This window comes from Myotis myotis, unplaced genomic scaffold, assembly GCF_014108235.1.
Source record: "Myotis myotis isolate mMyoMyo1 unplaced genomic scaffold, mMyoMyo1.p scaffold_m19_p_18, whole genome shotgun sequence".
Taxonomy (NCBI): Eukaryota; Metazoa; Chordata; class Mammalia; order Chiroptera; family Vespertilionidae; genus Myotis; species Myotis myotis.
The window spans coordinates 21,088,532-21,232,710 of record NW_023416322.1 but is presented as its reverse complement, the minus strand read 5'-3'; the positions used below and the strand labels follow the sequence as shown (position 1 = coordinate 21,232,710).

The following is a 144,179-nucleotide window of genomic DNA, read 5'->3' as shown; positions in this document are numbered from 1 at the left end:
ACACTGCAATTTACTTTTTCGTTTTGAGTTCTGTGTCTGAAGCATGGGATTCCTGGGGATTGCGCCCTCAGAACCATAAACTCGCTCCAAAAGCTAATTAAAGGGGGGAAGCTAATCAAAGAGAGACAAGAAGTGATGAATCTTCGTAAGAGACACGAAGTGACAAATCTTCCATGAAGTGACAAGTCTTTTTAAGATTTCTATGACACTATAATTGTAATGTCAGAATAATCTGTTCTCTACCCAGTGTGATCTCTGGGGTTCCACAAAGCTTGTCTTCTAAAACAATGCTCTCTTGCTCTCTCCCATCGCCAGCAATGGGGAAGACTAACGACTGAAGACCTTGACCTTTTGGCACCCCTACTTAGTGTAGCACTGAGGGAGGCATAAGATTCAAAGTGTTTTAGAAAATGGCAATGAGTTGAGTGAACATTTGCCTTGGAGTCTGTTATCATAATGCTTTCTTTAATAAGTGGGAAGATGGAGCCTAGGAAGGTAACAAATAGTCTGTGCCACTTCTGGTGATATGATAGATGTTACTGCTTTACAGCCTGTATGGTAAAAGAGTATTACCTTTCATTTGTTCAATATTTACCTTCCAGACGCTGGAAGGTGTGTCAGGCCAAGTAGGCGAGGCTGGTAGGTGGAGTAAAGTCGGTCAGGTTTATCTCATTTGGCTGTAACTTTTTTTCACATCTGCCTCTGGCTATCCAAATCCAGACATGAAGTATGTGTACAGTAGTGGAGGAATTTCAGAAGAAAACCCAACTAACTTTCAGGCTTGGAGAGTAAGTTGTATCGTTTTATCAGAAGGAGGGCTCTTGGTGATACCTGGAATATGTTCAGAAAATAAATGGATTTATATAAGGTTGGGCCTTATAGATAATAAATTGCATGGGTCTCCTTGAAATGAAAATGGACCCCATTATAAAAAAAAATGGAGCCCTTGATACAAGGATTTGTAAACAAGAAAGGAAGAAATAAAAGAAGGGAGAGAGGGAGGGAGGACGTGAGGGAGGAAGACAGAAAGAAAATAAAGGACAAATAAAAAGTAAAAACAAACAAATATATGGAAATTAGCCAAAATGAGTTGACCAATTAAGTACAAGATTATGAAGCACAAAAATGCTTAATACAATTAAAACATGAAGCCTGTCAGACCCTTTTAACCTGGGTTTTTCAAACTAGAATATCTTATTATAGAAAGCACTTAAGAGTCAAGAGTCTTGGTATTCAAGTCCAGGCTATTTCATTAATTACCTGTATAAACTTGAGCAATCCAATTGAACCTGCTTGTTTTTAATTTCTTCATCCACAGAATAAAAAGGTTGGGTGATATCTGACTCATTTCAGTGCTGTCATTCTGTGCTGTCAGTCACCTGTCATACCTTTAGCTCTAAATCCTATCTTGGAGCTTTTAATATTTATTAAACGACCTCTCCTACAGCTTCAACTATCATGTATATTTAGCAGAGTGACTTCTTGAATTTCACAACTGCCTATGCAAATAAAGAAAAAACAGTGACTCTTTACTGACATGTCCAGGTCAGGTGTCATATTATCTTTCTGTAAGAAGTAAGGAATAGACATGGATTTCATGAGGATCAGGTTTCCTCAGACTGGCCCAAGGCAAGACTTTTAAAAGGATGAAGTTTGTTATAGGGTCCTCTGACTCCTCTTTCTTCATCTCCTCCTACTTCCTAAATTGCTGTTGGCTGAACCCCAGGTGTCCCTGCTTTCCTAATACCATGCAGCTGCGCGACGCCCACTTCTCTTCCTAACCTCCTCCTGCTCCACCTTTATGCTCACCCTTTAATACAGTGTCTCACTATTAAAATCCCTTCTTACCCACAAAAACCTGTGTCCTTTCCTAAAGTTCCTAATCCAGCAGGTATGATGAGGTTAACTTTCTGACTGAACATTATTATTAAGTTGTGACTCAATCTGCAACTCTTCCCAGAAAAGTATAGCTGGTGGAATTTTAGATTCAGCAGCAGAGTCGAAGAATTTTAGGGAGTAGAGGGAAACCTGGGACAGTGCAAGTGGCAGAAAGAAAGCGTCTTTCTGTTCTCCACCCTTCAACTCAAAGTTGGGTCCTAGGACCACCGGCAGTAGAATCATCTGGGAGCTTGTAAGACTTGCAGAAGCTCAGGCCTTCCTAGCCCTTCTAGGCAGACTCTGCATTTTCAACAAGACAGGAGAGGTGGTGGTAGCTTGTAGGCACATCAAAGTTTGAGAAGCACTGTGTTCCCCATAGATGAACACCTTCTCCCCTCTCTCTTCCTTATGGCCACTTATTCCTTATGAGACTGAATTCAAATGAAGACCCATTTTAGATTTCTAAGCAGACTTCCTTCTAGTAGTTGACCCAAAGACATCATGGTCACAAAGAAAGACTCTATAACTTAATACATTTTGAGAGGAGGAGGCTTTGCAGAAGACCTTCATTTAACACAGCACTGCAGGGAAGTATCCGCACAAGAACGGAATCACTTAAGACTGTTCTTTCTAACTTTTCTATCTAACCTTTCTTCTTCCACTGTGTTTCTTAAACTATGATTCACGCAACATTGTCCAAGGGTAAAAGAAGCCACAGAATGAACATAGTGCATTTTCCCAGAGACTAGTGTTTACTTAAAGATTTTTTAAAAATTGATTTCAGAGAGGAAGGGAGAGGGAGAGAGAGATAGAAACATCAATGATGATAGAGAATCATTGATCGGCTGCCCTCCTTCATGCCCCCTACTGGGGATTGAACCCACAACCTGGGCATGTGCCCTTGACCGGAATCAAACCCGGGATCCTTCAGTCCGTAGGCTGACGCTCTATTCCAGGGTCCTCAAACTACGGCCCGCGGGCCACATGCAAATAGAAATATTGTATTTGTTCCCGTTTTGTTTTTTTACTTCAAAATAAGATACGTACAGTGTGTATAGGAATTTGTTCATAGTTTTTTTTTAAACTATAGTCCGGCCCTCCAACGGTCTGAGGGACAGTGAACTGGCCCCCTGTTTAAAAAGTTTGAGGACCCCTGCTCTATTCACTGAGCCAAACCGGCTAGGGCAAGATTTATTTTTTGAAAAGGATTCGGAGTGTGAACTGTACAAATATGCTTTGTCAGATTTTTCATTTCAGGCATTATGGCAGATTAGATGTTTACAGAAATCCTCCTGGTATAGGACACCTAAAAATGCTCTAACACACACACACACACACACACACACACACACACACACACACACACACACTGGTAGGAAAACTAGAAATCAGCAATGCAGTTTGATGTTGGGTTTTGTTCTGGGGATATCTACCTACATGGGTGGTCTAAAGCTTGAATTTTAATGGGCTCAGTAAGCAGGGGAGAAAACCAAGACTTACTTTGGAAGATTGAATAGAAACTACTATATGGATCTGGGAACCCACCCCCCTCCCAAAAGATATTTGATTTCAGCATATAAACCAGGAAAAGAAAAATACCACAAAGAAGTCAGTGACTCTTGTCTGTCTCAATCTAAACTTTATTGGAGGGAAAATATGACTCTTGAAATTTCCAAACTATGCAAAAACAAAAACTCTAGCTAAAAATATACCTTAAAGTGATCTTGGATTGGTACTGCTCCACCTGGCAGAACAAATACTCTCTGGAAGAAAGCACTGCCTCTGGGCCTCAGAGACTTTCAAGAATGTGAGCATCCCTATGGAAAGTCTAGGTTTAACTTTTTGAGTTTCCGCCAAAGTACAATTTATCTATTTTTTCCTCTTGTTGCTCATGCTTTTGGTGACATATCTAAGAAACCATTGCTAATATAAGGTCACAAAGATTTAGGCCTATGTTGTCTTCTGAGTTTTATATAGTTTTGGCTTTACATTTTGGTTTTGATTTATTTTTTGTGTTGGTTTTTGTAATGGTGGAAGGTTCAACTTCATTCTTTTGCAAGTCTCAGCATCATTTGTTGAAAAAGACTATTCTGTCCTCATTTAAGTGACTTGGCACACTTCTCAAAACCAATTGACCATAATGTAGCGTTTATTTCTGGACTCTCAATTCTATTCCATTGATCTATATGTCTAAACTTACGTCATAATATCTTTTATGACCTAACAAATGACATATCATCACTTCTGCCATGTTCTATTGATTACACAGATCATCTCTGGTATAATGTGGGAGGAACTATATAAGGGTATGACTATACCAGGAGATGAGAGTCATTTGGGGCCATCTGGGAAGCTAGGGATCACATAACACTTACCATGTAATTACCCAGGTATACAGAAAAAAATATGCCCTTAGTGATTTAGTAATACAAGAGGACTTCTAAATTTGATAAAAACTAGTTTCAAAATATTTACTCTAAACATTGTGTTTAGAGGTGAGACATTTAAAGTATTTTCTTTAAAACCAGATACAAGCCCTGGACAGTATTGGTAAGTGGTTAGAGAGTCGGCTCAAGCACTGAAGGGTCGAGGTTCACTCCTGGTCAAAGGCATCTACCTGGGTTGCCGGTTCAATCCCTGGTGGCCCGGGTCAGGGTGCAGGCAGGAGGCAACCAGTCAATGTCTCTCTCACATCTATTTTTTTCTCTCCCTCCCTCCTCCTCCTCTTCACCCTTCCACTCTAAAAAAAAATCAATGGGAAAAATATCCTTGGGTGAGGATTAACAACACACACACACACACACACACGCACACATGCACACATGCACATACACACACATACATGCACACATACACACACACACAAAGGATACAAGACAGAAATGCCCACTTTCCCCGGTTTTACTCACCATTGTGTTAAAGACTTCAGCCAGTGTAATAAGGCAAGACAAAGAATAAAATCTGTAAGAATTTGGAAGAAAAATATGACGGTTACTCTTTGGAGATAATATGATTTTCTACATTAAAAGTGAAAAAGAATCTATGAACTAATAAGAGCAATTAGTAAGATTTCTGGATATAAGAGTATACCATAAGAAAAATTTATTTTAAAATGATAGCCTTGCCCAGCAGGTGTGGCTCAGTGGCTGAGCGTCAACCCGTGAACAAGGAGATCATGATTCCATTCCCAGTAGGGCACATATCGGGTTGTGCCCAGTAGGGGGTGTGCAGGAGGCAGCCGATGGATGTTTCTCTCTCATCAATGTTTCTATCTATCTCCCTTTTACTCTCTCTAAAATCAATAAAAACATTTAAAAAATAATAATGATAGCCTTACTGTAGCAACAAAAAGTATAAGTTATTTGGAATAAATCAGGCAAAAATGTGTAAGATCTTGGTGGAGAAATTTATAAAACTTTATTGAAAACTAAATAATAAATAAATAAATAACATATAAATACTAAATAAATTGTGAATAAGAAAAATCAGGCAAGAGAGTCATGCCCTACTAGATAAAAAATCTTATTTAATTATAATAATTGAATCAATGTGGTATTGACAAAAGGATTGGCAAGTAAACCAACGCAACTGGCAATAAAGCATAGAAACAGACACTGCTGTTGGTACTCAATATGCAACAGAGTTTTCAGTTGAGAAAAGATGCTCATTTAGACCTGGTAAAAACATTTCTTTATCAAATAAATTCCAAATGGATGATTAAAGATTTAAATGTGGAAAAACAAAGCTTGTAGAACTCCTCAAATAAATTATAGAAGAACTTCTCCTCTGTGATCTCATGATGTAAGAATTTAAGGCAGAAAAAGCTCAAACCATAAAGGAAAATATTACTAACTTCTATTCATCAAAATACACAATAAAATAATAAAAAGGGCCGAAACCGGTTTGGCTCAGTGGATAGAGCGTCGGCCTGCAGACTGAAAGGTCCCAGGTTCGATTCCGGTCAAGGGCATGTACCTGGGTTGCGGGCACATCCCCAGTGGGGGGTGTGCAGGAGGCGGCTGATGGATGTTTCTCTCTCATCGATGTTTCTAACTATCTCTCTCCCTTCCTCTCTGTAAAAAATCAATAAAAAATATTTAAAAAAAAATAATGAAAAGGGCTGCAAAATATCAACATATGTCATAGCAATACCTGGATATAAGAGTATACCAGCAACACATAAGACCCGTAAAGACCGATACAGCTCCTAGGGCAATAGAGATTAAGGAGAAAATAAACAAATGGGACTATATCAAAATAAAAAGCTTCTGCATAACAAAAGAAACCATCAACAAAACAAGAAAGCCCATTGCATGGGAGAATGTATTTGCCAATGCTATTTCAGATAAGGGTTTAATCTCCAAAATTTACAGAGAACTCATACAACTTAACAAAAGGAAGCTAAACAATCCAATCAAAAAATGGACAAAGGACCTAAATAGACACTTTTCGAAAGAGAACATACAGAAAGCCTAGAGATAAATGAAAACGTGCTCAAAGTCACTAACCATCCAAGAGATGCAAATCAAAACAACAATGAGGTACCATCTCACACCTGTCAGAATGACTATCATCAACAAATCAACAAACAACAAGCGCTGCAGAGGACTTATATGGAAGCTTAAATATTTTAAGAGCAAGAATTTAAGTTAACAAAAGAGTAGATGCATGGCTCTTTATGAGTTAGCTTTGAAAGTCACATACTTCTTTATTGGTTGATTAGGGGGGATCGGGGAGGCCAGGGGATTGTCAAGGGTGGGGGAAAAAAGGAGATATATGTAATACCCTTTGTAATACTTTAAGCAATAAAACTAAAATAAATAAATAAATAAAACAAAACAAACAAAAAAACCCAAAAGGAAGCTAAACAGTTACAAAAAGCCCACCTGCTAACCAAGGATGGGGACACAGACCCCCACCTTCAGAGGGAGGTGTGTCAAACCCCCATTATAAGAAAAGCATGTGGATGGAAGATATTTTTGTAGGCATCCTTAGAAAATTTACTAACACTGAAGATATATATATATATATATATATATATATATATATATATATATATACCTTATGACCTGCAATTTCACTCCCTGATATTCACCCTAGGGGAAATTCTTTCCCGTGTGCATCTGGAGACACAAAACTTTGTGATTACAAAAACTGAAAACAACCAAAATGTCCAGCAACACGGGAATGAATATAAAAAGATATGCTGTGTAAGCCACAATGAATGACCTTTAGTCACACACACATGGACATGGATGAATCACAAAAACAATGTGGAACTAAAAAAGCAAAGTGTACACTATACATATGTTGTTTATATCAAGGTCACAAACCAAGTTTTCTATGCTACTTTCTGTTATATTTTTTAGAAAAGTCTACATTTGTGGTAAATTAGTAAATTACAGAGAAAAACAAAAGAATGATAATCTAAAGTTTAAGATAGTGATTTCAGGAAGGGAGAATAGCAGAAGAAAAATCTGGGAGGGGCAGACACACTGGGAGCTTTAAGGTTCTGGAATGTTCTGTTTCTTAAGTTGAATGGTAGTTATTTATCGTTCAGTTTATTATTAATCTTTAAAACATATGCATATTTTGAAAATACTCATATTTATGATAATTCTCACAAAATTTGAAAAATATGCATTTATCTAAACTGTTTTGTCAGATGTATGATAGAGTAAAACCAGTAGCAGTAGGAACCTATTTTTACAAGAAAGTCTATTAGCCAAGGATAGTATAGCAAACTTGTTTCCTCCTTTGGCAATAGATCTTTAAAACCTTATTTTTTAAAAATTTATTCTAGAGAGAAGAAGGGAGAGAGAGGAAGAGAGAGAGAGAGAAATATCGATGTGAGAGAGAAACATTGATGGGTTGCCTCCCATACATGCCCCACCAGGGAATTGAACCCGCCACCTTTTGGAGTAAAGGAAGATACTCCAACCAACTAAGCCACACTGGCCAGGGATAAAACATTATTTTTATATGATACCCTTCATATGATAGATTCATACGCAAAATTTGCATTCATTTTAAAGATAAAACAAGAGGCTTCAAAGACATTGGGAGTGGATACGGGACAAATGCCTAAATTTCTTGGCAAGTGGGGCATTCAAGTTTATTCTTTCTCTGTGAGGAAATACCTTGGCAGAAAAGTTTGAAAAGCATTAGGTCTCCTGGCCAACTTGATTACTCATTATTTCCTGAATACAACCTGTGTCTCCTGACTTCTATGTTTTTTGCTCCTGTCATTATCTCCAATACTAACCTTTCAAGTCACAAAATTTACTCTGAATATGGAGGAGGTGACAAACTAACTTGTTCTTGCCCAGAACCACTGTGACAAGACAACTTGTTCTTGCCCAGAAGCAGCACATTTTGACCTACATTCTGTGTTCCCACAGATGGGAGACAATCCTCTAACGTTTGTGCAAGTCTGCCTTCTGACCTGAAATGTGAAGTCCTGGGTCCATTGTTTCATACCGACGCTGCAACAGCATGAACTCGGCCAGTGAAGGTGATTGCTTCTAGTTGGTAGCTGTTCGGTAAAATTAATTGTTGCTCAATATTATTTTTGCTATTTAAAATGTATTCAGCGCCAACAACCTATTAGGGAGTCTTAGTCAAATTCCTAATGAATGGCTATTCATTATATTTCCAAGTCTGCCACAATTATTACTTGAATTTTTAACTGTTCATTTCTAGAGAGTTAGAGTCCAGTTGAAATTTTTTTAAAAAGTGGACTGTTAGAATATTGAGTAGAGGATCTTATATAATTCTAGAGAGTGGCTTTTTATCCCCGAGTATGAAGTACAATGTCTTGCTACTTCTCCTTCTAAAACAATATACCAAGAAAAGATGTCTCATTACCATGCATTGGCCAGCCCTACTCCGAGTCAGGGAACCTCTCACCTACCTAGGTGAGTTGTTCATTGTGCCAAAGGATGCACATTAGTGAAGCAAGTTGGGTAAGCTTGTTCCCTATTGCTTATGCTTTATATGTCCCCAGGGCAAATTACTTGACTCTCCATACCTATCATTGCTGCCTCTTTTTGGATTTCTTCAATCTACCATATCCAAGAGAAATCTCTTCAAGTATCCCTACAATTTCCTATATATGTAATTCAGTTAAAGTCAAAACCTATTTATAGGTGCCTACACTCACTGTGATAGGCACTACAGGGGAATCAAGAGTGGGTAAAACTATCTCTTTTCTACTGAAGCAATACAAAATTGTGTGTGTGCGTGTGTGTGTGTGTGTGTGTGTGTGTGTGTGTGTAGGAGGTTGAAGTAGTCGGTTAAGAAGTATATAGATTAACTGCAAACAAGACAGCACACACATGCTGTATGTAGGCCCACCAATAACATTTATGTGTCTGAGGACAAAAAACAGATTGAGGTCCACATGCCTTATCTTTAAGTCTTTAAAAGTTATAAATCAAGTTAACAGGCTATTAAATATAGTATACCCTCCTACCTCAACAAATAGAGTATAAGTAAACATTTATAACAACCAAATGGGAAAATATATGGAAAGCTATACTTTTTATATGACTTAAAGAAAAGTGAAATGTCAAAAAATTACAATTTAAATATTATTGCATACGTCTAAATTTTTGGCTGATGATGTATTGGATGAGGAATGAAATTAAAACACATGTAATTCATATATCATCCTATATTTATGCCATAACTTTATCTTGCTAACATTTCAACAAAATCATTAATTATGCTATCATTAATAGTTTCATTTATTTGTGTTCTATTTATAGTAATGATCTAAAGTATCAGTACACAAAATGTAGTAGAATTTAAAGTGCATGAAAATTGCACTGGCTGGTGTGGCTCAGTTGGCTGGGCATTGTCCCAGGCACCAAGAGGTTGCTGGTTCATTCCTGATCAAGGGCACATGCCCTGGTTGGAGGTTTGATCCTCAGTGGAGGGCATACAGGAGACAGCCAATCAATGTTGGGCTGTCATATCGATGTTTGTCTCCTCTTTCTCTCAAAATATCAATAAACTATTCTTTATAAGTAAATAAATAAATGCCCGGTCAATGTGGCTTGGTGATTGAGCGTCGATCTATGAACCAGGAGGTCATGGTTCGATTCCCGGTCAGGGCACATGCTGGGGTTGCTGGCTAGATCCCTGAGGGTAGGCATGCAGGAGGCAGCCAATCAATGATTGTCTCTCATCATTGATGTTTCTCTCTCTCTCCCTTCCTCTCTAAAATTAATAAAAATATCTTTAAAAAATAATAAAGTACATGAAAATTGAGTGTGTTGAATATATTTGTTACACTGAATATATTATATTAAAAATTAAATGTAAAAACTAAAAATTATTTAAATATGTGCTTTATTTTACTTATAAAATACTATTTTTAACTTATTTTAGAGAGACAGGAAGGGAAAGAAAGAGAGACACATTGATTTGTTGTTACACTTATTTATGCATTCATTGGTTGATTCTTTTTTTTTTTTAATATATTTTATTGATTTTTTACAGAGAGGAAGGGAGAGAGATAGAGAGTTAGAAACATCGATGAGAGAGAAACATCGATCAGCTGCCTCCTGCACATCTCCTACTGGGGATGTGCCCGCAACCCAGGTACATGCCCCTGACCGGAATCGAACCTGGGACCTTTCAGTCCGCAGGCCGACGCTCTATCCACTGAGCCAAACCGGTTTCGGCGTTTTGGTTGATTCTTGTATGTGCCCTGTGCATCCTTGGCATATTGGGACTATGCTCTACCAACTGAGCTACCCAGTCAGGGTCTAAAATACCCTTATATATTAAAATTAAGTAAAAAATTAAAATATAATTAATGAATATCAATATTTTAATGAATATCAAAATTATTTCAATAGAGCTAACATATAAAGTTTTTTTGTCTGAGATATTGCATATAGTAAAGTACACAAATCTTAAATATGTAGTTTGAAGAACTTTTACATTTGTGCACACCTGTGTAATCAGATTAAGGCACTGGACATCTCTAATACACCAGCGGGATCCCTCATACCTTCTCTCAATTGATAACTTGGCAAAAGGTAACCACCATTCAGACCTCTATATTAGTTTTGCCCATTTAAAGTAACTTTACTGGGCCCTAACCGATTTGGCTCAGTGGATAGAGCGTCGGCCTGCAGACTCAAGGGTCCCAGGTTTCGATTCCGGTCAAGGGCATGTACCTTGGTTGCAGGCACATACCCAATAGGGAGTGTGCAGGAGGCAGCTGATCAATGTTTTTCTCTCACCGATGTTTCTAACTCTCTATCCCTCTCCCTTCCTCTCTGTAAAAAAATCAATAAAATATATATTTTTTTAAAAATAAAGTAACTTTACTGGGATGCAGTTAACATACCATACAATTCACCCTTTTAAGTGCACAGTTTAATGGTTTTTAGTATATTCACTGAGTTGTGCATGCAGCCATCACCATAATTAGTTTTAGGATACTTTTACCACCCCCAAAAAGAAAACTCTGTATCTATTAGCAGTCACTCCCAATTTCCCTCCAACTATGCCAGTTCTAGGCAACCACCAATCCATTCTCTGTTTATGGATTTACCTATTCTGGACATGTCGCATGAATGGAATTACATAATATGTGGTCTTTTGTGACAACAATTTTACACTTTAGCAGAACGTTTTCAAGTTTTATCGATGTTGTAGCATATATCACTGCTTCATTTCTTTTTATGGCTGAATAATATTCCATTATATGGATATTCACTTTCTTTATCCATTCATTAGTTGATGGTCATTTAGGTTGTTTCCACTTCTTGACTATTATGAATAATACTGCCTTCCTCCATTTCAACATTTCCTCTCATAGAGTGATAGTCATTCCTTCTGCTTCCACTGTATCCAGAAGATAATAACATCAACAACAATGATGAACTTCAATGTATTTATGCAGCACTTTTATATGCCAGTGCCTGTACTTGGAGCTTTGTAGGCATTAACTCATTTAATCCTTACAATGACCCTGTTAGGCAATTTTATCATCCCTTTCCCTTCCTTCCCTTCCCTTTCCTTTTCAATTGGTTTTAGAAAGAGAGGAAGGAAGAGGGAGAGAGACAAAGAAACATCAATATGAGAAACATCAATCAACTGCCTCCTGCACATTTCCTACTAGGTACCCAGCTGCAATCTGGGTATGTGCCCTTACCAGGAATTGAACCAGGGACCCTTTGGTGCACAACCTACCTCTTTTTATCATAACACATCTTATTGTCTTGAAATGGTTTAGTTATTACCTATCTCCCCAATAGACAGTTGTTCTTATTCATGTTTATATCCCTAGCAACTATTACATGTGTTTTTGGTTTTTTTTAAAATATATTTTTTATTGATTTCAGAGAGGAAGGGAGAGGGAGAGGGAGAGATAGAAACAATGTTGAGAGAGAATCATTGATCGGCTGTCTCCTCCCCGCTCCCTACTGGGGATCAAGCCTGCAACCTAGGCATGTGCCCTCGACCAGAATCAGGCACGAGACCTTTCAGTCCACAGGCCCTTCTATCCACTGAGCCAAACTGGCTAGGGCTACATGTGTTTTGTTTTGTTTTTTTGGAATATGATGAAGCAACATTCAAATTTAATCTAGCCTTGATCCCAAGGATTTTCAGGCCAGTGGCAGGAGAGGCTTAGTAAGGGCAGAGGCTTTCAAGGTCCCTCCAATCATATTAAGTGGTCTTTCTCCTTGAAGTAAATGGCATTGCCATTCTCCCATTCACTTATTACCCTGGGAGTTACCTTGTTTACTACCATTCTTCACACCTGCACCTCAAGAAATATCCTGAAATTCTTCTACTTCCATTTCCATAGCAATTACACTAATCCAGGTCACCATCATCTATCTCATAACTTGTCCAATAGCATCCTATCATTCTCTGGCTTCTCCCTGTTCCATTTCTGTTCTCCTCCAAGTCATTCTCTACAAAATAAGTTGATTAAAAAAAACAAAACAAGACAAAACTTAACTGAAATAAAAAATCCAAAACGATTAAGCTCTTGCTTAACCTTAAACTCCTACCCTCCACATGGTGCTTCAAGCCTCTTGGCCTTCTGTTCCTCAAACAAGCCAAACTTGTTTAGCATCAGCACCTTAAATTCACATCCATTGTCCTCTGTCCCGAATGTTCGTCTTCCCATAGTTGGCATAGTTGGCGCCTTCTCCTCATTTAAGTCTTAGCTCCGATCACCTCCTCAAAAAGTCCTTCCATGACCATACTGTTTTGCTTTCTTCCCAATACTTATTACCACCTGCAATCATCTCATTTACTTGTTTCAATGCTTTCTGCACTAGAAACATAAGCTTTTAAGTGCCAGAGCTTCTGTTTTATTCACTGCTGTGCCCCTAGCACCAATAACAAAACAGTACTTTTTGAATGAGTAAATGAGAGGAACACACAAGTCTTCTTGGTGTTGACAGGAATGAGTCCCTGTGCTCCTACTGCTCTTTAGCTAATGGGAGGGGAGAGGTAAAGTACACAAACCATTGGGATCTATCGTCATCCTGTTGGCAGAAGCAGCAATCACAGTTGTACAAGAGGCAAACTGGGTAGGTTCCCAGTGACTGCCAGTACTGAATTGGACTGGATGCTGATGCAGCTTCTGTCTTGGGGTGAAGTGCTGCCTGCTTATAAAAGGGCCACAGAGGGTAGTCCGTTCAGATAAACCTAACCCATCTATCTGTTCAGGGCAGCCTGGCCCTATCTGTTTGGAATCGTGTCCAGGTGATTTAGGGAGGTTAGGCTAGGCTAGCTTGTGCTGGTTTGCAGGCTGGGACTGTGGCTCTTCAGTCCCTGCTGCTCTAATAATCCCCCCCCCCTTTTTTTTTAATACTTTATTGATTTTTTACAGAGAGGAAGAGAGAGGGACAGAGAGTCAGAAATATCGATGAGAGAGAAACATCGACCAGCCGCCTCCTGCAGACCCCCAACCGGGGACATGCCCACAACCAAGGTACATGCCCTTGACCGGATTCGAACCTGGGACCCTTCTGTCCGCAGGCCGACGCTCCATCCACTGAGCCAAACCGGTCAGGGCTCATCATTCCCTTTTCACCTACTTTACTCTAAATTCGCCTAACACCCTTACTTTCGTAAAACCTAAGCAATGAACTGTCCTAGCTAATCTATGTCCTACACCTCTCTCTGCACCGTTTTTTCTTTGGTTATGAAAGTCCCCCTTTTAATTACATAATTGCCCATCATTTCACGTATCTCACTGTCTCATCTAGTGCGCACGTGCTGAAGGACACCCACAGTCCCGTATAGTTGACAAGGAAGGGTCCTATGACAAACGCTTCTGACTAGCGTTTCTGTGTTGTTCCTAGAGGGTCAGGACGAACTGCACCGATCCTCAGTTTTAGAGGCGGCTTCCGCGAGTCTCCAGAAGAGGCACCGGTCTCGCCAGTCCCGTGCTACCGGGCGGGGTGCCTCTTCGCACTCGCAGGACGTTGTCTCGGTCCCATACCTGCCGCCCATGGGATCTCCAGGGCAGAAACGAAAAGCCAGCTGCCGCCGCCGGCGTCACCACCTGCCGGAGCCCAACTCGCCGCGCCCCGCGGTAGGGCCAGCTGGGGGCTCTCGCACCGGAGACACGCGCGCGGAAAGGGGCGGGGCTGCCGGGAGCGGTGGGCGGAGCCTGGTGGCTGCCGGGCCACCAATGAAATCCTGAGCCGGCGCGGACTGTGCGCGTGACGCTGCGTAGCGGGCCGCGAGGCTGGGGGCGGAGGGGCCGGGAGTCCGGCGCTTTATCTTCGTCTGCGGCCGGGCTGGCGGCGTTGCTGGCCTTGGACACCCGGAGAGCTGCCCGGAGCTGACCTCTCTGCCGGCCGCGCTCTGACGGCCCCCGGTTCTGCCTTCCTTGCCGAGGTCCCCGCTGCCGGGCTTCGGCCCCAGGTAATGCCCTTGCTCCCGATCGGATCCTCACTACCCGCCCGGGTCCACCCACCCGGGCCGAGAGGAAGGGGATAGAGGCGGCGGCTGCAACTCCGGCCCCGCGGGCCGGGCCTGGTCCTGGGATGGGGGGCGGAGGAGGCGGCGGCTCCGCGGGTCCTGGGGAGTTGGGGTGATGGAGAGGGCGGGAAAGTTACCAGCGGACCCCCGCTGGCTGGCAGCGTTGGAGATGGCTTTGGTGTCCCACACATGCTGTGGCATCTCGCAAGTCGGTAGTGAAGAAAGTTATGACTTAGAAGACATTTTATTCCTTAAACCAAAAATGCACTCAGGAAGTCGGCTTCTAATTGATTAAAGGGCGGGAAGGGGGGGGGGGAGCCCAAAACAAAAAACATGTGCGAAGGGATGATTGACACTTCAGTACATCTAAATTTGCTTGCCTTGGCACCAACGCCTTTAATTAAGCTCGTAATTTAGTCTTAAATATTATGATGTAATTAAGTTTCCGTGGCTCTCTTAAATGCTAATAGCCACGCAGCTTAGGTGACATGTATATTTAGAAGTTATTTGTAAGGAAGAAACAACTATAAACTCTATAGTCTCTGTGTTTGTGTAGATTAAGCTGATTGGCCACTTCTTAATAATTAAGGGGCTGCCATCTGTTTAAACTACTTTTTTATTTTTCAGAATACTAGCCTTTCTCTTGACATAGAAGTAAACTTCAACTTCTCCCCCCCACTCCCCCCTTGCTATAATTTAGACAGATGGATGAATGACTTATTAGGGAAATTTGTGTGTTGTTTAGACATGAGGATGGATTTTGGAAGGAGCTTTGAGACATTCAAGAGTAATCACCTAATAAAGAAAGTAATCTTTAAAAATACATGTGTCTCAGTGCATCACACACGTAGAACTCTCAAAGACTTCCTACTTCTCATCAGCATAAAGACCAAATTACTGCCGCCACTCTTCCTGTCTCCAGTTGATTTGGGCCCACTTTTCTTTTGGATCTCTGGTCCCCAGCCACACGGGTTTTATTTTTGTTCTAAGAAAGCCTCTTTCTCGTGAAGATCTCCACTCTTAGGCACTGTTCTCTCCCTTCCTCCAACTCCTGTGTATCCTTCATTATCAGCCCAAATATCACTACAGGGAACCCGTCCTGTCCTGGTGAAGTTCTCCCAGCATTCTGTTTTCCTTAGCTGCAGTTAATCATTGTAGCAAGCTGCATTAGTGACTTAGATCAGTGGTTCTCCACCTTCCTAATGCCTCGACCCTTTAATACAGTTCCTCATGTTGTGGTGACCCCCAACCATAAAATGATTTTCGTTGCTACTTCATAACTGTAATTTTGCTACTGTTATGAATCGTCATGTAAATATCTGATATGCAGGATGTATTTTCATTGTTACAAATTGAACATAATTAAAGCATAGTGATTAATCACAAAAACAATATGGAATTATATATGTGTTTTCCAATGGTCTTAGGCGACCCCTGTGAAAGGATCGTTCGACCCCCAAAGGGGTCGCGACCCACAGGTTGAGAACCTCTGGTCTGACCTGGCACAAAGAAAGGGTCAATGAGTTGGAAGACAGGGGAATGAACTTTTGAATAGGAAATAGGGGAAGAGTGCCTGTTTCCTTTGGGAAGGAAGTGGGAAATGCTTTTAATACATTAATTTTGGAATTTATCAGGTAAGATTAGTAAATATGGTGACCATACAGATGTTCGAAAACCTGTCTGTGTTCTTTAGTTTTGCTAATTGACTTAATGACCTAATTCTTTGATATGTAACTATTGTGGGATTGTGTTTAGAAGGAAGAGGAAGAAATTTCATGTTTTGGATTGTAAATTTATCTGCAGTTGTTTCTCCTCTCCACCCCACCTCCCATCCCCCACTGAACCTAGGTGTGCTACAGCAAAGTTCTTCACTGAGAGTAGGTGCTCAATATTTATTTGTTTTATAGATTTATGGGTTCTTTTGCAAGCTTTATTAATAGGAACACTCTAGGCAGGTTAAAGTTGATACTGCTTTTAACCGGGTTCATTTGTTTCTCAAATCAGTTCTTTTTGTTTTGCTTTTGTTAAAAAGGAAACCATGGGCCCAATAGAGCATCGTTTTTGCTGAAAGCTCATGCTCCCAAATCTAGATTTAATACCTGGTCTGATTGCAGTTTTGATCTCTCCCAGAAACATAATCTACCTGATAAGACCCCTGCCTTTCCCTACGGGAAGGTGTCCTTGCCTGAAATAGTCCACCCTTAACTTCTTAGTACTACCCTCTTCCTGCCTATAAAAACCTTTCATTTTGTACAACTTATCAGAGCACCCTTCTAGTTGCTAATGGGATGCTGTCCAATTGAACCGCTTAATAAAAACAATTAGATCTTCAGATTTACTCAGCTGAATTTTAATACATAAAAAAAATTTTTTTTTTTAAAAAGACAATCAGAAATGAATACAATAACTGAAATGAAAAATACATTAAGTGGAATCAACAGCAGATTATTAACACTTTATTAGGCCAAATTAGATGCTATCAAACTGAATATTACAAAACCAACGCATAGATTAGATTCTTAAGAAATAATTGTTTAATCAGTGTGTTGTATTTTAAAATAGTTATCTAGTCAGCTTTATGTCATCTTGGTTATAAATGTTTCCACTGCTACTTACTGGCTATGTGACTTTGAACAAGTTTAATAGCATTTCCAAATCTTTTGTGTCTTTTAAAATGGAAATGTGAAATGAGATATGTGATGCACTTAACCTGGCATCAAGCACAGTAAGTGTTACTGACTTAGTAAAAATTAATGCCTGGTGTCTTCAGTGCTGGACCTCTTGCAAGACTAGTCTTATGATCATTGTTTTCACTTCCTCAGCTCATTTTGCAACCCAGTCCAATACATTTCTTTGTCCTTCCTGAAACTAACTAGAAGTAAAGCATAGCTATTAATGTCCCCAAATTGTGAAATATCACTATCCTTTTTTTTCTCCATTTAAAATATTTATTGATTTTAGAGAGAGGAAAGAAGGAAAGGAGGGAGGGAGGGAGAGAGAGAAACTTTGATTTGTTGTTCCATTTATTTATGTATTTATTGGTTGCTTCTTGTATGTGCTCTGACCAGAGATTGAACCTGCAACCTGAGAGTATTGGGATGATACTGTAACCAACTGAGTTACCTGGTTGAGGCCTCCATTTTTTGGTTCTACTTAAATTCTCCTTGATATTGGCCATAGATTACCTCTTGAATCGTCTGACTTGATTTTGAACATTACTTGCTCCTGGTTCTCCTCTAATTTCTCCTAGTCTTGCTTTTTTAGCGTTCCTTAATTCCCTTTTGATATTAGGGAAATGACTTAACCACCTGTAAAATGGGATATTAGTACCTGCCTACCTGCATAGAAATGAATCATAGTGTAAAGTTAATATTAGCTTTATTATTTCCTAGGTAACCTCTAGACTTATGGTCTCCCTGGGCAATCTCCTTCATGTGTCTTGGCCTTAGCTGCTGCCTGTGCATACTGATGAATCCCAGATTTCCATCTTCAGTCTGAACTTGTGTGTTCGTCTACCTGTTGGTCATCAGCATTTGGCTGACCCACACTCACATCATATTAAACTTGTCTACTCCTTTCTCTTCTAAAGTTGCTGCGTTAGAAAACTCACTTGGGATCTAGGTTTACAACTGCCTTCTGGATATAGCCATCTGAATATCCCATAGATGCCTCAGATTAATGTTTGTAAATTTATCTCCCTTATCTCTTCTTTCTTCGTTTGTTCACTTCGTAAACTCATGTCATTTGATCCTTACTTCAGACCTTTATCATTTTTTGTGTGAGCTCTGTTCTCCCTGTCAATAATCCTCTTTCATAGTACATCTGTCATATTGTCACACGAGTTATCTTACTAAAAGACAAATGTCAAGTCACCCTGTTATTTAAAAAACTATCAGCTCCTTGCTTGTGCTCTAAGTTCCAGACTCCTTGGAATGGCCTCGTAAAGGCCTTTGACTTTTACTTTTGCCCTTCTACTTGCTCTGTGCTCAACTTTATTCCTTCTCTTCCTTTAAGATTTAAACAAAATTTTACTTTCTTCAGGAAACCTTTTCTAATTGCCCCGAAGATCAGTTGGCCACCAGGCTGAACTCCCTTCATACTATATGATATCTCAACTACTGTTCTGTAACACCGTAAGGTGTTGTGATTACATTTTAATGACTTTTGCCCGCTGGATTTTCACTTCTGGAGGGTACAGACCTGTGGTCGGCAAACTGCGGCTCGTGAGCCACATGTGGCTCTTTGGCCCCTTGAGTGTGGCTCTTCCTACGCCTTAGGAGTACCCTAATTAAGTTAATAACAATGTACCTACCTATATAGTTTAAGTTTAAAAAATTTGGCTCTCAAGAAATTTCAGTTGTTGTACTGTTGATATTTGGCTCTGTTGACTAATGAGTTTGCCGACCACTGGTACAGACTTTCGTGGTAATCTGAGTATCCTAGGGCTCGGCACACACCTCAATAAAATGTTTGAAATAATGTTTGAAAAACATTTTTAAGCAAATTGCCTTGCCTTCTATGTTTAAACTATCACAGCCTTTTAAAGAATGTCAAGGTCATTAAAAACATGAACAAGGTCTGAACTTGCTCATGTTTTTCATAGTGTGCTCTCTTCCCATCCTGTTTAATGCCTAGCAAACTTCTAGTTCTTCTTTTGAACTCTGGTTCGAATGAATGCTACTTCCTCTATGAGGACTTGTTTGCTAACATCATTGTAGAAAGAGGTGCTGAATATACATGAATTTTATTTTCAGATAATTGATTGGCACATATCTTTAAAGTGTCAGAACTTAAGAAAGATTTTTAGTCTAAATTGCCTTGCCTTCTATTTTTAAACATAGCCTTTTAAAGATGTGCCAAGGTTACTGAAGCATGAACTTCAGCTAAGGTCTGCTTTGATACAGTGATGTATGAGGGGATGCATAAGAAACATAACTCCTTTGATCACACTGAAAACAAAACATAAAACTTCTACTTGTTCTCTTTTTTTTAATGTTGAGTCATACTTTTAAAGTTTTCTTCCTTTACTGTCATTTATAATTATGCTCTGGCAGTCACTACCTATTTTTCTGTTTGAAAATGGGGACAGGATTTACCCCAACATATGGTTATTGTTAGCAGTAAAGGAGATAATGTACACAAAGTTCTTTTTTTTTTTAAGTATATATTTTATTGATTTTTTAGAGAGGAGGGGAGAGGGATAGAGAGTCAGAAACATCCATGAGAGAGAAACATCGATCAGCTGCCTCTCGCACGCCCCCTACTGGGGATGTGCCCGCAACCAAGGTACATGCCCTTGACCAGAATCGAACCTGGGACCCTTGAGTCTGCAGGCTGACGCTTTATCCGCTGAGCCAAACCGACTCGGGCCACAAAGTTCTCATCAAAGAGTGAAGAAAATAGTAAGTACCCATTAAGAGAACTTACTAACAATTCTGATCATGTTTATTCTAATTTGAATTGTTTCAGGAGAACAGTCGCTCAAGTTTGAGTGGTTTCCAATGGAGTAAAGAGTATGGCATTTGCCAGCAAATGGTTTTTCAGAGTCTCTTAGGTAACCTAAGCTTAGAATTGGGTCCTGAATGGCAAATGTTGATGAATAGTCTTAAGTTCTAGAACAGATGGTTTTTATGTATATACTTACAACTTAAATCCCAAACTAGGTAAATATCCTCATTGACCTAGTTATATAACGTCATTATATTTACCATTTAATATTAATGGGTAAAGTTAGAAATAAAAGTGAACATCAATTCCAACTGTTATACTAGCCTATTACTGATTGTTTCATGGACATATGAAGCACAATTGTTTTATTTTCTTAATGTATATGAAAATGCTTGGTATCCATTTATTAATTCACTCAACAAATGAGTAGGTATATTCCAGGTGTAGTTCTAGATACTTGGGTAAAATGGTGAACTAGACAGAATTCTACTTTTCATGGGGATTATAATTATAGCCTTGTGGGGTAGATAGATAATAAGTGCTATAATGTATTGGGTAGTAAGTGCTTTGAAGAAAAAGCAAGGTAATGAATAAGAGTAACAGGGTGTGAGAGTGTTTATTTTAGTTGAGGGGCCTTTGAGCAGAGAACTTGAATGAAGCGAAGGAGAAAGCCTCGAGGACAGCTGTGGGAATGAGCTTGGCTTGCTCAAGAAATAGCAAAAGGCCAAAGTAACTAGAGTAGAGCAAGTGAGAGAATTGTAGTAGGAGGTTGAGGGCGCTGGAGGGAGAGGGTAGGTGGTGAGTGGCAGATCACGGAGGAGTTACTAGAAAATGATGAGGACTTAAAACAACATCCAATGTTGGAAGGATTTGGAGCAGGGGAGTGACTTGCTCTGACATCTTTAAAAAGGATTACTCGGGTGTTATGTTAAAAAATAGTACAGAGGGGAGAAATTGAAGAGAGTCCAGTAGGAGGTTACTATAGTGAGAGGTGACAGTGGTTTAGACTGTGGTGAAGGTGGTGGATATGGTGAGGAAAGATTAGAATTGGGTATATATTTTGAAGGCAGAGTAAATTGGACTTGCTGTTGGATTGGATAAGGGAGATTAAAGAATCAAGGATCACTTCCTAGTGTTGTTTTTATTTTTTAAATCCGGGCAAAGATTCACTGTTAGTCCCATTAACTGAGATGGGGAAAGCAGTAAGAAGAATGGAATTGGAGGGAATATCAGTAATTCAGTTTTGATCATGTTATGCGATGCCTATGAGAGACATCTACTTGAAATAGGCCTTTGGATATGAGCCTGGAGCTCAGAGAAATGTGGGCTGGTATGTGGAGAAAGGAATTAAAGAATTGGTGTGGAGGTATCAGATTAAGTGAACTGGTGGTGTTCAGAGGGTTAGATGCTGGAAATCAGAATTATGGACATGGAGCAGTTATTGGTGACAGGAAGTTCTAGGGCAGCCGTGGGCAAACTACGGCCCGTGGGCCGGATCCGGCTTGTTTGAAATGAATAAAACTAAAAAAAAAAAAAAAAAAAAAGACCGTACCCTTTTATGTAATGATGTTTACTTTGAATTTATATTAGTTCACACAAACACTCCATCCATGCTTTTGTTCTGGCCCTCTGGTCCAGTTCAAGAACCCATTGTGGCCCTCGAGTCAAAAAGTTTGCCCACCCCTGTTCTAGGGGAAGGTGTAACTGGGACATAGGAACAGCTTGTTGGAGAAAAGAAGTTGAGATTGAAAGACAGGGTATTGGAAGGATCTGTGTACATGGGTGATGAAATGTGGAAGAATTAGTGAGAGGATGGGGAGTGAGTGAGGTGTTCACCTCCTCAGTGAATGAGGGAAGTGATCAGGAAGACAGCGCATGCTTGCAACAGGAGAGGTATCAGTTGTGATAATCTAGTTGACCTGGGGAGGAGAAAGGGGACCTGGAGATGATAGGACACAAGGAGGATAACTCCCCTTCCAGGTGCTGTGTTAATGGGAGGGCAAGAAAACACTATGGTACACCTCACATAAGATCAGTGGTCCATTTTAGCACTTAGAAACCATGTAGCATTAACTACAGTTTGAATTTTTAACTTTGCAACAGCTCTAGTTGTTTGCCTAGCTACTGTCTAGATTGGTAAGGGATCATTCAGTTCTATTTTAGATGAGTGGTTCTCTCATCCCTCACCTGGGTGAATGCAGTGTCTGCTCACTGGCCCTTTGCTTGCACTCCTGACCTCATTGTGGTCTGCTCTCCATACAAAGGCCAAAATGATCCATCTGTCTGGAGAAGGAACAATTGAGCTGAGCATTATTATAATTTGCCTCCATTTTTTGCTGTAACGCTATATACTGTTAGCTGACATGCATGGCAGGAGGAACTCGATTTAGACATCATCTCATACTTTTACCATCTACGTGATCGAAGGATTTGGTCAGAATTGAGGTTAGCCATTTTAAATAATAGTTATCCTTCCTAACATCTGTATGTATGACAATAATAAAATGTTAATATTACCTTGAAAACCACATGATCTTTGAGCTGCACTTGAGGAAGTATGTGATGATGGCACTTTATTTACCCTCATCTAGTACATCATAAAGCAAACAAGTAGAATTTGAGAATGACATGGCTTAATGTTTGACTGTGTCATTTAGCATACAGGAGGTACATGTGTAGATATCAGATTACTTAATTCTTTTCACTTGGTTGTTAATAAAATGTTGGCACTTTAGTGCATATTATCATACTTTTTTATGATGATAAACTGTAGTAGCATTTATATTAATTTTCTAGATGAAGAAACAGATTGAGAGAGGTTGGAAGATTTACCCAAGTACATAATGATAAGATGAAGCAAAGACGTAAACTACCGTATTCTGATACCAAATACTGTGTTTTTCCACTGTTATAGTTCTCACTTCCTACTAATAGAGGAATTTGAGGCCAACGGCATTAGTATAGACTGATAAAAAGGTTTTGTTATGAAGTTAGCATTTTTCTTCTTTGACTCACTTCTAAAATAAGTAGATGAAATTATGGCAGAGTGATGGTGTTTTAGCTTTTGATGTAAGACTTTGTTCTTTGGATGAGGCTGATGGTTCCTAATTTCACGACAACGGTCTTTTTCTACAGGGTAACCAGGCTTAACTTTTTTTTTGGTCTATTAGACATCATTTATTTGTCAAACTTGGTTTATTAAGTATTTCTTTCACTTCTTAATAAGTGCTTTTAATCAACATGAGAACTGATTTCTCACTGAGTTGATAGTGTCAGCTAAAAGCAAAGTGACATTGTTTTTGTTAGCCTGTATTGTTTATGTGACAAATGTATAATTTTTTTTCATTATTGAAATATTTGAAGTAGTTTTTGCATACCTTTAAGAGTCCCAGGGGCCCTCCACCCCCCAATTAAGAGCAGTTGGAGATCTTATTTTGGAGTAGGATGTGTAAAGGTGTTAACAGTAAAGATGATGCTTACTGGCTTCCTCCTAGCATATATTTTCCTCTTGATTCTCTTAGAGCATTGTATCCTTTTACTTAGGATAACGGGTTGTGGTATAACTGATGCATCCACTTTTATAATGCATGCCTGCCATGCTCCAGGGACTCCCCACTAGATTTGGGGGGTTCAAAGAGTAAATACCATGTAATCCCTGTCTTTGAAGAGCTTATGCTAGTGTAAGAGGGAGACAGCATTGCTCTCTGAGTATAGTAGTAAGGTCTTAGTCACAGTGAGATGACTGGTGGTGGTCAAAGGAACCTTAGCAGAGGACACAGGTCTGGCGATTACAGGATAGGCTGTGGAATCCGGTAGTTCTGGTTTTGAATCCCAGTTCTGCTGTCAGAGAATCATATGATTAAGGGCAAATTAAATCACTTCCTTAACAATATTTTTCTCATCTGTAAAATGAAGATAATACCTACTTTCTAACTTTGTAAAGATTTGATAAGAAAATGGAAAGGACTCAGCAGCACATGGTAGGTACTTATAGCTGCTCACTAAGTCAAAGCTGCAGTTGTTGTTACTACTGCTGTTCCTGCTGCTGCGGCTGGGACTCTTACCTTTAAGGGTGTGTAGGGTTAGCTAGATAGAGAAAGGCAGAGGAAAATGGGCTTTCTAGAGACAGGAAAGAGGGTAACAGAAGACATGGTGACCAAAGACATTTGAGGAATAAAGTAATAGTAACTACTTTTAAAGATTATATTGAAATGAAAATACATCATACATGAATAGTAAAGCACATAAGCACTCACAAGTGGAATCTGTTTTTAATCCACTTTATCCTCTGTGTAATCCCTTTTTTACACATTTGGGTTCTTTTTGCATTTCTCGCTCTCTATGGTTTCCTTCCCTGATTTCTTTTCTACTTGATGTGTTACTTCAAGATGTGTCGGACATCTTTCAGAGTTTAGTGGTCTGTTCTCACTTCTCTGATCTTTTCTGTTGGAGAACTAGAAACTCTTCAGGCTGCCTCTGTCCCTGTGACACAGATGACTTTCAGATGTGTCAGTTGCCCCGACGACCTCTTTCCTAGGTTCCTCTCAATGAGATCTCATTGGCCTCCTAAAATTTCTACGTGACACATCCACCTACCTTTCCATAATGGTTTCATTTGTTCAGTTTCAGAAAATACTGGAAGGGGACTGATCTACATTTGTCAGATCTTTACTTTGGCAAGCAGTGATATTTAAGAAAATAATCAAACTCCCATGTACTACATTTCATACAGAAAAGAACATTTTAACCTAAAAGTTTAGAAAGATGGTAATCTTAGAATTTAAAAATATGTAGCTTTAAAACTAATGTAGTGAGTACTTCATTAATTTTCTTTTTGCTTCAGATTAATGAGAATGTAATAGATAATAAACACTGCTTTGGAGTAAGCCTTATTATGTCTTGACATTGATCTGTCAAAATTTGACTTTGATTGTATTTTCCAGTGCTTAAAATGGCTCACCACTGCCTAACAGAAAGAAAAAAAAATCCTAATTTCTTAGGCCTTTACAATTTGATTCCAGCTCTCTTTTCTAGTCTGTCCTCTCGTCATATTTCTCTTTTATCAACTTTAAAAAAATTGAAATAGTGTTGTTTGGATTGGACCCGGATTCAAATCTGACCCTGTCATTAGCTGTTTGGTCTCCACAGGTTACTGTAAAGAGAAGGAGGAAAGCAGCCTTGGCACCCGAGAGCTGCACGGGGCTGTCAGCTAGGCCTCGGTGATGCTGCTAGCTAGCCCGGCGCTTAGAGCTGGTTCTTGGTGTTCCGTTGAAAACAATTTCATTGCCCGTCAGCATCAGAAAAGGCCATTCTGTGACCACGATGGGTCAAGACAAAAAATGTCCATGTCATCATCATGTCTGAACACAAACAAAACATGGTCATTGTCCAAGTCACAACATTTCCAGCGTCCTCCTCCCCAGGCAAACATCAGTTAGGGTTTCTGCTTTATCAATTCCAGCTTTATCTTCCTTCTAGGGAGCCTTCCTATAGAGATGTGTTGAGAAACCCAGTCATAGCATTGTCTCGGCTTTCTGACATCCCCAAGGAACAGTGACCCTCTGCTTCTTTGTACTCTCACCCAAAATCACCTAGCCAAGTTCCAAATCCTAAGTAAGTCAGTTCTAATACCCCCTTACTGAGTCACCCCACAGTTTCCCACGGTGTGCGTTCCTAATAAATCCAACTTATGCAACTGGTGTGGGGGTGGAAGGTATAGACAGTAACTACTTTGAGCCTTATTTTTTTCTCATATGGAAACCAGGAGTAACACCATCTGTTTTGCAGAGTTATGATGAAGATTAGATGGGAAAATGGAAAGCACATATAGTCCTTGCACTTTGTAGATACTCAACAAAAGCTTGTTTCTTGTCCTCTTGTAAAGTGGTCTGCTGTGATCTCTTGAACAGGGCTCCTTGTTTTAATCCTTTCTTACCCATGAGTGCCCTGTTCTCCTCCTTCAAGACTACGTCCAGATACCTTCTATTCTGTGAAACCTTTACATCTTTTAATGCTCTCTTCTGTCTCTGACCTTCAGATATTATTGTTTTCTCCATTGACTTGACTGTTCATCGTACTCTGCCTTGCGGCATCTTTGTACTTACCTTTCATTATTGAATTCTTGATTTTTCATATGCTTATGCCTTGTTTGTTCAATTAAAATGTTCTTTAAGAATGAGGGCTTGGTTAAATAAGAGCCTTTGAAACCAGTCAGTTACTTTATAGGGACTAATTTCTTCACATTTGTTATAGTATCTTGTACTCAGAAAATGCTTAAACATGATCAAAGTAAAACAGAAGGGAGAGTATATATCATTCTTTTACCTCTGAATATCGTGATATTGTGAAATTTGCCTAAACCAGATACTTGGTTCAAAACTTTTTGCATCTTTTTTCCTAGCTAACACAATGGTGGGCGAAGAGATGTCTCTAAGAAAACGGCTGTCAAAGTCCAGTGACGATCCTGAAGAAAAGGAAGACCAGGGAAGCCCTGCAAAGCAGGCCCCAGAGACACCTAGTAATGGTGAGGCTTTTAATTTTTTTTTTTAGGTGAATTAATGAAAGAGAGCAAATTCATGTTCTAGAACACTGAGCCATTTCTTTAGCTCTCTTTATTATACATGGATATGCTGACAGGCACTGCAAAGATGCAGAAGGGAAAACTATACTGAGAATGTAAAGGAACACCAATTTAATTGTCAGTCACAGCCACCGTAGATACTAATGGTGACACAGCACATCTCATAGAGGTGAGTTTTATTGATGTAAATGGAGTTTGCAATGTATACTTTAATGTAGGATTTATATTACATAGTGTTTCATGTAATGATAAATTAGAAAAACAAGCTCTTAATTAATTCAGTGAATATTTTTTGGGTATCTACTATGTTTTAGACACCATTCATCCATTTATTCATTTCTCTTTTTTTTTAATTGTTTTATTGCTTAAAGTATTATAAAGGGTATTACATATGTATCCTTTTTCCCCCGCCCTTGACAATCCCCTGGCTTCCCCTACCCCCCAGTGTCTTATGTCCATTGGTTATGCTTATATGCATGCATATAAGTCCTTCGGTTGATCTCTTACCCCCCTCTTCTGCCCCCCTACTCTCCCCGGCCTTCCTGCTGCAGTTTGACAATCTGTTTGAGGCAGCTCTGCCTCTGTATCTATTTTTGTTCATAAGTTTATAATGGTCTTTATTGTCCATGAATGAATGAGATCATGTGATATTTTTCCTTCATTGACTGGCTTATTTCACTTAGCATAATGCTCTCCAGTTCCATCCATGCTCTTGCAAATGGTATGAGTTCCTTCTTTTTTACAGCAGCATAGTATTCCATTGTGTAGATGTACCACAGTTTTCTAATCCATTCATCTACTGATGGGCACTTAGGCTGTTTCCAGATTTTAGCTATGGTGAATTGTGCTGCTATGAACATAGGGGTACATATATCCTTTCTGATTGGTGTTTCTGGTTTCTTGGGATATATTCCTAGAAGTGGGATCACTGGGTCAAATGGGAGTTCCATTTTTAACTTTTTGAGGAAACTCCATACTGTCTTCCATAGTGGCTGCACCAGTCTGCATTCCCACCAGCAGTGCACGAGTGTTCCCTTTTCTCCGAATCCTCTCCAGCACTTGTCATTTGTTGATTTGTTGATGATAGCCATTCCGACAGGTGTGAGATGGTACCTCATTGTTGTTTTGATTTGCATCTCTCTCGGATGATTAGTGACTTTGAGCATGTTTTCATATGTCTCTTGGCTTTCTGAATGTCCTCTTTTGAAAGGTGTCTATTTAGATCCTTTGCCTATTTTTTGATTGGATTGTTTATCTTCCTTTTGTTAAGTTGTATGAGTTCCCTATAAATTTTGGAGATTAGGCCCTTATCAGATATGACATTGGCAAATATGTTTTCCCACGCAGTGGGCTTTCTTGTTGTTTTGTTGATGGTTTCTTTTGCTGTGCAGAAGCTTTTTATTTTGATGTAGTCCCATTTGTTCATTTTCTCTTTAGTTTCAAGTGCCCTAGGAGCTGTATCAGTGAAGAAATTGCTTCGTCATATGTCTGAGATTTTGTTGCCTTTGGATTCTTCTACTATTTGTATGGTTTCCCGTCATATATTTAAGTCCTTTATCCATTTTGAGTTTATTTTTGTGTATGGTGTAAGTTGGTGGTCTAGTTTCATTTTCTTGCATGTATCTGTCCAATTTCCCCAACACCATTTATTGAAGAGACTATCTTGACTCCATTGTATGTTCTTGCCTCCTTTGTCAAATATTAATTGAGCATATTGGTTTGGGCCGATCATTTATTCATTTCTTCAGCCACCTAACCTACCAATGATTGGTGCCCTGCTAGGAGCTGAGGCTTACAGCAGTGATCAGTCCTCATGGAGCTTTGAGTTAAATGAATAAGAAACCCTCCCTCTGCAATTAACATAATTGGATTTTTATGAATAACTGCTACTAATTACTCTCTTAATATAGTTGTAATGAGCCTGAAAGTAATAACCAGGATAACTAACCTAGTTCACTACCGGGCTATAAATCTTGGGAGAGGTAGAGAGATTAGGAAGTTTTATTCTTATATCCAAGTCTGTTTAGCACACGAATACAAAGATAAGTATGGCATAGTGCTTGCTAAGGTCAAGTTTATACTTAAGATTGATAGTTCCAACTTATATGTCATTTATTGCCTCAGGCTATTTATTTTTGCAATGACATTTGTATAGGTTTCATTTCAACATGGATTTGAAAGTTTGAGGCTTGTTTGGTTAACAAATAGAAGTGAAACTTTGAGACAAGTTGTCTGGCACCATGAACTTCTTAAATAAAGAAACATTCTTTTGCTTTTCCTACTTAAATTTAATTGTAAATAATAGCAGCTGGATCCCCAAAATGTTTCAGCTTACATTTGCATAATGAAGTGTATTGATTGCTGAACTCTTAGTTAGCTACTTACAAAATATTCATATTGCATATGGGCTAGTTTTAGTGTGATATAAAACGGGAAATTTGAGCCAACATTGGGTAGAAACATTCTCCTTTCATGATTTAGGGACTGGGTAATAATCCATTTTGTTTGTCTTAGAGACAGAAAAATTACTTTTTATTGAAACTGTCTATCACCAGATACAATTTTCTCTTTATGTCCCAATTTAAAAATGTGTTTAAATTACTCTAATTCTACATATTTTCAGTACTCCTCGTTGTTTAGTTTATTAAGTTTCAACTATTCCAAGTTTTAGATATTAAAAATTGAATTTTTAAGCTTACTAGTAAATTAAGTATGACCTCCTTCTTGGATTAATGTTAAGTAATGCTCATCTGAAAATAGATTGTGTTTCTCTAGTTATTTAAATATTTGGTCACTTTGGGGAATAAGCAGGTGGGTAAAATGTAGCCTTTAAGTTTTAAGGACTTAAAAGACACCATGCTACGCCAGACCGTGTGGCCCACCAGCCAGGACCCAGAACATCTGCACCACCCGGTAGCTTATTAGAAACATCCCACCGCACCTTTACTGAATAAAATTTCATTTTAATATTCTCAGGCGATTCATATGCAGGTTAAAGTTAGAGACATGCATCTTACTGGCAGAATACCTAGGTAGATAGATAGATAGATGATAGATAGATAGATAATATCTGAACATAAAGAACATATTTTGTAACATATTTTATATGTCTTTCAGGCTTTTGTAACATATTTTGAAAATCCCTTGGCAAAAAAATGAAAAAAAAACCACCCAGTTATTTTGTAATCTTGCACCTTCATCCAGTATATGCATCTAATCATAAAACTGACCAGTCCACATAGAGCCTTTATCTACTGAATAGGTTGAGGGTACATTCCCTTCCTCCCCCCCTTAGTATAAAGGCAAAAGCATGTTTGTTTTAGAAAAAGCAGATAAGCAAAAGTCCAAATGGTTGTGATTTTTTCCTTGCATACATTCCTAGAAATTGTTTTTAGGTCAAAGGGAATGCATATTATAAGATTATTTTGGTAGAGATTGCCAGATTGTCCTCTGGAAATATTGCACTCCCAGTGGCAATATGGGAGTACCTGTTACTTCAAATTTTTTTCAATCATTGATGATGTAACCTTTTGAGTAGATTATATGATATTCTGAGAGATGAAAAATTTCACTAACTTGAAAAATGCTTTGTGCAATGAGAGGTAACATAGTTACCAGCAGAAATAAAGTTACTGAGCATTAATTAATACTTTTTATAGCTTTTAAGGTCAAAAGAAGGATATTGAATGTTTTAGCTCATTACAGGAAGATTAGTCAAAAGAAATGGAAGATATTAGCTGATACTTTCTTTGACAGCTTTTTAAACTTTTAAAAAAAAGAATTATGCTAAAAAATCAGCCCATAAAGGTTTCACATTTTAAGAGGGCCTACAAAATATTGTCAGTGATTATTGTTTTCTGTGGTGAAATGTATTTGAGGCAAATTTGTCTTCTAGAGAGTTGCTAAAAAAATCATTTGGGGCCCTGGCCAGTTTGGCTCAGTGGATAGAGAGTCAGCCTGCCGACTCAAGGGTCCCAGGTTCGATTCCGGTCAGGGGCATGTACCTTGGTTGTAGGCACATCCCCAGTAGGGGGTGTGCAGGAGGCAGCTGATCGATGTTTCTCTCTCATCAATGTTTCGAACTCTCTATCCCTTTCCCTTCCTCTCTGTAAAAAATCAATAAAATATATATAAAAACAAACAAAAAAACCCACAAAAGCTTCTTTAAAAAAAAAAATCATTTGGGTACAATTTTGCCCAGGCATAACGGGTACATTCAGTTTTAAATAATGGGGTATGAGGTACTATTTTGAAAGAAAGTCTATGATATGTTTTGCTTCTAATGAGATATTCTTCCCGATTTTATCTCCACGTGTTGCCAAGACCCGGGGCAGGAATATAATCATAAATTGTAACAATTTTCTAATGGGGAAAATATTAATACAGTTCACTTTATGACAGTTTTTAAAGGTGTAGTTGCAAGAAATATGTATGGATAAAATGTTTGAGGAAAGAGCTTGTATTTTTTAATCTTTTCATTGTTCTATCAAGAACATTGTTGGCCCTGGCTGGGTAGGTAACTCATTTGGTTAGAGTGTTGTCCTGATATGCCAAGGTTTGATCTCTGGTCAGGACACATAAAAGAAGCAACCATTGAATGCATTAATAAGTGGAACAACAAATCAGTATTCTCTCTCTCTCCTTAAAATCAATAATAAAACAAAGAACATTCTGGAATCTAATTTTAATAACTTTATCAAAAGTTAAATCTTGGAATTCTAGGCACTTAGAATAAGAATTGGTCTTAGCTGTCATTTGATTATGCCCTTACATGCAACACATGCATCTGAGATTAAAGCCTGGTACTGCCTTCAGGTTAATCTAGTGTCCTTAAGCACCTTTGATATATGTGTGTATAAGGCAGTGTACCAAGTTTGCTAATAGTTCAGATAAATACGATACGAAAACAGAAAGCAGTCCTATGTTATAAATAGGAGTTAAGTAAATTATAGTAACTAAATGGAATAGGAGACTAATAGGGTGAGGGTAGGTACCTTCCTTTAGAACGGAAGGAAGTCTCACAGAAGTAGAATTTGGCCTTTGAACAAGAGACTGGGAGAAAGCTTTCAGGCCAGAAGATAGGAGTTCACAAAGGCATGGAGTTTAAGACAATATAGATTATGTGTATGGTGTTTTGTTTACTTTTAGAGAGGATTGCTGGGGGCAGGGGGAGTAGTACAGATGGATTTGTGTTTTGTTTTCATAGATAAAAAGACAAAATTGGAAAGGCCAGGAGGAAGTGAGAAGGTAGGGCTTGAAGTCTTAACTGAGTGTGTAGTCATGACTGACTGCCTACATAGTGGATGACTTATAGCCTGTCAGTGCTTAGATTTCCTCTTGCAGAACAAAGGAGGGCAAGTGTGAAAGCACTGTTTGCAATATGATATTAAGCAAAACATATCATAGGTTCATTAAGGTATTATTTTATCTTCTCCTTGATGGTGCTGTAGCTCTCTGTCCCAGATCCTTAGGTAGCTTTACAGTTCTCTGCTATATATATAATAAATCAACTAAGAATTAAAATCTACATGAGATCTTTTTGTTTGTTTGTTTTTTTACATTAAATATTTTAATATTTCTACCAGACATTCTCTCTTTGGATTTAAAAATAGAATCATATGATGTTATAAAAGTTTAGTGATACTAAGGCTAATTCTCTTACTGTATATACAGGGGTGGGCAAAAGTAGGTGTACAGTTATTTGTATGGAAAGAGACACAGGTTATGATTATTGCAATAGTTTTATTAACTCTGTTTTGCATACTCACAACTATAAACCTACTTTTGCTCACCCCTGTGTGGATAACCCACACAGTTGATACAGGTGTGTGATAAAAGAAAAATAAACCAAAGTTAACTCTGATTGAGTAACATAGTTCCTGGATTTATTTTGATTACAGAATAGAAATCTGTTTTTAGCTTTGAAAAAGTTATAGGCCAATTGTGATTGGTATTTCCATTTATTGCTTTTGTAGATTATTCACATTATCCCTTTAAAATCTCAATTTGTTGTCCTCATGCTATATACTGGGGCTATTTTGTCTTCATAGTCCTTATTCAAGAAATGCAAGATATTTTGGTTTCATTAAAAAAAATGCTGAAATATGCTTATAAATCTTTGAATTTAAAGTAATATATACTCATTTAAAAATGCAGGCATCATAGAAAGTCATTAAGTAATAATTCTCCTTAAGTAGTCATGTTTTGTTTCTTTCCCTACGTGTGGCATTGTGTTTGGAATATTTTCTGCAGTTTGCTTTTTCTAAACTTAGTAAGTCTTAGACATCTTTTTATTCAGGATATGTATATAAGTGTTATTCTTTTAAAAGTATCTGTGTAGTATTTCTGTTGCACAAATGCTTGGTAATTTATTTAACTTATTTTTATGGATGGGCATTTAAGTTATTTCCAGGGTTTCAGAATTATAATAGTGCTCTACAGAATATCCTTGAAACAGTATCATTGCTTACTTGTGCTAGTGTACTTGTAGGATACATTCTTAAAAGTGAAATTGCTGAGTCAAAGAGTTTTTGCATTTAAAATTAAGATATTACTAAATTTACTTCTCAAAATGTTATACCACTTTACATTCCCATCTATATTATTGCCCCATACTCTTGCCAATGTGTCTTCACCAATTTTTTTTTTAAACTTGCAATTTATGGGAGTAAAACACATAGCATAAATTTGTCCTCATAAATTATAAGTGTGGTAGAGAACTTTTAAAATATACTTACTGACTATATATTTCTTTCTTTAAAAGCTCTGTTCATGTCCTTTGCCCATTTTTGTTCCCTCTCTGGCGGCTGTTATTTTTCTTTTCTTTTTTTTTAAAGAGCTCTTCTCTACTAAGGAAATTAATCCTCTGATTATTATGTACTGTGAATATTTTTTAGCTTGTTACATGTTTTTTGACTTTGCTTATGGTGTGCCTTGCCACATTTAGTTTTTATCAATCACATATTTTATTGCTTTTAGATTCCTTGTCATGTTATACATCATCTAAGATTATGAAAAAGGAAGACAAATTTTTTACTTAGGTTTTTCGGATTCAAATATTTGATCCATTTGAAATTTATTTTTAATAATAAGTGTTAGAGGTCTCTAGTATAGTTTTTCAAAATGGCTAGCTAAGTTGTTTCAATGTTATCTATTAACTCTTCTGTATGACTATTTGTATACTGACCCTGTTTCTAGTTTAGAATCCATTTTTTTTTTAATATATTTTATTTATTTTTTTACAGAGAAGAAGGGAGAGGGAATAGAGAGTTAGAAACATCGATCAGCTGCCTTCACACCCCCTACTGGGGATGTGCCTGCAACCAAGGTACATGTCCTTGACCGGAATTGAACCTGGGACCCTTGAGTCCGCAGGCCTACGCTCCATCCACTGAGCCAAACCGGTCAGGGCAGAATCCATTTCTTTATGGTCACACAGACATGTGATTAGTTGAGATTTTTAGAAGGTTTTTGAGGTCAGTGGAGCAATAAAAGGTGATAGACTAGAACCATTTTATCTCCCTTTTTTGTTGTAAAGATAGATAAATATCTTTCAAGGAATAGTTCTAAATCCAATAGCTCTTTATCTGGACATAAAAGTACCTTTCCATGTGACTCTTAGATTACTGATATCTCTGGAGGGCAAGGCGAGACGGGGATGACCTTCTAAGGCAGCAATTTTCAACATTTTTTCATACCACAGCACAAATTAAGTAATTACTAAAATTCTTGCAGCACACCAAAAATACATTTTTTGCTGATCTGACAAAAAATAGATATAATTTTTATTCTTTCACACTGGATGGTTACTGTTGTGTTGGCTTTTTTTTTTTTTTAATTTGACAATTTAAGGGAAAAGAGGTCAGTACCTCTGACTAAATAGTCAGATATTGAATGTTTTAGAAATTCTTGCAGCATACTGGTTAAAAATCTCTGTTCTAAGGCATACTTATTGAGAGTTTTTAAGAAAATGATTAGGATTTTAAAATGAGTTTGAACTTCTAGGCAATAAAAACCTGTTAGTGCCTACGCACTAGCTAATTCTGTACTTGCTACAAGGAGACAAAGAATATGTTTGTTAAAATAACTGAAACGAAGAAGTGGTTATTAGTCACTGCTGAGTACTCTTTAGTCATCTTTAGGAATTTAGTCACTACAGGCCTTGATTGTTTTTATTTTTAACTTTTTTATGATGCACAATGCATGACTAGGGCACAGAGACCCCTAGTTTTACTTCTTTGCTCAGTTACTTACTGGCTATGTGACTTGTGGTCAAGTTTTTTAATTTCTTTGATTCTTAGTTTCTTCATTTTTTAAAATAGATATGAAACCAACTCTTTTGCTTATCTACTGGGTTGTTATAAAGAATAAATGAGATGATGCGTGATAAATAGTTCATAAATGTTGGCATTTGTAGCAGGTTTAATGAGGATGAAGATTTAGAAATTTGGGCTCCATAGTAACCCCTGAAGGAGAAGAGCTGCAGAAATAGGTTGGGAATGAATAGCTAGTGAGAAAGGGAAGATGGGAAGTGTAAACCACTTTGCTAGTGTGATCAGAGAATTGCACGGGTGGAATTTCTTTGTTGCTAGTGGGAGTAGGGTTCTTGGGATGCTGCTGGAATAAGAATTTCCAGAGGCCCCCCACGGGAGGATGAGATGTGGTAGAAAGCTTTATTTGTGTGGAGTTATAGCCCTCGGTTTCTAGAGTCCCGATTTCCTTGAACCAGTCCTGGAAACAGTGCAGTGCAGCTGGGGACCCAGCAGAGCTGAAAGCAAAGCCATTCTATGATTTCTTCAAGAATTATTCAAAAAAATTTTAATGAGAGCTTATTTTATATATATATATTTGATTTCAGAGAGGAAGGGAGAGAGAGATAGAAACATCAATGTTGAGAAAGAGAATCATTGATCAGCTGCCTCCTGCATCCCCCACACTGGGGATCAAGCCTGCAACCCCGGCATGTGTCCTGACCAGGAATCAAACTGTGACGTACTGGTTCATAGGTCGATGCTCAATCACTGAGCCATGCCAGCTGGGTAATACTTATGTGTTTTTGATTATGGCCATCCTCGTGCACTGTGGTTTTGATTTGCATTTTCCTGATGACCAGTGATGTTGAACATCTTTTCAAGTTGTATTGACCATTTCTATATCTTTCTTGGAAAAGGGTCTGATCAGATACATTGCCTATATTTAAATTGGATTATTTGTCTTTATATTTGAGTTGTAAGGATTCTTTATATATTGTGGCTGCAAGATCCTGATTATATTTTCAAGTCCGCCCCCCCGCCCCCATTTTGTGACTTGTCTTTTTATTTTCTTGATAGTGTCCTGTCTTTTGCAGCAAAAAAAAAAAAAAAAATGTTTTTTTAAAGATATTAAAGTCCAATTTATCTATTTTTTAATGTTGCTTGTGCATTTTATTAGTCACAGTTGCAGGATCCACTCAGAGAATCTAATTTCCCATGCTGTCAGAATTGTATCTTATTGCATTATATGATTAATATATAGTTGTAATTACTGTGTATACGTATAGTAGTTTTGGTTTTTCTACTTAGCATTTTTATATATAAATTTCCTTCTGTTTATATTACTCGTGCTTCATTTTCAAGAGCTGTCATGTTTTGTGGTAGTACTGTAGTTTACTTAGTCATCCTTTCTGTTTGTTTGGTTTTCAACTTCATGATTTAAATAGTGCTGGTAAAAAGAAAAAATTGTGCTGGTATCCATCAACTTAAAAGCTACTTTTTTTTCCTTAGGCCGGGTTGACATAAAAGAGTTAATTGCAAAGAAGAAACAGTTGACAGCAGAGGCAGAGGTAAGTAACTCCCTCTTCCAGAAACAAAAATGTAGAGTGTGCTCTGGCTGGTTTTGCTCAGTGGATAGAGCGTCAGCCTGCGGGCTGAAGGGTCCTAGGTTCGATTCCCATCAAGGGCATTTGCCCAGGTTATGGGCTTGATCCCTAGTAGGGGGCCTGCAGGAGGCAGCCAGTCAATGATTCTCATCATTGATGTTTCTATCTCACTCTCACTCTTCCTTTCTCTCTGAAAAAAAAAAGAGTGTTAGGGTAAAGAGTTTTGTTTAGTAAATTTTTAATGATAAAGTCTTTAAAGAATTATTTATCTTTCTTATCAGTTAACATTGTCTGTCCTTCTGTGGAGCAGGAGCATAGGTCTGCTACCTTGTCATTCTATATAAGAACCAGGTTGCTCTTTTCTATCCCATCCGTCACTGTCATTTTTCTGACTTTGACCAGCAAAACTTGGTTTTAGTGAAGCATGTTAAAGTTGAATTTCTATATGACTATCTGTAGGTATTTTGTGAAAGTAGCAAGGTGATTTCTATGAATCAGTAAATGATCCATCTGAATCCAGAAGCAGATTCCCTTTTAGGGATGTAGGGAAAATGTCAATTCAAAAACAGCCAAGTGGAGCCATTCCAAGCTGGGCAAGCAGTCTGTAAATCAGAATTGAGCAGTTCCCTCAGGGAATTCTGGAGGACAAAGAACAGTTTTAAAAAATACTGTGTGTGCGTGAATGTAAGTTGACTTCAAGGCAGCCTCCCCTTTTTCTGAGATTACTTTAAGAATTTATTGCCGAAACCGGTTTGGCTCAGTGGATGGAGCGTCGGCCTGCGGACTGAAAGGTCCCGGGTTCGATTCCGGTCAAGGGCATGTGCCTGGGTTGCGGGCGCTTCCCCAGTGGGGGATGTGCAGGAGGCAGCTGATCGATGTTCCTCTCTCATCGATGTTTCTATCTCTCTCCCTCTCTGTGGAAAATCAATAAAATATATTTAAAAAAAAAAAAAAAAAGAATTTGTTGGCCAACATGAATATCTGAATATCCAATGCTATAGATGAAATAGCCCTGTTCTTATCTATTAATTTAGTTACATGTGCATGCATGTACATATGCACTTATTTAGAATAACAAATTTAGAAATTTTTATTTTTTAGCATCATATTTATATGGGGTTCTTGGACCCAGTTCTAACATGGGAGTGTAGGTTCCCTCCATGCTAACAAGCACTTCTTGGGTGCCAGTAAGGCTGTCTCAAGAATTCAACTAAATTCTGATACTGTCTACCTGGAGATAAAAATCAAATTCTGCAGGTAAAGGACTCAGTTCCACAAGACTGCCCTCCCTTCCAGATGCTGGAAGCAAGCTCAGGTTACTTGTGCTTCTGACATCTGGCTGTGGATTGGAAGTTCCAAACCTCCCCTGCAACTCAGAATGCCAGTCTCAAGTCCAGGTTGTCTCCTGTACTTCTGACCCACTGACTATAAATCAGAGGTTCCCTGGGTCTGATAAATTTGCTAGAATGAGGGACAGAACGCAGGAAAACTGGTTTACTACTAGATTACCAATTCATTAAAAAGATAGGAATCAACAGCCAGATGAAGAGATACGGGGCGAGGTCCTGAACAAAGGAATATCTGTCCTTAGGGTGCTCGGGGCCTGGCAGGTGGAAGCAGTCTGATTCCCTAGCATGTAGGGCTCACAAGCTGGCTTCCTGAGTTTTTATGGAGGTAGTGATGGGACTGAAAGTTCCAAACCTCTAATCACAGGGTTGGTTCTCGTGGCAACCCAGTTGTCACTCATCTTTATTGGACAATTTTCCCCTAATCTCTAAAGTGAGACTATTGGACTAGCTGTCTCTGAGGTCCCCTTTAGCAGTAACATTCTGCGTCATAATTGTGTAGCTAACTTAAACTTCAGCTCCTAATTCACTATTTCCTGTTGTAAAGGGAATGGGTAGTCTGTAGATCTTATTGGGCAGCTCTTCCAGCTCCACAGAACTAGAGTTGTTAGATAAAATACGGTCTGCCTAATTAAATTTGAATTTCAGGTAAAGAGCAAGTAGTTTTCTAGTCATCATGCAGTGTTCGAGACAGACTGGAAAGGTTATTTGCTGTTTATCAAATTGAAATGGGTGTTCCTATATTTGTAGTTGCTAAAACTGGCAACCTACAAAAATCCTGAAAATTTATATATAGACATAGAGGAGCTCATAGTAAGGAAAGCAGTGAAGAAGATTGTCAAATACAGAGCTTTTTAGTCTGAAGGGAAGAGGAATGAAAGAGATTATGACATTAATGGGTTGAAACTAGTGGGTTCAACTGATTTAATCTCTGAAGACCACTTCTAGGTCTAAATACTTTTATAAAAAAATTTTAAGTGCTTAATTTAAAAAAATATGGTGCTATTGGGATTATGCAACATTGTGTAACCCTGAGCCACGACCTTGTGAAATCCTTAGAATTGTGTTGTAACAAAACTTGAAAGACCTTGGAACAGTTCAAGGAAAATACAAATGATTTAAGTCCCAACCAACTTATGTTAATAGATGAATTAGCTTTGTTTTAACATTGTGTTATTTCCTTTTGGTTGCAAATAACAGAAAATTACTTTGGCTTAAATTTAAGCGTATTTGATATTAATGTATCTTGTAGAATCCTGGGAGAAGTTGGATATCCAGGCTTTGGGAAGGAAAATGATTTTAAGGATTTTTAATTGAGATATTCCTGAATTTTTCAGTTAATGAGATTTCCAGTCACTCTCTCCAAGCTCAGAGTTTCAGATTTATGAGAGAGAGAATTGGATTTTGGCGAGAAGGGCAGGACCCATATAGTACAGCTCTGGCCTGGACCCTGGATGACTGTTCTCACCTTGAGCACAGGTTCCAGAGAAAAGTGAATATGTTGAGAAGGGTAAGGGAAGTGTCTTTACTATCAATATTTGTAGAACTTTTATTAATGTACACAATTTCATAGAGGAAATGTTAGCATAATATGAAAATTGAACGGATGAAAAATTACTTCCTCTTTCTACTTCTTAAAAATATATATTTGTTGCAACATATTTCATTTGCTTCTTATATAGCATTTCAAGTACTATTGTTTTTCACATCGTTACCTCATGCGATTGCCCAACCACTAAAAGAGCAAACTGTAATGAGTAAGACGCAGATGTCATGTCTGCAGATGAGGACTTCCCTTCATGGTTTGTCACTTGTTCAAAGAACGTCTTCTAAAAAGAGGTTTTTGGATAGTGCCAGTCTATTTCTCTTATGAAAAAATTGATTTTAGAGGGTGGGGGAGAGAGAGAAACATCAATGTGAGAGAGAAATATCAATTGGTTGTCTCCTGTACATACCTCAACCAGGGATCAAACCCACAATCTAGGTGTGTGACCTGATCAGGAATCGAACCCACAACCTTTTTGGTGTACAGGGTGATGCTCCAAGGAACTGAGCCACCCAGCCAGGGCCAGAGTATACATTTTTACTGTGTATTTCTTTCTCTCAACTTACTTAAAAAAATTTTTTTTTATGCCTCTGTGCCTTTGAAAGGGTTATTTTTATCTATCCATAAATGCCCCTGTTTTTTTCTCTTTTTAAGATTTATTCCAAAATAACCTCTGTTTGGATCCCTTTTAGGATAGTTATCTTTCTAAAATGCAAGTCTGAACATGTGTATAACCGTATGCTTAAAACATTGGTTTCCAGTTGCCCTTGGGATGCATTGAAAATTCTTAAAAAGGCTTAAGTGACCTAGTCTCTACCAGCCGTGGGCAAACTACGGCCCGCGGGCCGGATCCGGCCTGTTTGAAATGAATAAAACTAAAAAAAAAAAAGACCGTACCCTTTTATGTAATGATGTTTACTTTGAATTTATATTAGTTCACACAAACACTCCATCCACGCTTTTGTTCCGGCCCTCCGGACCAGTTTAAGAACCCATTGTGGCCCTTGAGTCAAAAAGTTTGCCCACCCCTGCCCTAGACCCTGTTTGTCTGTGTTCATCTCTGGTCACTCGTGCGTCTGTGCCTTCACTGTATGTTCCAACCAGAAGTTCTTTGCCTCGAAGTGGTTGTTCCCCATTCTTAGAATCTTAAGTTGTGCACTTCAGCTGCTTATTTAAAAAAATGAGGTTTCATTGAGCTCTAAAATACAGTGATTCTATTTAATAAATTACCTGTGCACCTGCTTTTCTAGTTTCTAGTTAACTGCCTATCTTCCATTGTTCTTCTGTCCATCTGTTGTCATGATGAGACAGTCCATGGGTTGGGTGAAATGAATATTAGTAGAGATGAGATTGGGGAGAAAAGCAAAGTAGAAAGCATGTTACTTTCAGCTTCCTTTCCAGGTTACTGATATTAGACATTACTTAGACTTATTGTGATCACATTCTCGAGTTCTAATTGAAGCCAGTTCCATGCTACTGGAAGGCTCGGAAGAAGGCAGAGTGGAGCGTTTCTTCTACTGTGTTTTTTGTATTCCCTCTTTATTCTCACCAGCACTGTTTTTGAGAGATGAAAGGAGGAGGCTAAAGAAATTTAATGGTGTCTCGGAAGCATTCTTTCTTGTCTCCCACTAGCAGCAGCTTCTATCAATTGTAGTTCCTCAGAGAAGGAAGGCATTGAAATGTGGTGGATTTAAATAGCTACCTTTTAATAGTAATAGCCCGAAATGACAGAATTGGCTTACGTGCAGTTTTTATTGTGCATTGTTTTGTTTCTGTTTTAAGAGGCTAGCTCTGACTGAGTGGGAAGGGGTTGGAGCTATACATACCTACAGAGTGATAACTATGTCAGGTACTGTGCTGTGCGCTTTTGCATGTTATTTTTGTTTTGGGCTTTTTAAAAAGCTCACACAACAGTTTAGCAAGTTAGATGGCATTTATCTCAGTTTTGCTCAGAAAAGTGAAATAGCCTGCCTAAGGTCACAAAACAAGTGGTAGAGGTAGAATTTGAACCCAGGTCTCCCTGGCTGAAAGCTCATACCTTTTTTTACTACTTTATTATTAGCACTAAAGACATCTTTTGCTTTACTAGCTCAAGTATAGATTTATGTGCTACTCACATATAAATTTTATTTCAGGAATAAAAGACATGAATTAATATTAAAATAGGAACTTGTTTAGCTCAGCATACCCAAGCAGTGTTCTGATAAGTCAGAGGTTGGAGTCAGAGTTTCTGAAAGTTACAAGGAGACCTAACACTTGTTTCCACCTTCTACTAGCCCTCATGCTATTGAGATGCCTGTGATTTTGATTTTGATTTCTTATTTGGTTCTCCTATCCCTCTGAACTGTTCTTTGTGGCATTCACTACACCATTAACAATTTATGTCTTCGTTGATATAGACAGTGAGCTGTGTGAGGGCAGGCTGTGTGTATCTTGTTCACCACCATAGGTGCTGAATAATAGAAGTAGTCCTTGTTATCCAAATCTGTTTGGTCCCTGACTTCAGATAGTGAGTTGGGATAACCAGGGATACCCTTATTCATCAGATGACTGTAAAAGAAGAAAAGGTGGGAGTTCTAGAGTGTGAGGGGAAAGGGAAGGAATAGGAGGAAAGAGAAAAGAAAAGGGTACAATTGACAAGAAGGATGAGGATAAGGAGATTGCTGTAGGTTTTCTTACTACGTGACTTGAAGTTTCATGTGCTTTGAAATGTATGGTAAAGGCTTATTTGTGGGCAGTTAGTAAATAAGGCACAAGACCTTGTGCCATAAGGAGTTGACTACTCTATTCAACTTGAGTTGGGTGGAATAGGACCTGATTTTAGCAGTTTGTACTGACACTTAACAGAACATTCGTTATGGTGTTTTTTTTTTTTCATGCTATGGTCTACTTAACCCAATACTTAAAATGGGAAAAGAGACTGGTTCCAAAGTATGAGGAAGCCTGCTGAAAGAAATAGCTTGCCTTTCTCAAGATTCCAGCTCCTTTTTTACTGTTGAGTAAAATATCAGTGGGCTGATTGATATGAATAAAGGGTAAAGCTGAGTAAATATCAATAGACAGATTGATGTGAGTCAGGGGTAAAGTGTTAAGACCTTACATGGTTTAGACCCCCTTCTATCCTCCCCCCTTCTCTCCTGACCCCACTTCTTATCACTCTTTTGCTTAAGTACTGCTTCTTGCTATTTATGGAACATGCCAAGGGTGTTCCCACTTCAGGGCTTTTTATATTAAAAAAAAACACAAAACCAACAAAAACAGTAGCCCTAGCCGGTTTGGCTCAGTGGATAGAGCATCAGCCTGCGGACTGAAGAGTCCCAGGTTCAATTCTGGTCAAGGTCACATGCCCAGGCTGTGGGCTCGATTCCCAGTAGCGGGTGTGCAGGAGGCAGCTGATCAATGATTCTCTCTCATCATTGATATTTCTTTCTCTCTCTCCCTCTTCCTTCCTCTCTGAAATCATATATATATATATATATATATATATATATATATATATATATATATTTAAATAGATTGTTGCTTTTTAAAAAGAAAGGAAGGAAAAGGGGAGGGAGGGAAGTGGGGGGGAGTGGGAGAGGGAGAATACTCTGCCTAGTACTTTTCCACAGATATCGACTAACTTTTGCCCTTTAAACTTTCAAGTCTTCTCATATGTTATCTAATCTTTAGGCTTTCCCTGATTTCTCTATGAAAAATAAGACCCCACCACCACCACCCCTCTGCTTTATTTCTTTGCATCACACCATCTGGCATACTATATGTCCTGTAATTTCCATGAGCACAGGGACTAGATTTTGTTTATTGTTGTATATCTCCAGAGCCCAGAACAGTACCCAGTACCCAGAACTTAGTGGAATGAATGATTTCTTTCCCTTTTAGTGTATTTCTACATGGGACATTTTTGTAGTTGAAAAAAAAATCCGCTCTATTTGTTAACCGGTCCAATTCTAGAAATTAAATGAGAAAAGAACTTTATTTCTTAATGTCATTTTGGTGGGAGGGGGCATGTTTCTTTTTGTCAGGGAAACATCCTATTGAAAAATTTCAAATGAAGATGGACATTTAATTGAAATGGAACAAGCAAAAGGAACAAATAAAGTACTTATTAGATAACCTTAATATGGGAAAATAATTTTATAAAAACTATTTTTTCTTCCAGGGAACATACTTTTATATTTTGTCCTTAAAATCAGCCTACATCATTCATATTTTCTGTTTTGGCTTATACTTTCCTATTTCTCTGCTTTTTATCACACTGTCTTCTTCTGCCACTTTTCACTTAAAATTAAGTCCTATTGCTTCATCAAGGTTCTAGCTTAAAAAGACATTTCTAATCGTCTCATCCTTGTTTCTTTGTTTGCTGGACTACTATATATTCTTTGAGTCTTCATTGATGGTTATATTGCTCTGGCCACACTCTTCTGTGTACTGTACTTCCCATCCATCAGCTGTCTTGTGAAAGGTGACATCTTAGTGTAGTCTCACTACTTGGGCCCCACAAGGTATTTGGGAACGGTGGGAGACAGTTTAAAAAGCCTTCATATGTAGTTCCATTGGTATACTGATATCTTTACTTTTAAAAAATATATATATTTTTGATTTCGGAGAGGAAGGGAGAGGGAGAGAGAGATAGAAAGATCAATGATGAGAGAGAATCGTTGATTGGCTGCCTCCTGCATGCCCCCTACTGGGGATCGAGCCCGAAACCCGGGCATGTGTCCTGACCAGGGATCAAACTGTGACCTCCTGATTTATAGGTTGATGCTCAGCCACTGAGCGACACTGGCCGGACATCTTTACTTTACTTTTATAAAGGACATGGTCAAACTCTAGAACCTGGAAAATGCTACTTCAGATATTTTAGGTTTAGTCTAAATAATTTAATTAAAGGAAAGAGTGTTTTTTAAATTGAAGAATTAGAAAATAACACTTTGTTTACTTTTATGTAGATGGGTCCTGCCAGTTTAAAAATACTGATATTTATAATTTGAGCATTCACAGTAGGTGACCTATTATAATCTGAAGAAATATTTGTTTGTTTCATACTTTTCAAAAACTGGATGTTAAAAATAGTCTGGACCAAAATGTGTAACAATTTTACATTACAAAAATATGTGTTAGGGTTAGGTAAACATATAACTATGGAGTTAGGAATAAATATTGTCATATAAATGTCTGTAATGTACAGAAGTGACATAATCTAAAATATAAATAGCAGGTACTTGGATGTAGGGATTGCTTGAGAAGAAAGGGGACTTAACATTTTATAATACTGATCTTTATTGTTGTTTTCAAGATAAAAATTTGAAGTCAAACCTCAGAAGGAAGGTAGTGGAGGGTGGAGGTAAGGGGGAGAGATCAACCAATGGCCACAGACACCAGAGGGGTGAGGGCATGAGTGGGGAGGTAGGGGGGCAATGCGGGGATAAGGACACATATGTAATACCTTAATCGATGTCATTTTTATCATTTCTGTTATTTTGTTTTTATTATTTATAGTTCATTTAGTAGAAGATTATCTTGATTTATGCTTAAAATGGTATAAATTTTTTTAAAGACATGAATTATGTTTGTTTGTTTTTTGTAGCCATTTCTGAAACTACAGGTCAGCTATAGAAATCATTTTTCTGCTTTTATTCCTGTGAAGTCACTTAAAATGGATTTCTTTGATCCAGCTCTGTTTAAGAGAACACTTTAGAAAAATGTTAGTATCCCATAAGCATGTGTTCTAATTTTTTCCTTTATTTGTTTTAAAATTCTAGGAATTGAAGCCATATTTTATGAAGGAAGTTGGCACTCACTTTGATGATTTTGTGACCAATCTCATTGAAAAGTCAGTCTCATTAGACAGTGGTGGGTGTGCACTCACATCCTTTTCTGTTCTTGGAGCGAACAACCATAGAGCTAAGTAAGTATGAGTATTAGATTCTTTTAATGCAGACATCTGCTCTAGTGTAGCTCAGCGGTTACAATGTGGACTCTGGTAAAAATGCCTGGATGCACACCTGGCACCACTTTTCGTTAGCTGTGTGTTGCCCTGGGCATATTATTTAACCACTGGAAGGGTGGGTTCTTTCATCTTAAGTGGCTTATAACAAATGTGCATCCTTCATTTAAGACTATACTGACACTGACACTTGAGTGCTTTCCATTTAAACCAAACACTGACCCTATGGGTAGGTAGTATAAGTATCTGCTTAGTACAGAGTAGGAAGCTTCAGCACAGAGCGAGCAGTTAATTGTCCGGGATTCCGCAGTGGGGATTTGAACCCAGAGTCCATGCTCTTCGCCCCATCGTTACACTGCCTCTCTCTTGTATTCTCTATGATGCTTGTTATAAAGTACAGTGCATTGGTATCTATTTTTCTGATCGGTCGGTCATCCAGAGCATGGAGGGAAGGCTCTCAAAGGCCAGTGTGCACTAATTTGCCATTCTGTGCTTTCCTTGGTTTTTCCTCTGTGGTCTCTGTCAGTCCCTCCTTTTCTGAAGGACAGGTTGAACCAGGAATAGTCAGCGGAAGTGCCGGCGGTACTGCAGAAAGCCCCAGAGCAGGTGATCATGCTAGATGTTAACAGATTTTAATAACTAGGGCAGCCTTTAAGATCAGGAGGCTGTTGGGGATTGTCGGAAGTCCTTTGACATTACAGAGGACATCGTAGATAACAGTGCATCTTCGAGAACAGACCAGTAACAATAGTGAACTGGAGTAAGGATGGCTGGGGGCCTGTCTGTGACCTTAGGGATGTTTAGGAGAAGGAAGAGTGGTTGTCTGTGTGGTGTCAGGAACTAGTGCTGCCTTAGTGAGGTGTGCCTAACTCCTCTTCCTCCCTAACCAGATAGGCGTGTATTTGCCTCATAGCAGTGCTCAGAAGCAGTATATGAGACAACATGCATCAACTCCGACCCACAGGACCTGGGTCCTAGTGAGATGGCAGCTAATTAATTTTACTTGCTGTAGTTGGTAGTCTTCCTCTTATTCTTAGGCTTAAATTTCTTAAAATATTTGAAGTACTTACATTTTGTTTTACTTTTTGCTCTTCCCCAGAGATCTGAGAGCACCTCCAGAACATGGAAAGATTTTTGTTATAAGGCGATCTCTCTTAGAGTAAGTATTTTAAGTGCTTTTGTTAATTATAAGTTTAAATAAAAAAATACACAGAACTATTCTGATTGTTGGAATCACTGCTTAACCTATGAATGTTTAAAGAGTTTGTTCTATATTCATATAAATCGTTTGTTTTGATACTGCTTTTTCTACATTTGCTGTGTCTTGCTCTTTCTTTCTGATCCCCTGGCTCTGCATCTAGTTTCAAAGGAGGAGCTAGAAATCAGAATGGTTATCTGTCTTTGATAAATTCCTTCAATTTGTGCTGCAGAGAACTGGTTACCCAAAGAGCTAGGATAGCGTTTTCTATTTAGGGAAGATACTTCAAGAGAGTTTTGGTGTTGCTGCCTTTTTGATATATAATTTTTTAATCTCTTCTTTGGCTATCCAGATTAAACACATGATAGATTTCTCAGATTTACTTATTTTAAAACCCTGATTATGTGGATCTTATGAAGAAAAACACGCACATCAGGCAAGGTAAATTAATTGTGGTGACATCATTTGTGAACTGAAAAGTAAAAAAGGTGCACTTTGAGTATGTAATTAATATTTCTTTTGTAATGTTCTCGGAGACCATTCATTCATTCATTCACTCATTCATTAGAATACTTCTGTAATTTAACCTGCACTAGTTTAGGTCGCCTGAAATAGTTGGGCTGGTGAACCTTAGGTATGGATGTGCTTTTCTTTTAAAAATGCATCATATGCTTATCAACATATATTTTCTATGTGCCAAATTGATCCGTATTACTTAATTTTGGTTAGAAGGCCAAAGTTTTCTAAATATCTAATGTAGAGTACCACTTCAGTGTTATGTTGTTTGAAGAGATTTATCTTTTAAAATCTCTATCTAGCTGAAACCGGTTTGGCTCAGTGGATAGAGCGTCGGCTTGCGGACTGAATGGTCCCAGGTTCGATTCCGGTCAAGGGCATGTACCTGGGTTGCGGGCATATCCCCAGTAGGAGATGTGCAGGAGGCAGCTGATCGATGTTTCTCTCTCATCGATGTTTCTAACTCTCTATCTCTCTCCCTTCCTCTCTGTAAAAACTCAATAAAATATATTTAAAAATAAAATAAAATAAAATCTCTATCTGGGCTAAATGCAGGCTTTCCATGTAAAAGAGAAATTAAAGCAAATATTTCGAACATTATAATTAAGATTTTAGTGATAGTATTCTATATATGAAAAATAAACAAAATTAAAATACACATTTTTAAATCAAGGAAACAAAATACATATTTTATGGCTCAGGTGGGTTTTATTAGAATTGAAGCTCCTTAACCCAGACATTTAATAGTATTTTAGATGCCTCAAAAAGTTAGGAGATTAGCATACATCTTTCCATAAACAAAGCTAAAACACTTGTTTTAATCAAATATAAAAAGTCCTTAGTTAGAAAAAGTCATCTAGAAAGTAATTGGTGTGTTTTAAAAGAAAAGTAACGCGAGTAGAGAGTGGAATGTAAGACTAGGATGTTTTGAAAAGTTTTTAGCCTTTGAAATAGCTTCTGCATTCCCTGTTTTCAGTGAATGGCCTTTTGCCTACATTAGAAGACAGTCACCTCTGTAGGTTTTTAAGAATGCACACCATTTGTTCTAAATGTTTGATATCCATGCTGTTTTCTAGGAAGCACTATTATCTTATCAGAAAGAGCCTTGTCCTAAGCTCTTCCAATAACTTTTACTTTGGTCATGACACTTACTGTCTCTACTTCAGGTTTAATATCCTGTGATTACTGTTTGAGATCTTTTTGGGGGTGGATTAAGTATTTCTAGACTGCTTTAAAGTCTTTAATATATGACATTTTAAAATCAGATATAGTTTATTCATTTTATTTGTTTGAACTACATTTACAGTGAGCTGTTCGAGGTGGACCACATCAGAACAATATATCACATGTTTATTGCCCTCCTCATTCTCTTTATCCTCAGCACACTTGTGGTAGATTACATTGACGAAGGAAGGTAAGACAAGAAAAAGGATGGTTGGCTAATTGGCTCATAGGATGTTGGGAGTTTTCATTGTATGTAAATTTTGGTAGAGGGTGATTTGGTTAAATTTGCTTCAGAAGATTCCAAAGTAGCTGATTTAAGGTTGAGATTTCTGTCTCTTAAAAAGTATAATACAACTAAGAAGAAGATTAGAAATTTCATTACTTTTATTTTTCTAAATGGTCTATTTAAATAGACTATAATTGGTAGTTTCTAGGTAATTTTCCTAAATGGGAGAATTTTGTATATATGATTTATCAATTTTTCTGTTATGGTATGCATTTCAGGTCAGTACTAAAAAATAAGTAGCTTATTGGAATTTCACATTTGAAAAACGTACTTTTAATATGAAAATCAAATTGTAACTTTAAAAATGACAGTGCAGTAATCATACATTGAATTATAGGCTTTATTAGAAAATTAAATTTTGAGATGATATAGTAATAGATTTTTTATTTTTTATTTTTAAAAATTCTTTATTGTTTAAAGTATTACATATAGTATCACATATGTCTCCTTTTCCCCCCATTGACTTCTTCCCCGGCCTCTCCCACCCTCCCTAGATTGTTATATTTATATTTATTTCCTTCTGAAAAATCATCTTTTGTACATAACAGTGATTGCTATTTGAATTCTTTAAATATGGACTTTGTCATAGAATATTTTAGAGTTTAAAATGTATTAATTAAGAATCTAACTTTTGAGAAGTTCAAAGTCTTATTATTTTAAGTTATATTTAGATATTTTATGTTTAAAGACTGTATTATCTTAGGGCTTTAGAAACTTTGTTATTGAAATATATTGTGAAGCAGTCTTAGAAGCAGTTCTATAGCACAACTTCAATGACTTCAATGTGTTAATGTTGCTGTGTTTCCTAAAGCTGAGAGTTTGGGGCCTGAAAGTTTTGAATTATGTGAATCAATGCATATTTTTTAAAATGTGCTTTTGTGTCTTTTCTCTGTGCTTTTTCTCCCTAGGCTGGTGCTTGAGTTCAATCTCTTATATTACGCTTTTGGCCAGCTTCCTGTTGTTATATGTACATGGTGTGCCATGTTCTTGAGTACACTTTCAGTTCCCTACTTCCTCTTTCAACATTGGGCCAGAGGCTACAGCAAGAGTTCTCATCCAGTGATCCATTCTTTCTTCCATGGCTTGCTTCTCATGGTCTTCCAGATTGGAATTCTAGGCTGTGGACCAACATATGCTGTGTTAGCGTATACACTGCCACCAGCTTCCCGGAGCATTGTTATCTTTGAACAGGTAAGGTTTTGAGTGTTGCTCAGTGCAGTGCTGTACTCAGTTAAAATAATGATTGGAACAATAATATTATTATTATTATTATTATTATTATAACAATATAATACTGATATTCTGTTATTTTTGGGTAAATTTTTATAACTGGTTCTTTATGCTCTAGTCTAAAATTAAAGTGTTAAACTAGATCATCTCATCTCATAAAACTTGTTTTAACTTCAGTGTTCTCTGATGCTTAATAATTGAAATAAATCATATTGAACTGTTCTGGATCAGTGCAGATTTTGTTCTTGAATACTTTTTATAGTAGTCATCTATACCATAAAATGTTTTTGTAATTAAAATCCCCACTTTTGAAATGTCAGATTCATTATTTTGTCATATGGCTCTTTCCATCTAAAGAACGGATTTATTTTGTCCATAAAACCTTCCGATTTTCTTATATTGGGTGTCCATAATGCTCTGTTTGACTAATGGAAAGGACCATGTCAGGAGCCTTTCTTTGATAGACTTTTGTAATATGGTACTTTTAATTGCAAAAGAATATGTCTTTCTTTAGAGGTTGTTTTTAATTTGCTTTATTCCATAAAAGTGAATTTGAGTTGGTATATGCAAAATTAAAACATTCTATATGTGAAAAAATTTATCTTTTCCTCCCACCTTTTTTAGATTCGTATGATAATGAAGGTCCATTCATTTGTCAGAGAGAATGTGCCTCGGGTATTGACTTCAGCTAAGGAGAAATCAAGTATGTAATTCTATTACATCAAAGGACTATTCAGAGGGTGTTTCTTCCTTTGGTGTTTAGGGGGATGGCACATTACATTCTGTAGCCATTATGTTTGATTTTCATTATGTAGCCTCCACATTGATTTGGAAGACTATCTCACTATTTCCTGATTGTTTCTGTTTTGTCTTGGTACCTGCAATTTAAAACCATTGATCATTAGATTCTTGTAACTTTATTTAATTTTTATCGAATGTTAAACTCATCACACCCATGTGTGCTTATTACTCTTTGAGTTGCTGCTTAAAACTCTAGAAGTCATCTCAGTCACAGGAATAACTTAGTGTAGAGGGATTGATCTGTTGATATTAGAATAAGAAGTCATCATTTTGGGAGATCAGGAAGAAACAACATAAGCTAAGGAGAAGTCATTTTATTCTTCTCTATCCTATGCTTCCTTACTTTCCCTTTGTAGTTCTGCTGAGAGCTCCTGACCTAGCCGAGTTTTCCTTTTTCAGAAACTGTCCCAGTACCCACAGTCAGCCAGTACTTGTATTTCTTGTTCGCGCCAACCCTCATCTACCGGGACAACTACCCCAGGTAATGGCACTATGAAGTACAAGTGTGCTGAGCACCTGAAGTGTGGCAGGAGAGAGGTACAACAGGCGGGCAAGGGTCAGCTCACACAGGGCTACAGAGAATGTAGAATGAGTTTTCATTTTCTCTCTGGCCCAGAGCCCCAAAAGTGATTCTAGCAGTCTTATTTGATCATAGTAATTCTTGACAGATGTACTTTATTTAGAAAATGTATTTTTTTTGCTTCCTTTTTAGGACTCCCACTATAAGGTGGGGTTATGTGACTATGCAGTTTGCACAGGTAAGTTTTTTTTCACTGCCTAAGGTTTGGTGATTGGTGGGAGATGGGGATTTTAATCTATTTAAAGTGTTTGTAAATTTACGTCTATTGGGAGCTGTAGAACTCTTTCTGAAGTTTTGAAATTATTCTCAATACAGTGAATGGTGTTTGTTTTGCCAACATCAAAAGTAATTTTCTTCAATAAAATAATTTGTTTTATTGTAATTAATAAAGTAATTCCATTTGGTTACTTCAGTCAGCACCTACATTAATTTCCCCCTCCCCTCCTGTTTATATATTTTTTGGATATATATGTGGGCCTGGCAGTCCTCACTACCTCCTCCTCCTGAACCCCCTTATCAGAATCAAATCCCAGAAAATCCCATTTTAAATTCTTGTTTCAATCAAATACCCATTTATGAAACAAATTATTTTGTTATGGGTTCATGTAGCAGGAAAATCAGGTTCCAAGAGTCTGATCTTTTACAAATGCCCTTTGGTAAAGGGTTGGGAAAAATATGTTAGAAACTAGGTCTGAGCCGAAGCCGGTTTGGCTCAGTGAATAGAGCGTCGGCCTGCAGACTGAAAGGTCCCGGGTTCGATTCCGGTCAAGGGCATGTACCTAGGTTGCGGGCACATCCCCAGTAGGAGATGTTCAGGAGGCAGCTGATCAATGTTTCTCTCTCATCGATGTTTCTGACTATCTCTCTCCTTTCCTCTCTGTAAAAAAATCAATAAAAAAATATATATATAAAAACAAACAAAACAAAACTAGGTCTGAGTAATTTCTGAAGGGTACAATTTGCAATCTTATGCATTAGTGTTAAATGGAATATATATGTAAACATTAGAGGTTACATATGTATCTTCTTTTGAAGAAAAATCACCGTCTTTACTTATCAAGCCATCATTCTTATGACTATCTTTGTTGTGTTCCAGGTGTTTGGCTGCTTATTTTATATGTACTACGCCTTTGAAAGGCTCTGTGTCCCCTTGTTTCGGAATATCAAGCAGGAGCCCTTCAGTGCTCGTGTTCTGGTCCTATGTATATTTAACTCCATCTTGCCAGGTAACATGGGTACTGGCTAATTTAGCCACTTACAAAGTTGCAAGGAAAATAGAAAGCTATTGCACCTTTGATTTACCTGCTTTTCACTTATAAATTCATCTACATATCTATACCTATCTTTTTTTAAAATTTCTTTATTGATTAAGGTATTACATATATGTCCTTATCCCTCCATTTCCTCCCCCCCCCCCACCCCAACTCATGCCCTTATCCCCCTGTTGTCTGTGTCCATTGGTTACCTATCTTGACCTCTTCCCATCTGTCTCATAAATGAAGTATATTTCAGTCTCAGCTGAATTTTTCCATTGGTCTTCTGGCTTTTACTCAAGTTTTGCTTTCTCTGACTGGATAATTCATACTTATGCTTTATTTCCCCACAATCTTGCTCCTAATCCAAGCAGGGCACTGAAATAGACTTTATTAAAATCACTAGTTATTTCCTGATTCTAAATCCCGTGGATGCTGTAGCCCTTACTCTGATTTCCATGAAGCACTGGCTGTTGTTGACCACATTTTGAAATCTCCCTACCACTCTTTCTTATTCTCCTGTCTTTCTAGCCATACTTCAGACTCCTAACTTGCTTCATTCCACTTATCTTTTTCTGGAGATATATGAGTACCTACTATATTCAGATGCTGACAATATAGCAGTGAACAGACATACTCTTCACTCTCTGGAAGAGTCAAATTATATATACAGTTTTTTTTACTTCTTTCTTTTCTCTACACATTAAATGTTGGTAACATTTTCCATGATCACCTTGTCTCTACCTTCTCTCTCTCCCAGATTTCTAATAACCCTCCCTGATTGCTCTTCAAGGGTTACTCCAGTAAACTCTCATCTGTTCCTCTAATAGGATATGTGTTACATACTTGTGTGTCTTGTTCACTGGGCTACAAATTCCTTGAGATCAAAGATCGTATCTTATAGCCACTCAGCCCGTCACAGTCTCTCCCATATTGTTTAATCCATAGCAGATGCTCTATAAATATTTTTGAATAAATGAGTGAAAGGGGTGAGCATGTATTTTACAGTATAGTAGCAATATATACTACATAAGGAGAATGAACAAAGTGCTAATAAGCTTTGTATCATGCTGGAGATAACATTTACCTCTGGGTGTTGGAAATAGATAGGCGTTTGCCTGGCAGAGAAGTGGTGGGAAGGTGCTTTGGGTGGTGGGATGGGTGCACAGGCATAGACTTACTTTAGAATGGCCGAAGTCCAGGTAGGGATGATGTGTGGGACACTGGGAGTGGAGTCGGAGATAAGTTAACCTTATCACTATTGACATTCAAGGCTGGATAATTATTTGTTTTGGGTGGCTGTCTTATGTGTTGTAGGATATTTAGCACCATTCTGGTCTCTAACAACTAGATACCAATAGCACCCCACCCCTCCAGTCCTTGAGTTGTGACAACCAAAAATGTCTTCATAATTGTCACATGTTCCTGGCGGGTGGTGTTTCGGGGGGACTTCTCTCCCAGTTTCAAACAACTGGTTTGTGGGAATGCATGAGGACCAGATTTTAAAGGGCTTTGGGTATCGAGGCTTTTCTATTATAAACAGGCTGGAATGAATAAGCTGGAATAATCATTTTTATTTTACAAAATAATTCTAGCTAAGCAGGTGCTGACAAAATTAACTGCTTGGTATATGAGCTATTTGAAAACACTCAATATTATTTTATTTTCAGGTGTGCTGGGGCTGTTACTTACTTTTTTTGCCTTTTTGCACTGTTGGCTCAATGCCTTTGCCGAGATGTTACGCTTTGGAGACAGAATGTTTTATAAGGTAATATATACGTGGACTCATTTTTCTTTTCACAATTTATTATGTCCTCATTGCTAGCTTTTTAACATGAACATTGTCAGATAATGTTTTCCCACAAGTTTTGAAGTCTGAAATTCTGGTATCAGTGTAATTAGTAAAGCTTTATCTTCTACCTCTGATATCCTCCCTTTCCCATAACATATGGCTTCTGCTGGGTCCTGTGTTGGTGATTACAGAAGGAAAGCATGTATCTAGAGGGTGGTATGAGACACTGCTGACTGTTCATTCATTTGAAATTGGTCGTCTGGTGCTGTAGGAGTAATTTCAGTAAATTATCCCATTTAAAGTTGCTGAAGGAAGGAAATGACTTTTTCCTCTTTTATTTATGAAAGGCATTAATTCTGCTTAAAATAGTATTCTATACTTGCAAAGTTGGAATTAAGTTCTAAACTCAGGATCTGGAGTTTAGTTTGTGGTTTTGGTAATACTCCAAGCCTACCACTTCTTTCTCAAAGAAATAGTGAATGTAATTTGTGAATTTTAGGTGTCTGATTCTCTTAGTCTGATCTTAAAGTAGGGAGCAAGATATATGTAAAGGAGTGCCAGGTTTTGGAGGTAGCCACCACTCACTCCTTATTCAACGTAAGTTTTTCTGTTTGATACCAGCAAGCAGCTCTTCACCTTTAGCATGCTACGTAACCCTTTGTGACCTTAGAATTCTCTCACAGTGTTTTAGCAAGGCAATGGGGATTCACTGATTGCTATTTAGAGGAACACTAGATTGAATGATTATGTTCTGTGTCTTCCACCATAACTTGTTTCATAATGAGAGAAAATGAACCTAGGGAATGAATCATATAGAACTAGAATTAATGTCTTATTAAACATCAGTAACCAAAATGCCTTTTAAGATTTTTCTGACATCAGTGTATGGACTGACAATTTATCATCACACACTGGATATTATGTGTGTATGTTCTTTGGAAATATTCAGGGGTTTTCGCTTTGGCTCTGTGTGTATATACATGTATGTGTGTGTGGTATGTGTGTAGTTTTATAGCTTTGGTTTTTTTCCTCAGGATTGGTGGAATTCCACTTCCTACTCCAACTATTACAGGACCTGGAATGTGGTGGTCCATGACTGGCTGTATTACTATGCTTACAAGGACTTTCTCTGGGTAAGCAGCAGGATTTAGTTGATGTTGTTCAAGAAATGGAGATTCTTTTCCAGAAAGTATTAATATTGTATAGCTGGAGGAAGTTATACTTAGTTGTCTTTAATTTTCTTATGAGCCATTTATGTCTAAGAAATCTTCTGCCTTGAATAATACTGCTGAGAGACCAGTATTGACAGTTACTGGGTCTAATACCATGTTTTCATTCTGGATTTTACTTTATATAATTACCAAGTAAGAATGCAGGCAAACATTCAGATAAGTTGAAATGATCCACCATTTATGGATCATTTCTTATGGATCTCACTGATAACAGATAATCTCCCTCTAACTTTTTCTTCATTTACTTTCTTTTTTAAATATCTGTTCAAAGTGGAGAACAGATATGTATGGACTTAACATCTCTCTCCAATTGGTCATGTAGGTCTTTGAGACATTCGTCAGAGCAGAATGTATTTAGACTGATGAAATGAAATCTTCAATCTCATGGTTGATTAATGCTGGTGTCTCCTCCGGATTATTGGCTAAGTGATAGCATGTTGTAGATCAGATACCATTGTATTCGAGTGTTCTTTCCTTAATATGTGTAGTTTCACTTATGGACAAGGCAAGTCTCTTCTTTCTAAATCTTAGTTCTGTTACCTGTAAAAATGGAGAGTATGCCTGCCCTGTCTACCATACTGTGTTACTCTAAAGGTTGAGATCTGATGTGTTCATTAATATATAAAAACTATGTTTTGTCCATCAGAGTGACTTACCAGTATAAGTTATTAATATTTTTAAAAATATGCCCGCTCTCCCTTTCAACATTATTAGTTTTGAAAATGCCTTATTTGAAAATAAGGATTTTTAAGCACAGGTGTTTTTTTCTAATTATATTATAATACATTTGGGTTAATCCAAGGAGTAGATTGGCAAGTCCAATGTAAATATAATTAAATTGATGCCTTTAACATGTGATAATTATAAGTCTTGTGTAGTTTGTGCTTAGTTAGTTACCTTTTAAAAACTGCTTTCTAATGTTTTCCTTTTACCCTAGTTTTTCACTAAGAGATTCAAGTCTGCTGCCATGTTAGCCGTCTTCGCTGTGTCTGCTGTCGTACACGAATACGTCTTAGCTGTTTGCTTGAGCTTTTTCTACCCAGTGCTCTTCGTGCTTTTCATGTTCTTTGGAAGTAAGTACCTTGGCATGCCATGAGGACTGAGGCTGATGCCAAAAAAGAAATTTAGAAAATAAAGTATGAAATCAATGTAGGAAGCTAGACGGTGAGCAGTAATATCATCTCAAGGCAGTGTTTGCTTATCAGAGGGAAAAGAACATTGATTTTGAGTAATTATACACAACTCTGTTTCAAGATGTTTATACTTTGAAGTAGAGAAATGAGCCACATAACCTCTTGTAGACTGTTGGCAACACTGATTTGGTAGGTCACAAAAACAATAAAAAACAACTTCTGCATTCTTCAACTCTATCATTGTTCACCCGCTGAAAAAAACTGACCCTTTTTTGGGTGGGGGGAAGGGATAAGCTAGAATATGAATGATTCCGTGAAATATATTTTCACCTGTTCTGAATACTGTCCGATTTTTAATTAATCACTGATTAATAAACTTCAACACTGAAGCTTCATTTTTATTTATAGGAGCAGTGGCCAGAATAAACCATGTCCGCACAGTTGATGCTCATTGTGATACGTAGATGATTATAGCAGCTATCTGAGGCTGCTTAATAGATTGTCTTGATATATATTTTTTGTTCTCTTCCTGACTTTAGTGGCTTTCAACTTCATTGTCAATGACAGCCGGAAAAGGCCGATTTGGAACGTCATGATGTGGACTTCACTTTTTGCAGGCCAGGGAGTCATCCTGTGCCTTTATTCCCAAGAGTGGTATGCACGTCAGCACTGTCCTCTGAAAAATGTGAGTCAACTCTCAGGCTGCAGTGGAGAAGTGACATGTTTGTCCCCGATTGTGAGGGTTGGAGAGCAATTTTAAGGGGAAGGACGTTAGTGGAGACTGTGATGAATTAATGTTAAGCGGAGAGAAACATTATCTGATCTTATTGCTAACGTTCTTAAAATTTTTTCTTTTGCTTTTCTTCACTTTGAACTCTCCCCCCCCCCCCGTTTTTAAATTTCCTACTCTTTTACTGCTTTTTCTTTAGCTCCTTGTAATTTTCTTCCTGTGTCTTAAAAATGTAGGAAATGTGTATCCTATCCTCCACACACACCTGAATATATATGTATATTTTACCTCTTCCTTTCCAAAGTATTACGTCCTTGTAAAAATGTCCAGCTACACTCATATGCCTAGGATCCTGTTTCCCTTGATTTTCTTTTGTTGCTATTGTTGTTTGATTTTTCATGATTACATAAGAGTCTCATTCATAGAGCTTCAGCTTTAAGCTGCATGAGGATGACTCCCAAATAATTAGGAGGTGCCTTCTTTATATACCTGGGTATTTCTCACAGGCACCTGCAACTGAAGATGCCCACAATCAAATTAATCAGTTTCTCTGCCAAAGCTTCTACTCTCTACACTGTTTCTGTTATGCTGCCCTAATGCTCCCTCCTTATTTCCTATTAATCCTCTGTGTGCATTTGAACTAACTGCTCTGGACTACTAAAAATAGGGGTGTGCTAAAATAAAATGCACGATACCTAAAGAGGTGTAGGACCTATTTGACATATGGTCAGAAGGGCAATTGTGTAGGGTTTACTGGACTTTAAAAACTTCATGTAAAGCCTCTAAACCAAGTAAATCCGTGCTGTGGATAAAAATAATGAACATCTTTTGAATTACTGAACTGTTTTTAACTGAAAGGTTGCTGAAATGCTGAGAGGCATTTTAGAGGTGTGCAGTATATGACACTAACATCCCTATCTCTCCCCACACCTCATGCACATAGTGCACACAAGTAAGCTACATTTATTTTCCTTTTTCTTCTCAAAGCCCACATTTCTGGATTACATCCGGCCACGTTCCTGGACTTGCCGCTACGTGTTTTAGAAGCTTGGACTTGGTTTCCTTCCTTGACACTGAAGACTGGGTATTCTGCCTGACTTGGGGCCAGCATCTATTTCCAGCTGTTACTGATGAAGTTATCCCTGTTGTTTGGACCACTCCAGGCTTGACAGATGACTCACTCCATCCCTAGGTCATCTGGAGCTGAGCTGTTGGAAGTTTACTGGACTTAATGTACACTTAAGCAGTGCTTTTTTGTACTTTGCGGAGAAGGAAGACTTAATAGCTAACGTAATGACAGATGTTTGCTGGGTCATATTGGCTTAAGCCTCAGAAATTAAATGTTTTCTTTCTTGACTATCTAATTAGAGACTAAACATCATGTTTTCTTGGCCATTGAATTAGCCAAAACACTTATGAAGAAATCATTTAAATACCTCTGGCTTAGAAATTTTTTCATGCACACTGGTGGAACGTATGCTAATTAACCATGCAATTGGGAAAGAAAAGAATATGGAATGTTTTGCTATTTCTAGTAGAGAGGAAATATCTACTTTCCAAAGATAATCTTATAAATCCTAATTTGTGGGTAGTTGTTCTTCTCAGCCTGTATTTTTTTGAAAAACGTTTGGTTCTACCCAAGTTTTATCTTGTTTTACTATACAGTGTAGGCCATGGTTTCTATGAAGCAAAATTACATCTTTCACCTGGAATTCTTGAGGTTTCATTCATAATATTATATATGAGAAGAACAGAAATAGGATGGGAAGGAGAAAGAAGGCACAGGACAAAGAAAAATATTTCCTCATAACTTTCAAAGAAATTTTTTTAAAAAACTTGCGGAATCAATCATATGTTTAAATTATTTTATCATGTAACTTGTATGGAAAATAATTTTTAAAAACTTTAAGGTCATAACTTCTTTTAAGTTATTTAGAAGTATCCTTTGGTACAGTTATTTTATTGTCTAATAACTACTGACTTGAATTAATTTGCAGACTAGTAAGTCTGTAACAGAAGTATTAATCGCCTCCAATAATATTAAAGTGATTCTTAAAGATCCAGAAGCTGGCTTCTGTATTTGCTCAATTATACTTTTAGTGGTATTATACTTTAGGTGAAACAAATTATGTGCTCATTTTCAGGAAAACGTACTCTATTATGTGATGTTCCCATGTTATAAGATGCCCATTGCTCATACGGTGTGGTGTGGAGGACTTATTTTGTTTGTATGTATGAGGTGTGACTATGTTTGTAAAGATTGAGCATTGGAAGGGAGTATCTGAGGCCATGCATGTAGTTCAACTTTCCATCCAAAGAAGTAAGACTTATGAATTATTCAAAAAATTACTGTTGTTTGTGGCAGACAACTTGAGAGGCCCTCTTGGAATTCTAACAGGCCTACTGTTATCCAAAAGGTTTGGGGAAGTCTTTTCCAAATTGTTTTAAAGACAGTTTGAGTCTCATAAGAAGGTAGAAGGAGTTTCTTAATAGTCACAACTTAATCTGTAGCACAAGTACTCAGTTTAATCACCTATTTTATTCCCCATACCTTTGATTCAGGTGAATTTAGGCAGTTTTTAAACATCACATCCAATTTCAACAGACAAAAGTGCACCTCACAGGTTATCTTCCACATGTTCTTACACAGTAATTATCTGCACAGTGGTAGTGTGATTGTAATGGAACCACAACCTCCAAACAGGACTGCTTTAATATACCTTCTAATTGCTGGTGTTTTATTAAGAATTAAAATTAGTCAACCACTTGTTGACTAAACTTATAACTGCATTTTAAATATTAGGGAGCTGGTAAAACAAGATTGATGTAAGACTTGGTTATGAATAAGCCAATCTATTAAAGTGAGAGAATGGAATTCTTAGGTCTGTATTTCTGTTAAGTACTGTAAACATATACTCTCATTGAGAGGACTTTGTTGTTCTGTACTGATTCTAAATAGTGTATTTGTTGGATTTACCAAGGCTACTTTAAAAAACCCCAAAATAAATCCCCCAGCCCTAGCTGGTTTGGCTCAGTGGATAGAGAGAGCGTTGGCCTTTGACTGAAGGATCCCAGATTTGATTCCGGTCAAGGGCACATGCCTGAGTTGGTGGGCTCGATCCCCAGTAGGGGCGTGCAGGAGGCACCTGAGCAATGATTCTCTCTCATCATTGATGTTTCTATCTTTCCCTTCCTCTCTGAAAACAATACAAATATATTTTAAAAGTTAACTCTATCAGTTAAAAAACATACAAAAAACCTATCATCTTCCCTTTGTTTATTAGTGATTTTTTTTCCTGCCCTAGATGTTTATGTGACAACAAATAATTTGTGTATAATTGGAGACACTTTAGAATGATAAATTTCCTAAGAAATTTTCAGAAACACTCAAAGGAATAGCAACTTTCTGTGAAAGAAACTTAGTTTGGTAGCCATGGTCTTATCACTAGCCGCTTTTAGCAAAAGCCTTTAAACAAAACAAAAACTTCATAGTAATATGTTTCAGGAAGATCGATTGATTCTTTTTTCCCCTCTTGCTAAAATTATTTTCAGTTACTGGATGAAACTTTTTTCCTTTGAATGTAATGAAAATTAAAATTTCTTTCCTGTAAGAGATATTGATGGATAGTAACTATTATTTTGCGTTTGTTATCCAAGAGAACAATTAAGAGCTCTAACTTTGCCATAAATTTGTTTGGTGCTTTTATATTCTCAGTCCTGGGTAATGAAGGAAAATGGAGTTTTTTGCTTTTTGGTGGACTAATGTACTGCAGTTGCCTCACATTAGAATTTAATTAGAAAATTGAGACTACAACATTTGGAAGCAAAAGGAGTGGGGAAATGTTTTTGTGGGTTTTTTTTTCCTTTTTAATCATTGCAAGGTAAAAGTGAATGACATTGACAGGTTAAAGTACAGAGTGTAAATGTTCTATATTTGCAAACAGATTATGCTGTAGCAGTAAATCATTTAGTATGGGCAGTTTTCATCTATCAAAATTATACTTACCTGGAAAATTGAATCCTGAAGTCAGAGAAAACATATCAGAACATTGTGTGCTTAAAAGCTGGTCATGTGGGTTGTGCCGCGTAAAAAGATATAATTTATGAATTGTTGAAGTCTTTTATGCAAAAAAGATAATCTTTGTTTTGTGTGATCATAAGTAATTTTGTGTACAGTTCTTTGTTTTGTATGGGGAAAAATACTGAAGGTAAACTCATATAACTGTAGGGAACAGGTGGCCTGGACCAGTTAAAGAATAAAATGTTACACTTTAGCCCAGAATGTAAAACAGATAAAATATCCCTGCTTCTGGTTGAGATAGAGATGGGGGTGCTGGAGCCCTTCGTGTTTGAACACCCATTTTCTCCTACCCCCAAGTTTGAAAACCAGTAGTGCAGGGAGAAAAGAGCATTCCGTGGATATCCAAATCTGAGGATGCTCTGGTACATTATGTGAAATGGCATATTTATGTATAACCTACATATCCTCCTGTACAGTTTAATCTCTAGATTACCGATCATCCATACTATGATGTAAATGGTATGTGAATGGTTATACTGTATTGTTTAGGGAATAATGACAAGGAAGAAAGTCTGTACATGTTAAGGAGATGCAAGCATCATAGGCTTAATTAACTACATAGTACACATCAGCAACAATCTAAATTTTTTTCAAATATTTCCCATCCACAGTTAAATCTGCAGGTGCAGGATGTGTGGATATGGAGGGCCCACTGTATGGTAGTTACAGCCAAAAAAATACTCTCTAGTTATCCTCCATGGTGTGGCTTTACTCACCTGTCTCTCTAGACGAGTGGGAAGGGGAAAACTCTTCAGAAATCAGACATGCCCCTCCTTGATGAATTTATTAAAGTTTAGCTTCCTGTCCTTTTAGGCTCAGCTTGCATTTGGACCCAAATTAGTTGGTCCATGTATCTGACTAATAAAGAAGAATACCAGTTTGTAAACATACCATGAGAATTCATTTCACACATGGAGTGATATACTCAGGTTGGCATCGTCACTGAATCTGTTCTCTGTAGAAACACAACTTACTGTATGATGAGAAAGATGAATGTATTTTAAACTGAATCACCACCATGTGCCAGGTACTGTGCTATGCAGTGAATATACACTTATGATTAAGACAGAAACCATATTACTGCCCTGGCTGGGTAGCTCAGTTAGTTCTAGCATTGTCCGATATGCCAAGGTTTCGGGTTTGATTCCTGATCAGGGCACGTAAAAGAATTGACTAATTAGTGCATAAATAAGGGGAACAACAAAAAACAATGTTTGTCTCTCTCCCCCTTTCTCTAAAATCAGTGCATTTAAAAAAGCATTTCACATCCTGTAGGCACACTCATGTGGAATCAGGAGGAGGGTACTTAGGTGAAATCTGACTTGAAACTAAGACAATTGGTGACATCAGTTCAATTTTAGTGGAGTCCTTTTGTGGAAACAATACTAGAGGCTACCCTGCCCCAAGAGAAGAGTTTGGCTGAGCAGTGCCTAGATTTCTCAGTGTCTCTTCTTTATCGTTTCTGGTGAATGCCTTCATTTTTTAGTTACATTAAACAATCCTGGCCTACTTCACATTCAGACTCCTTCAGGGAGCTTCGCATGCTGCGTGTAAGTGCGCACAGATGTGTGTGTAAACCCTGCCCACACACTGGGAAAATGAGTTGGTAAAAAGGACATCGTTGCAAAGGCGCACCTACTGTTCCTTGTGCTTTTCCCAGTTCAGGGCGTGTTTGACGATCACACCAACTCGCTCTCTTCTGAGGAAATGCTGTGTTCACCTGAAGCCCCAGAGGACTGCTGCTGAGTTGTTGTTAAGCAGCCAACAGAAGTCAGCCAACACCAGCAAGCAATATTGGCCCCATTTACAACTCTGACTGTCACTTCTCTGTCTTAATGTTTCTATTTAGGAAAACTATTACCGGCTCACCTTGCATTTTTATCTTACTCCATTTTAGGGTTCTCTTGGTATAATTCAAAATTACGAGAGGATCTTTCACAAAAGTAGCAGTTGTATTCTGAATGGTCTTAGTGTAATGCTCTTCTTATCTTCTTATCTACTGTACTTACTGCTTTACATACTTCTGCGACTTTAACCCAGACCTTTGCTCAGGAAACCGCATGTATAATTACACCATTGCAAGGATAGAAAGTGAGAAGTAACTTTTTTTTTTTTAACACTCAAGGAACCATATTCTTTTTAAATATGTATTTTTCATTGATTTAAGCGAGGAAGGTAGAGAGATGAAAACATCAATGATGAGAGAGAATCATTGATTGGCTGCTTCCTGCCCGCCCCCTACTGGGGGTGGGGGAGTTCAGCCTGTGCTCTTGGCTAGAATCGAACCTGACACCCTGTAGTCCTCTGGCCAATGCTCTATCCACTGAGCCAAACCGGCTAGGGTGAGAAGTAACCTTTGATGTCTTTTACTTCCCATCACAGTTCCAATCACTTCCCAAATCCTATAGACTTTTCTTTGTATCTCTTGAATCTGTTCACTTATCTCTATTTCATCTATCAATGTCCTGCTTAGATTTTTTAAAACTAGGTTAAGATTATGCAAGGTGGTACTTAGTTCTTCCAGTACCTAAATGCTTGATAAACCATGTTTAAGCTGATGTTGGAGTTTTGGGACCTTTGAGTTCATTATCTTGGTATGGTTCCTAATTATAATGCAGAGTCACAACACCAGTGTGGGGTGAGGAAGGCAAATACACTTTGGGAGAAAACTACCTTCCACCTGCTTGTGCATTGCATCACCGGTTTTGAAGGTTGCCAGTCCTTAATGGTGAACTATATGTGCGCTATGTGAATGCTATATGTGTATTTTAATTCTTGGAAAATCTAGAAAAAAATTAGAGTGATGGAAGACAGGGCTAAATAAAGGCTAAAAGTGTTTGATTAGGAGAATGAAAAGGGGTCTTCGAGATTGCTTTTATTTTCAACATTTTGCTTATATCTCTCATTATTATTACCCCGGAAACCAGAAATTTGTCTATCAATACAAAAGCAATAGAACTGTCTAGTTGATTTTCAAACGTCACGTATTGGCACTGTGCTTGGCACCAAGGAATATGACGACTGAACAAGGTAAGTTTTCTTTCCTTCTGAAAGTTATTTTCCAGACTAGAGGCATCTAGACGCTGGGATTCCACAGGCATCAGTTGGCATTAAGGCTCCATCATGTACAAAGTGACCTCTGGTGGCTGCAAGGGGCATGTGCTCAACTCCATGGTGCAAAAGTGTTTATCACACTCAATCCTGAGAACAGGTTTTCGAACAAGACCCAACGATTTGCCTCGGTTGGCTCCGGCTTGTTTCCAGCCCCCCGCGCCCCCCTACGCCCCCGCCCAAAATGTTCCGACCAAGGAATGCCTTCCGCGTGCTCGGGAGGGCGTGGCTTAAGTGTCCTAGGAAGGCTGGATCCAGATTGCAAGGACGGGGCAACCCCCACAATAAAGCCTCAACCAATGGCAACTCAGGTTTTAATTATCCATTTCCCCCAGAATTGGCTTTTAGAAAAATATGCAAAACAGCGAAAAAGTGTGTGGCGGGGGGAGGAGGGGGAGTGCTGACGCGAACAACCCTTAGGGATGGTAAGGTGGCCCCGGGCGAGGGGGATAGCGCATGCGCGCTCTCGGGCTCGGTGAGAGCCCGTCGGACACTCTCGGGCTCTGTGAGAACGGTTCGATTAAACATTCTTATTCTATTGCTACTGAACTTGTGCTGAGATTTAAAACACATTAATTCCCAGAGCGACTGTTGGGAGTCTTAGCTGTCTCCCTCCTCAGGCATCACCGAGGGCAGCCCTCATTAAGAGCGGCTGAGGGCCAGGGTCCTAGGTTGCTATGACGACACGTAGGCGTTCCAAGAAAAGGCGGAACGCAAGATGTCTGGCGGGAAATGTGATTACGAATACGGGTTGCAAGTGTCCGTTTCCCTGGAAGTCTGAGACAGAAACGGTGCGAACGGTGCCCGACCCGAGCCTGTGGAGCTGGCGTGCGAGGGAGTTGCCCGTGAGACCGGGCCGACAGGGGTGCCGGCGGTCGGTGGGGCCAGCGTGTCCTTCCCGACTCGGACGCTGACCCTGACCCTCCACAGGCTTCTTGGTCGCGTTGGGCGGGGAACGCAGAAGTCTCCCCAAGGAAGGCAAACCCATGATAGACGAATTGTTAACTCCGATATTTAACATAAGCTCATAACGGGTCTCTCCCTCTTTTTTCTTTTGCCTGCAGGTCTCTGGCAGCCCTGCCTAACATGCTGCTGATTTGTTTCTAGGTTAGCTTTCTGGAAGGATATTTCAAATTACTAAAGAGAGTGATTTGAGGCACTGTTTATTATGGCTCACCCGAAAACGCCCTCCACATCTCTCGAGGGCAAAAAATTAAACGTCTCTGCATCCAAGGAAGAGACAGGTGAAGTTCTTCACGGTCCTACAGACGTAAATAATCACGGCCATAGACAGAAATCATGATCTGTCCACCGTTTTCTTTCATCTGAGAGTTCAGGATACCTTAATTAGCGTAGTTTTTATAGTTGCAATAAAAGCCATTCTCTTTATAGTATTTTTGAGTTAGGCTGTTGTTTCACTATTCCACCTGTGTAATTTATTTTCAAAGGCTGATTGCTTTATATTGTTTTAAATTCACCCTGTTTTAAATACCAATAATTGTATGAAACAGTACCTTTTTTAATTTTTTATTTTGGTACCTAGTGAGGAACCAGTTTGTATCAGGCTTTTGTAATTTTTCTAAATAAAAATAATACCTTATATAAGATATTCATTCCTATACAGATAAATGCAAATCTGTATTAGAATAAGAATCAGCTGGACTCATTCTTCATTTGTAGGAGAGGTTGTGCTAAAGCTACATCTGAACTTTTTTTTTTTCTATTTCCTCTGATAATTCTGATACCACCCTAAACTTTCAAGAAACAGATTTGATAATGTGAACTTTAGAGGTTTTGATGGTGATCAAAGCATGATACCTCCTTATAGAAATTAACACAAGCCATACTAAGTGAGGGGCAGAAACTAGTGGAGAGTTCTGTAAGAGTGACAGCCTAACTTTCCTTGACTGACTTTATAGGAGACTTTTTCCTGTACTGGCCCTACCTTTATACCTCCTCCGCCCTAGTCAAGCTGAGTAGGACACTCTTTGTACTATTCTTCCTCTAACAATTTGCTCAGATTATTCCACTCTCTTCATTTCCAAAAATCCCAATTCTACTTTTACGTTTAAACCTAATCCAGATCCCATCCACTCTATAAATGCCCAATTTACTGTAATTATTTCCACCTTTGAACTTACATAGAAAAAAATATACAAAATAATTTGACAGTTTTGAGAACAGGAGGCTTCTTTTGTCATTTTTTACATCAACGGGAAAATAGACATTCTCATCATCTTAAGGCTGTCCAAGTTAACTGAGCAAGTGAAGTGAATTTATTTTTCAACTTTGCATTTGGAGTAATGGAATAATGAGTTTTTGAACCTGTGTCTGATGGAAGTGTAAGTAGGGCAGGCAATATGAGTTGCTTTTTCTTGATCAGATGCTGTTGAGTATTTTAAATATTCTTGGCAACCAGATGCAGTGTTTCTTCTGTTAGAAACATATAAAATGGGATTGGTGAGACAGCCTGGGAACCGCCAACTAACTCCAAACAAACCACAGTACGCTTTTTTCCCCATTGCTTTCTTAGGACTTCCTGAAATAAGACAGAGAAAAAATATGGTGGATCGCGCAAAACCCTGTCCAACTCCCCTTCAGAATGAGTTCGTCCCTCAGGAAGTTCTTCTTTCTCTGACCTCTGCAGCCAATGCTGGTTCTTGTCCTGAAAACTTACTGCCTCTTAAAACTAAAGCCCCAAAGGTGTGTATATACATGTATAAAGTACTTTGGAAAACTTAGCTTTTTGGTATCCAGCTCATTATTTATTGAGCATATGTTATGTGTTCCAGAGTCTCTTAAAAAGTATGTTTACATTATTTTCCTATATTGAAATCTAAAATCTTTTGTATGGATGTTTCTAAGGAAATACTTGAGTATTGCCATTAACTTGTTTTTGTGTGATTTACCTAAATGATCACTACTACTCTTAGTCTTGATATTTTTCTTTCATATTGAAGAATTGTTCAAGTTCCAGCCTTTCTCCATAATATTGAATAAGAATTTTGCTCGCTCTCTCTCTCTTTTTATGTAGAATAAACAAATGCCCTTCATGTAAATACTCAAAATGGTTAATATGTTTTCTTCGACTAGTGCGCCCTCTGCTGTATATTCACGCTTTTGTTCTTTACCAGGGTACCCTTCCGCGCACTGTTGATCACGTCTGGCATCACCCTATTCGAAGGAATAAGTTCAAATATCTGATTGACCATCCTGTTTCCCTAACGGGAGCTGGAAGGTAAAAAAGGAAGATATTCGGGGTAGATGCAGATGAACATTTGTTGTTTTTTTTTTATTTCTTATGATTTCCTTGGGAGGGGCAGCATTGGAAAAATCATAATCAAACATTTTGAAGCTTTCAGTATCTTTGATGAATCACAATACAATCTGAAGAGGGACCTCCACCTTATCAGTAGAATGGCAATAGGTGCTAACTGTACTTTTAGTTTGTTTAAAAATTTTTTTCGTATATATTTCTTTTAGAAAAATATCTTTATTGTTGAAAGTATTACGTAGGTCCTCCTTTTCCCCCCATTAACCTCTTCTAGCCTGCTGTCCATGTCCACGAGTTATGCATATATGCATACAAGTTCATTGCTTGATCTCTTCCCATCCGCCCTCCCCTGCCTTCCCTGAGGTCCAAAGGTCTGTAAATTTTCTTTTTGCATGCCTTTCTTTATTTGTCCCCTTACTTGCCTATTCCTTGTGCCCTAGTAAAAGGGACGAGATCATACAGGCAGAATGCCTCTAGTGCCTCTTGTTTTTGTATATCTGAGGAATGCTGGGTAACATAGCTTCAAGATGTGGAAAACCTTGACAAATGAGTGCTTAAACCCTGGTTTTCCTCAAAGTGAGCCCTTAACCTTTACACTGTTTCAGATCAAATCCGTAAATACTCTTTGTTGTTTTTATATCATTCCCAAAAATATTCTAAATGTCAACATTTTCCTGTGAAAGATTGTGACCTGCTCATTTTCTGTGCATGGCCCATTTGTCAACGTAACTCTCTGTTTGCTTCTTACTGAAATATCACTTCATCTGAAAAAAACACACAAATGTTTACTGGTACTTGGGTCGGTTATTCAGTCTTTCTGAGTTCTGTTTTCTCATTTATGAAAAGAGAATAACAGACAGGCTCCATTTTGTGCACCCCCAGGGATATAGAGCAACAAATGCAATGATGAATGGAAGAGCACTTGTAAAACCACACAGTGCTCTTTAAGTATGAGGTGTCAGCTATATCAGTATTAGAAAAGGTGGCAGAAACTTGGGCCATTGACTTTTGTGTCCTGGGGTCTAAGTGTCATAACGTGTATTTTATGCCATCAGGTCATGGCTATAGTTATTAATTAGCCATATCTGAATATGGCAATGAACTGACATGAAAGCTTCAATGTCAAAAGACTTCTGACTTGGAATTTTTTTAATGCGAAGATCTGTTTTGTGGTAGACAGGATAATGGCTTCCCCAAAATGTTCTCACTGTAACCCTCGGAAGCTTACATGGCAAAAGGGACTTGTCAGATGTGATTAAGGTTAAGGACCTTGAGATGGAAAGATTATCCTGGATTATCAGGATGGGCCCAAATTAATTGCCCAAGTCTCTAAACTTGGAAACGTGGAAAAGGAAGGCAGTGGAATGGGTTGGAGAGATGAGACAGGAGAAGAAGGATGATAGATTTGAAATCTAAGAGGGATTCAGCCTGCCATTGCTGGCTTCGAGGATGGAGGAAGCGAGAAAACAAGCTGAGAATTGTCATTGGCCACTAGAAGCTGGGAATGGCCTTCAGCTGACAACCATCAAGGGGAACCAATAGACTGTATTCCGTAATGACCATACCAATTAAAATCGGGGGGAGGGACAGAGGCTTCTGAAAATTATGTGCAGTAAGTGACATGATTATAACCTCTGTAGGGAGATAAATCTAGTAGAAGCATGTAGACTACCAGAGAAACGTGAGAACGCACACAAAAATAACAACTTGGAGGAGTGATTTTGGAATTGGCAAAGGACAAGAGGACCAACCAATGGAATGATAGAAGGGTGGCTGTAAAATTAACGTGTTAGTGATAGGTGGATATCGAGGGCTAAGGATGGGAAGCAATCCGTTATGGATGCCGAGATTTTGATGAGTAGAGTGGTGGTGCTAACTGACAGAATTAGTGGGTGTTGGAAGATGAACGTTAGAATGGAGGAAAAAAGTCAAGGAAGCCGCCAAAACCGGTTTGGCTCAGTGGATAGAGCGTCAGCCTGCGGACTGAGGGGTCCCGGGTTCAATTCTGGTCGGGGGCATGTACCTGGGTTGCGGGCACATCCCCAGTGGGAGATGTGCGGGAGGCAGCTGATCGATGCTTCTCTCTCATTGATGTTTCTGGCTCTCTATCTCTCTCCCTTCCTCTCTGTAAAAAATCAATAAAATATATTTTTAAAAATAAGTAAATAAATAAATAAATAAATAAATAAGTAAATAAATAAAAAGAATGGAGGAAGATACCAGCTGTGCCAGGAGGTAACAGATGTGATAAGTGAGATTTGATGACATTGACAAGGGAGAACGTGTAGGTTAAGAACAGAGGGATGAGGACAGAGTGTGGTGGAGCATTTCCATTTAGTAGCCAGGAGGTCACGGAGAAGTCTAAGGAGTAGCAGTTAGACAGGATGGAAGAACCAGGGAGTCCAGCAACACAGGACAGAGGAGAGTGCCTTTAAAAAGGGAGGTGACCAACCCTGGAAAAAATCCAGGGAAGCAGTGGGAGGTAAGAACTGATCCCTTAGCAGTGGAAAGTCATTGTCGGCTTCCTGGAGAATAGTTTCAGCAACAGAGACGAAGATGGAAACCAGATTTTTGGGAAATTTCAAGAAGTTGGATGTTTAACTGAAAATGAGAGATAGGTGATAGATCCATTGATGGATCAACCGACTGATCGTGGTAAAATGACAATGCATGGTCAGGGCAGATTTTTAGAAGGGGGAAAGACTTCAGTTATAGGCCAAGGAGGATGTTCCTATAGAGGGGGGAGATACACAGAGGTTATGATTGGTGAAATGAGATCCTCAAGGATGTGGGCAAAGATGAAATCAAGGACATAAGTGGAGGAAATAATCCCGAGAAAGGGAATATATCTTAAACTGAGATGGAAGGACAGGAATTTGTGATGTGAGTGAGAAGGTGGAGGAGAGAAGAATATGGGGAGAACTCATGTCTAAAGCCTCAGCCCTGGTAAGTGTGAGGGACGGAGACCAGTTTTGTGCCCCTTTCTACCCACGAGAAGGCTGTGTGGGTCTTACCAACTCTCATCCAGCTGCCAGACTGAAAGTTGATTTTATAAATATATTTTTCTTACTTTTCAGGGATATTTCTTTTCTGTACGATGTTAAATATGTTAAAGGAGAGCCGAGGGAGGGTGTACTTTGCCCCCCACGTTCAAAACCTTCACTACAGTCACATGACGGTGCCATTGTGCCTCATAAGGTAAAGAGAGAATTTGAGCCTGTTGGGACGAGAACCAAGAGGTTCTTTGCTAGGCTCTTCGGGGTTAGGCTTCGCCCTTTGGGACTGGCTTCACCTGTTGGGGGGCTAGGCTCTGCCTTTCGGGACTGGCTTTGGAAGAAAAGGAAAAAAGGAATTTGATAAATAATTTCATCGTCCTCCCTTTACTGAAAAAAAAGCTTTTCCCCAAATCTAAAGCAGTGTTGTACTATAACTACGATCTGCATTGCTTACCAGTTTTCTTAGTGCTTTTAATTATTTCTAGAAAATGGTGTTTAGTGAGAAAAGAGCAAAAGTATCTTATTTTAAGCCATTTTCCAAACTACTGTTACTCACTTTAATCTAGAAAATGCAATTTAGGAGATTAAATTTTTTTTTTTTTTTTTTAGAATCCACAGTTTAAAGTTGTAGAATTCTTATTTGGGGGATATTGCTAAGGTGAATTTTAAATTCCTATTTAATTTTAAAGTCAGTGGATTTCTGAATAGTATATGGGACACCTGTAACTAATAGACCAAAGTTATTATGTAATTCAAGTTTTTTTAAAAGACATGCTCTGCCAATTTTATTTTTTTTACTACTTGCCATGTCCCGTATTACTAATATTATTTTTCTAATCAAAATCTCTTAATAAATAGCGTCCTTTTGGGACAGGAATGAGGATTTGGGCAATTCTTTTTTTTAAAAAAAAAAAAAATCTAATGTTTTCATTCTTGTCATTCTTCTTAAGCCAAAGAAACTAACAGATACTTTGATTCCTGAAGAATTTCACATTGTGTCAAGTACAGGAGTTTCAGGCTTGGAGTGCTATGATGAGTGAGTACTATGTTATATACTGAATATCTCCCTCTCCCTCTCGCACCCTCCCTTCCACTCTAAAAAAAAAAAAAATCAATGGAAAACATATCCTTGGGTGAGGATTAACAACAACAACAAACTAGAACTGGATTAATGTTTTATAATGAAACTAGAGGCCCAATGCACGAATTTCGTGCAAGAGTGGGCCTTCCTGCCCCCAGCTGCCGGCATCGCCTTCCCTCCGGCCACCAGCAAGCACCCGGGGCCTGGGCTTCCCTTGCAGCCCCGGCTTCATCTGGAAGGTTGTCTGGAAGGACATCTGGTCTAATTTCCATATTACACTTTTTTTATTATAGATATCCAGAATGTCTCACTCTTTTTACCTTATCTACTACATATGTTATATGGCATTTCCTTGTGATGATGGGTTTTAGGATAATATTTTGCCAAGTAACTAAATAGAACTGATTTTTGGGGTAACTTTTAATTTTTATATACTTAAAATTATTAAAAAGTTACAAAAATAGGACGCTCTATCCTCACTCACCGAATACTTCATTTGCTTTACAGACACACACACACACACACACACACACACACACGCGCGCGCGCACACACACACTATTCAAGAGTAACTTGGGGAGAACCAAGATGGCGGCATAGGTTAACGCCGGAGTTTGCTGCCTTGAACAACTACTTCAAAAGTGAAACCAAAAAACGGAAGGGACATCACCCAGAACCACAGGAACGCTGGCTGAGTGGAAGTCCTACAACTAGGAGGAAAGAGAAACGCATATGGACACTCAGAGGAGGCACAGTGCTGAAGTCAAATTCTGAGGTGCGGAGTGCGCGGAGCGGGCTGGCGGCGGGGGGCGCGATTGGCGTTTTCAATTGGGAGGGAGTCGCAGAATCTGAGCTCCAGATCCAGGCGAGTCTTTAGGGACCCAGACTCAAACGGGAGAAGCGGGACTGTCTGGCTTCGGTCAGAGCGAGTGCAGCTTTCTCTCTGAGCTTTGCAGTGGGTGCTGGGACTCAGAGAGGCAGAGCCCCTGGGGACAGGACTGAGAGCCACCATAACTGCTCTCTCCGGCCCACCCTGTTGATCCCGTGCGACCCGCCCCGCCCAAGCCCTGCACACAGGCATTTGCCGGATAGCCTCAGGCAAAGGCTAGATTAGCACCTCCCTAGAGGACAGAAGTTCTCTCACTGCTGACACAGCTGATTCTCATAGCCACTTGGCCTGGAGGTCAAACCCTCCCTGGAATTAGCTACAACAATCAAGATTTAACTATAAGACTGCGAACAAAGACCACTAGGGGGTGCACCAAGGAAGCATAACAAAATGCGGAGACAAAGAAACAGGACAAAACTGTCAATGGAAGATATTCAGTTCAGAACCACACTTTTAAGGTCTCTCAAGAACTGTTTAGAAGCCGCTGATAAACTTAATGAGATCTACAAGAAAACTAATGAGACCCTCGATCTTATATTGGGGAACCAACTAGAAATTAAGCATACATGGACTGAAATAACGAATATTATACAGACTCCCGACAGCAGACCAGAGGAGCGCAAGAATCAAGTCAATGATTTGAAATGCGAGGAAGCAAAAAACACCCAACTGGAAAAGCAAAATGAAAAAAGAATCCAAAAATGCGAGGATAGTGTAAGGAGCCTCTGGGATAGCTTCAAGCGTACCAACATCAGAATTATAGGGGTGCCAGAAGATGAGAGAGAGCAAGATATTGAAAACCTATTTGAAGAAATAATGACAGAAAACTTCCCCCACCTGGTGAAAGAAATGGACTTACAGGTCCAAGAAGCGCGGAGAACCCCAAACAAAAGGAATCCAAAGAGGACCACACCAAGACACATCATAATTAAAATGCCAAGAGCAAAAGATAAAGAGAGAATCTTAAAAACAGCAAGAGAAAGAAACTCAGTTACCTACAAGGGAATACCCATACGACTGTCAGCTGATTTCTCAACAGAAACTTTGCAGGCCAGAAGGGAGTGGCAAGAAATATTCAAAGTGATGAATACCAAGAACCTACAACCAAGATTACTTTATCCAGCAAAGCTATCATTCAGAATTGAAGGTCAGATAAAGAGCTTCACAGATAAGGAAAAGCTAAAGGAGTTCATCACCACCAAACCAGGATTATATGAAATGCTGAAAGGTATCCTTTAAGAAGAGGAAGAGGAAGAGGAAGAAAAAGGTAAAGATACAAATTATGAACAACAAATATGCATCTATCAACAAGTGAATCTAAGAATCAAGTGAATAAATAATCTGATGAGCAGAAAAAAAAAAAAAAAAAGAGTAACTTGGAGACATCATGACCCTTTACCAAAAATACTTATTTTATATTTCCTAGCAACCCACTAGTTATAGATCTTTTTATGACTTTTCAACTCCATCATTTCTTCTGTATTTATTATTTTGCATTTTACCATATGGACTCATGGATTTCTTTTTGTTTTCAATAGTTATAATTCTTCACTATGATATTTATTTCGATGTTCAAAAATTTTCAGATTTGGCCAATGTCAGCTCCTTTGAGCTAGCTCTTGTGTTCTTTAAGCGTGTCCCCAAAAGCCTTTGAATGTTCTCTTATTTTCTGACCTCGATAAGATTTCTAGGTTCACCTTGTATTTCACAACTTCAGCTCTGGAAGAAGCTCTGAGTCACTTCTCCAAGGAGTACTGATTCCGTTTAGTGGTGAATGATATTTAGAAAGCAAGGTCTGGGTGCTAGGTGTGCTCATTGCCCCTGCGGTATCTCCTCACAGACTCATTTTTTAAACTGAGTCTTTATTTTCCCTGGAGATTGTTCACCGATCTGAATTCTGAAAATGGACTTTATTAACCAACTGTGTTCCAGTAGGGGGAAGAACCAAAAGAAATGCTTATTAACCAGGGGGAGGGGAAAGGATGTATAAATAATAATGAGTTTAAAGGATTACCAGATCATTCTCCTCACCATATTCATCTAGCTCTAAACAAGCACTTCCAGAGGGCAGATCAGGCTGGGAGTCAGGAAAACTGGGTTCTGTTTAGTCACTTAACTGCTTACGTCAGTGTTCTTAGAAAATTCTTCCACTTTGAAAAGGCTGTTTTTTATTTGTAATTCCAGTTTGTTCCTGGGAACATGTCCGTGCAGCATCCACTTACTCTGCCACCTTTTTTTTTCCTTCCCTGATTCTTCAAAAAGGCTGTTTTTTAAGTGAATATAGGAAATTTTCATATTGTGATATATTAAGGAATATCATTAAAGCTCCTTTGTTAAAAAAAAAGCTCCAAATATGATAAATGTCATTACACCTGTATCTATAGATGTCTGAGACTATTTAGGCATGATGTTGTGTGCAAAATGGCGGACCTCTCTGATTACCGTCCAACTTCTCAGTTCCTTGAGGTCTGAAGTTGTTGATCATGTTGTGATGTGGGATAAATTTCTCACAGTAACATTTACCTGTCTCATTTATTGCAGCAAATATACGACTCTCCTCAAAGATAGTGAAAACAGGCTATTGCTCTTCCCATCCATGTAAGTACAATTTATTTTTGAAAGTGTTTCTTAGAAAGGATAACTGTATATACTGTATATAAAATATACAGTTTTCTTGGTACTTTATTACATAAAAATATTAAAATGACAGCAGAAACCCTAGATAATAATTGCCCACAATTCTGTTATCTAATCAGTGTTTTCATTTGTCCAATTGAATATTCAGTTTTTACATATTTATCATGTTTAAATACTATAACATGTTTCCTGACAGTTTTAAAATTCTTTTGATTGTTTTTAAATTTTTTTTTTTATTGTCGTAAGAACATAACGTGAGATCTACTCTCTTAACAAATGTTTGTGCAATACAGTGTTAACTCTAAGTATAGTGCTACAGAAAATCAGAACTTACCTTGCATAACGGAAACTTCATGCCTGCTAATTAGCAAGTTTTTATTTATTTTTTTCTTTCTTAGTTAAATCTTTATTGTTCAGATTATTACATTTGTTCCTCTTTTTTCCCCCCATAACTCCCCTCCTCCCAGTTCCCGCCCCACCATCCGCCCTCACTCCCCACCCACTGTCCTCATCCATAGGTGCACGATTTTTGTCCAGTCTCTTCCTGCATCTCCCACACCTCTTTCCCCCACAAGAATAGTCAGTCCATTCCCTTTCTATGTCCCTGATTCTATTATGATCACCAGATTATTTATTCACTTGATTCTTAGATTCACTTGTTGATAGATGCATGTTTGTTGTTCATAATTTGTATCTTTACCTTTTTCTTCTTCTTCCTCTTCTTAAAGGATACCTTTCAGCATTTCATATAATCCTGGTTTGGTGGTGATGAACTCCTTTAGCTTTTCCTTATCTGTGAAGCTCTTTATCTGACCTTCAGTTCTGAATGATAGCTTTGCTGGATAAAGTAATCTTGGTTGTAGGTTCTTGGTATTCATCACTTTGAATATTTCTTGCCACTCCCTTCTGGCCTGCAAAGTTTCTGTTGAGAAATCAGCTGACAGTCGTATGGGTACTCCCTTGTAGGTAACTGAGTTTCTTTCTCTTGCTGCTCTTAAGAGTCTCTCTTTGTCTTTTGCTGTTGGCATTTTAATTATGATGTGTCTTGGTGTGGTCCTCTTTGGATTCCTTTTGTTTGGGGTTCTCTGCCCTTCCTGGACCTGTAAGTCTATTTCTTTCACCAGGTGGGGGAAGTTTTCTGTCATTATTTCTTCAAATAGGTTTTCAATATCTTGCTCTCTCTCATCTTCTGGCACCCCTATAATTCGGATGTTGGTACGCTTGAAGCTGTCCCAGAGGCTCCTTACACTATCTTCGTATTTTCGGATTCTTTTTTCATTTTGCTTTTCCGGTTGGGTGTTTTTAGCTTCTTCGCATTTCAAATTGTTGCCTGGATTCTTGCGGTCCTCTGGTCTGCTGTTGGGAGTCTGTATAATATTCGTTATTTCAGTCCGTGTATGTTTAATTTCTAGTTGGTTCTTTATCATAACATCGAGGGTCTCATTAGATTTGTTGAGGATCTCATTAAGTTTATCAGCGGCTTCTAGACAGTTCTTGAGAGACCTTAAAAGTGTGGTTCTGAACTGAATATCTTCCATTGACAGTTTTGTCCTGTTTCTTTGTCTCTGCATTTTTTATGCTTTCTTGGTGCACCCCCTAGTGGTCTTTGTGTGCAGTCCTCCTGTAGTTAAGCCTTGATTGTTGTAGTTAATACTAGGGGGCTTGGCCTCTAGGCCAGCTGGCTGTGAGAATCAGCTGTGTCTGCAGTGGGAAAACTTCTGTCCTCTAGGGAGGTGCTAATCTAGCCTTTGCCTGAGGCTATCTGGCAAATGGCTCTGCACAGGGCTTGGGCGGGGCGGGTGGGTCGCTCGGGCTCCGGATCAACAGGGTGGGCCTGAGAGAGCAGTTATGGCGGCTCTCAGTTCCGTCCCTTGGGGCTCTGCCTCACAGAGTCCCAGCAACTGCTGCAAACCTCAGAGAGAAAGCTGCCTTCGAGTTCCGACTGAAGCCAGACAGTCCCGCTTCTCCCGTTTGAGTCTGGGTCCCTAGAGACTCGCCCGGATCTGGAGCTCAGAATCTGAGACTCCCTCCCGATTGAAAGCACCAACCGCGCCCTCCGCCGCCAGCCCGCTCCGCGCGCACTCCGTACCTGAGTATTTCACTTCAGCACTGCGCCTCCTCTGAGTCTGGGTATGATATTCTCTTTCCTCCTAGTTGTAGAATTTCCACTCAGCCAGCCTTCCTGTGGTTCTGGATGATGTCCGTTCCGTCTTTTAGGTGTGTTTTGATTTGGTTGTTCAAGGCAGCAATCTCCAGCGTTAACCTATGCTGCCATCTTGGTTCTCTCCGAGTTTGACTATTTTAGATGCTTCATGTGAGTGTAATCATGCAGTATTGTCCTTCTGTAACTGGCTTATTTCACTTTGTGTCATATCCTCCAGGTTCATACATGTTGTTGTATGTAGCAGAATTTCCTTCTTTTTTAAGTCTGAATAATATTTCAGTGCCTGTATATACCACTTTTTCTCTATCTATTCATTCATTAATGGACATCTATGCTGTTTCTACATGTTGTGACTAGTGTTGCAGTGAATATGGGGGTGCTAATAATCTCTCTGAGATCCTGATTTCAGTTCTTTTGGATGAATACTCAGAAGTGGGGTTGCGGGATCATATATAATAAAGTATATAAAATACACAGAATCCTTTTATATGCTGCATTTAACCATTAGTATTTCTCCATTTTACTAGTCTTTTAAAAAAATATTTTTATTGATTTCAAAGAGGAAGTGAGAGGGAGAGAGAGATGGAAACATCAATGATGAGAGAGAATCATTGATCAGCTGCCTCCTGCATGCCCCCAACTGGGGATTGAGCCCACAACCCAGGTATGTGCCCTGACCCGGAATCATACCATGATCTCTTGGTTCGTGGGTCGATGATCAATCACTGAGCCATGCCAGCTGGCCTGATACAGTCTTTTTTTCCCCCCTCTTCTTCTTTTCCCTTTTCCTGTCTTATATTGTGAAATATTATGTGTTTATCTCTCCACATTTTTTTCTATATTCTTACAATCATACACAATAGGTGAATTGAATTTTGGGGGGAGGGAGCATTATTTTCTTTTATGAAAGAGAGGATCATATTACTTGCATTCTTTATTTAAAAAAGTATTACTGATATGCCCATTAGATCAATACTTACAGGTCTAATGCTTTAACATACCATTAATATTCCATAGAATATACATTTTGTTTATACATATTATATATTTTTTTGTGATTTGAAGATGACCTGTTGTAACACTAATTACTAAGTCTGCCACCTTAATCTTTTAGGAAACCTAATAAAAGAATAGAAGTGGCCCAACTGAATGATGTGATGGATACTATGCTAGAGAGGGCTGGTGTGGACAATCAGGAGTATACAGGGCCAACTCAGGTAATTGTAAAGATCTGTGTGACCTAGTTAGTGGTTACAAGCATACACTCTGGATGGTAGAATGCCTGCATTGGATCCTGATCCTGCCATTTATTGGCTGGTGACCCTGGGCAAGTCATTTAATGTATTTGTGCCTCGTTTTCCTCACCTGTAAATTAGAGATGATAATAATATTTACCTCATAGAGTTGTTGTGGAGATTAATGACATAATGAATGTAAAGGACTGAGAACAGTGCTTGGCATGTGGTAAACCTTGTATAATGAATGAATTGTTAGTACAGTTCACCCTTGAGCAACAGGGGTTTGAGCTATGCCATCCATTTATGTGTGCCTTTTTTTCAGTAAATAATGTAACATATTTTCTCTTCCCTATGATTTTCTTAATATTTTCTTTTCTTTAGATTACTTTATTGTAAGAATATAGTATATAATACATATAACATACAAAATATGTGTTAATCGACTGTTTATGTTATTGGCAAGGCTCTCGGTCAAGAGTAGACTATTAGTAGTTATGTTTTGGGGAAGTCAAAAGTTGTGCATGGACTTTTGACTGCATGGGGGTTGATGCTGCTAACCCCTGCATGGCTCCAGGGTCAACTGTATTATTATTATTATTATTATTATTACTGTATTTCATTGAATATTAAGCACTATAGATTATTTTGCATACCAGTAAAAAGCACTGCCAATTAAGTTGTGCTTTCTTACCACTTGTAATTTTTATTTTGTGCTTAATGAAAGGGCTCTTTCAATCTTACATAGATATAGATGTTTTATGAAGGCTATTTTTGTTTTATAAATCTTTACTTTTATAGAATTGGAAACATAGTTCAAAATAAGACACTCTTATGTAACCTTTACCCAGATTCACCAATTGTTTACGTTGTGCCCTATACGCTTTGTCATTCTCTCTCCTTCTCTGTGTATCTCTACAAGTATAGTTTTTTCTGAACCATTTTAGAGTAAGCTGAAAACATCATGCCTTTTTATCACCAAACACAATTCAGGGTATATTTCTTATGGAAGAGGACATTCTCTTACATATTTGTAATACAGTTTTCAAAATCAGGAAATTTAACTTTAATGTGATGATCGAAATTCAAATTTATCAATTGTCCCTATAATGACTTTCATCACTATTTTTCCCACTCTTTCAGGATCCCAGGATCACACAGTGCTTTTACTTGTCACCTTTCTTTTAAAAAATATATATTTTTATGGATTTCAGAAAGGAAGGGAGAAGGAGAGATAGAAACATCAATGATGAGAGAGAATCATTAATTAGCTGCCTCCTGCACCTCCGCCCCCCTACTGGGGATCAAGCCCACAACCTGGAAATGTGCCCGAACTAGGTATCTAATAGTGACTTCCTGGTTCATAGGTCAACACTCAACCTCTGAGCCACACTGGCCAGGCTGTCACTTTTCTTTAGACAACTATAATCTGAAAGAGTTCTTAGCGTTTCTTGATCTTGATATTTAGGAGAGCACAGGCCAGTTATTCTGTAGAATGTCCCTCAATTTTGGTTTGTCTGATGTGTAGTCATAATTAGATTCAGGTTTTGTATTTTGGCAGAAATAACATAAAAGTGATATTGTGATCTCAGTGCATCATATAAAGAGGTTCAATGATTAGACACAGATTTTAAAAAGTAAGAAGTCATTTTTATATATAAGTATTTATAACAGAAAATGTAAGTGAAATAAATCAAGGTGTTCCTAAAACTTAGTTCACATTCAGGGTGATTAAATCCTAAAACGTTTTTACTGACAAGACCATAATAAATGCTAATTAACTTACCTTCTGCCAGATGCACAAACTGCTACATACATTGAAGAAGGAACAGACCATTTATAATACGGTATTTCATGAACTTATTCGACAAGTCAGTGTGGACTGTGCAGATAGAGGAGAACTACTGTCCAAAATCAGGTGAGAGCTGTTACTGGAGTATTCCAGAATTTTATATTAGAATTCTGTTTTTATCTCCGCATTTGGGAAAATCACAAAAGTACACTTCTCTGTCCTTTTGATAAGAAGGAGTCTAATTACATTTTCTATAATAAAAATATAGTTGTTGAGAACTTCCTTAAGGTGATTTCTGTTGAGATGTTTGACATCGTGTTCTTTTATGATTGGGAGTGAACTGCTATGTGAAATGGTGGAAAAAGTATAGATTCTGAAGCTAGACTGATCTGGTTTCAAATTACCATCTGTTTGTGACCTAGGTAAAAGTGTGAGCCTTATTTTTCTCATCTGTAAATGAAGAAAATAGCTACTATGAAAATTTTCACTTGTTTATTTGATCATTACTCAGTCAGTAATATTTATTGATTGTCTACTCTGTCAAGCATTAAGATGCTTTATTGGATTGTGGTGAGGTTTAAATGAAAGCACAGAATTAGGTTCTCAATAAATATAATTGTTATAGATGATGATAATAAATACTATTATTATTATAATCCTCCTCACCACACTGGTACTTTCCAAAAGCTGAAAGAAACAGGAGAATTAAAATACTGGGTTCTGCAGCTTACTTGCTATAGAGTCATATCTGTTTCTCCTGAATGGGCATTAATAATATAAATTTGCCCTATCTGTCCGCTATGATTTATGGAAGCTGAGCTCCCCTGTCTGACAGTGCTGAGACACTAGAAGCAAAGCCGTTAATAAGAGACAATCAAGATTAGATACTAAGGAGTAAGTTGCTGAAACATCACCAAGAGCTGGAGAATGCCTAATTAGAATGAGGATAGGGACAACTAAAGTCTGAGGTGTCAACCTAAGAACAAAGCCAGGAGGGAGAGGTGAGGAATCCTGGCAGAGGAACTAGATGACCCTCAGTGTATCCAAACCTTCCCTCGGGAGTTGATGTAAGCAGGAGTCTTCTCGCTGACTTTAGGAGTTAGCTTCTAGAGGCCAAAATAGGGTGGGGTTCTATCCCCAGAAGTCTAAACAGAAAGAGACAGGCAGGCAAGCCAAAGCCCTTTAAGAAAAGTTGAGTCAAACACTAGGGAGACAACAATACTAACTCCAGAGTTCCGGAGATAGGATCAGAATAGGTCTTCAAAGCCAAGGATTAGAATAGGGTAAAGTTGGAGTTAAGAATACAAAAGAAGGTGAGAATAGGCAACGAGGTTTCCGGGTGACTGCTGCAAACATTCATGATGTGTTGTGGAATGGCGAAACACTCCGTAGGTCCAGAATATTCTAGTGGCCAGCGTTTCGTTGTGGTAGGAGCTCTTTTGAAGGTCTAGGGGCAACCTTCAATTAGAAAGTCTTTTGTTGTCCTGAGCCCAGTATCTTAGAGCAGTGGTCGCCAACCTTTCAGGCCTCACAGATCACCAGTGGTCCGTGGACCACCGGTTGGCGACCGCTGTCTTAGAGGGTTTTCCCTGTTTCACAAGTTTGTTGTGAGGATCCATTAGAAGGCCCCAGTAAATGGTAACACCATGCATGCCCTGGAAATCAAGCTTGGTATCAGCCTCGAGCCTCCTCTCTCTGCATGTTACTGTAGCTTTGTGCTCTGTCTCGTTGAGTGCTTTCTAGTCAGCTGGAGTGTGCCTCTGCTTTTCAGGCACCTGCCTCTGAGGCCTGTTGGTGCAGAAGGAGGATTTCATATGGAACAGCTTTTCATTATAACTGTTTTATAGGGGGAAGAATAACTGCCAGATGGGGTGTGAGCCGAACAGGACTCTCCGATGACACAGAAATAGGGCTGACGCTGTAATTCTTTTTGGTTGATACTATAAATATCTCTGGATGCAGGCACCTGACTTTTTTTCAGTTGTTATTTCCCCCCCCACATTTTATAATGGAAATTTCCAAATACCTATAAAAATCGATTAGCTTTAACTGTGAGTTCATATATATACCTACCACCTAGATTCTGTCATTTTAGTCAACTTGCTTTATCATTTGTCTAGCCATCTAGCCATTCTTTTATTCATCAATTTCATGCACTGCAGAGTAAATTGCAGACATCTGTGTATTTTCCCTTAAACATTTCCACACGTATATTATTAACCAGAGTTTACTGTTAGTCTGTAAGATTTATATGTAAAATTTACATAGACTGAAATGCACAAATCTTGCACTTGTGGACTTTTGACAAATGCATATACTTATAGAGCCCAAACCCTTATAAAGAATTGAGTATTACCATCACCCCACAAAGTTCCCTAATGCTCTCTCCCAGCAAATACCCACCCCTACTTCTCCAGAAGTTCCTATTTCTCTCCATCTTAGATTAGCTTTGCCTATTTAGGAACTTTCCATAAATGGGATCATGTACTATCTATTGTTTTATGTAAGACATTTCAAGTAGCATGCTTGTGAGATCCATTCATATCGTTGCAGGAATTGGTGGTTGGTTCCTTTTTACTCTGAGTATGGTATGAATGGGGCAAAAACCAGTTTATCTGTCCCCCTATTGATGAACACTAGGTTGTTTCCAGTTTGGGGGGTATTTTGAAAAAAATACTATGAACATAATTGTTTAAATCTTTAAAATGTACTTTAATTTCTTGGATAAATATGTAGGAGTGAGAGTGCCAGTTCGTAAGGTAGATTCACATTTATTTTTATAAGAAATTGTCATGTCCTTTCCCAAAGTGGTTGTACCATTGTATACTTCCACTGACAATGTAGGAGTGTTCTGGTTACTCCGTATTTTGCTCACATTTGGTTTTGCAAGTCTTTCTATTTTTTGACAATTCCGGTGGGTGTGTAATAGTATGTTATTATGGTTTTAACTTGCATTTCCCTGCCAACTGATTATGTTGAGCACTTTTTCGTGAGCTTATTGAGGATGTGTTCTTTTTGTGAAATGTTTAAAATGTTTGCCTATTTTATTTTTTTAATATATTTTATTGATTTTTTTATAGAGAGGAAGGGAGAGGGATAGAGAGTTAGCAACATCGATCAGCTGCCTCCTGCACACTTCCTACTGGGAATGTGCCCGCAACCAAGGTACATGCCCGTGACCGGAATTGAACCTGGGACCCTTCAGTCCACAGGCCGGCGCTCTATCCACTGAGCCAAACCGGTTAGGGCTATTTGCCTGTTTTCAAATTGTGCTGTTTGTCTCTTTATTATTGAGTTGTAGGAGTTCTTTATGTATCTTAGAAACTAGTCTTTTGTCCTATGTATAAAATTTCATTTTATATGTACCTATATTTTTATGTATTTATATGTATATTGAATACTATATACATATACATATTTTTTTATATATATGTTTATTGATTTCAGAGGGGAAGGAAGAGACAGAGAGAGAAACATCAGTGATGAGAATCATTGATCGGTTGCCTCCAGCGCGCCCTCTACTGGGGATCGAGCCTGCAGCCAGGGCATGTGCCCTTGACCAGAATCAAACCTGGGACTCCAGTCCGCAGGCCGACGCTCTATCCACTGAGCCAAACCAGCTAGGGCGAGTGCTGTATATTTTTGTTATTCCTAAAAAAATTCCTGAGTTTTGTCCAGGACATGATAAAATTACTTGAAAACAGTTTGATCCTTTTGCGCCTTTAGGTGGGACCAAGCAGGGCTCAATTTAGGGCTAATAATTTGTGAATACTACTGAGGCAAGACTTTTCATTGAACTGTATCCAATGTGCCATGAATCATGAGTTTTTCCCATCCGGCTAGTTGGAATAGGCACCATGGGTAGTTTGTTCACATTTATACCGTGGTCGTTACTTAGCTGAATGCTTAAGGGGAACCCTCTGCGGACTTCCAGAGGTCTCTTTCTGTGCAGCTCCTTTCTCTCTGGTACCTGTCCTTTGAACTCTAATCCCTTTGATCTCTCCAGACTCAGCTCTGTCTCCTTAACTCAGTCCAGTGAGAGCAGCCACAGGGTTTATTTTTCTAAACTCTCAGGTGTCACTGTCTTTCATTGGATGATATCCAGTGTTTCGATAATGGTTTCACATATTTTGTCTTTTGTTGTTGTCATTATTTTAGGCCAGAGACTAAATTTAGTTCCACTGTATTTCTTTTTATAATTGTTGTATCTGTACCACAATCCTTTGTATAGAATAATGTTCTTCGTAAGTTTTAGAGAAAAAATTATCAGTGATGACCTCTTTGATGAACGCCTGTTCTCCATTCTCTGTTTTCTCTTTCTGCAACTCTGATTAGATTTATATTAGACATTCTCATTCTATGCTCTTTGTCTCTTAATCTCCTTTTTATAATTTCTATTTCCTTGTCTCTGTGCTGCATTCTGGGTAATTTTTCCCAGGCCATTAATATCCTCTTGAGCTAGCTATACTCCTGTAACCCATCTGTTGAGTTTACCATTCAATAATTATATCTTTCATATTTAATAAGTTTTTATTACTTATTAATTTTTAGATTCCGTATTTTGTTTCTCAAATATTTCATGCATAGTTTTATATTCTAAATCTGGTAATCCTAATATACGAAGACCGTCAGTATGTAAACCTCCTGTTTTTTGTTTCGTCTGAGTCTCATTCATAATAGTTTATTTATATAAGTATTTTGCAGTTTTTGCTTAAGTGGCTAATGCTTGGCTAATCTTAATCATTAAATACTCAGGACATAAATCATGGATGCTTCCTGAAGGGAGTATTTGCATTTTCTCCCTTCTGGAATCCTGGATTGATGCAGTAGTTCTACACTCAGGTCTCCCACTTTAAAGATGCCTGAGACTTAGTTTCTGGGACCCATGTTGGTGTTTTTACTGGGGCAACCCTGACTTTGGGTTTGCCTAATAAATATTGCGTACCACTTCCTATTCCATGCTTAGCTTATGGTATTTTGTTTGTTGTTTTGTTTTTTATTCCTAGAGACATTTTTTTTCTTCCTGAAAGCCTATTAATGCTTCAAAAAGTATGCTGTAGCATGGATATAGTTGTTGTGTAATGAGAAGGCCCTGCTATATTACTAGGAGGGGAAATCCTGAAGGTGTTCTTAAAATTGGTTATTTCCTGATATGTGACTTGCATATTAAGCTGATAAACTCTCACTTTAAGTGTTTAAATCTTTCTGCCTGAGGGTAAGAGATTAAACTAACTGACCATTCCAACTCAAATATATTATAATTTTGGGGTCTCAGGGTTAGGATAAAATACCTCAATCGCTTTTAATATAAATGAAGACTGCTCAGTTACGGTATTTGTAATTTATCATCTGTAATCATTTCCAAATATTTTGTTTGGTTTTATTCAGAAACAAAAGAAACAACTTTGTATTTAAGGTTTTTGGTTTTTGTTTGTTTGTTTTTTAATGTTTACACGAGGATATTTTTTCCATTGATTTTTAGAAAGAGTTGGAAGGAGGGGGGGTGGGGGAGAGAGACATCGAGGTGAGAGAGACACTTTGATTGTCTCCCGCATGCGCCCCCACTAGGGGCTGGGGTTTGAACCTGTAACCAAGGTACCTGCCCTTGGTACATTCCCTTGTCCAGGAATCGAACCTGAGACCCTTTAGTCTATGATTACAGATGATAACCACTGAGAAAACTGGCAAGGGCAGGTCCTTTTTTCTTTTTAAATAGTGGTTACATTTTGGTCAGTTTGAGGAAAATGGTTTTATTCACAGATTCAACTATTTGTAAAAATTCCACTATATTCAAGGCACTCTGTTAGATGTTATAAATATGGAAGACATGGTTCTTACCCTGATAGAGTGTTTACTTTAGAAGAAGGGAAAGAAAGATGTCCTGTTTTGTTTTGCATCTCAGATGCTCCAATTATGACCGGTTAAAGTTCTCAAGGTTCATTCATGTGTATGAGCATAGTAGGAATACACAGCCTGAACCCCTTTCTTTTTCTGTATTTGTGTCTGTCCAGCGTTTCTCTAACATTACTTTGTCTCTCATGTTTTCTCTCCTTTTTCCTTTTCTTCTGCATGATGTCTTGGTTTCCTTCTTTATCATGCAGAGAACGGTATGTACAAATGCTTGACCAGATTGCCCGGCAGATGATTGACTTCTACAAGGACTTGGTAACTCAGCGACTGATGGATCAGCGCATTTTGCAAGAATTGTACAATTTTAAGAGTGTGATTGAGGAACTGTCCAGGTAAAAACTGATTATCTTAAACACAAAAGTCAAAGCCATGTCTCTAAAGTGAGTCAGGAATGTTCAGGGAAAGTAGAATGGTTAAAGGTGAGGACTTTTGTTTTCTTTTCATGTTTAGCAATAGAACAGAAAGGACTGGATATAGATGTAGATGTAGATATAGATATGTAGTCATGGGTTACACAGGTTAACACAAAACTAGGGCTCTGTGTGTACTCAGTAGGGAAAAGATCTTCTTCCGTCTAAGATAGAGTTGTTTATCAGGTTTACAGAGCAGTGCCTTGATTATGGATGTTAAGGTTCAAATGCCAAAGAGAACAAGCATTATATAGCAATCAAAGTCAGTGATCACCTAAACTCATAGCAAGATATTAGTGGCAAGAATGAAGAGGGTGGGATAGGCAGGTCTGAGGGTAGGACAGAGCAGCCTCGAGGCCTTGCCTGTCAGCACCTACCTTCACCCCATTCTAGAGGATACCCCCACATTTTCTTTCTGCCTTTTCTAGCCAGCCTGATTCCATTGACAAACCTGGCAAGATTCTATCCAGATGTACACTAGGTTTATTGATATGTTTTGTAAGGTGGAAAAACTAGGAAGAGATGTACAGTGATAACTGTGAAGATTCCTGAGTGTAAATCTGATTTTCCTGGGTAGAAAGTTTTGCAAATCTTTATGATTATAAAATTTCTTTGCTTTATTTCAGGGAGCTGTGTCTGGTTCGGGCACATGATATTAAGTTAACAAAGGAAGCAGAGAAAACCCACCAGGATTTGGCACAAGCTCTTTTAGATGCTGAAAAGAATGCCAAGTGAGTTACCAAATGTTTGTCGTTATGTCATACTTGCTTCACACTTTATTTCAAAATTTTCTAGAAACATCTGAAGGTTTTTAAAAATTACAACAGTGTAAAGTTTATTACGTGTATTAACTCCTCCAGGCACTGTTGTAATGCACATCTTGTAGATGTATAACGTCTTCTTGAGTGATCGTCTTCCAGGGGTGTATACCTGGAAGTGGAATTACTGCGTCATATGATACGCATAGCCTTGTCTTGCTAGATGTTGCCCAGTATTCCACAGAGTAGTTGCACCGGTATATGTCCACTCATCAGCACGGGAGAGTTGCCTTTTGCCCATATCTTATTAATTGCATAGGTATGAAAAGATACCTGGTTTTTGTTTGCATTTTCGTAATGAATAGTGTGAGTCTAGTTTTGGGGAGAGGATTTTCGTGATTCTACTATGGTCTTAATGTTTTATTCTCTGTTTGGGGTTAGCAATTTTTTTTCTGTAAAGGGTCAAATGGTGAGATATGGTTTCTGATACAGTCAATCAATTCTGATTGTCTAAGCTGAAACTGTACACCTGAAACTAATACAAGATAATATTGAATGTAAATTGTACTTAAAAAAAAAAAGTAGAAGCAAACTGAAGATAACTCAAACTCTCACCCCTACATCTACCCACCCACCTGCATCTGTGCTCATACATTACTAGTATATCTTCCCTTCTCTTAACTGTGGATGAACACAGTTCATCCTTTCTAAGGCCAACCTCCATTTGTGTCCTATTATATCCCCTCTTACCTACTTGATATATTTCCAGCCAACATTCCCTGTTTCTCTTGTATCATTAACTTTTCCCTCTCTGCATGATTAGCTTCATAAGATATATTAATTATATGCTATCATTATCCCCATTAAAAATGTAAAATTTATTTCATCCTTTCCTTCCCCTTCTTTCTAGTTTTAGAAGATATTTTGTTCTTATAATGGACATTAGCACAAAGGAAGTTCTAGTTTATTTGTTTATTCATTCAGCAAATACCTGTTTAATATATGCCAGGTAGTGTTCAAAACTAAACAAAACAAAAAAATCTTTGCCCTTATAGTAGATTCACTAAAATCCCCCCCAAAAAATCTCAACTTACACTACTAATTACAAAAATGCAAACAAAAACCAGATGTATTTTCATACCTATCCAAATAATAAGATAAGGACAAAAGGCAACTCTCATCTACTGATGAATGGATATATACTGGTGCTAGAGACAACCAACCAATGTGTTTCTCTCATATTGATGTTTTTCTCTTAATATTTTGATATATTTTTTCTATGTACTTTTTATAAAAATGAGATCAAAATGTATAATTTTATCATTTGGATTTTCTCATTTTATTATTTTATTAAACTTATTTTTTTAAATATATTTTTCTTGATTTCAGAGAGGAAGGGAGAGGGAGAGTACGGGGGTCCCTGTTTGAGTGCCAGATATAGGGGGATGGTGTTCTCTCTTCTTGCAACCAGCGCAGAGAGAGAGAACTCGGGGGTTGATGAAATCTTGAATAGAACTTGACGAGGTTAAGGAAAATTGAATAAAACAAGACTGAGACAGAAATAGAGGAAAGCTGGGACCAAGTGTGGCGTCTGCTCTCTGATAGATGAACAGGGCCCAGAGCCAGCACAGCAACCTTTATTTATAGCCAAATACCAGGAAGTTTTACTAAGGGTCAATAGAAGGGGGAATGTGTGCGTTCTTGTAGCTTCCTCGTAAATAGTCACCTCTGGGTGGGTCCGAATCCCATTCCTTCCTGGTGCTCAACTAGATTTAGGTAAGAATCCATTTCCTGGCACCTGGCTTTGAAGGTCAACTGAGGCATTCCCACCTCTTGGCTGGATATACCCCCAGGATAAGGCTCTGCCTTTATCATGGGTTCAGTCGACATGAATTTAAAAGAAAGCCAGCGCCTTCCCTGGCAGGGGGCCTTCCACAGGAGAGAGAGAGAAACATCAATGATGAGAGAAAATCATTGATTAGCTGACTCCTGCACACCCCTTAGTGGGGATTGAGCCCGCAACCCCGGCATATGCCCTTGACTGGAATCAAACCCGGGACCTATCAGTCTGCAGGCCGATGCTCTATCCACTAAGCCATTTGATTTTCTCAAATATTTTCCAAGTACCAAAGTATTAAGAACATGATCTTTAACTACAGAGTATTTTTTTATCATAAAGCTACATCATATTTTATTTTGCCAATCCCTCATTGTTGGACTTTGAGGTTGTTTCTCAATTTTTTTGTTTTGCTATTTTAAACAAGGGTCAATAATTCTCTTTTAAAAATAGAGGTCTAACTTTCAGATAGTAAAGTGCACAAATCTTAAGGATACAGCTTGTGGAATTTCTGTATTTGTATTCATCTGTGTGACACCTCGGGTGGTTCATATTTTTCTCAGATAATTGAAAAATCGGAGCCTCCAAGTAGAATGAGGCTTCAGGAACTGATGCCAGTGACCCCTGACTTTCAGCAAAATGGAAAGAATTCTGCTTTGCTGACTTTTAATCCATGTAGCGAAGTTAATATTCCTCAGGAGGGTGTGTTTTAAAAGGTTTATCAAATGCTTCTATTCATTTTACTACTTCTGTGTTTGTATTTAATCTCAGAAGGGCTTTTAATTCTAAGAGAAGCTTCAGTGTAGGTTAGAAGGAAAAGTTATGTTCTTGTAAACACAAAGGAAACATTTAAAAAGAAGGTACTTAATTATACTTAACTTTTGGTTGGTTGGTTGGTTGGTTGGTTGAGAATTTCTTTTCACGGCAAGTGAATTTCTTTAAATCTTATACTAATTACATGTAATTTTAAAATATAATGTCTCACAACGATTGGGCTTTATGCCTTTAGTAAAGAATCCTGAGTCTATGAGAAATACAAGCTTAACAGTAACACTACGGTATTATTGCTACTTGTTTTCTAAAATTGTTATTAGATATAGTGTTATATTATTGGAATACCATGTTGTGAAAATTCTGTTAGAAGAATATAATGAAAAATATTTTTTTTTTTTTTTTTTTTTATTTTTTTATTTTTTTTTAGATTTCCTGTTTCTTTTTTTTTTTATTTTTTTATTATTTTTTTATTTATTTATTTTTATTTTAATTAAATCTTTATTGTTCAGATTATTACATTTGTTCCTCTTTTTTTTCCCCCCATAACTCCCCTCCTCCCAGTTCCCACCCCACCCTCCGCCCTCACTCCCCACCCACTGTCCTCATCCATAGGTGCACGATTTTTGTCCAGTCTCTTCCCGCATCTCCCACACCCCTTTCCCCCCCAGGAATAGTCAGTCCATTCCCTTTCTATGTCCCTGATTCTATTATAATCAACAGTTCATTCTGTTCATCAGATTATTTATTCACTTGATTCTTAGATTCACTTGTTGATAGATGCATATTTGTTGTTCATAATTTGTATCTTTACCTTTTTCTTCCTCTTCCCCTTCTTAAAGGATACCTTTCAGCATTTCATATAATCCTGGTTTGGTGGTGATGAACTCCTTTAGCTTTTCCTTATCTGTGAAGCTCTTTATCTGACCTTCAATTCTGAATGATAGCTTTGCTGGATAAAGTAATCTTGGTTGTAGGTTCTTGGTATTCATCACTTTGAATATTTCTTGCCACTCCCTTCTGGCCTGAAAAGTTTCTGTTGAGAAATCAGCTGACAGTCGTATGGGTATTCCCTTGTAGGTAACTGAGTTTCTTTCTCTTGCTGTTTTTAAGATTCTCTCTTTATCTTTTGCTCTTGGCATTTTAATTATGATGTGTCTTGGTGTGGTCCTCTTTGGATTCCTTTTGTTTGGGGTTCTCCGCGCTTCTTGGACCTGTAAGTCCATTTCTTTCACCAGGTGGGGGAAGTTTTCTGTCATTATTTCTTCAAATAGGTTTTCAATATCTTGCTCTCTCTCATCTTCTGGCACCCCTATAATTCTGATGTTGGTACGCTTGAAGCTGTCCCAGAGGCTCCTTACACTATCCTCGCATTTTTGGATTCTTTTTTCATTTTGCTTTTCCGGTTGGGTGTTTTTTGCTTCCTCGCATTTCAAATCATTGACTTGATTCTTGCGCTCCTCTGGTCTGCTGTCAGGAGTCTGTATAATATTCGTTATTTCAGTCCGTGTATGCTTAATTTCTAGTTGGTTCCCCAATATAAGATCGAGGGTCTTATTAGTTTTCTTGTAGATCTCATTAAGTTTATCGACGGCTTCTAAACAGTTCTTGAGAGACCTTAAAAGTGTGGTTCTGAACTCTATATCTTCCATTGACAATTTTGTCCTGTTTCTTTGTCTCCGCATTTTGTTATGCTTCCTTGGTGCACCCCCTAGTGGTCTTTGTTCACAGTCTTATAGTTAAATCTTGATTGTTGTAGCTAATTCCAGGGAGGGTTTGACCTCCAGGCCAAGTGGCTATGAGAATCAGCTGTGTCAGCAGTGAGAGAACTTCTGTCCTCTAGGGAGGTGCTAATCTGGCGTTTGCCTGAGGCTATCCGGCAAATGCCTGTGTGCAGGGCTTGGGCGGGGCGGGTCGCACAGGATCAACAGGGTGGGCAGGAGAGAGCAGTTATGGCGGCTCTCAGTCCTGTCCCCAGGGGCTCTGCCTCTCTGAGTCCCAGCACCCGCTGCAAAGCTCAGAGAGAAAGCTGCACTCGCTCTGACCGAAGCCAGACAGTCCTGCTTCTCCCGTTTGAGTCTGGGTCCCTAAAGACTCGCCCGGATCTGGAGCTCAGAGTCTGCGACTCCCTCCCGATTGAAAACGCCAACCACGCCCTCCGCCGCCAGCCCGCTCCGCGCACTCCGCACCTCAGAATTTGACTTCAGCACTGCGCCTCCTCTGAGTGTCCGTATGCGTTTCTCTTTCCTCCTAGTTGTAGGACTTCCACTCAGGCAGCGTTCCTGTGGTTCTGGGTGATGTCCCTTCCGTTTTTTGGTTTCACTTTTGAAGTAGTTGTTCAAAGCAGCAAACTCCGGCGTTAACCTATGCCGCCATCTTGGTTCTCATGAAAAATATTTTGAACAGGAAACAGTATATTGAACTTTTTACTTTAACTTTTGTGAGATTTTTTAATGAATTATGAATATTTTTCTTCTGTTTCCATTATCAAAATATCCAGCAATTATACTATAATTACCTTATGATCAGTTTTAAAGGGACAACTTGCTTTTTTTTAAAAAAAAAAAAAAAAAGTTCTTCTTTTGAAAAAATGTCCTATATAGCTGTTTCTTACTTTTTCCTTTAGAATTGTAGAAGAGTACCATGACCTATATATGTTACAAAGAGTAAGGTTGGAGAACGATATTAAACAACTAATGGCAGAACGAGATATCTGGAGCACAGCCACTTATGAATTGTCCCTAAAGGTTGGTTCATCAGGAATCATCAACTGAACTTCTTTTTGGTTTGAATAAAATTTCATTTTACAAATTTCAATTGGACAAAAAAGTTAAAAAAAGATGGGTGGGAGTCAAGGAGAGGAGGGCAAAGGGGTAAAAACAGGGAACATTTATAATACTCTCAACAATAAAAATAAATTAAAAAAAGAAGAAGAATAGAAACATGAAGATGCATATTTAATTGATGAATAAGGTAGATGTTATGAACCCTGGAAAGGGAAAGTTATATTTTTTGTTTGTTTGTTTCTTTACTATTGGGTGCCTGGCTATTGCCCACAAAAAGGGTTCTTTTTTTCCCCCCACCAGAATCTATGAAGTATGAGCAAGAATCTTCTATTTTTCTGAAGTGTTAAGTGTGTGCTATTAAGTTGCTTATTCTCACATCTGGGACTTAGAAACGTAATAGCAAATTATGACCTGGAACAGATTCAGATTTTTGTCCCATTTTCCTCTGGAATAGTCAGCACTTATCAAGGTCACATTGTTCTATCCTGATCCAGAATTTAAAAGGGACGTTGTCATGCCCAGAGGAAATAGTCATGACAGTAAATGTATGAGAAACAAATCCAGGAGTTAGGCATTTTCAGTAGGAAAAATAAAGTAGACAAGTGAGTTCCCTCGCTCCAGAAGTATTTGAACAGTAGAGAACTGACCAGCAGAGGGTTCTGTAAAAGAATGCCTTGAATTGATGGGGCTTTGTGTTAGATCACCCCTAAAGTTCCTTCCAAAAGGAAACGACAGCTAGCATGTCCACTCCCTGGAAATGACTTTCTTTTGTTTACAGCTACATGGACAGTGTCTAGAACAGTCATTCATTGAATGACTATATACTACTGGTAATTGATTCCGTGTATCAGTGGTTCTCAAAGTATGACCTCTTGGGAGTCTATGAGACCTTTTCATGAGGTCAAAACGACTTTCATCTTTTCTCTTTCTTTCTTTCTTTCTTTCTTCCTTTCTTTCTTTCTTTCTTTCTTCCTTTCTTTCTTTAAAAACTACTTTCATCTTAATGCTGGAATGTTATTTGCCTTTTTCACTGTCATTCTCACATGAGTGTAGTGGATTTCTTTGAAGTTACATCATATGGAATATTGCAACAAATTGAATGCAAAAGCAAATATGAAAATTCCGCTCTATTCTATTAAAGAGATTGTTTTTAAATGTGAAAGTGGTAATCTTTTCTCCAATTTTTTTTTGTTTTGGAAAATAAAATTATTTTTTCATAAAAATGTTATTTTAATGTATGTTAATTTATTAATGTTACATTTAAGTGAATTAACATGGATTTTTAATAATTTCAGTTTTAACTTGCAATATAGTAAATACCAATAGATAAAATCATGTATAGAAAAGCTCTTTGAAGTTTTCAATAATTATTAAGAGTATGACATTTTTTTGTGTGTGTGTGTGTTTTAATATATTTTTTATTGATATCAGAGAGGAAAAGAGAGGGAGAAATAGAAACATCAATGATGAGAAAAATCACTGATTGGCTGCCTCCTGCACACCCCACACTGGGGATCGAGCCCACAACCTGGGCATGTGCCCTTGATCAGAATCAAACCCAGGACCCTTCCGTCTGCAGGCTGTCGCTCTATCCACTGAGCCAAACCAGCTAGGGCTATAATGGGTATTTGGTATCAAATTGTGTGGGAATTTCTGCTACATACTATACACAAATTTTCGTGTACCGGGCCTCCAGTCCTATTATAATGGATAAGAAAAATTAATCTCAAATAGATTAAATAACATTCCCCCCCACTTTTCTCCCTTTCTCTCTAGGAACTTCTTTATTAATTTGGTTCTAGTTTAGTAGTTTTAGAAAATATAAATTTGTGATTCAAACTAATTCATGATTTATATAAGTCATTGTGATTGAGTTCATAGTTCAATGTAAAAGTGGTTTGAGTTTAATAAATTAAAGTGGTTTGTTAATGATTTAGGATCTTAATTTCAGTTCTTTTTTTAATATAGGTAATTCAAAAAAATAGAGTCATTTTGGCTAAAAACCTTTACCTCAATGAAAAAGCCTGGAATAAATATGCTAAGCATTTCATCATACTGCTGTCAACAAAGGTAAACCTCAGTTCACGTAACTTATGGAAAAAAGACTCCAACTGTTGAGGGTTGAGACTGTAAGAAGCTTTTGCTAAATTTATAGATTAAATTTTAAGTATAGTTTTACATTTGTGCTTTATTGTGGCAGAATGAAAAATTGAAGGAAAGGTGAATAAAGGTCTTCTAATTAAAGCAAGTTAAGCAGTTTATCTGAGTTAATAACACTGTAAATGTTGTTTATAGTTACTCTATTTATTAAAGTAAAAAAGTTGTGATGAGCTGTGTTTATTGAAATAGTTGTATTATCGATGCATTCTCTGCAATTTAATGGGTAAGTTCAGTGAGCACACTAGATTGCAAAGGAGGAAAGTGGTACCTAGTGTTTCTAGAGTCAAACCATTTACCCTAGTCATTTCATTAATTCTTTTGGCAATCTGTACCAGTGGTCGGCAAACTGCGGCCCGTGAGCCATATGCGGCTCTTTGGCCCCTTGAGTGTGGCTCTTCCACAAAATACCACATGCAGGTGTGCATGTACAGTGCGATTGAAACTTCGTGGCCCTTCGTGGCCCATGCGGAGAAGTCGGTATTTTGTGGAAGAGCCACCTCAAGGGGCCAAAGAGCCGCATGTGGCTCGCAAGCTGCAGTTTGCCGACCACTGATCTATACTAATAAAAGGGTAATATGCTAATTAGAATGGATAGACTGGTATCTTCCGGACGTCCTTCCAGATAAAGCTGCAGCGGCTGTGAGGGCTGAGGAGGGCCGAGGAGGGCTGGCAGTGGCAGCAGCAGCGGGGTGATGAGGGTGGTGCCTTCCCCTGATTGGCCCACTCACCTCCTGTAAAGGGTGGCCAGACTGCAGCTTAGGCATGGGGAGCTGGCTAAGCCATCAGTAGGACATCTCACAGCTCCCGGATTGTGAGAGTGGGCAGGCTGAGCTGAGGGACCCCCCTCCAGTGCATAAATTTTTGTGTACTGGGCCTCCAGTCCTATTATAATGGATAAGAAAAATTAATCTCAAATAGATTAAATAACATTCCCCTAGGTTACACAGCCAGTTAAATGTCTAGGATTCATATTTGGTTCTGTTTAGCTTTGAATTTCTGTTCTTTCTAGTGTACTGCACTACCTCCCATGAAAGTTTCATGGGGAAATTGGGCTCTTGTTGCAAAGGAAAAAAATTTTGCCTCCAATACTTAGTGCCACAGAAAATCTACCACTGAAGGGACTGTATAATAGTGTCACTGATGATATTTTGAAAGAGGAATATCTTTTTAATTTTGTAATCCATTTTCTATGGATTTCTCTGGTATTACAATATTAATAATGGCTTGGTGTATGCTAATAACTATTTGTTACATTAATAAATGAAAAAGTGGTTTGATTCCATGCCTTTTATCTAGGACACTTCGGATCTTGCATTGTTGCAGAAGTTGACACAGAAATGGAAAAGCTTAGTGAATAAATTTAAACAGGAAGTGGAAGAAAACGAAAATTCTACAAGGCAGAAATTGCTCGTAATTAAGGATGGCCTTATCAAATGGCAGACGTTCTTCAGAACTAACAAGTGAGCCTCTAAGAATTTTGTCTTTCTGACTATCCTCTGTCATGGCCTATTGCACGAATCTCTTCGTGCAACAGGCCTCTGGTATTGTAGAACAGTTCGAAAAATCTGACAGTGGAAGAGGCTGTCTATCAGGTAGTTAAGTCTAGGCTGGATCACAGCCAAAGTTAGTGGGAATCTATACTTTGAATGCAGGCTAGACTCAACACATTTAAGTACCATTTGCATTTCAAATTGAGCATGGTGGTTTCAGTTTTTTTCATATCCTCTGAGAGGTTTCCCAGTTCGGAGATGTGGAATTCTGGAAGCTGAAGCTGGTACATATCCAGGCTGGTTGCTGCCGCCATTCCCATTTGTTGACCCCTAGCTGGGAGGGGAGCACAGATGGCAGTGGTTCTCTTCTGCCTTTCTCTCTAGCAACTTCTTTATCAACAGCTTTCTTCTTGTGAGACTTTAGAGAGATGACAGGAAACTTTCCTACCAGAATTTGGGGCTCCTGACCTTAATTATCCATTAGGCTTCCTTTCTATTTACATGTTGTTTTGACAGCTGTATTCAACAGGAATTATTCTTACGGTAATCAAATTTTGGATGCAGAAGACCCAGAGATCACCTTTTTTTTTTTTTTATTTTTTTTATTAAATCCTCACCTGAGGGAATTTTTCCATTGATTTTTAGAGAGAATGGAGGGGAGAGGGAGAGACAGAAACATCAATATAAGAGAGACACATCGATTGGTTGCCTCCTGCATGCGCCCCAACCACGGCCAGGTACTGAGCTGCAGCCTAGGTATGTGTCCTTGGCCGGACTCAAACCCAAGACCCTTCAGTCCACAGGAAGCCAAATGGGCTAGGGCGAAATGACCTTTTTAATACTACTGTGGCCTCTGACCCTGTAACTTGGTTATTCAGGCCTGAGAAGAATCTGAATTTATGTTTTTATTTGTAAATTTAAAGATGAATGCCTATGGAAGGGAGGGGGGCGAACCTGGAAGGTATGCTTGAAAATCATTAAGGAGAAGCATACTATTGTCATATGGTGTATGGATTCACGATTTTCTTTCTTTATACCCTGTTCTGAGACCCTGCTCTTTTTCCTTCTTTCAGGGTAGAAGACATTTTAACCCATAGTAAAGGAAATATATTTGAATCAATTCTTCCAGACTTCAAGAACTGGCTAAAGGTAAGATTTGCCACTCCTCGCCTCCAGCTGAGTCACATCTCAATCTTTAAAATGCCACACTAAGTTTTGGGTAAGACAAGGAAAATAACAAGACTACAGGGGCTTTTAAAAATATGCTTAACTATTTTATTTTCAGTTCTATTTTAGATTTTTGGGTCAAATAAGTTACGGTGCCAGAAAAAAAGGCAGGGAGGAGATATCTGATTCTCCTATAGGTTTTTTTCTTTTCTTTCTTTTTTCTTTTTTTCAGTTACAGTTCTCTAACTGTAAGATGTAACATTTGTGCCTCTCCTATACCTGGCTTTTGTTTTAAGGGCAAATTGGACTTTTAAGATCAACATCATTTTTCAAATTGTGGTAAAATATACATAAACATATAATTTACCAATTTAAGGGTACGGTTCAATGGCATTAAGTACATTTACATTGTTGTGCAAACATCACCGCCATCCATCTCTAAAACTTCTTTCATCTTCCCAAATTGAAACTCTACACACCCACTAACTGCCCATTTCCTCCTGCCCTAGTTCCTGGCAACCACCACTCTATTTTCTGTCTCTCTGAATTTGACTACTCTGGGCACCTCATATAAGTGGAATCATTTAGATTTGGCCTTTGTGACCGACGACAGCCTTCCTTCAGCATAATGTTCTTAATGTTTATTCATGTCGTAGCATGTGTCAAATTTCCTTTCTGTCCATTGTCTGTATAATCCACATTTTGTTTATTAGTAACCTCTTTTAAAAAGTGTTTGAACTATGGAAACAGGTTTTATTAATCAAATTACTATCATGTTATAGTAGTTGGACAGAGGAAAGTACATAAAATACTGAAATTCCTCCAAAGTGAATATCAAACTTGTGACTTGATAAAATGTTATCCAGATCCCAGGGAGCCATTTTCTTTTCTTTTGGAATGACTTGAGCAGGATATTCTCCGAATTGAAGGTTTGTTGTCTTATACACAATATAGTTGGTTTAGTGACCTGGTGGTTGTTTTTTTTTTAACTGTTTTTCTGGAAATTTTGACATTGCTTAGATAAAATTGAAATAATCCATGCTTCTTCATTTAGTAGGAATAATAATAACTCATTCATTAAACACTCTGCTAAGCTAATGGTGATTTTCATATGTGATGTTATTCTTCATAGCAGCCACATGATGCAGGTTTTATAATCCCCATCTCACAGAAATGTTAAGTAACTTGCCAAGTTATCTCTAAGTGGCAAGTGGCTGAATCAGAGTTTGAGTCCATGTCTCTCCAACTCCAAAATTCCTACACTTAATGCTCTGCAACAAGCCTTCCCTATAATGGTCATTCTTATTGAAGCGTGGATGATTTGATTCCATTATCTGAATCACAGGTAATGGCAAACTTTATATATAAACTAGAGGCCTGGTGCACGAAATTCGTGCACAGGGGTGTGTGTCCCTCAGCCCAGCCTGCACCCTCTTACAATCTAAGACTGCTGGCTCCCAACCACTCACCTGCCTGCCTGCCAGATTGCCCCTAACCGCTTCTGCCTGCCACCTTGATCACCCCCTAACCACTCCCCTGCCAGCCTGATCAACGCCTAACTGCTCCCCTGCTGGCCTGATTGTCCCTAACTGTCCTCTCCTGCCGGCCTGGTCCTCCCCAACTGCCCTGCCTTGCCAACCTGGTCGCCTCTAACTGCTCTCCCCTGCTGGCCATCTTGTGGAGGCCATCTTTGACCACATTGGGGGCGGCCATCTTTGTGTTGGAGTGATGGTCAATTTGCATATTACCTCTTTATTATATAGGATAGTACTTTATTTCTTCTATGAATATTTATTGATACGTCATGTTTTGGACTTGGGGTTAAACAGATAAATAAAGTATGAATAAAACACAACCATTACATTCTAGGAACTTTCCCAGTCTAGTGGGGATCATGTAAACAAATGTATTATATCCTTTCGAAAGCATATAGCAATTAAACATGCTTAGCTCTCTGGTACTTAATTGCCTATCACCAACTTTTTACCCATATAGATTTAATGTAATTATTATCCTGGTAAACGATGGGTAATCTTATAAGATAGCAAATTAATTTAAATTTACTTTAATTTTGAAAATAAAATGTATGTCAGATGAAGAAATGGTATGAACAAATAATAATAGGATATTTAACTCCAAAATAATTGAAATAAAGATCTGGTTCGACTTTAATGAAATCATTAGTGGATAATGTGCTAATTTCTTTACCTCCCTTTTACTCTCTAGATACTGAATGAAGATAAAGAGAAGTTTACTGGGAGTTCTCTAGTGTCAAAATATGATTCTCTCAAGATTATTAAATATTTACAGGAAAACTGGACAGATGTTGGATTTGGGATATTTCATCGCCATAAAAGTATGGAGGGGGCAATGCCACCAGAGCTCCAACACATGGAGGAAATTATAAAAAACACAGACAGACTCTACAAAGATTTTAAATTAAGGGTAACTGGGGATAATGGTAAGAAAAAAACAATGATAATTAGATTGCTCGACATAAAGGATTTTAATAATAATTATTTTCAATACAATTAATAGTTAAAATCAAGATAGTATTTGAATAGTTTTAGAAATAAAGCAAAATAAACCATTGAGCATCACTTTGTTGAGATGTAATTAGTATACAATACAGTTTACCTGTGTAAAGTGTACAATTTGATTATGTTTAGTGTATTCACAGATGTGTGCAACCATCACTACAGTCAGTTTTAGATAATTGGATGATATCTAATTCTCTTATAGGTCTTTTTTTTTTCATTTTTAAAATTACAGTTGACATATGATATTATCTTAGTTTCAGGTATACTAAGTCTTTTTTAAATTTTTTTCCCCATCACCATTTATCCCCCCTATACCCTCTTACATCTCCACCTCCCCCTACCCCATAATCACCACACTGTTTTATGTGTCCATAGTGTGTTCTCTCTCTCTCTCTCTCTCTCTCTCTCTCTCTCTCTCTCTCTCTTCTTTTTTGTTTAGGTTTTTTTTATTGTCTGTAATTTGTCTTGGTTTTGAGTCTATTCTTTTCATATTCCTGGTTGTTTCTGATTGATGTTGGGCATCATGTGTGATAAATTCTAGAAATAATTAAGACTCTGGATGATGCTATATTTCAAAAGAATGATTTTAGTTTTTATTCTGGCAGGTTATTTAGGATAGGAGTAGATCATTTTAATCCAAAAAGGGACTGAGCTGAGATGAAGTATGGCTCCAGGCTTTGCAAGAACCATTCTATTCTATTCTACCCTTACTTCTAAGGTGTAGCCCTTCAGGGATTTAGGGGTCCCAAGTGAAAGCCTGGTGCGTTTACCAGGGCCTCTGCTCCTTAGCAGATTTTGAACTTCAATTTATTTCCCCAGTGGGGTGACCTAATATCCCAGTTTTCCTTGAGACATATTGAAAATTCGCCCTCCAAAACCCATGAGAGACATTAAAAACCCATCAGAACACTTGTAATCACTATGTCATATGTTACCTAAGAATCAGGCCTTCTCTGTAAAGTGTTCCAGGCAACTCTGATGCATTGACTACCACTGTTGTTCAACATCAAACTACTCTAGGTGGGGAAACACAATCTTAGTGATCTGTTACAGCAGTAATATAGTTACAGATAAAATGGCAATACTTATCTATGAGAATATTCCTATTGTGGGCAGACAAAAATGATTTAGTAAATGGTTTACAGTAATGAGAGTCCAAATGAAGAGTGATAGGGAAATTAACAGATCACTTTGAATACTCCTCGGTGGTCAAAGTTGACTGATGAAGGCATTGAAAATATTTTCATCAAGGATAAGAAAACGTTTGCTTTTAAATTATTTCTCTTTATATATCTCTGAGATAGGAGCATTTGTATTTCTTATTTTGCAAATGACATAAGACAGAGGTATAAAGTGGTTATTTTGCCATGATCTCACGTGAATCAATTCAAAGACTAGGATCCATATTTGATTCTGGTTCAGACTAAAACTATGCACTTCATGAAAACCTGAACAATGACTTAAAAATAACTCAAGAACTATATTTCATTTCTCTTATTAACTGTCCTATAATTATGAAGAACCTGTTTATCACCATTGTCTTCTTAACAGAAAGACTCAGTGAATTAATGCCTTTTTCAGAAAACTGTAGTTCATAGTTTCTGGGTTTAATGTATTTGATTCTCAGCTGAGAAGATAAGAGACTTAGAGTATAGGTTGCCATCAAATAGTCGATCAGTCAGAAAAGTAATTATACAGTATTCACTAAACATTTATCTAGGAACTGCTCTTTATAAGATTTTTGCTAAGCAAGCTATAAGATAATAAAAAGGTGAAAAAAGATATGCCCCTGCCCATTAGTATTTTATAATTTATTATTGAAATAGTCAACTTGGCCCTAGTTGGTTTGGCTCAGTGGCTAGCTAGATCATCAGCCTGCGGACTGAAGGATCCCAGGTTCGATTCCAGTCAAGGGCACATGACTGGGTTGCAAGCTTGATCCCCACCCAGGGGGCGTGTAAGAGGCAACCAATCAATGATTCTCTCTCATCATTGATGTTTCTCTCTCTCTCTCTCTCTCTCTCTCTCTCTCTCTCTCTCTCTCTCCCCCCCTCCCTGTCTGAAATTAATAAAAACATATTTTTTTAAAAAGAAATAGTAAACTTACAAATACTTCTAACAATTCATGCTTTTCTCACTTTTCTAGGTATCACTAAAATTCTTTTAAGTTTGATTAGTACTCTTGACTTCTATTCTTTCAAGATCGACCAGCATCTGGATTTTCCTGATGTGCTTCTCGAAGAATGGGAGGCACTTACTGAAAAAATTAATGAAATGGTAGCTCAGACGGATATCTTGTTAAACACTGTTGGTACTGTTCCACAGAGCCTTGATGCAGATTCTGGCTCGTAAGTTCCCATAGCTCTCTGCTTCTCAATTGCGTTTTCCCAGTACCTAGCCTCAGACACAGGGAGCTGGGCTCAGATGACAAACCTTAAAATCCTGTTCCTCCCAGGAAGAAAGTCCATCTGACTGGGAGCAGGAGGGTGAGGGAGTCCTGTGTTCATGACTGCAGTGGCCCATGGTGGAGTTTCTGCCTCACTGAGCTGGGAAGGGGAAGAGTGGCGGCAATCATGGTTCAGATACCATAGATTCTTGTCTTTCTCACTGAATCTTCATAGACTGTCTCGAAGAGATGTCTCTTCAGTTGCTCTTTGTTCTTGGGACCATTTTTAGAGGCTTTTGATTTTTTTTTTTTTATCCTCCCCCAAGGATATTTTTCCATTGATTTTTATAAAGAGAGAGTGTAAGAGAGAGGGAGAGACAGAGAGAAAATCAATGTGAGAGAAACACATCAATTGGTTGCCTCTTGCATGCGCCCTGACCTGGGCCCGGGCCGGGGAGGTGCCTGCAACCAAGGTATGTGCCCTTGACTGGAATCGAACCCGGGACCCTTCTGTCCGCAGGCCGACACTCTATCCACTGAGCCAAACAAGCCAGGGCTCGATTTTTTTTTTTTTTTTAAAGAAGTAATTCTCACCAGTTTTACTGAGAAATGGGTCAGCTTTGCTCCTCACACTGTCATGCTGGATGCTGATCTCTTGAGAGAATTTAAAAATTCATTCTCACTTTTTGGTCTCATTGGTCTAAGAGTGAATATAAAGCATGTGAGTGTGAGTTTTTATAGCAGAGAGCTAGCACTGAAGGTAAGATCTACATTATCCAAAGTGCATCATGCTGATTGCTATGGATGTTAGCCAATATTCCTGATAATTCAAGGTTTTCATTCACATTCCCTTGAATTCTCAAACATTTGTCAACACTAAGTATACTAGCGAGGCCCACCCAAATAAAACCCTTTCCTTTAACTGATAGTTACTTTTATATTCTGATTAAGTCACTTATCTTTATTTTACTTAATTTTTCCTTCAGGGCCCTTGCAGCACATATATATAGCATGATTAAACATTGGCACGTGGAGATGGGCAATGAGATTGCTAATGGTAACATTGAACTTCAGCGCCACGTATGTACTTAATAGGGATTTGCCAGGTTAATTTTGCCTTGGCTGAGAGTTTTCTTTAAGGAAAAATCAGGTCATGCCTATGCAATTAAAGCAGGAGATTGTGAGGGCAAAATGGGAACTTACATTGACTTCTTAGCCAGCACAACATGAAATAATTTCTAGAGGATGTCTTAGTTTATTACATTTACTTTCACCTCATAATTATAATTTAAATTTACATTGAAAAAAATTATTATAAGTAAACTTAATATGATAAAATGAACTTAGTCCATTTTAATATTACTTAAATTAGGAATTTGAAAGGCAGAGCTCATCAGTTATATGGGAATATTACTTATGAATCATCACATTACAGTATATGACAATACATTATAAATATATAGAACCAAGAGTTGAGGAGCAAATATATCAACACTGGAAGTATGGATCCAGGGTTGGGGGAAATTTCTGTGATTTGGAAGAACAATCATCATAACAGCCAAATAACTAAATTTTCCCAAATAAGGCAAACATGTAAATAATTACAGCCAATTATAAACATCTCTGCCCTTCCCCCTGCCCACAAAGCACCCCTAACCATTTTCCAGGTTTGGCATTGCCCAATTGAAATTGTTTTTTGCTGAAAGAAACTTTGTAAAACTTAATGTCTCAGTTTACCTTTTTACATATATAAACATTGGGAAAAAACTTTTATTCTCCATCAAAATTACTAAGGGATGTATGTACTGGGGCACTGTACAACTTTTCTAACCTTGGAATCATATTGAATGTTGCCACCTTTACTTCCTGTTCCCCTTAGATTTTCACACAGTACTCGTTTTTTTTAATCTTCACTAGAGAATATTTTTTCCAATGATTTTTGTGGGGGGGGGGGTGCAGAAAGAAACATCAATGTGAGAGAGATACATCGATTGGTTGCCTCCCACACGAACCCTGCCTCCCATTGGGGCTGGAGATGGAACCTGCAACCAAGGGACATGCCCTTGACCAGGAATCCAGCCCTCCACCCTCCAGTGTGCAGCCCAATGCTCTAACCACCAAGACACACTGGCCTGGGCTCACACAGAGCTTGTTTTTACCACCCTACCAATAAAATCAGCTTTGCAAAAGTGATATAGTGCATCTGATGTTGAGTGTGTGAACTATGTCAGGTTCATGCTATGTCTGACAGATGTCAAATATCACTGTTATTTCCCTCAAGAATTTAAAATCCCAAGGCATCCTGGAGAGTTCACTGTGGAGCCCTAGGATGCCTTAGTGAACAATTTGGTAACTGTAGTTTTAATACCCTTGACCAAGCTAAAGAAGAGTTTAATGTAGTATAATGAGAAAAAATATATATATATAGTTATACCAGCTGCATAGTGATGATAGCATTGCTAAAAATTGGATGCAGGTATGATCATCTGTTTTTAAATTTGGCATGGTTTTTACTGTTTGATTTATTTAAAATGGGTCATTTGTATTATAACTGTTTTTTAACAGATGGATGAATTGCATATATCTATGGTCAAGTGGATGGTAAATGTGCTGATATTAATGGTACCTGACTTTACTGACCGAGACAGTCTCCCAGAGTTTTTGGAGAAAGAAAGTGATGAAAAACATGATATAGGAGTTGCAAAGTTAGAGCTAAACGCAATTGCACTGGCCAAAAATCTGTCCCGATACACCAGTTATTTGAACGGGTAAAACGATCTGTTTTTCTTTTTATTTCTGCCCCCTTTGAAGATTAAATGTGACATAAAGCACAGGAGAGAAGGGCAGCAATTAGAAGTTGTTCTAAAACCTGGAAAGAAGTACCAGTTCTTCACTTAAATTAGCTTTGACACTGCCCAGTTGGAATATGAGATTTTTGTGTTTTCCCAATGGCTTTAGAATTCATTTGAAAACAATGTTAGCATGGGCAGGATGGGACATATGTACAGACGAGAGGCCTGATGCACGAAATTCGTGCAAGGGGCTTGGCCCTCACAGCCCCGGCTTCATCTAGAAGGTCATCTGGAAGGACGTCCAGAAGGACATCTGGTCTAATTAGCATATTACACTTTTATTATTATAGATGTGGGAGTGACAATTAGTAACAAAACAAAAAGACTCACTTAACTTGCATTAAGTAAGAAACGTTTCGCACTTTTCCTCAGGCTGGGGCATTTATGAAGAAGCTTATAGTGTCCTGGGTAATTCCATGCAAAGCTGAATGTATACTTTTTTATGTTTCAATAAAAACCAACCAAAACATCTCTTTCTAAAAACCTTATGTCTGGAAAGCTAGAGGATTCCCACCAAATAAAGACGAAGTCTGGAAAATTGTAAACTAGTAAGCCTACTGTCTCTGATTAACTAGTAAGCCTACTGTCTCTGATTACTTCAAATTTGGCAAGTAGCTTTTATAATCTAGCCAATTACCCACTTCATTTCCATTCAATGTTACCAATGGTCAAAAGTGAGAGGAATGGAAGGGAGTGAAGAAGACAAGGGTAAAAAATGAGAAAGAGACAAATTATACTCTTTGGTGAGTCAGTAGCTTAATTGTTAATGGTAAACTTCCACTGTACTTGGATTTAAAACACTTAGGAGAACCAATACTAATAGGTCATGCTCTGTGTGTGTGTGTGTGTATGTATGTGTGTGCTTTCCCCCCCAGTTGTTGCAAAGGGATGGTAACAGCTATGGCTCTGAGTATCGCCGGCAGCCTACAAAAAAATCCTGCTAAGGAACTTCATGAACTGAATAACATGAAGGTAACCACTTGCTCTTGTTTTGTTTGTTCTGAGCAGACATTTTAGGTTTAATTGATTTACAACAAACTACACATATTTAAAGTGTGCAATTTGATAATTTCTAAAATGTGCATACACCCATAAAATAATGACTGTGATAAGAAATGTTTCCTTGTATACCATCCTCATCCCAGCCAATGTCTGATCACCTTTCTAACACCAAAGATGATTTTTCATTTTCTAGAATTTATGTAAATGGAACCTCATAAAATGTATGCTTTTGGTCTGACCTCTTTGACTAAGCAAATTTTTTTTGCGGTTCACACATATTGTTGCTTTTATCATAAAGCATATTTTATGTTTTTTTAGTGCTGAGTAGTATTCATTGTATGGATATACACAGTTTACCCATTCTCTGTTGGTGGGCATTTGAATTGTTCCCACTTTTCAATTATAATAAATAAAACTTCAATGCATATTTATGTACATTGTTTTCATTTCTCTTAACCATTTGTATGCCATAAGCATCTATAGACGCACGCGGCCAACCTTTTTTAATTAAATTCAAAATATTGTGGCAGTTAACTGGCTAAGTAAATAACTAGGAATGGAGTGGCTGAGTCATATGGCATGTGTATGTTTAACTTTTTAAGAAAGTGTCAAACTATCTTCCAAAGTAAAGGGTGTACCAATATTCCCGCAAGAAGTAATTTTGATAGAAAACACAGGTTTATAATTAAAAATTGTAAATTTTTTATTGATTCATAAAGTGTACTGCTTGCCCATAGTAAATCCAACAATGTTTCTGCATCTAATTTTATGATACTTCACTACTTCTTATCCCATTATAATGATGTCAATAAGCAAACATTGGGGTTTTAGGTCTATATAGAAAAACACTTCTGCACAAATCAGTGAACTGAAGTGATACAATGTTAATTGAAGTTATATTTAGAGGGTTGTATTTAACAGCTCCTCAGTAGGAGTGAGTGAATAAATGAGTTGGTGTACTCTGATTTTTTTTCTGCTTAGTAATGATCTTTTTATCTCTTAGAAGGAATGTTGTGAGTGGATCACCACATGCTCTCAACTCCTCTCTGGGATCAAAGGCAGAAAAATAAAGTTATTGACAGAGGAAGAAGAGGACCACCTCATTGAAGAAGAGGTATTTGTCATGTGCTAGCACGCATCATTATTCAGGTTCTTCCTGTATCTTAATAGATAAGGGGTCAGCGGCTTTTCGCAATCAGTGTTCCGAATCCTCCTCATTCACTTACTCTATCAGAAGAGAATTTCGACTCCAACCAAGAGCATTGGCAGCTCTTCTCCCTTCTCAGGGAGAGAGTTATCCACCCAAACATCTCTCCTCACTTTCTTCTTTGTTGTTGTTATATATATATACTAGAGGCCCATTGCACGAAGAGATTCATGCAATAGGCCTTCCCTTCCCTTGGCTGCCGGCACTGGTTTTCCTCCAGCACCCGGGACCCAGGCCTTTGCTCCAGCCAGAGCCTTCAGTCTTCGCTCCGCCGCTTCGTGCCTACGTATGCAAATTAACCGCCATCTTTGTTGGGTTAATTTGCATACTCTCCTGATTGGCTGGTGAGCATAGCCAAGGGATGGTTAATTTACATGTTTGACTATTATTAGGTAAGATTTTTTTTTTTTTTCTGTAAAATGTCCTGGTTCTTCCATAACTTATAAACATGATTTATAGTAAGGAGTGGATGGGAAAGTGGGTGGAGGCAGACTGGGATGGGGAAGCTCCTCTTCTTGCTGCCCCCTTGGAGTGGGGCCCCAAGATCTTTCTTGGAGGGGGTGGCAGCAGAGATGCCCCAACACCTCCCTGAGGTTGTCTGGCAGCCTCTGTCCCTGGTGCTCAGAATCTGACATGCCCCTCGATTCCAGAACCCCTCTGGGCCCCAGGTCCACTGGACACACAGCTCCTGGTGCTCCGAATCCTGAAGCACCCATGGTTCTAGAATTCCCCACTTGGCTGCTGGGGTGATGGTCCCCTTATTTCTGCTGCCCCCCCCCCCCACCAAGGAGGGAGGGAAGGGAGAAGAAGGGTGCTTAGGTCTCCCCTCCCTATGGGGGAGGAGCAGGGGGAATCTCAAGGAGGGAGGGAGTGGGAGGCAGGAGCCAGGAGGGGCTCAGGCAAAGGTGAGGACAAAGCCACACTGGAACTGGCCCTTTCGGTGATTCAGGAAGGCACGAGGGCCAGCGTCAGGGGCAGCGGCAGGAGGTTCTTCTCCAGCGTGGCACCCATGATCCAGTTGCTGTCTACGGAGCCTTTGAGAAGGGGTTGGCCTTGGGCAAGTCCAGCTGGTACCCGAAGGAGACACTCATGTCTTGCATCCTTGTACTGGCCTCAAACTCCACGCCTACGTGCAGCTGGCCACTGGCTTTGTGGTAGTATGTCCCGTGCATGCCCGCCTGGCCCAACGTTACTGTCGCCAACCAGTTCCACATGTATTTCCCAGTTGGAGACATGACGGTACCCTCCTCCCCAGGCCGCCGGGGGTAGACCAGCTCTCCACCCGGCGGATGCTTTGGAGGTTGTGGGCCGCGAGGATTCCTGGACCCACCTGACGGCTGGGTTCCTGAGAGTGACAGCTGCTGTGAAGTCAGAACCCCATACACCCCGTCCACCTGCCAGTTCACAAACTGACTGCTGGGTCTGGATGGCCGTCTTGGACCTAAGGCCGGGCCCAGCTGGTGAATGACCTGAGCGTTGAGGCTGCCACTATTGTCCATGTCACCCACCAACCTGGGGAATGCCTCCGTGGGACTCAGCTGCTCTGTCCCCACATATGTGACCCTGAAATGGTAGTTGGACTCCCGGATTGTGCCCAGGGCTACTGTGTGGTTCACCGGGAAATGGTTACTCAAGCTTCTGTTGACTGTGAGCTGGACACCTTCCATCTGAATAGGAAACAGCTCCTTGCACTTGGTGTCTCTCCCCAACGCGCCCGGCTTGGGAAGGCAGCCGCAGGCCCCATCGCCCGCGGTCCCTGCAGCGCTGGCGCCTGCGGGGTGGGGGTAGGGGGGGTGGGGGTGGGGGTAGGGGGGTGTGGGGGTGGGGGTCCGTTCTGGACCTCCACCCGCACCAGCCCCGGCGCCCAGGCAGCCCCGAAGGAGAGGGTGGAGGCGGCGGCTGCCCCTTGAAGGCGGGCGTGGGCGGCGAGCTAGCGGCCAGCACGTTCCCCACGGGCGATGGCGGCTGTGCCTGTTCCCGGCCTGGGCTCCGCTCCCACCCCGGGCGCCACGCGCAACCGAACCCACTGCTGCCGCCGCCCTCTCTCCACTTTCTTGGTGAAGGATGTTGTCTCCCGCTTCAGAAAGGAAAGGATGGCTTTCCGTGGAGAGCAGCCTGCCACTTCCTGAGGCAAATCCTCAGGCTTACTGCTTCTGCACACGCACCCTCCTCCCCTGCCATCTTAGTCTCCCCATCAACGTCATTTCTTCCTTTGCGCACTTCAGCCCATGCCCGTTGTCCTCTCCCTTTTGTGTCTCATGGCCTTCCTGATAAAGCCCACTCTTCTTGCGTGACATTCTGTGATTGTGCCCTTGTCTCCTACGTTTCTGTCCTGTTGAGCTGCAGTACTTCTGTTCTCAGAGCCAGTTATGTGCATATTAGTATCCTCTCCCTTGTGCATCTGTTTTTCTTTTACTCATCCTTCAGGACGAAACTCAGACATTATCTTCTTCAGGAAGCCTTCCTGACCAACCCCTTCTTTGACCCCTATACTCTACCAGAGCAAGATGGGGTATATCTAGTATTTGACTATAATATGTGAATCCATAGCATTTCCTTATGCACTAAATTGTAAGCACTTTGAGGGCAGAGACCATTCTTATTAACTTTTGTATCCTTATCCTTAGCACAGGGCCCAGTCACAGGATTAGTGCCCTTTGAATATTTTTTAATTAATAATTGCTAATATAGCACTAAGATATAAATATATATTAAGCTATACTAAGTAATTATGTTACTGTTTTATCTCACAGGACATTATAAAAGAGTTAATCCAGGCTAAAATGGACATACCTTTTAAAGAGGATAAAGAAGAAGGTACAGAGGATAAATTTGAGAAGAAAGAAAAGGAGAAAGCAGAAGTAAGATTATTTGATATCATTTTTTAAAGAACTTCTATATGTACTGTTGAAAATAAAAACATCATCTGGAGTAAACTCTTCAACTTCAACAAAACGCCTTTCCTCATATAGATGCAGCCATATCTGAAGACAACTTATCTCTTCATTTTCTGAAGAAGTGTCCCTTTTCCTATCATTTCAAATCCAGCCATTTCCATTAGCCTCATTCACACCTATATTCCTACTAACTGAATAATCAGTCTCTCACCCTGATGCTGTTTCTTTATTCTTTCATTGCCAAATTCTTTTTTAAAAAAATATGTTTTCATTGATTTCAGAGAGGAAGGGAGAGAGAAACATCAACATCACTCAGCTGCCTCCTGCACGCCCCCTATTAGGGATCCAGCCTGAACCCTGAGCATCGAACTGTGCCCTCCTAGTTCATGTGTTGATGCCCAACCGCTGAGCACCAACCAGGCGCCAAATTCTTTAAAAAGTGTAAACTTCATATTTCCACTTCTTCAGCTCCCATGCTGAGCTGCCTTTCCCCTCTCCTCCCAAGCCCATCTCCACATCTCTCTTTTCCTTACCCTGTCTCCACCCCTGTTGAGGCATTAGTAGTAATAACCTTTCCTGGGGCACTTGTAATAATAACAAAAATATAATGATAGATACTAATAACTGATGCCTAGCATGAGCTACATACTTTGCACATGTTATCTTTTATCTACACAACATGATTTCAAAGTAAATATTACCACCCCCATTTTACAGATAAGAAAACTAAAAATCAGTAATCATATGACTCTAAGTAGCACAACCAGCATTCAAACCCAGATAAGTCCTGGTTAATTCCTAGAATGAATGCCTTCTTTGGCTTTCAGAACTCATCATGATTATCTAACATTCTTTATACTGTCTTACTTTACTTCCCTGATGTTTCTTCTCTGCAAATAGTTTAAATGTTGGCATGACCCAGGCCCATGACCTAGGTCCTTTGCTTGCTGTACATGCAGGACAACAGAACAAAAATATTATACAACACTCAAGCCTCTTTGGACCAGCATTTTCTGTTCTATTTATGATACAGTTCTTGCATATAGAAGGTGCAACATAAATGGAAAACATTATTATTTGGCCACTAAACTCTGTCATACCTTTTAAATCTATAGAACAGTGGTTCTCAACCTTGGCTGCACATTAGACTCACCTGGGAATCTTTTTAAAATCCTGATTTCTGGGCCTCATCCTCCAGAAATTCTGTTTCTTTGTTATGGGGTGGGGCCACAACATTAGTAACAAAGAAACAGAATTTCCAGAGGATGAGGCCCAGAAATCAGGATTTTAAAAAGATTCCCAGGTGATTCTAATGTGCAGCCAAGGTTGAGACCCACTGCGATAGAGCATCACCTCCTTTTTCCCTTTCCTTCTTCTGTGGCCTTACATCAGGCCATTTTTTTCTCTATTTTACAAACTCCTATTTAGCCTTCAAAGATCATTTTCTCTGTAGAAATTTCTCTGTGTGTCAGCAGAATGGAGGGCCATTTTCTGGGTATACACAGCTCTTGGACTATGCCTCTATGCTAGTAGTAATCACCTATACCATAATTATTTTATTGTCTATCTCTCCTACTGTGCTATAAGTTCCTGAGGTCTAGAAGAAATCTGCTTTGTTTTTCTCACAGTATCTCCCTTTGTCCGACAGTACTTCCCCATCCACACTAAATTATCGCACGGTATTTGCTGTAAGTCTTCCAAAAATGCTTGTTAAATGATTAAAGCAAATGGAAAAACGAAAGCTTAGACATGGCGCCAGGCAATTGCCATGCCACTGTGTCACTGGGTCACACACGAGCTCACTGACAGGTCTGTGGTATTCCTGTGCCCTAGGAACCTTCAACATCTACGGAGGATGAAAAACTCATTCGATTCATTGGAGAAGATGAAAACGTTTATTCCAGACCTCTATCTGGAGCAAATAGGTTATCTTCCTGGGTATGTATCTGAAACCCAACTAGGAAATTCAAAGCTAGAGAGAAAAACTAGGAAATCTAACATGATATAAAAATGGTACAGCTCCAAAATAACTTTTATCTCCCCAAGAGGACCAAGGGATTCTAAGTAATATATTTTCCAGATACTGTTTTATTCCTTCCTCGCATCATCCCTAGAAAACTCTCAATCAAGCAACACAACAACAAACACTTCTTATTCTCTTCTGTAAACCTTACTTTAGTTTATATATATATACTAGAGGCCCGGTGCACAAAAATTTGTGCACTCGGGGGGGGGGGAGGAGGGGATCCCTCAGCCCAGCCTGTGCCCTCTCGCAGTCTGGGACCCCTCAGGAGATAACGACCTGCTGGCTTAGGCCTGCTCCCGGGTGGCAGAGGGCAGGCCTAATCCCTAGGTACAGAACCTCGGGCTCAGAGCAGGGCTGATTGGGGAGTTGGGGCACCGCCCCCTGTCACGCACAGAGCAGGGCGGATCAGGAGTTTGCGATGCCACCCTCAGTCACGCTCAGGGTAGGGCCGATTGGGGGGTTGGGGCACTGCCCCCTGTCACACTCAAGGCAGGGTCGATGGGGAGGTTGCGGCACCACCCCCTGTCACGCACAGAGCAGGGCCAATCCGGGGGTTGGGGCGCTGCCCCCTGTCACGCACAGAGCAGGGCCCATCAGGGGGGTTGGGGCTCCGTACCCTGTCAGGCACAGAGCAGGGTTGATCAGGGGGTTGGGGAGCTCCCCCCTGTCACGCACAGAGCAGGGCCCATCAGGGGGTTGGGGAGCTCCCCCCATCACTCACAGAATAGGGCCGATAGGGAAGTTGGGGCACTGCCCCCTGTCACACACAGAGCAGGGCGGATCAGGGGGTTGGGGTGCTGCACCCTGTCACACTCGGCAGGGCCGATGGGGAGGTTATGGCTCTACCCCGTCACACACAGAGCAGGGCCTGTGGGGGGGGTTGGGGTGCCGCACCCTGTCACACACAGAGCAGGGCTGATCAGGGGGTTGGGGTGCCGCACCCTGTCACACACAGAGCAGGGCCGATCTGGGGGTTGGGGCACCGCAGCCTGTCACACACAGAGCCGCAGGGCGATCAAGGGGTTGGGGAGCTCCCCCCTATCAGGCACAGAGCAGGGCTGATCAGGGGGTTGGGGCGCCTTCCCCTGTCACAAACAGAGCAGGGCAGATAGGGAGGTTGTGGCCCCGCCCCTTGTCACACATAGAGCCACAGGGCGATCAGGGGGTTTGGGCGCTGCCCCCTGTCATGCTGATCCCAGTGCCGGGAGGCCTCGCGGCTCTGCTGATCCTGGTGCCGGGAAGCATATTACCTTTTTTACTATATAGGATAGAGGCCTGGTGCACGGGTGGGGGCCGGCTGGTTTGCCCTGAAGGATGTCCCGGATCAGGGTGGGGGTCCCCAGTGGGGTGCCTGGCCAGCCTGGATGAGGGGATGATGACTGTTTGCAGCTGGTCACACACCCTTCAGGGTGGGGGTCCCCACTGGGGTACCTGGCCAGTCTGGGTGAGGGGCTGAGGGCTGTTTTCAGGCTGGCGGGTGACTGAAGCTCCCAACCGCTCCTTTTTTTCTTTTTTTTTTCTTTTTTATTCTGGGCCAGCTTTAGCTCTGAGGCTTGGCTCCAGCTCTTAGGCCTCTGCTGCTGAAAGCAGGTATCTGGTTTGTTTGGGTTCTATAATCGAAACACTGTTTCAACTCCAGCTCTGAGATCCCGGCTGGCTGAAAGCAGGTTTCTGGGGTTTTGTTTAGCTTCTATATTTGTAACAATGTTTCAAACTGCAAGCTCAGAGGCCAGCAGCGGCAGGTGGGGAACGTTGGAGTCTTCCGTCACTGAAGCAAGCAATCCTCATGTTTGCTTCAAGCTGCCTGGCTGCCGGCCACCACCTTGGCTGGCACTTAATTTGCATATCTCGCTGATTAGCCAATGGGAAGGGTAGCGGATGTACAGCTAATTACCATGTTTCTCTTTTATTAGATAGGATTTTTTATTGATTTTAGAGAGGAAGGGATAGGGAGAGAGAGAGATGGAAACATCAATGATGAGAGAGAATCATTGACTGGTTGCCTCCTGCACACCCCCCACTGGGGATTGATCTCACAACCTGGGCACATGCCCTGACAGGAATTGAACTGTGACCTTCTGGTTCATAGTCCATCGCTCAACCACTGGGCCATACCTGTTGGGTGTAAACCTTATTTTAAAATAAGCATCCTTTCCTTAATTTAACAATTTATTGGTCAATTTTTGACCAATTTTTAAATAAATCTACTAAGCAGTTTCTGTTGAGACCTATGATAAGCACATACCTCCAACCATAAGAATTACTGGGAAACTAGAAACTTTTAGACAGTGGCTACAGAAACTCAGCAGAAAAACAGATTTAAAATTCCTCCACAAAGTTCTAGGATCATTATAAAGGTGTTCCGCCCTGACCGGTTTGGCTCAGTCGATAGAGCGTTGGCCTGCGGATGCAAGGGTCCCAGGTTCGATTCCGTCCAGGGGCATGTACCTTGGTTGCCGGCACATGCCCAGTGGGGAGTGTGCAGAACGCAGCTGATCGATGTTTCTCTCTCTCATCGATGTTTCTGACTCTCTATCCCTCTCCCTTCCTCTCTGTAAAAAATCAATAAAATATATTTTTAAAAAAATAAAAAATAAAGGTATTCCTCCACCCCATATTTTTACTGCCTTGATATTTATGAAGTTCCATATCAGACTAAAACATCTTATTGGATTTTGCAATGTTATGTGCTTAGTGTAAAGTAAGTTATTAAGATAAATATAGATAATTTCCTTGATATTTAACTTGATTTGATAGAGTAACATGTTTACCCTTTATTTATTTATTTATTTATTTATTTATTTTATATTTTTTTATTGATTAAGATATTACATATGTGTCCTTGTCCCCACGTTGCCCTCTACCCCCCACCCCCCCCACCCCCGCTCATGCCCTCACCCCCCCGTTGTCCATGTCCATTGATTAGGCCTATATGCTTGCATATAAGTCCTTTGGTTGATCTTTCCCCCTTACCCCCACCCTCCCCTACCTTCCCTCCAAGTCCCGACAGTCCAATCAATGCCTCTCCGTCTCTGGATCAGTCCTTGTTCATCAGCTTATGTTGTTCATTATATTCCACAAATGAGTGAGATCCTGTGGTATTTATCCGCTCTCAAGTTCCATCCCTGCTGTGGCAAATGGTAAGAGTTCCTTTTTCTTCTTCCTCTTCTTAAAGAATACCTTTCAGCATTTCATATAATGCTGGTTTGGTGGTGATGAACTCCTTTAGCTTTTTCTTATCCGTGAAGCTCTTTATCTGACCTTCTATTCTGAATGATAGCTTTGCTGGATAAAGTAATCTTGGTTGCAGGTTCTTGCTATTCATCACTTTGAATATTTCTTGCCAGTCTCTTCTGGCCTGCATGGTTTCTGTTGAGAAATCAGCTGACAGTCGTATGGGTACTCCCTTGTAGGTAACTGACTGTCTTTCTCTTGCTGCTTTTAAGATTCTCTCTTTATCTTTTGCTCTTGGCATTTTAATTATGATGTGTCTTGGTGTGGTCCTCCTTGGATTCCTTTTGTTTGGGGTTCTCTGCGCTTCCTGGACTTGTACGTCCATTTCTTTCACCAGGTGGGGGAAGTTTTCTGTCATTATTTCTTCAAAAAGGTTTTCAATATCTTGCCCTCTCTCTCCTTCTGGTACCCCTATAATTCTGATGTTGGTACGCTTGAAGTTGTCCCAGAGGTTCCTTACACTATCTTCATATTTTTGGAATCTCTTTTCTTTTTTCTTTTTCGGTTGGGTATTTTTTGTTTCTTTGTATTTCAAATCTTTGACTTGATTCTTGGGATCCTCTTTTCTGCTGCTGGATCTCTGTAAATTATTCTTTATTTCAGTCAGTGTATGCTTAATTTCTAGTTGGTCCTTTTTCATGTCCTCCATGGTCTCCCTATACTTATTGAGGGATTCATTAAATTTATCGGCGGTTTCCATAAAATTCTTGAAAAACCTTATAACCGTGGCCTTAAACTCTATATCCAATCGTTTGCTTTCCTCCATTTCTGCCATTTGTGACCTGTTTCTTTGTCTCCGCATTTTGGCAGCTTCCCTGTGTTGATAGAGTGGCCCTGTGCGCCAGGTGTCCTGTAGGGCCCAGTAGCTCAGCCTCCCCAGTTACCTGGGGTGGACACTCTTGGTGCACTCTTGGTGCCTTGGTTGTTGTAGAATCACTGGGAGGAATTGACCTCCAGGCCAATTGGCTGTGAGAATCAGCTGTGTCTAAAGTGGGAGAACTTCTGTGCTGAAGACACCCTTCTGGGGCAAGACTTGCTTCAGTGGGGCTTTGGTGCTCACTGAGTCTGCTCCCTGAGTGTGTCCCTTATGGATCTGAGGAGTTGCAATCTGGATGGACCCCCTCTGACCACTGGGTACAGTGGCTCCTGGTTCTAAGGAGGTGCTAATTCAGCCTCTGCCTGAGGCCACACAGCAGGAGCCACGAAGAGGCTCAGCTGTGAAGCAATGCAAGCCGCTGCGGGGCCTTGGGCCTTCTCTTGGAAGTTCCGGGTCTGCCTGGTTCGGCCGCAGTTAGGTACATTCACATGCAAAAGCCTCTGCCGCAGCCTGGGTGGGGCGGGGTCTCAGGGAGTCAGAGGGCGGAGAAAGCAGCCATGGCCGATTCTCCACCCGGAGTCGCGCGTCTCAGTGTTCCGGTAACGGCTGCAAGCACCTCTGAGTGAAAGCCGCCCTCAAGTTCGCTCGCTGCCGGACAGACCAGCTTCTCCCCGTATGAGACCTGGGTCCCCAGAGACTTCCCGGAACCGGAGTTCAGAGCAGTCGGGAGTTGGTGATTCAAAAAGACAGCCGCGTCCTCAGGCGCCACCCCCTTTCCGCGCGCGCGAGCCGCCGTACCTCTGCACTTCACCTCCGCAGCGCCTCTGGCTCTCAGCGTGCTTTTCTTTCCTTCTAGTTGTGGAATTTACACTCAGCCAGCCTTCCTGTTGTTCTGGGTGATGTTTGCTCAGTCCTTTGCGGTAATTTTCAATTGTTGTGAGAGGCGGCGAATTCCCGGTGTTTACCTATGCCGCCATCTTAGTTGCCTACCCTTTATTTATTTTTAAGTCTTTTCTTCCTTCCCTGTTTCTGTTGATATTGTTTCCTCTGCTTCTTCTTTACAACTCTAATCAAATATATATCCACACGCAGCATAAATAATTTGAAAGCTGGGATGCTGTTTGGCAACAGGAAATCCCTATTTTTGTTGTTATTGAGAGCAGGCTTAATTATCTACTGTGTAAATATGGATAGTAGAAAACATATTCGGAAAGGCTTGGCCCAGAACATCCTGAGGAAATACAGTATCAACTGTTGGGACTTTCAGTTTATTCATCACACATATTTTCTTTGTCAGAGAGAAGCAGCTAATGAAGGTACATTGGCCTCCAAGTATCGTGAAGCAATATCTATCATTGAACACATGCAGGACAAGTTAATGTGAGTATGAGGCACCACAATGGTAAGAAGATGAAGATGCTGGCCAGGAGGTTTGGCTGAGAAATCCACACTTCTTGGCTGACTTTGGTTCTCCTGTGCTTCTTCCCATCTTCACTAGTGGGAAGGGTGTCTCCGAATCTTCTGCTAGAGTCAGTGAACTACATGCTGTAGAAGGAATAGCTCTCCTCACTCACAGTAGAGATGGAGGATGTCAAAGCTGGGGCGGGGAGGGAGAGGGGGAATTAGAAGTGATCCAATTCAGTATGTTTTAATACATGAACTAGATAAATAGATGTAACAGGGAGAAACTACTGTGTATAAGAAGGAATGTAGCACTTTCTGCTGTTGCTCAGTGCTTAGAGCAGTGATGGCGAACCTATGACACGCGTGTCAGAGGTGACACGCGAACTCATTTTTTTGGTTGATTTTTCTTTGTTACATGGCATTTAAATATATAAAATAAATATCAAAAATATAAGTCTTTGTTTTACTATGGTTGCAAATATCAAAAAATTTCTATATGTGACACAGCACCAAAGTTAGGGTTTTTCAAAATACTGACACGCCGAGCTCAAAAGGTTTGCCATCACTGGCTTAGAGTATTAGCCCGAGCACCAGAAGGTCATGGGTTTGATTACTGGTCAAGGGCATGTACCTGGGTTGCAGGTTTGATCTCTAGCCCTGGGGCACATGTGAGAGGCAACCAATCGTTGTGTCTCTCTCACATAGATGTTCCTCCCTCCGTCCTCCCTCCCTCTCTGACTCTTTCCCTCCCTCTCTTCCTTCCTCCCTCCTCATCCCTTCCTCTCTTCCACTCTCTCTAGAAATCAATGGAAAAAATATCCTCAGGTGAGGATTAACAACAACAACAACAAATTTACAAAACCCCAAAAGTAGGAGGAACAATATAGTTAAAATGGCTGAGAATGCCAAAATGGAAGCATAGCCATATAAGTTATATGCTGTAGTAATTAAGAAGCACATCTCAAGCTGATTTTCTTGATTGTACAATCTGGTTTTAAAGGTGCAGAAAAAGAAAGGAATGAAGGGGGAAAAAAAAAAAGACTGTGTGTTTCTGGGCACTTATGCTTAGGAATTTTTTTTTTTTTTTTTTTTTTTTAACGAAGGGATACTGTTGGGTTTGGTTTGTTGGATCACATCAATGAGGAGAAGCCAAAATTAACTTCTGAAAGGGGGTTCCTTGGGTATTGATGGAGACTTCCAAATACCCAAAATCAGATTTCATTAAGAAATGATAAGTATGTTCTTAAATGACTGCAATTCTAACACCATCACCCAGAGTAGCTTCCAGGCCTCCAATTCTTGGCTAATCATTGATGCAGCTGCTTCCCTTATTTGCACCCTTCATCATTAAATACATTTACCTCATCCTACTGCCTTTTTTAGGCAATGAGTTTTTATATATGAATGATACTTTTTTGAACCTTTCCGTTTTGTTGTGTTTCTCTGGACTTTGTCCACATCAGAGAGCTTGAAAACCGAGCCAGACAAGCAGAGGAGAAGTTTGATGACACAAATGAAAAGCTTCATTTTACCCTCATAAGAAATAAAGACCTGGAGGAAATAGTGAATTCTAGGAAGAAGGAGCTTGAAGGAGAAGAAGAACATGAAGGCGAAAGAGCAGCAGAAGAAGAAAAAGAAGAAGAGGACATTTCAGCAGGCAGTTCCGTAAAACCTTTACAGAGAGGTGAGGCTTGCTTTCTGATTTGCTTGATTTAGGTTGTATTTATGAAAGAAAACTTAATTGGGTCCCAGATATTTTATTTTATATATTTCTTCATTAATCCTTACCTGACGATATTTTTTTCATTTTTTATTTTTTTAGAAAGAGTGGGAGGGAAGGAGGAGGAGAGAGAGAGAATGAGAGAGAGAGAGAGAGAGAAGCATGGATGTAAGAGAGACACGTCAATTGGATGCTTCCTGCGTGCATTCCAGCCTGGAATGATAATGTCAGAATTGCAGTCATTTAAGAACATACTTATCATTTCTTTTTTTTTTTTTTTTTTTTTTTTTTTAATATACTTTATTGATTTTTTACAGAGAGGAAGGGAGAGGCATAGAGAGTCAGAAACATGGATGAGAGAGAAACATCAATGAGTCGCCTCCTGCACATCCCCTGCTGGGGATGTGCCCGCAACCAAGGTACATGCCCTTGATCGGAATCGAACCTGGGACCCTTCAGTCCGCAGGCCAACGCTCTATCCACTGAGCCAAACCGGTTAGGGCGATAAGTTGAATATCTTTTTTTTTTTTTTTTTTTTTTAATTAAATCTTTATTGTTCAGATTATTACATTTGTTCCTCTTTTTTCCCCCCCATAACTCCCCTCCTCCCAGTTCCCGCCCCACCCTCCGCCCTCACTCCCCACCCACTGTCCTCATCCATAGGTGCACGATTTTTGTCCAGTCTCTTCCCGCATCTCCCACACCCCTTTCCCCCCCAGGAATAGTCAGTCCATTCCCTTTCTATGTCCCTGATTCTATTATAATCAACAGTTCATTCTGTTCATCAGATTATTTATTCACTTGATTCTTAGATTCACTTGTTGATAGACGCATATTTGTTGTTCATAATTTGTATCTTTACCTTTTTCTTCCTCTTCCTCTTCTTAAAGGATACCTTTCAGCATTTCATATAATCCTGGTTTGGTGGTGATGAACTCCTTTAGCTTTTCCTTATCTGTGAAGCTCTTTATCTGACCTTCAATTCTGAATGATAGCTTTGCTGGATAAAGTAATCTTGGTTGTAGGTTCTTGGTATTCATCACTTTGAATATTTCTTGCCACTCCCTTCTGGCCTGCAAAGTTTCTGTTGAGAAATCAGCTGACAGTCGTATGGGTATTCCCTTGTAGGTAACTGAGTTTCTTTCTCTTGCTGTTTTTAAGATTCTCTCTTTATCTTTTGCTCTTGGCATTTTAATGATGATGTGTCTTGGTGTGGTCCTCTTTGGATTCCTTTTGTTTGGGGTTCTCCGCGCTTCTTGGACCTGTAAGTCCATTTCTTTCACCAGGTGGGGGAAGTTTTCTGTCATTATTTCTTCAAATAGGTTTTCAATATCTTGGTCTCTCTCATCTTCTGGGACCCCTATAATTCTGATGTTGGTACGCTTGAAGCTGTCCCAGAGGCTCCTTACACTATCCTCGCATTTTTGGATTCTTTTTTCATTTTGCTTTTCCGGTTGGGTGTTTTTTGCTTCCTCGCATTTCAAATCATTGACTTGATTCTTGCGCTCCTCTGGTCTGCTGTCGGGAGTCTGTATAATATTCGTTATTTCAGTCCGTGTATGCTTAATTTCTAGTTGGTTCCCCAATATAAGATCGAGGGTCTCATTAGATTTCTTGAGGATCTCACTACATTTATCGGCGGCTTCTAGACAGTTCTTAAGAGACCTTAAAAGTGTGGTTCTGAACTCTATATCTTCCATTGACAATTTTGTCCTGTTTCTTTGTCTCCGCATTTTGTTATGCTTCCTTGGTGCACCTCCTAGTGGTCTTTGTTTGCAGTCTTATAGTTAAATCTTGATTGTTGTAGCTAATTCCAGGGAGGGTTTGACCTCTAGGCCAAGTGGCTATGAGAATCAGCTGTGTCAGTAGTGAGAGAACTTCTGTCCTCTAGGGAGGTGCTAATCTAGCCTTTGCCTGAGGCTGTCCGGCAAATGCCTGTGTGCAGGGCTTGGGCGGGGCGGGTAGAACAGGATCAACAGGGTGGGCCGGAGAGAGCAGTTATGGCGGCTCTCAGTCCTGTCCCCAGGGGCTCTGCCTCTCTGAGTCCCAGCACCCGCTGCAAAGCTCAGAGAGAAAGCTGCACTCGCTCTGACCGAAGCCAGACAGTCCCGCTTCTCCCGTTTGAGTCTGGGTCCCTAAAGACTCGCCCGGATCTGGAGCTCAGAGTCTGCGACTCCCTCCCGATTGAAAACGCCAACCTCGCCCTCCGCCGCCAGCCCGCTCCGCGCACTCCGCACCTCAGAATTTGACTTCAGCACTGCGCCTCCTCTGAGTGTCCGTATGCGTTTCTCTTTCCTCCTAGTTGTAGGACTTCCACTCAGCCAGCGTTCCTGTGGTTCTGGGTGATGTCCCTTCCGTTTTTTGGTTTCACTTTTGAAGTAGTTGTTCAAAGCAGCAAACTCCGGCATTAACCTATGCCGCCATCTTGGTTCTCCTGAATCACTTATCATTTCTTAATGAAATCTGATTTTGGGTATTTGGAAGTCTCCATCAATACCCAAGGAACCCCCTTTCAGAAGTTAATTTTGGCTTCTCCTCATTGATGTGATCCAACAAACCAAATCCAACAGTATCCCTTCATTAAAAAAAACACCCAGGTATGTGCCCTTAACTGGGAATCCAACCTGAGACCCTTGGTGTGTGAGCCAACACTCAAACCATTGAGCAGCACTGGCCAGGGCAAAGGTCATAGATATTTTAGAAGAATATCAATAAATTTAGTGTTGATCTTCTACTTCTCATAGGATTGCATATACATTTAATTACATAACTTCTCTTATTCAGAAAGCACAAAAAGGAAAACGAAATGACTAACAATTGTAGACTAGTAAACTAACTTGAGATACAGTTTTGACTTACAAAACTGGCAAAGATTGTTTAAAACGAAAGAATACAATGCTGGTCAGAGGGGCAAAGTAGTTAGTTTTACAGAAAACTTGTCGGTCGACAGACAAAAATAACTTGAGAGTACACGTGGATAGGCCTTTAAAAGCAACATATACTTTGACCTAATAATTTCACTTGAGAATCTAAGGAAATCATCGTAAATACAGAAAAAAACTTAATGCATAAAGATGTTCAGTGCATCATTATATATATTAGGAAAAAAATAGAAATAATCTCTCCAATTATGGAAGAAAAATTAAATAAGTTATGCTGCATTAATATACCTGAATACAGTAAAATGATGCTTACAAGTTTATAAGACATGACAAATTCTTGTGTTAACATATCAAACACAAGAAATAAATTATAATACTATTTTATTTATTTATTTACTTATTTATTTATTGTTTTACATATGTCTCCTTTTTCCCTGATTAATCCCCCCCCCACACACACAGCCATTCCCACCCCAGGCAAGCCCCCACTACCCCAGTGTCTGTGTCCATTGGTTATGCTAATATGCATGCATACAATACTATTTTTTAAAGCTAGAAAAAAGGCCAGAAGTAAATATGCCCAAATACTGACAGACATTATTTCTGGTTGATGGAATTTTATGGGAAATTTTATCTTTATTTTTTTGTACTTGTTGGGTTTTCTGTGATGAAAATATCTCCTTTATTATACTAAATGGAAAAGGCATTTAGTTGTTTTAAAAATATATATATTTTTATTGATTGCAGAGAGGAAGGGAGAGGGAGAGAGAGAGAGAAACATCAATAATGAGAATCATTGATCAGCTATCTCCTGCACGCCCCTGAGTGGAGATCGAGCCTGCAACCTGGACATGTGCCCTTGACTAGAATTGAACCCGGGACCCTTCAGTCTACAGACCAATGCTCTATCCACTGAGCCAAACCAGCTAGGGCTTGGCATTTAGTACTTTCTTTTGTTTCTTCTTCTTTTTTTTATTGATTAAGGTATTACATATGTGTCTTTATCTCCCCATTGCCCCCCCACAACCCCCCAGTTCTTTATTTTCTTACCTCTAATGAGTGCTATAATATTCCCTCAGGCAGTTCTCAATATCTCCAACATTGGAGACTGTTTTTTTACTTTTGCTGTCATCTTCAACCTGTGGTCTGTTCCCAGGACAACGGATGGGAAGCTCTGAAAAGTTTAGGGGAATTGGCTCCTGTGTAAGGCACCACGCACTGGAGGGTCATGGGTTCGATTCCCAGTCAAGGGCACATACCTGGGTTGCAGGTTCTATTCCTGGTTCCGGTCAGGCTGTGTGCGGGAGGCAACCATTCGATGTGTTACTTTCACATCGGTGTTTCTCTTTCTCTCTCTCCCTCCCTTCCTCCCTTCCATTCTCTCTAAAGATCAATGGAAAAAGTACCCTCAGGTAAAGGTAATTTACAAAAAAATGCTTTATAAAGTAAAAAGTCTTTAGTAAATCATGAGATCGTGTTAGTGTAACATTCTAATTGCTTTTGTCTTTCAGAGGCACGACGCAAGGGGAGTACTGTGGGCGGCAAACCCAAAATCCGGATTAAATCCAGTAAGGGCAAACCAAAGCCACACCCATAGCGTGCTGGGCCTCGCCGCACCCCCCCCCTCCCCCCCACCTGATTGCACCCAGGTATCTCTGTGCTGTTGAGCTGACACTGTGCCTCAACTGAAGGGCTTCCATTGTAATAGCTATGAGAAAAGCCACGACAAACCACGCAAAAACATTTCCTTTAAAAGTCACAGTGACGCTGTAGGGAATCAGTATATTAGCTTACTTCCCAGATTAAAAAGAGCTTGTGCAAAAGTTTGCTCGCCTCCTCAATTATTTCCTCCCAGAGGTCTGTGAAAAGTGTCTGTTTCTGTTAAGAAAATAATGCTTTTTGAAGAGAAGAATGACAAATAAAAAGCATTATTTTTCAATTTAAAAGAGAAGATCCTGATATTACTCATAGGTTTCTGCAGCATTTTCAGATTTCTTCTGGTCTCAGGCAATCTTATGGTTTCTCTGATTTTCACAAGAACCCTATGAAGGAGGTGGGGTCATACTGTTATCCTCATTTCTCAGAAGATGAAACTGAAGCCCAGAATGGTTATAAGCCTCCCCCTTGGTCACTGAGCTGGTCGGTGTCAGAGCCCCCAGCTTGCTGCACGGGTGTCTAGATTGTTTGACAATGGCCACAGGCCATCCATGTCCAGACGGTTTCCTTCACAGAGGCCGGTGTTGCTGAAGGTTCACCCAGAATCTTCATTCTTTGCTTTTATTGCCTTATTTGTCTGTTCTGTTTGTGCCCGGGGATTCTCCTAGGCACTAGAGGTGGATTAACCTGCAAAAAATAAGTTGCAAATGACAAGTGCACGTTCTGGGTAGTCACATAGCAAGAGCTCCTTCCGATTTCTCTGCTCCTGGGTCACTTGGATTTGCTCTTATCTCTCTGGCTCCAAACACTGTGGTGAGATTTCTGCATCTGCTTTGGCTCACAGATTTGGTGTTCCTTTGGGTTTATCTCCTGAAATTTTAGACCTTTGCCTGGTTCCTTAAACCTCAGACACCCCCACCCCGACTCTAGAACCCCAGCCTTATTTAAGCCAAACCCCTGGCCAGACCTGCCCCTGGCCGTCATCAAAGAAAATATGGGATGGGTTTCAAAAATGCTGAGCCTACTGGATGGTTCTTTAGATCTGTGGGCAGAAAACAAAATTTTTCAGACAGTTGGCTGTGTTCATGGTTAAATGAAAGCCAAGGCTGAGATTCACACGTACAGTTACCACCTACTGTGCATACCCAGCTGTACCCTTTGGCTTTCCCAAACAGATCTTGGATGTCACTAACAAATTTAGGGGCTTTTACATGGGACTTAAGAATTTTTTTTGAAGACATAGTAAACTTTATTCAGACTTTGGGATTCACAAAAATATGGAGGAGGAACATGGCAACAAAGAATTCTTAATAAGTTTTTCCGAATACTTTTTGTTAACGTCAGGGATCTTAGGAATTATTAAAGGTCCATACAAGCCATTGTTACATTGTCATCCTGGCATTCACTTCTCACTGTTCTGTTCCTGGCTGTGGTTTTTACCTGAAACAGCATAACTCCTTTTTTTCATTAGTCATTCCAGCATCTGCCAGCCCAATATCAAGAACATCTATAGGGGGTGAAAAGTGACCAACAACTCTTGATGTCATCCTAACTTCAATCAAAAGTACACTGGGATGGGTACAGGCCAACACAGCGGTAATGAAACATTTTTCCCGCTTCAGGAATGCTCTAATTGCCATTGGCCCTTGAAATGGGCTGGGCCACCTATGACGGTGCCCTGGCGGGTGCACAAAAACAAACTGCAAAGCCTAATGGTTAGACATTCTAGGGAATCACCCAGGAGTTTCCCCTTCCCCATTCTGTCTGCCTCATTCGTGCTTGCTTTCCTCTCATTGGCTCCATACTCCTGGCTTGGCAGATTTCATTACCTGCTTTGGCCTACTTGGATTTGACCGCCTTTTGGATTCCACACTTTCTATTTTGGCACTTGAACATGGTTTAGAGCTTTTCCTGCTTCAGAATCTCCCATTGCCCCAGAGACTGTTTGATCTATGGCTTTCTGCACCGCCATTCCCCCACAACCAAGCCTGGTCCTTGGGAGCAGGGACTAGGGAGACTCTCTTAACAACATTCGGAAACATTTTTCAGAACTGGATGAAATAGCCTTTTGAAACAAAATTGAAAATTTATCATCATTATATACTCACCTTATAAGCCGATGGTCATATTAATAAGTGAATTTGGCATGGCAGTATGCATATGTAGGTTCTGAAATAATCTAATAATCCTGCATAATCTTAGGAAGATTCATTGCTTGGCTCAAGTCAAAGGGCACAGCAGGGTTGGGCTAGAATGTGTGGTTATCCCAGTGTGGCTGGAGGTGATGAGATGGCCTAGAGACATATGACAGAGATGACCCTGAGGTTGGCCTCATGATGCACTGCTGTATTAGACTGCTAGGGAGTTTTTGTTCTTTTTGTAGAGGGCAGGAGGATGGCAGAGGGAAGGAGTATTGGAGTGATTGAGAGAGAACAGGATGGGCAAAGCACCCTTGGTTTGGGGCCTTGTCTCTGTTATTTAAACATAGTGGGAAAACAACCTGTCTTCAACAGATAAAATACTAACAAAATTTCTAGGTCCACTGTTAGGAGCTCAGAATACATTTCTCTCTGAAACAATGTTCAACAGGGTTTATGGGATAACATTCATAAACAGAAGTCCTTTACCGATGTTTTTATGCCAAATATTTAAAGTTCTCACGGGCTAGCAGGAAGACATCTCCAATAATGACATCAGATAACATGAAGAGTAAAGAGGCACTTTGACAGAGAGAAATCACCAACTAGTGAGCACTGGGGTAGCTACCACCATTTCTTTCTGCTACAGCAACATGGAAAATCCCAGAGTCATCTCTATCATATGTCTCTTCATAATGATCTTTAGTCATGTTTTTGTCATGTTAGTAATGTTTTATAATGTTATTGATTTTTTTTAAGTTTATAAGAAGATTCACTATATATATATATATCTCAGTATTCTTATTTATGTGACTAATATTTTTTCTATAGATGTATATTTCTAATTGTATAAGGCAAGTTAATAAAAAATAAGGCCAATTATATAATATAAATGTATTTGTATTAGGGAATACATACAAGAAAAGAATACTTCAAAGTATGTATAGATCACATAATGTTACTGTTTGAAAAATACGCAAACTGGTCAATTCTATACTGAAAATACATTGGCCCCATATTTATAGTGATGCTTCCTCCGATTTTAAGCAACATGTATCAGATAAATGTTTTTGTCCTTTTATTTCTATATTTCAAAAAGGAGTCTTTATAAAAAAAGGAACTTTATAATTCCTTTTAAATTCTTTATTTATATTTAGCCCAACTATATCTCTTTTACTCTCATTCACTCAGACATTTAAGTGTCACTGTGGTGCAGGTATCAGGATTAGGTGTGAGGACAATGGGGTGGAGTGTACAAGGTTGAGTGTGGTCAGGGGAGAATAACTAAGATGTACCTTTGAGGAGTTCATAGTATAGTTGGAGAGAAGCCTGCATCTTAAGTACAGGATTATACAACACAGTGTAATAAACACAATGATCAGCGCATGTAGAAAGGGCTGCGGGAGCAGCGAAGACATTGCCAAAGGGGCCAGAAGGCACACAGCAAAAAGGACATTTGAACCACATCTAAGTTTAGCCATATATGGACTCAAAATTCTTTCCAAAGTAGAATGTTGGCTAACGCTCGTTCCCATAATTACTCTGACTAGATGACCTACTTAAACTTGTTGTATCTCTTCTTGGTCGTTACATGATTTCACTGTCTTCTCGTGTGGGCAGGTTGCTGCATTGCAGCTTCATACATTCCGAGGGCATTCTATCCGGCAACCAAGCGAAAGGGCAGGAAGTGAGAACACTCGGGCGTGTGGCTGTCACACGGCAGGTTCCCACATAGCATCCTTCGCCCCTCTTACAACATGGGAGAGTCTTTCCTTTTAGGATTCAATGGTTCCACAGGTTTGGAAGGGTTTGGGAAGGGGATGCTTCCTTGAGTTCTGTTGCTGGGAGAAGACACGAAATTTAACATGTCAAATGGCAAAGGTATAACCACGGTGGAAGGTTTGTCTGTGAACAAGGACTGAAGAGTGTGGAGGTATCGAAGCTGAACAGCAGCCGGAGTGCCTGATAGAACCTCAGCTGCCATTCTCAGGGACTCGGAGGTGGCTCTCTCCCCTTCTGCAGCGATCATCTAGAGAACAGACGTGAAGAAAAGCAAAGTGAGTTCCCTTCTTCCTTCCTGGACAGTTTTAATCACTATTCAGCAAGCATCTATTATGTGGCAGGTGCTGTGAAGCATAGAACAGATGGTCTTCATTTTCAAGGATCTTGCTCTAGGGAAGACAGATTACACCATTAATTGTAATTTAGGGCAGAATTTGTTGAGGCCACAAATGGCAAGTATAGTGAAGTGTTTGGGCGTTAGGTCTAGTGGTCCTTGAAAGGTTAAAAGGATTTTGCCATATAGAGAAAAGGTTGGCCAATATTCCAGGCAAAAACATGGAATCCTGAAAGGGTAGTTCCCAACCTAAGCAAAATGAATGGGGAAGCCTTTCAGAAGGAAAAACACCAGTCTCACCAACTGAATGCCACTTTAAAGTGGGCAGAGAGGGTTAGATTCCACTCTGCCCTGAAGACCATCTTCCTCCCCTGTCCTCCTCCACTTCCCCTCAGTCATCAACCTTGTATGTGGTTAGGGGTTTTTCCACCTACTTCCTGTTCCTTAAAAGAAATCTGCCTCCCCTTCAGTCCTCATTTTCCTCTTCCCATCACCCCATTCCACCCACACAAGTCAGGAGTTGCTGGCAGCCACATCCTCGCTTCTCACTGGCATGTCTGGGTAGAGGCTATGGGTCGCACAGCCTTCTCTTGGCTCTGGTGTTGAGGAAACTGGCCCCTGAGCATGGTTGTCTCTCCAGAGCTTGCGCAGAGCTAGGGAGACAGGTCTGGGTGTCATTAACCTGTAGGTAACAGGTGACTGATATTACCCAGGACAGATGTCAATACAAGAGAAGAAGGATGAAGTATGGTGAGAGGCCTTTAGGGAGAGAGAATGAAGACAAGACTCAATCTGGAGGAGATGGTCCCTGTTACCAATGGCCTCAGAGAGAGGGAGTAGCGGGAGGAGATGTTGCATTAGTCATTTAGGAGCTACAAGCACACTAGCAATTTTAATAGAGTTGGTTGGAGTGGGGGGCACAAGCCAGATTCCTCCCAGAGCCTGGACGAATGGGAGGTGAGGAAGCAAAGGGGAAATGCTCTGCATGAGCAGGCCTTTTGGATTCTCCGGTGCTTCTCAAAGAACAGCCTGCTCTTTGATGGAGGCCAGATGGCCTGCTCCGTGCTGGCTCACCCGCACTCGGGCCTGTCTCTGCGCTTCGGCTTCCACAGCCAGGGAGTGCTGCAGCCCGGCCGGCAGCCTCACGTCCTTACTGAAAGAGAAAGAACGTAGCCAGGTAGGTTTGCGGCACTGCTCTCAGCACTCAGAGCTCCCGTACAGTCTGACCCCCTTCCCTACTGTTCTTCACGATGCACAGGAAATTTGGATTGACAGAGTGCCATCCCTAGATCCCTGGGCAGACAGTCGGCCAAGGGTGTGTCTCAGGGGTCAGTGCCTTAGCGCAGATTTTTTTATCACTGATGCTAAGGTGAGCTATGGTTTTCTCTTTCCATGGAGAACAGATTTTGTGTTGATGGATTATGTTCCTTTCCCCCCCACATAGTTTAATCTAAATCCCAGCTATTAAATTAGAACAATGAAAAAAAACCTTGAAGAGCCACCTGACTACTAATAAGAATAAGGGGAAGTTATCTCAGTTTATACAAGAGAATTGTTTTGAAAAGCACAGAACTGACCAAATAAGAACAATACTTAACGTATTACAAAAAAGATAACAAAATGTTACTTTTACCCCAAATGCAACAATGAAAAATACATGGATAGAAAACAGTCTGGCAGTTCCTCAGAAAGTTAAATATGGAGTTACCGTATGACCCAGTAATTCCACCCCTAGGTATCTGCCCAAGAGAATTGAAAACATGTTCACATAAAAACTTGCACGTGAATGTTCATTGCAGCATTATTCATAATAGCCCCAAAGTGGAAACAACACAAATGTCCATCAGTCGATGAGAAGATAAACAAAATGTGGTCTAGTCACACAATGGAATAATATTCGACCATAAAAAGGAATGACGTACTAATTCATGCTACAGCATGGGTGAACTTTGAAAACATTATGCTACGTGAAAGAAGCCAGACACAGAGGCCACACATTGTATAACTGCCTTTATATACAAAGGCCAGAACAGGCAAATCCAGAGAGAGGAGAGAGAGAGAGAGAGAGAGAGAGAGAGAGAGAGAGAGAGAGAGAGAGAGAGGTTATCAGGGCCTGGGGAGGAGGGAAAATGAGGAGTTTCTGCTAAGGGCGCAGGCTTTGTTTTTGGGGTGAAGGAAATAGTCTAGAATTAGTTGGTAGTGACGGTTGCACCACTTTGTGAATATACTAAAAACCACTGCATTGTACTTGAAAGTGGTTTAAAAGATGAGTTTTATGTTATGTGATTTTATCTCAAAAAAAATTTTTAATTCCTTACAGAGAAAATGAAAGTAATTTGCCCAAATGTCACAATGCTTGTGTTATGTTTATGAGATAATAGGTATAGGTGTTTTTTCTCTTGTCTCCCCCAAATTTATGCTATTATGGTTATAGTCGTACTCACGCAATGAAAATAACTTATCAAGTAAAAATTTTTTTAATAAAACCAAAATATTTCCATTTATCATATTGTTCTTCCCAGTTCATTTCATACCCACATTTCTGTTCTCTCCACTTTGATTCCCCAAATACAGGTCACTGAATCCAAGGCGACCTGCAGAGGGAAGAGTTGAGATGTCAGTGACAGCCTCCAGGTGGTGCAGAGGGAGATCAGACAACAGAAGAAAAGACGATGTGGTGACGGAAGCAGACAGCGGAGTGGTGTAGTTTGACGATGGAGGAAGGGCCGAGTGCTAAGAAATGCAGGCGGCCGCTAGAAGCTGAGATAGGCAAGGTAACGGATTCTCCTTTCAGAACCTCCATTAGGCACTAGCCCTGCTGACACCTTGACTTTGGCCCAGCGAAACTAACTCTGGACTTCTGGCCTTCAAAACTGTTAAAGATTAAATTGATGTGGATTTAAAGCCACCAACCTTGTGGCAATTTGTCATAAAAGCAAAGGGAAATGCTACAGATGGCGTATTTGTTAAATCTCTCTTTTTTTAAAAAAAAAAAAAAAGCTTTTTTTAAAAAAATATATTTTATTGATTTTTTACAGAGAGGAAGAGAGAGAGATAGAGAGTTAGAAACATCGATGAGAGAGAAACATCGATCAGCTGCCTCCTGCACATCTCCCACTGGGGATGTGCCCGCAACCCAGGTACATGCCCTTGACCGGAATCAAACCTGGGACCTTTCAGTCCGCAGGCCGACGCTCTATCCACTGAGCCAAACCGGTTTTTTCGGCTGTTAAATCTCTTTTAAAATGCATTATTAGAAACAGAGTCTGTAGTTTTCTCCCAAATAACAAGTTCTTTCAGTGACAGGTGCTTGCACGGCCTTCCTGCTGGTGGCACGCGTTTCCCCCACGTCCAGTCCCGGGAGGCGGGAGAAAATGAACTGTGGGTTCTGGAGAAAAGTGGACAAGGCATGGAGCTCCACATGTGGGCTCACATTCTTTTCCTTCTTAATTATTTCTTAGTTGTTAGATAACTGATACGCTTAGTGCATTGAGAAACCTGAGAAGACTGACGAGTTTGGGAGCTTGGTGAGAGGAAGGAGTGTTGAAAAAGCCGTCACAGAGGAGGTGGCATCTTAAAGAACAAATAGGATTTTGCCTGTGGAGAAAGGGAAGTATTCCATGCGGAGGAGACAGCCTAAGAGGAGGCAAGGAGCCGGCGGAATGCTAAGGAGGCTGGAGTATCGGACACACGGGGGAAGGACAGCAAGAAGTGAGGCTGCAACACCTGGGCTGTTTCTTCACTCAGCCACTATCAGGCTGCTGTGTGATCGCCCTGTGCCAGGCCCTGAGACAGAGAGAGGAATAACATGGCCCCTGCCATATGGAGTTCATAACCCGGAAGACAAACGTATAAATACATAAAGTATAATTCAGTGTAACAAGGCAAGCTTCAATGTCAAGAGTCGGGACTTTATCCTTTAATGGGGAGGGAAGAACAGGAAGAGCGGATGAACAGGTACAGAGGAGGGGCACACTTGGATGGTTTTTACATTCCAGAGCAACAACTCTCCTGTGTCCCTCTTGTTATAACTTTCCCTCTTTTTAGCTTCTCTTGTTTACTGAATTCTTCCCTTTATTTACAACCAGGATGCTAACCACTGTTTTATCAGTAGCAAGTGGGACAACTCACAAACATTTGGGTTCTTCATTTTCTCGGATTAGTGTCCGCTCAGGCCCCATCAGCACGATTATTATCAACGCCTTTGGTCCTTAGATCCTCCTGTTGGAGGTCCCTCTTTCAGCTAGTCATGATTCATCACCCCCTAACTCAGTTCTGTGCCCCATGGCCTCATGACAGGCTCTGTCACTGGAGGTAACTACCATTTGACTGGTCAGTTTTCTGGAATCCTGCTTTGTTCTTGCCTCTCTTCTTAATGCCTTTGCCAATCTTGAGAGGCAGTTCTGGCTTTTCTCTCCCTCTCCCTCCCCTATTTCAAAATCAGTTAAATCTAGATGATTGGGAATTAATCATGTAAGGGTCTGTGACATCTTTTTATCTGAAAGTCTGATTTGAACTTACCATTGTTTAACTTTGTTTCCCCAACTAGACAGCTCCCAGGAGACATTCCTTATCATCTTGGTATGCCACCAACCTCTCCCATCCAGCCCCCATCCTCACCCCGCCAGCCCCCACTCGCACCACTTTGTGCTATGTGGGCACTTTACAATGAGTCTGAAGCTGCTGGAGTAGGGTTGAGAGCAAAAACTATGGCAATGACTGCCTAACCTGCACCACACTGGTGACTATGATTGGCTCAGGATCAATCTGATAATCTTTTATTTAGCTATCAGTTTCTTAAGGGGTAGCACCTTCAACAGTGAAGGCCTGGCACATGACAGATTCAATAAATGATCAATGAAGGAAATGAATGAAAAATAAAGGTATATTTCCACACATTCAATGTTAAATTTATTGAAGTACCTTTACATCTTGGGCGATGCTCTTCCTCTCTAGAAGAATTTCAGTGAGGGATCGATGTGCTAGCAGACGCTTCATGGTGGTTTGCACGAGGAACTGAATAGTTTTGGACACATGAGCAAGACTGCTTAGGAGAAGAGAGGCATTTTCTATTCGGTAGTAGCAGATGGCATCTATCTCCATTATAAACATGTCTTTGGTCACAACCTACGCAGAAAAGAAGGTGTGGCTGTCAGGTCTCATTCTTGGACTCCTTTCCTGTTCGAGATTAAAGGAACGGGAACTAAATGTGTTCAAGGGGAATTTTCTCAAAGGGCGATTTTAGCAAGAAAAAAAGCTAAAAAGTAGTTGGCCTACCCATTATTCAAAATAGACGTGTTTCTGAAGATTAAGGAGTTTTTATTAACTACGCCAAAGCATTCACAATGTAAGGGAGTCCTGTTGTAAATATTTTTGTAAAAAAAATCAGGAAGAATTTTCTTACATGAAGAAAACAGTTGCTTATCAGGTCTTTTTAACTGATGCCCCCAAAAATGTGCTCAAGAGAAGCAGGGTCTGGGAGGCAAGTACGTGCATGCTCTGCGTGCTGGGTGTACACTAGAGGGCAGGCTGGTAATGCATGCCCAGTGCCCTCACAGACGCATGTGCTCAGCATGTCCATGTTCAGACCCTTCACAAGGACATACAAGGATTTAGCTGCAGGGATGTTATTCACAGTATTGCTTACTGTAATAAGAAATTGGAAACAACCTAATATCAACAATAGGGAATTATAAATTGTGGTACATATGTCCATACATTAGAATGCTTTGTGTCCATGTAAAATAAAAGGGTAGAAACATAGCTAATATATGAAAAGATGATCACAAAAATTTGGGGTAAAAAAAAAAAGTCATGCTAGGCCAGCTGGTGTGGCTCAGTGGTTGAGTGTCAACCCAGGAACCAAGAGGTAACGATTCAGAAAAAAAAAGAGGTAAGGATTCAATTCCAGTTAAGGTGCATGCCCAGGTTGTGGACTCGATCCCCAGTAGGGAGCGTGCTGGAGGCAGCTGATTGATGTTAACGTTTTTCTGTCATTGATGTTTCTCTCCCTTCCTCTCTCTCTAAAATCAATTAAAATATATTAAAAATAAATAAGTCATGCTACTATGGAATGTATGGTTTGATATATATTCCTGTCTGTAAATATAACCACACACAGACATAAGTCTGAAAAGATACACTCCAAAATATCTACATCTGTCTATAGGTAGTAGGATTAGGGGTAAATTTTATTTATTTCTTTTTTACATTTTATTATCTGAAGTAAGCCTTTAAATATATATAATTTCTGTTTTTATTTAACAAAAGAAAGCATAGGAAAGATCTTTAAACTGAAAGTGGGGGACAGTTAGGAAAGGCTTATAAATCTAAATTACCAATAGGAAAATCTAGGTGTTATCTCTACTTTTTAAATTTATTTGTGGTAAAATACACATAACATCAAATTTACCATCTTAACCATTTTTAAGTGTACAGTTCAGTAATGTTAATTGCATTCATATTGTTGTACAACCAATCTCCAGAACTCTTTTCATCTTGTAAAACTGAAACCCATTAAACAAGAACTTTCCATTCCTCTCCCCAACCCTTGAACCCCCCACTCTACTTTCTGTCTCTATGAGTTTAATTACTCTAGGTACCTAGTATAAGTGGAATCATACAATATTGTCTTTTCATGACTGGTTTATTTCACTTAGCTTAATGTTCTCCAGGTTCATCCATGATGTTGTAAGTGTCTGAATTTCCTTACTTTTCAAGGTTGAATAATTTTCCATGATAGATATATACCACATTTTGTTTATTCAGCCATTGATGGACACTTGGGTTTCTTTCACCTCTTGGCCATTGTAACAATATTGCTATGAACATGGGTATATAAATACCTCTTCAAATTTTTGCTTTCAGTTCCTTGGGGTATATACCCAGAAGTGGAATTGCTGGACCTAATGGCAATTCTGTTTTAAATTTTTTGAGGAATTGCTGTACTGTTTTCCACAGCAGCGGTACCATTTCACATACACACTAATAGTACACAAGGGTTGCAATGCCTGCATTTGTTATTTCCTGGCTTTTTTTTCCCTTCTCTTTGGTGGCCATCCTAATATATGTGAGGTGGTATCTCATTGTGGTTTTGATTTGCATTTTTCTAATGATTAGTGATTTTGAACATTTGTTCATGTGTTTGTTGACAATTTGTATATTTTCTTTCGAAACGTGCTATTCAAGTCTGTATTAGCCAGGTCTCTCCAGAGAAATAGAATGTGTGTGTGTGTGTGTGTGTGTGTGTGTGTGTGTGTGTCTAGAAAGAGAGAGAGGAAGAGATTTTAAGGAATTGGCTTACACAATTGTAGAGGCTGAGAAAAAGCCATGCTAGCCCAGCTGGTGTGTCCAAAATCTTCAGGAGAGGTCAACAGGGGACTCAAGGAAAAGTTGATGTTGCCGCTCCAGCCTGAGAGCAGTCTGTTGGCAGAATTCTCTCCTCCTCCAGGGGTAGGCAGTCTTTCTCTTGAAGCCTCCAGCTGATTGGTGAGGCCCAGCCACATTATAGAATGTAATCTGCCTTACTCAAAGTCTACTGATTTAGTATTAATCGTACCTAAAAGTACTTTCACAGCAAAATCCAGTTGTTTCTGACCAAATATCTAGGTACCATCGCTCAGTCAAGTTGATACATAAAAATTAACTATCGCAAGTCCTTTTTTTGTTTGTTTGTTTGCTTTCTTGTTGAGTTGTAAGATGTCTTTATATATCTTAGATATTAACCCTTTATCAGACATGTTATTTTCTTCCATCCCATAGAGTGCCTGTTCATTCTGTCGATTGTGTCCTTTGATGTTCGGGATTTTTTTCATTTTGATGTAGTCCATATCTCTAGTTTCCTTTTCTACTTTTGATCTTAAGTAGTCATTTTGCCCTAGATCAGCTTTGTAAAATGTAGAGAAAGCAACATCCATCATTTGGCTTACCTCATGAAAGGGTATCTCCAAGGTTTGGAGACGAAGGTCAACTTTGTGGTAGGTGTCCAGGCAGGGCAAAAAGAAGAAAAGACCTAGGAGAGGGGGAGGAGAAAGTTACAGGTGAATGGCTAGCATGGAGACTGTTTGGGGTTCACTTTTGGGGGGGTCAGGCTGCACATTTCATTGCTTTTCTTATCCTGCAACTACACACAGGCCATTGGGTGACCCCACCACTATCCCTGTAGTGTCTGTTGTTGCTAAGGTTACTGTATAATTTGTTGTTCAATCTGGAACACTTTTGAGAGTGAAAAGAGAGCACTGTTACAACCTACTCCAGGACAACAGGCATAAACAGAGATTATCCTTGGCAAAATAGGCTGTATGATCACCTTGGTCTGTTGATTATGAATCTTCAAACATGATTTATGTCTTCTAGTCTGATCTCTATTCTCTACCTTCTTCTGTAGAGCTGGCCTGGAATTTGGACCCTTTCCAATATATGCACCATGGGACTTTGCTCCTTTTCATGCCTTCCTGGCTCGCTTGGCTATCCAAATCCCAACTGCTAGACCTTTCAGACTAACCATGCTTCTATCAGTACCCATTATCAGCTTGGACCTCTGTACATCAGCTCCACTAGATTTTAAGGTCCTTGAATTCAGAAACCATGTCTCATTCATATTTATATCTCTGTTAGTTACATAGTATCTGAAATATAAGAAGTGCTCAATCTGTTTTTCTTCAGTTCCACCAACTAAAGACCACTTTATTACCTGGACGCTGAACTTTTGTCTATTTCCCATAGTTTGGTCTGACCCTCTCGACTTTGAATTAGCTTAGCTTTGCTCTGAGAATTCACAGAACTCTGACCATACACACATTCTACTAAAACTGGTGCCTGGACATGGATTCTAAGCCTACCTGTTACTCTGGCCAGCCTGGCCCTGGCATTTAGTTCTCTGCTCCCATCTTCTCTCTTGGTTATTGTGATCTGGTAGTAATGCTCTCTGAAGAATTTCTTAATAAAACTTGCTACAAGTACCAGATTGGAAAATGGAGATACCATGAATCAAGTTATTTCATGTAATCTAAGGTCGATATTACAAATATGCATGGATTGAAGAAACTGGCAAGTCTACAGGTGGTTAAAAAACTGTTCCTTACCAGGGCCTTTGGCTCTCCCAGGAAGCAGATGTCCCAGTCGGAATATAATTACTCTCTCATATTCTTGTACAACCTAAAAGCAAATTTAATACTTTTGAATCACGCCAAGAAAGAAAAAGAGAGTCTTCTAAGGCCTTCACATGAGAGTAATGCTAAGTATCAGGAATCTTTGGTTTTGAGAACCAAGAAAAAACTAGATATGTAGGTTTCCAAAATCTACATTCAGTAAGTGTAGAATTTTAGAAACCAATAAAAAAACCTATATTGGCCGTGTTCATTTTTGAGCCTGTGAACAGAATTTTTATTAAAGAGCCATGATTATCTAAAAATAATAATAATAATGCTTCCACTAATGTTTGATAGTCCCTAACTCAAAGAAATCAGAGCATGTTTTCCACAGCATGTTCAATCTTGTATTTTTCTGTGACTTCTGTATGATTAGCTTTTATATGTCTCAACAGAAAGAGGGAGTATATTTTAATACCAGTTCTTACATTTTGTTTCAAATTGTGAGAAGTATTGCAAAATAATACCTGAATCTTCTACCTTAGGACACTGGAAATAGAAGAGCAAACTAAACCTAAAGCAAGAAGAAATAAGTTAATGAAGATTAGAGTGGAAATAAATGCAATAGAGAAGAGAAAACCAATAGAGAAAATCAGCAAAACCAAAAGTTGGTTCTTTGAAAACATCAACAAAATTGACCAATATTTATCTAGACTGACCAATAAAAAAGAAGACTCAAATTGCTAAAACCAGGAATTAAAGAGGAATGATACAGGGACATCACTACTGTCCTTAAAGAAATAAAAAATATTATAAGAAAAAATACTATGAACTATACACCAACAAATTAGATAACTTAGATGAAATGGACAAAATCCTACAGATACACAAACTACCAAAACTGACTTAAGAAGAAAAACAAAAACTGAAAAGAACTAGAAGAGATTAAATTAGTAGTTTAAAAATTTCACACTAAGAAAAATCCATGATTAGATGGCTTCACTAGGGAATTTTGCCAAGCGTTTAAAGAAAAAGTAATGCCAGTGAGTCACAAATTCTCCTCCATTCTGGCCACTAATTTGTTCCCAAGTATGACTGGCAGACGGGCAGGCACCCTCCCATGTCACTCAGACCTTACTGGGCATGTATCTAAACTGCCTTTGTCTAGTCCCATCCCCCATCAATCAGTGGGGAACAGACTTGGAGAATGTTAAAGGCAGCTTTTTGGCAAAGCTGTATAAATGGCATGCTTATTATATGTAGTCTGTCTAGTCTTCCCTTTTTTCCTTTCCTGTTAAATAATAGCCAGGTTATTACAATGGCATCATTTGTGTTACAGAGGGCAGATGACCTAGGTGTAGCCCCTGTGTTGAAGGGGCTCTCCATCTAATCAGAGAGATGGGGTGTCAAAAAATACTATACATGTGGTAAGTGCTAGAATGGGTGTCGAAGCAGAGTGACACCAGAGCACGAGGAAGGAAATGACAGTCTGGGGAAGTCAAGGAAGTCTTCACAGTTACATGTGAGCAATGTCTTAAAGGAGTAGGTGCTCTCCTGGGAGGTGAGTGGGGAGGGCATTCCATGCGGAGCAGACAGCCCTTATCAAAACACAGAAGTAAAAGTGGGCATGATGTAGTTAGTGAGAGGCTTCAGGAGATTAAAGGATCTCACCTTTATGCAGAACCAGACAGAAAAAGGGAAGGTCACGATGATGATGAGCAGGGATGCGAGGACAAGAAGCCACTCACAGGCCCCTAACCCAGAAGACTTGGTACCTTCAAAAAGAAGAAGAAGGAGTATATTAAAACTTCACCATCTTCACTGACTAGCATGTGTTGTCCAGACCTTGGTATTAGGGTCAGAACAGTTTGTAGACTTCCATGGGAATATTAGAATAAGCTGGGTATCAGCGAAGTCAGTTCACAGGGCTAGGCTACTGTCTGTGTGAAGGGCCATGTGGGCCTATGGAAGGTGGAGCAGGCCCCTGAAAAGGCAGAATTGTGTTTCCCAAACATTTGACCAGGCAATGTTTTCTCCAAGGAAATTATGTTCTATGGAGTTTATTTCTCATGTAATATACTTTGGAAAATGCTGCTCCATTGACATCATGCTAGCCTTTTTTCTTCTTATTCTTCCTTAAGAGCAATAACAGTGTTATTGCCATATTTAATTAGTAAATAAAAATATTTCACTTACAGTGGTAACCATGCCAAGTAAAAACAAATAAATGCACATACAGACAAAATTATATTTTATAAGTAAAGAAAGGCCTCAAAATTCCTTCACACAGTAATTAAAGATATGAACAGGAAACTAATACTAGTATCTATACCCAAAACCTAACTTAAAGATTTGCTCACAAAATATTCTCTTGGAATCAGTTCCTTGAATATCCGATTTGTTTAAATGACTAGTGAACCATTAAATGTTAAAGTAGGAAGAGCCTTTAGATAAGACATAGCCCAAGAATCCCCAGCATTTTAGTAAAGAGATGCGTTCTGTCCTTTCTCCTAAATCTTAAGTAGCCTGGAAGGGGGAGTGTGGGCTAAGGGAGGCAGAGGAGTGGATGTTGCTGCTTCTTGCTCCCCTTCCTCCTGGGAGCCATCGAAACCTCCCCGACAAGGGCTCAGCAAGGCCGCCTCATCCTCAATGAGACTTCTCATCCATTGCGTAGGGCCCCAGGCTCTAGTCACTTGAACGAAGTCCACACAGATGAAACTGCTTGCCCAAGGCCACAGCTGGTCCGTGGCAATGCTGGGACCATGACCAGAAATCAGGGGCAGCGCGGGCAAGGAGGAGCTTTTCCATCAGACTGTCTTACTCTAGAATTCAGGCATCTCCACCTCCCAGCTGCAGGTCTTGGGCAAGTTACCAAGTCCTCAGCATTTTCCCTCATCTGTGAGATGGGAATGACACTACTCAGTAAAACACCTAGGCTTCCTTCCGTGGCTCCCTCTACGTTGTAGCCTGAACCACATACAAGACTCCATTCTCAGCAATACTATAGCAGTGAACTCAACAACCATTTAATGACTGGACGTTTCTGGCTGACGAAAGGGCATCAGGTGGACAAAACAGCTCCAGCATGTACGGCATTGCTGGTAACTAGGAAATGTTACAATTTCCTAGCCAGCAGAAAACAATATAATGCAACTATTCCTTACTTAATTTCCTTTAAGCTTTATCCTACACTTAAAGTGGAATAGTTTTTCTTTTGTTCATTAAAAAAAAAAAAAATTGGAAGCAGATACATTTGTTCCTAATGGTTGCTTCACCCCGAAGAAGCCAAACAGACAACTTTCCCTGTGATTCCCTCCTTCCATCTGACTTTGCTCTCTTGCAGCTTGCAGGGATCCTGTTTTAACGGAATGTGTTCCTTGAGCCAGGCTTTGTGCACGGTGCCTCATCTCCTTTCATCCTCACAGCTACCCTCTGGGCCAGGTCCTGCCGCCATCCCGGGTGCCTATGAATGAGCACATGGGTAGCCAGCGGCTGAGCTGAGATTTAAACTCGGGTCTGGCTCTTCTCTACGTGGCTCTGCTCCCTCTACTTTTAGAAAAGTGATCATCCCAAAGAGGCTTCAGCATGCGTTTCCGTGGGATTGAAGGGTGGGAGTGAGGATGGAAAAATAAGTTGAATAGTTGCCCGGAGCCACCAGCCCGTGCACGTCTTCACTTAGATGAGGTGCCCGTAAACTCTTCCGTGGCCATAAACCCAGCGGCAGGGTTTCTTTGCCGTGTGCATTGGTCCCTAACCCAGACCACACTCCCTCCGACCTCCCCATTCTGGAGATCCACGGTATTTAGTTGATGTTACTTGTATTTCTTCGGATGCATTTGGCAGCTGCCCCTTGTGGGGGTGTCTTCCAGGCCCTGGCCTCGGTGGCTCGGGGCATGGAGGCGCATTCCACTGTATCTGACATCCCTCGGCTGCCACTTGGAAAGGCCGCTCTCGCTCCCGGGCCCCCAACCTGCCCGCGGTACCTTCCTCAGGCCGCTCGCTCTCCAGCGGCGCCATCGCCTCGGTGCCCTCCTCGCCGGAGCCCCGCACATCATCCACGTCCACCACGGTGGCTGCCACGGCAGCCGCGGGCGCGCGGGTCTCCCGGGGGCTCCCTTCCTGCCCGACGTCCCGCCGCTCGCGCCCCGCATCCCGGCGCCCGCGGCCTCCACCGCCCCGCTCCGCCTTCGCCCTCCGGTTCTCCTTGCGGGGGGCCCCGCCGCCACTCCCCCGGGCCTCTCGGGAGGAGCTCCGCGCCCTCCTGTCCATCCTCCGAGCTGCCGGCGGGAGCGCGGTCCCTGCAGAGTCGCCTTCGGCGTGTCCCTGGGGGACGGTCTTGAACGGGGACCGGGGCGGGGGGTGGGGGTGGGGGTGGGGGGGAGGGCGGGGCCCGGGGAGGGTCGCCGCCGGGCGGGGGCTTCGCTCCTGGTGGCCGGGGCAGCGGCTGCTCAGAGGAGCTATGGACGCGCCCGCCGACGGGTGTGACTTTCCGCAGTGAGTGTGCGAAGCCCGTGAGCCGGGTCGCGGTGTTTAAAATGTGTTTCCTGTGGACCATGCACCTGACATGCCGGGCGGGGCCGTGAAGGCCTCTGCTTAGGGGCCTCGGCACTGCTGGCGAGCTTGAGGGAACAAGCCGTCCAAGTCGGGTAACTTGAAGGTAAAGTTAGAAACGTCTCCCCAAGCCGTCCTGGCTCCCCCTTGGGGTCCTCCCCAAGCTCTTCCCCGCCCCCTAATTTATTTCACGTCCTGGCCCTGATCTTTCTGCAAATGCTTTGACTGGTAATGGTGTTTGCACTACTCCTGGGAGGATTTAGATTTTAAAAAGGGGAAAGGAAGTCTTTCGGATCTCTATTCTCTCTCACACACACACTTATGTTTTATTTTTATTAATTTACTAGAGGCCTGGTGCATGAAAATTCGTGCACTTAGGTGCCCTTAGGGGGTCCCTCAGCCCAGCCTGAGCCGTTTCACAGTCCGGGACCCCTCCGGGGATGTCCACCTGCCAGCTTAAGCCACGGTCAGACATCCTTAGCGCTGCCAAGGAGGCAGGAGAGGCTCCCACATCAGCCCGGCTTGTGTTGAGCCTAAGCTCCCCCTCTTGGAGTGCACTTCCCACCAGGGGCAGCTCCTGCATTGAGCTTCTGCCCCCTGGTGGTCAGTGCTGGTCATAGCAACCGGTCGTTCCCAGTGGTTCTGCTGTTAGGGTCAATTTGCATATTACCCTTTTAGTATGTAGGATTATCTTTACTAGGGCTTGAGCCTGTTGATGGCGTCATGCTTCTTGAAGGGCCTCAGGAGGGAAGAGATCTGATTAAACTTGTTTTTAGGGGAGGGACACTTTTGTCCTTGACGACGCCTGTTCTCCTGCTTCCTTGCTGAAGGCAGGAGTTTCGCGATGCCAAGGTTCCCTGACAGTGCTCCATCGGGCAGCAGACCTGGGAGCCGACACACTCTCTGCCCAGGAGCTTGAAACAATGAATAAGCTTCTCTTTTACTCTCTATACATAATCTGTTTCACACTGAATTCAAGGTTGGTCTAGGTAATCGTACAAATCAAGATTTATGATTCTACTCAAATAGCTCAGATCACATGATGGTAGAAATAACGTTCACTTATCTTTTTCAATATTTGAGTTCACACAGCAGTACATAGTTTTTTTTCCCTCTCTCAAAAATCTTACTAGAGAATGAGAACCTAAAGTAACACCAAAGGGTTTGGAAAAACCATGCCACTACTTTCTTCCATAGATTCCAAGTTTAGGCTACTGGGAATAGAGTAATTAAAAGATTAGTAATAAAGCAAGTTGAATAGATGTGGTTTTTACTCTCTAACCCTTTTTATTGCCTGGGTTCCCTAAGGGAGGACAAATGTTTCCTCTCCTGTGCCTGCCTCAATGAACGCTCCTGCCGAGAGCAGCACAATGAGAAAAATTCTGAGGCTGCATTTGGCCCACAGAGGGAAAAGTACCATGGTTATTTAGTATTTGCTCAAATTCATAGCTGCCATTGTACATAGCTAGTTTATCATCCTGTAAAGATTTCCCCGTGTGAAAAAGTATGAAACTGTTGGTAGCATTTACTGATATCTTTTTTCTCAGCCTTTGTTACAAATTAAT

General features: G+C 39.8%; 3 protein-coding genes, 1 long non-coding RNA gene and 1 pseudogene across 10 annotated transcripts in view; 2 read left to right on the top strand and 3 right to left on the bottom strand.

Moving 5' to 3' along the window:
• The window catches only part of LOC118673108, a 15,279-nt gene extending 697 nt beyond the window's left edge, over positions 1 to 14,582 (bottom strand). The window contains exons 1-3 of one of the 2 annotated variants that reach the window (XR_004973308.1): positions 14,363 to 14,582; positions 4,788 to 4,839; positions 574 to 831 (exon numbers count right to left, since the gene is read on the bottom strand). This is a non-coding gene — a long non-coding RNA (uncharacterized LOC118673108). The remainder of the gene's footprint in view (positions 1 to 573; positions 832 to 4,787; positions 4,840 to 14,362) is intronic. The other variant, XR_004973307.1, reaches the window with a different exon arrangement.
• Positions 14,583 to 14,589: 7 nt separating this feature from the next.
• On the top strand, positions 14,590 to 59,614 carry SOAT1 (sterol O-acyltransferase 1). Of its 2 annotated transcripts, XM_036343583.1 has the most exons (16): positions 14,590 to 14,790; positions 26,696 to 26,818; positions 36,637 to 36,695; positions 45,389 to 45,534; positions 46,673 to 46,732; positions 48,594 to 48,701; positions 49,706 to 49,988; positions 50,652 to 50,730; positions 51,228 to 51,309; positions 51,541 to 51,586; positions 52,505 to 52,634; positions 54,332 to 54,429; positions 55,488 to 55,586; positions 56,623 to 56,758; positions 57,358 to 57,503; positions 58,536 to 59,614. In XM_036343583.1, the coding sequence occupies exons 2-16, from the start codon at positions 26,704 to 26,706 to the stop codon at positions 58,590 to 58,592; spliced, it is 1,644 nt and encodes a 547-aa protein (XP_036199476.1). In that variant the 5' UTR covers positions 14,590 to 14,790; positions 26,696 to 26,703; the 3' UTR covers positions 58,593 to 59,614. The 2 variants fall into 2 exon arrangements, with proteins under 2 accessions (XP_036199476.1, XP_036199477.1); XM_036343584.1 differs by lacking the exons at positions 51,228 to 51,309; positions 51,541 to 51,586; positions 52,505 to 52,634 and having other exon boundaries at positions 14,591 to 14,790.
• A 6,215-nt stretch (positions 59,615 to 65,829) lies between these two features.
• On the top strand, positions 65,830 to 124,713 carry AXDND1 (axonemal dynein light chain domain containing 1). 2 transcript variants are annotated; one of them, XM_036344535.1, is made up of 25 exons: positions 65,830 to 65,984; positions 67,274 to 67,443; positions 67,875 to 67,978; positions 71,092 to 71,212; positions 71,961 to 72,046; positions 75,522 to 75,578; positions 78,896 to 78,998; positions 80,813 to 80,934; positions 86,910 to 87,050; positions 87,755 to 87,859; positions 93,121 to 93,241; positions 95,249 to 95,350; positions 96,737 to 96,900; positions 98,004 to 98,079; positions 100,324 to 100,558; positions 102,784 to 102,985; positions 104,010 to 104,103; positions 105,589 to 105,791; positions 106,751 to 106,847; positions 107,881 to 107,991; positions 110,838 to 110,945; positions 112,815 to 112,919; positions 118,356 to 118,438; positions 119,926 to 120,146; positions 124,576 to 124,713. In XM_036344535.1, exons 1-25 carry the CDS (start codon positions 65,909 to 65,911, stop codon positions 124,659 to 124,661), a joined length of 3,093 nt encoding a protein of 1,030 aa, XP_036200428.1. In that variant the 5' UTR covers positions 65,830 to 65,908; the 3' UTR covers positions 124,662 to 124,713. The 2 variants fall into 2 exon arrangements, with proteins under 2 accessions (XP_036200428.1, XP_036200427.1); XM_036344534.1 differs by lacking the exons at positions 65,830 to 65,984; positions 67,875 to 67,978 and having other exon boundaries at positions 67,278 to 67,443.
• On the bottom strand, positions 108,980 to 110,381 carry LOC118673179 (annotated as a pseudogene).
• A 580-nt stretch (positions 124,714 to 125,293) lies between the features above and the next one.
• On the bottom strand, positions 125,294 to 142,366 carry NPHS2 (NPHS2 stomatin family member, podocin). Of its 4 annotated transcripts, XR_004973405.1 has the most exons (10): positions 142,047 to 142,366; positions 139,735 to 139,838; positions 138,058 to 138,130; positions 137,815 to 137,925; positions 136,903 to 136,985; positions 133,898 to 134,101; positions 131,513 to 131,568; positions 130,049 to 130,127; positions 128,418 to 128,887; positions 125,294 to 125,407 (listed from the first exon to the last, which is right to left on the bottom strand). XR_004973405.1 is itself a non-coding variant. In XM_036344537.1 (9 exons), exons 1-9 carry the CDS (start codon positions 142,330 to 142,332, stop codon positions 128,609 to 128,611), a joined length of 1,275 nt encoding a protein of 424 aa, XP_036200430.1. In that variant the 5' UTR covers positions 142,333 to 142,366; the 3' UTR covers positions 127,791 to 128,608. The 4 variants fall into 4 exon arrangements, 3 of the variants coding, with proteins under 3 accessions (XP_036200430.1, XP_036200431.1, XP_036200432.1); XM_036344537.1 differs by lacking the exon at positions 125,294 to 125,407 and having other exon boundaries at positions 127,791 to 128,887; XM_036344539.1 differs by lacking the exons at positions 125,294 to 125,407; positions 128,418 to 128,887 and adding an exon at positions 128,894 to 129,029.
• Between the last annotated feature and the right edge of the window lie 1,813 nt (positions 142,367 to 144,179).

Bases quoted from the DNA above. Each gene is read 5' to 3' on its own strand.
- SOAT1 (XM_036343583.1), top strand. From the start codon at position 26,704: ATGGTGGGCGAAGAGATGTCTCTAAGAAAACGGCTGTCAAAGTCCAGT. The intron at 50,731-51,227 runs GTATGTAATTCT...TTCCTTTTTCAG, and splicing joins TTCAGCTAAGGAGAAATCAA to AAACTGTCCCAGTACCCACA. The intron at 55,587-56,622 runs GTAAGCAGCAGG...CTTTTACCCTAG, and splicing joins CTTACAAGGACTTTCTCTGG to TTTTTCACTAAGAGATTCAA.
- AXDND1 (XM_036344535.1), top strand. From the start codon at position 65,909: ATGGCTCACCCGAAAACGCCCTCCACATCTCTCGAGGGCAAAAAATTA. The intron at 80,935-86,909 runs GTGAGAGCTGTT...TTTATCATGCAG, and splicing joins GAACTACTGTCCAAAATCAG to AGAACGGTATGTACAAATGC. The intron at 87,051-87,754 runs GTAAAAACTGAT...GCTTTATTTCAG, and splicing joins GTGATTGAGGAACTGTCCAG to GGAGCTGTGTCTGGTTCGGG.
- NPHS2 (XM_036344537.1), bottom strand. From the start codon at position 142,332: ATGGACAGGAGGGCGCGGAGCTCCTCCCGAGAGGCCCGGGGGAGTGGC. The intron at 131,569-133,897 runs GTACTTCAATAA...TTCCCTCTGCAG, and splicing joins GCATCGCCCAAGATGTAAAG to GTCGCCTTGGATTCAGTGAC. The intron at 128,888-130,048 runs GTGAGCCAGCAC...TCTGTTCTCTAG, and splicing joins AGAGACAGGCCCGAGTGCGG to ATGATCGCTGCAGAAGGGGA.